This window comes from Strongylocentrotus purpuratus, unplaced genomic scaffold (genome assembly GCF_000002235.5).
Source record: "Strongylocentrotus purpuratus isolate Spur 01 unplaced genomic scaffold, Spur_5.0 spur5_scaffold_11, whole genome shotgun sequence".
Lineage (NCBI taxonomy): Eukaryota > Metazoa > Echinodermata > Echinoidea > Camarodonta > Strongylocentrotidae > Strongylocentrotus > Strongylocentrotus purpuratus.
This window is the reverse complement of record NW_022145596.1, coordinates 24,471,423-24,574,606: the sequence shown is the minus strand read 5'-3', so window position 1 is coordinate 24,574,606 and position 103,184 is coordinate 24,471,423. Positions and strand designations below refer to the sequence as shown.

General features: G+C 39.0%; 2 protein-coding genes and 1 long non-coding RNA gene across 3 annotated transcripts; 1 reads left to right on the top strand and 2 right to left on the bottom strand.

Moving 5' to 3' along the window:
* Nucleotides 1–15,710: 15,710 nt before the first annotated feature.
* LOC594321 (helicase with zinc finger domain 2) lies at nt 15,711–82,134 on the top strand. The gene is made up of 32 exons (XM_030980939.1): nt 15,711–15,837; nt 17,267–17,312; nt 19,946–19,994; nt 20,614–20,820; nt 21,611–21,671; nt 22,494–22,654; nt 26,587–26,784; nt 30,283–31,599; nt 31,994–32,303; nt 32,921–33,179; nt 34,049–34,256; nt 34,855–34,971; nt 35,355–35,553; nt 39,535–39,697; nt 40,491–40,643; nt 43,421–43,828; nt 45,110–45,346; nt 55,044–55,222; nt 55,660–55,874; nt 57,384–57,767; nt 58,580–58,655; nt 59,915–64,061; nt 64,856–64,956; nt 66,640–66,795; nt 68,239–68,373; nt 69,197–69,486; nt 71,375–71,571; nt 72,333–72,435; nt 73,131–73,358; nt 79,112–79,268; nt 79,762–79,929; nt 80,464–82,134. The coding sequence occupies exons 2-32, from the start codon at nt 17,296–17,298 to the stop codon at nt 80,562–80,564; spliced, it is 10,701 nt and encodes a 3,566-aa protein (XP_030836799.1). The 5' UTR covers nt 15,711–15,837; nt 17,267–17,295; the 3' UTR covers nt 80,565–82,134.
* A 6,861-nt stretch (nt 82,135–88,995) lies between these two features.
* LOC105446946 lies at nt 88,996–95,682 on the bottom strand. The gene is made up of 3 exons (XR_973917.2): nt 95,412–95,682; nt 91,280–91,442; nt 88,996–89,320 (listed from the first exon to the last, which is right to left on the bottom strand). It is a non-coding gene; the product is annotated as an uncharacterized LOC105446946 (long non-coding RNA).
* An 830-nt stretch (nt 95,683–96,512) lies between these two features.
* Nucleotides 96,513–102,941, bottom strand: LOC100892795 (carbohydrate sulfotransferase 15-like). The gene is made up of 4 exons (XM_030981340.1): nt 102,772–102,941; nt 99,943–100,182; nt 98,317–98,460; nt 96,513–96,661 (listed from the first exon to the last, which is right to left on the bottom strand). Exons 1-3 carry the CDS (start codon nt 102,925–102,927, stop codon nt 98,455–98,457), a joined length of 402 nt encoding a protein of 133 aa, XP_030837200.1. The 5' UTR covers nt 102,928–102,941; the 3' UTR covers nt 96,513–96,661; nt 98,317–98,454.
* Nucleotides 102,942–103,184: the final 243 nt, after the last annotated feature.

Sequence of the window (103,184 nt, the reverse complement as noted above, 5' to 3'; positions counted from 1 at the left end):
CTTTATACGAGAATATGGTCGCTATTCATTATTTTAACGTATTATGAATATTGCAACCCTCATTTCATATTATGAATTTAGGTCCTTAAGAGTAGTGACCCCCCCCCCCCCAGTATAAATTATGAATAGCGCCCCTTCTACGTGTTTATGGACAGCACATATCACCCATCCTCCTTCGTCTCCACTGGTTACCTGTCAAAAACGAATAGACTTCAAACTTGTCCTACTTCTCACATACAAAATACTCCACGGCAAAGCCCCTTCATAATTATCTATGTGAGATAATACATCCATATGTTAGTCTCCTATAGTCCCACGCACCTATACTCAATTCTACGGCGAAAGATCCCTGAGCATATATTATGGACCCACGGTCACCCACCCTGTATAAGTAACGCCCCGACGGTCGATTCATTCAAATAACTGCTAAAGACATTTATATTCGTCCAATAGTCTGTTAATTACAGTGGTGGATCCAGGATTTTCTTTCCGGGAGCCGTGGGGAGGGGGCATAAAAAAAAATCGCATCGGGTGGTCGAAATATATGAAAACGCTCGAGCGATCGAGCGACCAAGCGGGGGTGGGTCTGGGAGGGGGTCAGAACCCCCTCCTAGAGTAGAAAGCATTTGCAATTTTAGAATCACATTAGGCGCATTTTCAGGCACTTCCTGGAGTAATATGACGTAAAATTGCTTTCTCCTAACCTATTCAAGAGTAGGGATCTTTTGCAATTTGAGAACCACATTTGGCGCATTAATGTCCATCAGCACTTCCTGGAAAAAATCGAGGCCTTCTGATTGGTTAGAAGTTAAAGAAAAGTGATCTGTCACCTCGCGAGATGTTGTATATGCTTCGTTGCTGCACAATGCACAAAGACATTGGTCTGGTATTTTGCCAGTAGTACTTGCAAAAATTATCTCGAGTGTATGAATTGTGTTGTTATCAGGGGCGTCGCTAGACTTTTTTTTTCAGTGGAGGGGGGGGGGGGTGTATAGGCCACCGATTACCGACAAAATTAGCCACCAATTACCGACAAATATATTAATGACGAAGTCCCAAAGTCTACAAATTTAACCCTATAAACCCGGGGGGCAGGAGCTAAGTTATTTTTCAGTTTCCCCTCTCCCGCGGGAAGCGCGGAAGCTTTGACACTTCATTAAATTATTAGAAAAAGAAGATGATTCGCTGTACCGTTCCCGACTCTTAATTCTTCTTTCGCACCTCTCGCGCGAAGCGCAGAAGCTTTGACGTTTCATTTAATCGTTAGAGAAAGAAAACTCTTGATCAACTCTTAATCCTTGTCTGAATCCAGTTCAGCCCATCCCGCGCGAAGCGCGGAAGCTTCCACATTTCATTAATTTTTTAGAGAAAGAAGACGATTCGTTGTATCGTGTCCTTGTCTGAATTCAGATTTCCAACCCAAGCTTTGACGTTTCATTTAATTTTTACTCTTTATCCTTGTCTGAATTCATTTTTCGCCCATGCTTTGACGTTTCATGAATTTATTAGAGAAAGAAGACGATTCGTTGTACCGTTCTCGACTCTTAAACCTTGTTTGAATTACGTTTCTCCCCTCCCGCGCGAAGCTTTGACTTTCCATTAAATTTTATTCTTAATCCATGTCTGAAGCGAAGCGCGGACGCATTCACGTTTCATTACATTATTAGAGTAGAGAAAGAAGACGATTCTTTGTATCGTGTCCTTGTCTGAATTCATTTTTTCTCCTCCCGTGCGAAGCGCTGAAGCTTTGACGTGTCATTTAATTATTACTCTTAATCCTTGTCTGAATTCATTTTCGCCCATCCCGCGCGAAGCGCGAAAGCTTTCACGTTTCATTAAATTATTAGAGAAAGAAGGCGGTTAGTTGTACAGTTTATGACTCTTAATCCTAGTCTGAATTCAGTTTCCCCCTCTCCGGGGGGGGGGGGGGGGGGGGATGAGCACATTTTTTTTTTTTTTTTTTTTTTTTTTTGGGGGGGGGGGGGGTCCTCGAAAATTAAAAAAATTGCACCCCTCCCCCTTGAGCGCCAGGGGGGGGGGGCAACCCCCGTAAAAGGTAAAAATCACGTGTTTTTACATGATTTTTTTCTCAAGGGGGGGGGGCCGGCCCCACCCCCTGGATCCACCACTGTTACCCCATTATTCTTTTAACTGAAATGCAATTCCTCATGCTCTCGCACCTCTCTTCTATCGTTGTTTAATTATCTTTCATTTTTTCCCTTTCTCCTTTAACTCACAAAAATTCTTTCTTTCCCCCTTTTTTCATCTCCTTTTTTTCTCTTCTTGTGCTTTTTTTTTGGGGGGGGGGGGCTACACGCCTGACAAGAGGGACCCCATATTATGCACACTGCAGATTTGCGTGCCCCCCGCTCCTTTCGCGATGAAAAAACACATTTTTATAATATCATCCCCCTTTCTTTACCCTTCCCATTATTTTCCTTTTTCCCCTTTTCCCCCTTTCCCCTTTTCTCTCCTTCGTCTTTCCCCTTTTCATCCTTTTCCGCTTTTTCTCTCCTCTCTCTTCACCTTACTTCCTTTCCCTCTCCTTTTCTCCCGTCTCCCCTTTCTTCTCATCCCTCTTTTCTTCTCTCTCTCTCTCTTCCCTTTTCTTCTTTCCCCCTCCTTTTCTCCCTTTTTCTGTTCCCCCTCCCCCCTTTTTTTTTTACCAGGGGGCACGTGTCCCCTGTGCCCCTGAATCCGCCACTGGATATGACGGGGTGGGATATGCGTTTGCGCCCCCTCGGTGACGATTGGCGTTCTGATGGGGAGAAGGGGTAGTGGCCCTCCCAAATAAGATTCAAACGTGGTTTATTTCTAATTCGATACCAGTGATTTCCAAAACTGAAATGACATAAGTTTTCGAGATTCTTCCTCACTTTTTAGTAAATTGTACTTTTTATGCGTTTGTTGAAAAATGACAAATTCCCAATTTTACAGTTGGGCAAGAAATATATATGCTTATTTAGAGGCCTATATTTCAGGGCCCGAAAAACATCGGACATAGGGCTCGAGCTTCCCCACAATTTTTTGAAAAAGTATATTAAAAAGAAATAGAAAGAATGAAAAAAAGAAAGAAAGAACAATAACCTGCCAGTGCCGCAAAATAATGAGGTATCAAAATATGCTCATCTACCCGTGACAGTTATTAAATGCCTATAACCCCTGAGCTTCCGGGGGCTCTGCCCCATGTATTCCACCTAGGGCCCTAATGCGGGCCCTGGATGTTCATCTGACAGTAATGTAATGTCTAAAACCCCTGAGCTTCTGGGGGCTCCGCCCCTTGACCCCACGCCACCATGCCAGTCTCACAAATAAGGTATCAAAATATTCTCATCTGACCGTAATTAAATGCCTAAAACCCCTGAGCTTCCGGTGGTTCTAGCCCCTGGACCCGGCCTAGAGCCCTAAAGCGGGACCCTGGTTGCTCATCTGACGGTAATTTAATGCCTAAAACCCCTCAGCTTCTGGGGGCTCCGCCTCCTGGACCCCACGCCAAAAAGTAACCTGCCAGTGTTATGAATAAGGTATCAAAGTATGCTCATATGATCGTAATTTAATGCCCATACCCCTGAGCTTTCGGGGGCTCCGCCCCTTGACCCCACGCTAATTTACCCTACGCTCTACCTGATCGTAAATACTTTAGTCCCCTCCCACCCACTTTGAAAAAATGTTTAGCGGGGCCTGCATGTAAGAGTGCTGTGATGATGCGGATATTTATTCTCCCCCAAAAAACGTTTTTGTTCATTACGCTTCTGCTGGTCAACATTACGTACCCATATTTGGCTCGCATTATTTGAAATTTGCCCCCCCCCCCCCCCCTAAGAAGTCCTGGATCCGCGCCTGCTTCATACACCTGAAAACGGAGTCACTCTTCAGAGATGGAAAAGGCACTAATATATGTTAAGTGGCAAATGGGCGTTTGTCGACGGAAAAGGGGCACCCATCGAAAGCTTTGATGGTTCATTAAATTAGTAAAGGGAAAAGACGAATCGTTGTACCATTCTCGTCTCTTAATCCTTGTTTGCATTCAGTTTTCCCCCTCCCGCGCGATTTTGATAGAGGAATTTATCAGAGGTCAAAAGGGGCAATTCTGAAAAGGGGAACGGTCCGTTATTAAAAAGGAAAAGAGGCACGTATCATTGTCAAAAGGGAAATTTTCAGAGGTAAAAAGGGGCACTGACCAGTTATGAAAAGTGGCATTTATGAGAATAAAGAACAGGGCACTTATAATAATGGAAATGTGCATTTGTTGAAAGAAATGGGGCACCGATCAGATTTTAATAGGGGCATTTATCGGAGGTGAAAGGGGGCATTTATGAGAAGACCGAAGTGGCTTTTATTAAAAAGAAAAAGAGGCATAATAAACGGGGCACTTATCAGAGATGAAAAGGGATAATTATGAGAAGGGGAAGGGGCACTTACAAAAAGCAAAAAGAGCATTCCTTAGAAAGGAAAAGGGGCAAGTGTCAAAATAAAAGGGGCATTTATGGAAGCTAATATTGTACGCTCCACCATGATCCCCAGCGCAAGTACGCGTAGCTTAGCTCTAGCATGGACTTACTAGACATAAAAAGCAAATTTTTATTTTACTTTTGCCTTGGATTTAGGTCTGTTTTGACTTTTGGATTTTATAATGAAGCCAGGAATTTCAGCTGTCTGATGTAGATTCGTCTCTAGACCCACTGTAGACCTCTGTGGATTTTATTTTTAATCAAGGCAATGAATCCCATTGACTTTTTGGTAAGCCTGCAAGGTCTTAGTCTAGAACCAACCTAACTCTAGATCTAGATCGAACTCTCGTAGACGTACTTAAGATCTAAAGTTTCGTTTGTTGCTATTTGTGTCGCTATTTTATAAAACAAATAACGCACTTGACCAATTGTGCGAAACGTAAATGCAGTGTACGCTCGGTTTCTTCAGATGGTTCGCACTGTCAACTCGCCGCAAGCGGCTCGTTGCACAGAGCGGCACCAATCTAAAGAAACCTCGCGCGTACTGCATTCACCGCTATTGCACTCTGGGACGTGCGTTATTTGTATACTGTATGCTCTGGGAATCCCACGACTGGGAAATCCCCGCTGTATGAAATGATCGTAAGAGGTCAGAGAAAGGTTCTGTCGATGCATATTTAAACACAGACCTGCTTGGATTGTTGACATCCTTAATGTGGCGTACCGAATAAAATCAATTTGTGACGTTTCATATATATATATATATATATATATTATATATGTATATATAAATGTATATAGGGCCTATATTCAGTTTCGAGTGTGAAGGAGAAGGAACTCGGCATGTCATTTTAGTGAAGGTATGTATAATGTTTAAGTTTACACCGCATTTTTATTGAACATAAATGTACGTATTGTGATGATTAATATTATCATTATCGAAATTAAACTCATTAGCAACTACGCGTAGTTTCTGAAAATCAACTCAAGGCAAATTCAATAGCCTTCATATACGTCAGCTTTCGAAATATGATAACGTGACAGTGACATTACGCAAGTCGAACAAGATTTCTGATAGATATACTCTGGTATTAACATTGCCCTTGGGTTGGTTTTTCGAGAGTAGTTCCTGCGCGGTCGTGGTATTTTTTTATTTAGCATTTTTACCTTGATATGACTTGGTGGTTTTGTTCTTATTTATTTCCATTGCGTTTGAGGGGTAAAATACAGGCGCGGATCCAGGATTTTCCAATAGGGGGGGGGGGGGGGGGGGGCGGAAATTTGAAAATTGCGCAGCAAGGTCATATTAGAAGCCCAATAGCGGTACAATTTTTGACATTTCCATCAAGGGGGGGGGGGGCTATAGCCTCTTGCCCGTAAAAGTCATTTTCTGGTTTCACAACTCGGCTAGTGAGCGAAACGAGCGAGCAACAATTTGAGCATAATATTGTGAAAGTGTTATTTATCACCAAAATAAACGAGAAAAGATATCAAAAGCTCATACTCGGGCAGCTCGCTGCCACCCCCCCCCCCATTACGCGCGAAGCGCGGAAGCTTTGACCTTTCTTTAATTATTAGAGAAAGAAGACGATTTGTTGTACCATTCTCGACTCGTATTCCTTGTCTGAATTCAGTTTTTCCCCTCCCGCGCGAAGCGCGGAAGGTTTGACGTTTCATTAAATTATTAGAGAAAGAAGACTATTTGTTGTACAGTTCTAGACTCTTAATCCTTGTCTGAATTCAGTTTCCCTCTCCCGCGCGAAGCGCAGAAGCTTTGACGTTTCATTAAATTATTAGAGAAAGAAGACGATTTGTTGTACCATTCTCGACTCGTATTCCTTGTCTGCATTCAGTTTTCCCCCTCCCGCGCAAAGCGCGGAAGCTTTGACCTTTTATAGTTTAAATTGAAATTATTAGAGAAAGATGATTCGTTGTACCGTTCTAGACTCTTAATCCTTGTCTGAATTCAGTTTTCCCCCTCCCACGCAAAGCGCGGAAGCTTTGACGTTTCATTAAATTATTAGAGAAAGAAGACGATTCGTTGTAACATTCTCGACTCTTAATCCTTGTTTAAATGCAGTCCCCCCCCCCCTCTCCCGCGCGAAGCGTGGAAGCTTTAACCTTTCATTAAATTATTAGAGAAAGAAGACTATTCATTGTACCGTTCTAGATTCTTAATCCTTATCTGAATTCATTCCCCCCCCCCTTCCTCGCGAAACGCGGAAGCTTTGACGTTTCATTAAATTATTAGAGAAAGAAGACGATTCGTTGTACCATTCTCGACTCTTAATCCTTGTCTGAATTCAGTTTCCTCCCGCCCGCGCAAAGCGCGGAAGCTTTGACCTTTCATTAATTATTAGAGAAAGAAGATGATTCGTTGTTTCATTCTCGACTCTTAATCCTTGTCTGAATTGAGTTCCCGCCCCCCCCCCTCCCGCGCAAAGCGCGGAAGCTTCGACGTTTCATCAAATTTTAAAGGAAAGGAGACGATTCTTTGTACCATTCTCGACTTCTTGTCTAAATTCAGTTTTCCCCTGCCCGCGCGTAGCGCGAAAGCTTTGACGGTTCATTAAATTAGTAAAGGGAAAAGACGAATCGTTGTACCATTCTCGTCTCTTAATCCTTGTTTGCATTCAGTTTTCCCCCTCCCGCGCGAAACGCGGAAACTTTGACGTTTCATTAAATTATTAGAGAAAGAAGATGATTCGTTGTTCCATTCTCGCCTCTAAATCCTTGTCTGAATTAAGTTTTTCCCGGCCCGCGCGTAGCGCGTAAACTTCTGTGTTATCGGGCGAGGGCCGGGGCGTAGCGACCAAGCGAGATTTTGCAATGTCGAATGCTGAAATTATGCATTTTAGAAAATCCCTGAGCCCAATATGTACGTTCTTTCCGCTATATTTCTTTCTAGCTATATTTCTAAATTTCCTGGGGGACGTGTCCCCCTATCGGGCCCAGGATTGCCGCCCCTGTCCATGATTACTACCAACATGAGTTCAAATACAAGCACAAGCGAGTTGGTATGAGCTGAATCCAAATGAAGAGCAAAATAAGAGTTGTGAAGCGGCCCTACCATTAATTTAAAATATGACTGTTGAGTATATAACTTCCATTTAAAAGACACCCAAAATATTGTGCCCTTTTCAAATTTCTCACTTAAGAGTGATGACCTTTGTAGCGCAGGGGCTGTTCTTAACGTTTAACTTTGAATCCGCGGCTCGAGATTTTATGCGGCCGGCCCGGCCCCCCTCTATTCAATAATTTCGTTATCTTTTCTCTTCTCTTTTCTTTTCTCTTCTCTTTTTCCTTTCTCTTCTCCTTTCTTTTCGCTTCTCCATTTTTTCTTTTTCTCTTCTTTTCTTCCTCTTTTTTCCCCCCTTTTTAAAATCCTTGTTTGAATTCATTTTTCCCCCTCCCGCGAGAAACGCGGAAGCTTTGACGTTTCATTAAATTATTAGAGAAAGAAGACGATTCGTTGTACCATTCTCGACTCTTAATCCTTGTCTGAATTCAGTTTCCTCCCGCCCGCGCAAAGCGCGAAAGCTTTGACCTTTCATTAGTTATTAGAGAAAGAAGATTTGTTGTACCATTCTCGACTCTTATAACTTGACTGAATGCAGCCACCCCCCGCGCGCCCTCCCGCGCGAAGCACGGAAGCTTAAGCCTTTCATAGTTTAATGAAATTATTGGAGAAGAAAGAACATGATTCGTTGTTTCATTCTCGACTCTTAATCCTTGTCTGAATTCAGTTTCCCCCTCCTACGCTTTGCGCGGAAGCTTAACGTTTCATTAAATTATTAGAGAAAGAAAACGATTCGTTGTACCGCCATCGACTTTTTATCCTTGTCTGAAATGAGTTCGCCCCCCCCCCCTCCCGCGCAAAGCGCGGAAGCTTTGACGTTTCATTAAATTATTAGAGAAAGAAGACGATTCGTTGTACCATTCTTGTCTCTTAATCTCTTCTTTTTTCCTTTCTCTTCTCCTTCTTTTCTCTTCTCCTTTTTTTCTCCTCTTCTCCTTTCTTTTTTCTCTTCTTTTCTTCCTCTTTTTCCCCCTTTTTTGCGCCGCCAATAGGGGGGGGGGGGGAGGGGCCGCGGCCGTTTCGGCCCCCCCTGGATCCGCCACTGAAATATGGGTCATCATAATATAGGGGGGAGAGGATGTCTGGTCACATCCGACCCCCCCCCCCCCCCCCAAAAAAAAAAAAAAAAAAAAAAAAAAATCAAAAAAAAAAAAAATCAAAAACAAAAACAAACAAACAAACAAACAAGAGACGGGCTATAAATGGGATATCCATTTACAAACGATATCTGAGACCTTATTCTAAGAAAATACAAAATATCCAGCGAATTAATTGCGGTGCACTACTTAAAAACAACTAATATTTAACGATATTATTCGCTATGTGTAGATTATACTCAGTTCTACTCGTAGATTTTTTACCAAAATATCCTATGATATGTTATAGGACTGACTTGTTATGACCCACAGCCATTAGTGATAGTACTTTGGAACGAGAACTTGAAGTATTGAACCTTCTTTCACATGAAAGTGTAATATGTCACAGCTAGCTGGAGACTACAAGAGAAGGAGCAGTTTTACGGCTATTTTATGATCCACATTTTACTGGCGGCCTAGCTGCCCCGGCCTTAAAAGAGCGACCTGCTTGAAGAGACAATAACTTTCCGGCCTTTCCGTCATATGCAGGGGCGGATCTATTGGGGGGGGGGGGGGTTTACCGGTTATTAATTACAGGGGGTTTACCCCCCCCCCCCCCCCCCCCCCCACTTGGGCGGCCAAGTGTAAAATCATGAATATGTCTTTATCTCAGGGAGTTGTTCCTGATAAACTCAAGGTAGCTAAAGTGGTTCCAGTGTATACAAAATCTGACCGTAAAAACGTCATTAATTACAGGCCAATAGCATTGTTACCAATCTTTTCTAAAATTCTTGAGAAAATAACTTATAAATTTAAAAAAGAATATCTTGATTCCTCAGCAGTGTGGTTTCCGTAAGCACTTCTCCACACAAATGGGTGTGTTTAATCTATTTTTTTGTTGGGGATATTGTTTGGGGATATTTTTAGATCTGTCTAAGGCGTTTGATACCATTGATCATGTCATCCTCCTCAGGAAACTTGAGCATTATGGAGTACGTGGTGTAGCATTGTCTTGGTTCCAAAGCTATTTGTTTGACAGAACACAATTTGTTATAATGAATGGTACTAATTCTCAACTTGCTTCTATTAAATATGGTGTACCTCAGGGTTCTGTTCTTGGTCCCCTGTTGTTTCTGATCTATATAAATGATATAATACACTCATCAACATTATTCTCATACTCACTTTTTGCTGATGATACCAGCTTGCTGTTGGCTGATAAGAAGGCTGAAGATTTATTACTGATTGCGAATCAAGAGATTCAGAAACTGTATGCATGGTATTGTTGTAATAAGTTATTGTTGAATGTTCAAAAGACCAAATGTGTTATTTTTCGCTCCAAGGGTAAAAAGCTTCCAGATGGCATTACTTTTCTTAATGTTGGAGGCCAGGATGTTGCGCTTAGTGAAAATGTTCAGTTCTTAGGGTTAACCATGGATGAAGATTTATCTTGGAGAAATCATTTAGATGCTGTATGCACAAAGTTGTCCCGTAGTGTAGGTGTCATTTTTAGATTAAAATTTATTTTACCTGAAAAAGTGCTGATAACATTATATAATAGTATTATTCTTCCTTATTTGACATATTGTAATGTTGCTTGGGGAAACACTTTTAAGTCATATCTTGATAAGTTGAGAGTATGGCAGAAGAAGGCAATACGGCTTATTACTAATTCTTATTATAGACATCCAAGTTCTCCATTGTTCCTTCGACTAAGAATGTTACCACTAAGTGGATTTGTGTCGTTCAATTGTATATTGTTTATGTTTAATCTTAAGTCTATGCCTCATGAATGTACGTTAAAAGATTTATTCCGTCAGAACTCGCAAATTCATAATTATAATACACGTCAAAGGTATCTTATTCGTCAGCCTTTTGCAAGAACAAATGTCACTCTGACCTCTTTCCATATCTCTTGCATTAAAGAATGGAACAGTCTACCTGATGATATAAAAAAAAAGTACAACTCTTTCTAGGTTTAGAAGGTTATCTAAAACGTACCTACTTGAAAGACTGACATAGTTTTTATTTGCATCTTAGTAATTTCTTATTCTGAAATGCTTTTTGACCACTAAGGACCTACTCGTCAGTGTGTTTGCTGTGTATGGGCGTGTGTACGTGTGTGTGTGTGTGTGTGTGTGTGAGAGAGAGAGAGAGGGTATTTATATGTTCTATATTTTGTAGCTTAGTATTTTCATCCATTGTATAATCATACGTAACATTCTTTTTACTGTAAATGTATGTATTTTGTTGACTATATAGGGCCCCGCTCACAAGCTTAGCTTCTAAAAGTGTCCTAAAACCAATCAGTTTATGATGTAATCAAGTTAGAATATGTTGATTGATGTACTATTACCAGTCTCTTTTTTATGTAACAGATTATATCATGCTTTGTGTGGTTTTGAATAAAATGAACTGAACTGAACTGAACTGAACTGAAAAGGGGGGGGGGGGGGGGGGGGAAGGGAAGAAGAAAAAAAAGAAGTAAAAAAAAAAGTAAAACGGCGGCGCGATTTTTGGAAAATCCTGGATCTGCCACTGGGTCAACCCCCCCCCCTCCCCCCTTGGAAAAAAAAGCTAGATCCGCCCCTGATATGAATTCTATCAGAAATATAAAGAGAGCAAATCAAAGACGCCTGAGAATCATTAAATCTTCCAATCATATTAATCCAGGAATTTATACTGATCACAATGAGGTCGAAACCGGCACGTACCGAACAAAAACATCAAGAAAAAACGGCTTAAATTAAATTTCATCTACGCATTATATCCCTCAAAAGCGATTCCGAAGAATAAGATTTTTTTTAATATTGTAAGAAAATCCATCCAAGAGACAATTATATAGCTAACGTAATGAAAATTGAGCAATCTCTGACCGATATTGCGCAATGACTCGAGCGGGCGGGGAATCCCAATCCATGCAAGCAAACTTTAACCCAGTTCATTATTATGCATACTATATCTAGCAGCTCGAGCCATATCAACACAGTGGCGTATATTACATTTGTATGTACGGGTGGGGGGGGGGGCAATCCGAAATGGCAAAAACAATAAAAAGGAGAGAGCGAGGGAATAGATGAAGGAAAAGGGAAAAAAGAGCATGAGTTTATATATGGAGATAGATTGCTCGAATTCGCTCTTCAAAGATTATTCTATTTTGTAAATCAGTGAATAACATGATTAGTCTTAAATTAAATCAATTTGATGTGGCAGCAGAGAAGGAAATGACATGGATATGGCTAGGCGTGAAAGATATCAGAAATATATACGGTAAAAGAGACACTAGACCTGGAAAGAATACTTATGTGCATGTGTGTCTGTTTCGCTTTAAACCTGCACAATTTCCCCAATCTATAGGCAAGGGGTGTATCCCCTACAAGCCTGGGCAATCTCCCCCCTCAAATTTTGACCATATCTTATAGCACAGCGTTGTTCAACATTACTGCAGTGCAAGAGTTTTAGTTATTCGAATATATTTTGAAGTAATGTCAACTTAATTTATGAAAACAAAGTAGGCTACCAGGAACCCAAATGCCCAAATTTAGGGTAAATGAGGAAATGACATTTTAGAGACTGACTAAAGTGTATTTTTGCTCGGTCGCTTAATTCACTCATGCATGCACTTGCAAAATTTAGAAACGGGATAGTTTCATGCAGGCAGTAATTAAAAATAAAAACCGGTAGTGGTAAAATTGCGGTTCAAGGCTTTTGGGTGCAAAATATCCATTCAATATTGTTTAAAGTATATTGCTTTCAGAGGTTTAGATGGCAATGCTTCAATCTAAATTCGCAACAACAACAAAACAGAAACATATGCCCAAATGTTCAATGTTGAAGTGCATTTGCGATATTTAACAGGCCGGATCAAAATGATAATTTCCCAAATATAATCAATAATTAGGCGGTTTCCCGGCAAAAGTTGTATCATCACGTATTAGTCAAAACATATTCTTTCACGTGATTGGTATAATAAGAGCTTCCATTTCATTTTTTTGAAAGGGGGGCGTTTCCAAAAAATGGGTCAATGACTTTAAGGTCCAATTAGTATCCCAATAGTGATATGACAATATTTATGGGCACCTCGCTGCCCGAATATCGTCATGATTCGGGTAGCATGCATGGCACCCAAAATAAATAACCTAATTTATTGTACACTGTTGGTCATAATGGTGGAATATTCATTTTTACCCCAGTTTAGGGAAGGATTTTAAAACAATATTTATTTCTAATAGATCTAGATAATGGCATACATTCTCAGATTTTATTGAAAATTAATTTGCAAGTGTTTGTTTTTCGTGACTGCTTAATCATTATGTGTGCTACTATGCTAATTAGGTAAGGGACCTACGTCCTTAAGTCATAATTGACAGTAATGAGGATTAATGCCTCACAAAAGGGCACTAATATATAGCTGATCCACACGATTTTTATCCTGGGACCTCACAGTAGTGAGGCCATTGCTTAGCCCCTGAATCGTGACTGTACGCAGTGTTTGCTAGGGTACGCGGCCCCTTCCACAAATCCCCCAAAACGAAGAAAATGCGATAAATTGTCAAAAATTCATTGCATTTCCCCCCGGCCCCCAACAGGAAAAATTCCTCTGTAGGGCCATGCATTATGGTTCAAGGCATGGCCACACAGAAGAGTTTTTCCTGTTGGGGGCCGGGGGGAAATGCAATGAATTTTTGACAATTTATTCCATTTTCTTCGTTTTGGGGGATTTGTGGAAGGGGCCGCGTACCCTAGCAAACACTGCGTACAGTCATGGTTCAGGGGCTGAGCAATGGCCTCGTTACTGTGAGGCTCCAGGATAAAAATCGTGTCGATCAGCTATATTAGTGCCCTTTTGTGAGGCATTAATCCTCATTTCTGTCAATTATGATTTAAGGACGTAGGTTCCCTAGCTGATTAGCATAGTAGCACACATATGATTTAGCAGTCACGCAAAACAAACACTTGCAAATTAATTTTCAATAAAATCTGAGAATGTATGCCATTATCTAGATCTATTAGAAACAAATAATTTTTTTAAATCCTTCCCTAAACTGGGGTAAAAATAATTTTTCCACCATTATGACCAACAGTGTATTTTTTATATCGAAATGAAATTCATTCCACAACTTACAATTAGGCCTAGTGTCCTTTTTCCATAGTTGGCTTCATTTCTCGCAAAATTGATTATAATCTGCCACACTAATAGGTTAAGCCACACTAATAGTTTATTTTTAGAAAATAAAAAATTGAAAGTTCATGAGTTGTATAATTTCTTTTTAGGTTGTTTTATGTTTCGATTAAATTCTAACGAACTTCCTCATGCCATCAGGTCGACATTCTAAAAGAATCAACAACTTCATAATTATCCAACCCGGCAGTCTTCTTTTTTCACTTACACAAACTGAGAACTTTACTAAAAATAACACTTTTACTGGTCCGGTGTACTGGAACTCCTTGGACATTTCGCTCAAACAGCTGCCAAGTTTAATTACTTTTAAATATCACTTGAAACATAAACTTCTACTTCAGTGTGAAAATGCTTAAGATCATCATGAGACCATCGGTATTATTATCAACACTAATGACTGTTGGGTGACTGCACGTCTGCACCACATACCCGTTTTTGTTCTTCTTTTGTTTTGTTTATTGTTTTATATATTATGTTACAAACGTATTATGTAAAGGGAACCTAATTACAAGCATAATGCTTTCAAGGTTTCCCCCTCATTTACTGCAAATTATTGTTAGCATCATTTGTATTTAATGACTTGCCATTGAATCGTGTTTTTTTTTACTGTTGTATCTATCAAATATTATGTTTTGTTACCTTGTATATGCCTTACTTTGTAAATTCTTTTCATAACCTAAATACAAAAAATAATAAACAAATAATCCAGGTGATTCTTATTATGGCAACGAGTATATAATGTATACATCTTATATGTCGATGACTAAATAACATTTGTTATTTGTGCCTTTTTAATTTTTGTTAAAACTCCTAGCTACGGCCTAAAAAAATGTTTAACAAAAAGACACACACACACTCACACCCACAACCAGATCTAGAAGAACAAAGACTGGTGCCTCCTCCCAATCGGACTGCATGATGAGCCTAATCCATTCTACGCCTCTGATATGGTTCACATAATAAGTCTACGCACAAAATCTAGAAGAACAAAGACTGGTGCCTCCCCCAATCGGACTGCATGATATGAGACTAATCCATTCTACGCCACTGATATGGTTCACATAATAATTCTACGCACAAAATTTGTTTACCACAAACTATGCAAATTAGTTTGAAGCTTTTTGTTATGGAAAGAGAGTGCGCAATGGTGGTCGAGCGGGGAATCCCAAGCCCCAAATTTAGAAACGGGATCAGGCCGGGTTTCAGGCAGCAAGGTCATCCATGACTCCCCAGTCTCAGGCTGGCACCTCGATCGCTGCCCGAATATAGCGCCAACTATATGTTGGCGGCCAACATATAACCTTATTTATTTTATTTTTTTATGGCGGTTGTGGGGGGGGGGGGGGGTGGGTGGGGTGGGTGGGGGGGGGGGGAGGGAGAAAAGAATTAGTCTTTCCTCCTAGATTTTCAGACACACAGAAAGAAGTGCCCTCAGCCCGTCTAGCTACTAAGTTGCCAGGGCAAATATATAATTATGCCCAGAATAAGCGAGTACTATATGACAATGAAATGTCGGTTCAGACCATGCAAGGCAATGATATTATAGAAATGGTAAAATGATTCGAGAACCTGAAATACAAGCAATTATATTGCCCATCATCTGTGAAACATTTTTTTTCTAACTCGTTTACTGGTATATATACCGTGTATACTCCTGTTCATCCAAGCGTGAACACATACCTCACAAAAATTATACCAAATATAAAAGATTTGGGATGCCCTCTTTCATAAGATGTATATTAATTTACTTTTCATAGATGACTTTTAAAATAATTAGCAATTTTCTAGGTGTAAACTTTTTTTTGACTCGCACTGTAGATCTACAACTATCGAGACACACACTACATATACGCGGTATTATATGTACGCAGCTAGCTCCAGTATAGTTAGTAGTCTACTCTCTAAAACTATTTTTCGATTTCTAAGCTGAGCAGCTGAGCTAAATTATAAAGAAAAAGAGAAAAGCCGAAATGCCATTACTTTTGCTTTTAGAAGGCTATTTGGCAGATTGCTGTCATATCCAGTCTAAAATCAAGTTAGAAAAGCTAGGTAAGTTTAGTTCAAAACTATAGTGCAACGTGCATGTCATTGTCTGTCTCAATCTCATCTCATTGATGATTGAGTTCGGTCTGTCTATGAAAGTACGGGATTTGTAACAACCCCACTCGTTCATTTTTTTGTATGGTAAAGCCTAATGGTATACCCTCATTTTTCTGGTCAATTAGCTATATTGAATCAACGTGCAGCTAATTCTACTGCGTAAGTATATATTATAAAGAAGGCTGTATTATGTTGTCATTTGCAGAAGTGTGTAAATGCAGTTGCAGATTGGGGGTGGTGGGAGGGGGGGTGCTATCAGGTGGGGATCTACGGGGGGAGGGAGAGGAGGGGCCGACGGGCCAGGCCCCCTGATCCCCCCAAAAAAATTAAAAAGGAAAAGGAAAAAAAAAAATTCTCACAAATTGGGCCACAAAAAAAAGTGCTCTTACCCCCCCCCCCCCCCCCCCCCCGCTTATTCACTCGATGGTCCCTTCAAAACTGGAGGGAAAAAAAAGGGAAAAAATTGCTCTTACACACCACCTCTCCCACCCCCCCCCCCCCCACCTGCTTTTATATTCGCCGGCTGGCTTAGTCACCGCTAAATATTTTCTCATGGATTGGGCCCCCCCCCCCACACTTGCCGTCACACGGACAAACAAAATGTTATGCCCCATTTACAGGGCATTTTGAGTACATATTTTAACAAAAACGATGAGTCAACATTTTTTAGTAACTATATATAAACTATAATAATAAATTACATAATTTATAAAGTGCTTAATCCAATATGTTTCTAAGGTAGAACGTAAAATAAACATACACTACAGCAATGATAGCTTAGTACATAATTCTAATAATAACATATTGCAGATAAGTAAAACTTACTTTAAACAAAACTCCTCTATAAATTACTATTACAAAAAATACTTCAAAATTTCCTTTAAAAACTCTACAGATGGGGATTGACGAATACTTATTGGTTAACTGTTCCATTCTGTAGGGGCTGCAACAGCAAAAGTATGATCAAAGTATGATTGGAAATTAGCATGTGTAGTTGACCGTAATGAACGTGATGGAACAATAGGTTTGAGAAGGTTGTTTGAATATGATGGAGCATAAGCCTAATCATGTTTAATTTAGAATACTAACAAAAGAATCTTTAAGTTTTAATTGATAAGAATTATGCTTCTACTTCCATTTTCTAAAAAAGGATATAATATATGATTTACAGAAAATTGTAGGCCTATACCCTATTCACATGAACGTAGTTTGATCTCATTTCCTTTCCGATAAATTTGCTTTAGTAGAACTATTCCCTTCACAGATTTGTAGTTCACTATATACTTCTTTTTAATGAATTGTGCCTAGGTAAGTCTGGTTTCCTGGCACTATGTTTCATCAGGTAGAATTTATGATTTACTTTTCTTCTCATTGATAGGCATCGGCTAACTGAGAAAGAAGACAACCATGGATTGGGAAGGAATGTGAGTATATATGTCTATGTAAAACTATGATAAAAATGTGCCAATATATCAAAAGCTTGAATATATACATGTATGTGCATGTTTTCTGTAGTGAAATGAGCAAATATACATAAAACAACACAAATGTGAATTATCATTTTTATGCCATTTCTTTAACAAGCAATTACATTCCTTTAAGTGCAATATTTAATATTTCTTTATCTGCAGGTATAGTACCAGAGCGATTAAAAATTGCAAAGGTTATCCCTGTTTTTAAAAATGGTACTAAAGAAAATGTTTTTAATTACCAACCTATATCTAAGCGTACACTTTTTTTTTTTTTTTTTTTGAGTCCAAAAAAATCGCAACGACTCAGCCAGCCGAAAAGTCGCTCAGTGGGGGGGGGGGGGGGGGGGGGGGTAAGCGGACACTAGCTGTGGGCATTTTTTTTTTTTTTTTTTTTTATAATAAAAAAAACAAAAACAAAAAACAAAACAAAGGGTTTTTTTTTTTTAGGGGGGTTTACACACATAAAAATACCTAAGGGGGGGGGGGTTTAACCCCCAACCCCCCCCCCCTGCGTACGCCCCTGATGACATTTGCAATATTTCTGATAAACTGAAGTTTATTTTATTTGCTGATGACTCAAGTGTTTTTATGTCTCATTCTGATGTCCAGGTTTTACAAAATGTTTTTAAGCAAGAAATGTTGAAACTTTCTAATTGGTTTTTATATAATAAATTGGTTTTAAATTATGATAAAACTAGGTTTATTGTTTTTAAAAATAGAAGTATTGATTTTAACAACATTCATTTACGAGTAAATGATCATAATTTTGAACGTGTAGATAATCTTAAGTTTTTAGGTATTGTAATTAATCATAAATTGAAGTGGCATTAGCATATAAATGTGGTGTGTAATAAAATAGCAAAAAATATAGGTGTGTTATATAAAGTTCATTTTTTATCCCTTAAACATTCTGAAAATGTTGTATCATACTTTAATAACACCATATTACTGTATAGTTGCATGGGCAAATTAAAAAAAAATGATATGTTAAGGTTACTTAAGCTTCAAAAGAAAGCAATACGCATTATAACTCATTCCCAATATTATGCTCACTGTAATTCTTTATTTTGTAAACTTAAAATTTTAAATGTAATCGATATGCATAACTTTTATATTGCAGTTTTCATGTTTTCATGCAATTTGCTTACTATTTTACATGTTTTAACTTGAATTGTGATGTGCATAATTTTAATACTAGAAATGCCCTAAATTATCACCTCCCCAAGATTATAACGACTTGTATGAAAAATTCACTATTTTTTAAAGGACCATTAATATGGAATAGTATACCTCAGGAAATTAAAAAATGCAAAACTCTCAAACTTTTTAAAATCAAATATAAAACATTTCTGTTAAATAAGTATAATAATCAGTATTAATAGCATAGGCAAATTTTGACTTTTTTTTTTACTCTGATCGTGCATGATAGTAAGTTTTAGTATGTTCTTTGTTTTTTGTTCTGTTCTTTTGTCCTCGTTTTCCTGTATGTGTGTTTTTAGGGGTAGGCTTTTATATAAGGAATCTTTCCTTTCTGCCTATCCCAAATGCTCTTATAAATTGCCATTGTATTATTTATCACTTTCTTGTTTTTTTTTATAACTCCATTCTGTATTTGTATGTTTTAAATGTTTTTATGAAGAGTGTTGAATAAACTTTGAATTTGAATTCGGTTTGTGTGAAAATGTGAACCCATTGCCTACTGACACCAGATGGTGAAAGTCTTCACAATATTCAGATTGAATTAACAAGTATTTGATGATTGTTTGAAAGTAGGCTTACAGGTTTGCATGGCAAGAAGAAAACTTGGATAGTAGATGTGCGGTACAACCATTGGATAGTCCCTATAAGGACTGGTTGTATTCTGTTGATTGAGAAGTCCTGAAATGACTGAGAATCAATATAGACTCCACATTTTCGACAGTTGACCTATCCTTAGGAGAGGGGCAGGGGGGGGGGGGGTTGGTAATTAATGAGCCCTATATGTTTTTTTCATGAGAAAAAATTTAGCAGGGAATCAGCAGGGGAATGGGGGTAATGGAGCATGCACTATTTCTTTTTTTTTTACTCAACACCCCCCCTCCCCCATCCCTTTCAGAGCAACCCCCCCCCCCCCAAAAAAAAAAAAAAAAAAAAAAATGGCCAGGGATGGGGGCCGTCTACCTTTTTTTATTAAAAAAAAAAGGTGTTTTCTTCTTCTCCAATAGTACCTTAGTGTTGAGATCTGATGAGCTGCATGGGTCCTGATGGATTTCTTGAAGTATTCTTTATTGTATTAAGGACTCTGGTAACAACAACACAAACACATATAAACATTCCTTTTGAGGACCATCCACATAGTTGTATATTAAATCTACTTGTTTGATCATTGTTTTTTTATAATAATATTAAAAAAATAAAAATATTAGGATTAAACAGCTATTAGAATTTAGTATTGAGTGATGTGATACATTTGTATGCAAATTTCAATTTGATTGCAAGCACAGCATTTGTAACAATGAAACTACCAACTAAAGACAGACTTAGTATGTCTCATTTATTACCTCAACTGAACTTCCTTATCCTGTATTGTATTTCTTTGTTTACAGGAATGGTATAGTCCAACAGTGGAGACATCAGCATGCTCCTTTTTTCAAGGCAAGAAAGACAAGATAAATGACAAAGGGATGAAGGAAGAGAAGAAAGGAAGAGAGGAGAGTGAGAGAAAGAGGGAGAGAGAGAGAGAGAGAGAGGGGTGATATCGAGAAGAGAGGGGTGATATCGAGAGAGAGAAAAAGAGAGAGAAAGGATGGAGAGAGAGAGGGAGAGGGGTGGGGACATGGAAAGAAATAAAAACATAAAGAGAGATGGGGGTTGGGGCAAGAAATCAGGAGAGTGTGAGAGAGAGAAAGGGGAGAGAGAGAAAGAAAGAGAGAGAGAGAGATGGGAGTGTTGAATGGAGGGTAGAGGAAGAAGAATATTGATGGGTAAGAATATGAATTCTATTTTATTGACTAGATCAACACAAGAATAATTTTAATATAGGAGATACATTACATTTTCTCGTAAGTTTGGCGTGACATCATCAATGCTTGTTAACAACACTAAAGTGCATGTTTGTGAAAATGTTAGTAATTTTGTAGCAGGTCTATTAAAGGGAGAATAGTCGCATCTCAACTAGTTTAAGACTCTATAACTTCAACTCTTACAACTTTTAAGCATATTCTCTGCGGTACATGTAATATCAAACCTCTCCTTGTTTCTCTTACCATGAAAGGATTGCATTCTGAATTTCATTGGAAACCTGAACATAGTTGCTACCGAACTCCTTAGGGAGGGAGACTACCTCACTGCTGCTGGACACTTTGCCAAAGCGATCCAGCTGTTCAATGTTCTGGACCGAAATGGGCATCTGAATGATAGATGTGATCTGGCTAATCGGAATCTTCTCTACTATTTGCATGCGGAAGCTTGCATACGTTGTGTAAGGATTAACGTTTGTTTGTGTTTGTCATTTGTGAAAGGAATTGATGCGATGTCTTGTGTCATTAATAATAATAATAATAGTGAACATTTATAATGTGCCATCATCGTGATCAATACCTGCATAACTTTTGAGGTATTCAGTCTCCTGCAGCTTTGATTTGATAATAAATTCCTTCTTTTCAGATAGTTATGAAGAAGCAAACTGCGACGTTTTTTATCAGGCCTGTCAATAAATGGCAACTGCGCAAAGCGGAAAGTCCTATGCATACTTACTGAAATTTGTGTTATAAAATACAGAAATTATGAAGCGTATTACCCTGACATGTATGTCATCATAAAGGAAAAAGACTGTTGTGGTACTGCCTCATATCCAAATGAGGGGAAGGAGAAAATTACCAGACTTGACTTGAAGGATACGTTTCTGTATCACAGTCAAAACAACCAAGAGCATTAGAAATGCAGAAAAGCAAGAAGATTACTTGTCATTTTAATAAAACACTGGTATGTACGTATGATGAGTAATTTCAAAGACATATTTGCAAAGGATTTTGCCCCCTATCTGAGATGGATATGAAAAATTAACAAACAAAAGCAAGCTCAAACAATAAGAAGAATAATACACGGTTGAAAAGAAACAAAACTCAACTTTCAGCAATTGCTAAGGAGGAACATAAATAAACCTGTTTTTCTCTTTCTTTTTTAATATAGATTTGTTTCAAGTTATCATTATTTCCAAGGTCATTTTTTTTCTCTGTCTTTTTCTCTTTTGTCCACTTGTTTGTTTGCAGTCAGAACAGTATCCGAATGGATTGCAACTTCTTGAGATAGCTCTTCAAAGTTTACAGAAAGGTAAAGATTTGTGAGTCCCTGTATTTTAGAAAGCCAAGTCACTTAAGGCCAACCTTGCCAAAGTGTGTAGATTTAGTCCACCAATCTACATGTAGTACCATAAAAAATTGAAAATGCAGAAACATGTAAATTACTTTTCTTGCCTCCGCTACAAAGTAGCCGGAGGCATTATGTTTTCCGGTTGTCTGTCCATCCGTCCATGCATCCCGTTCTTGTGATCACGTTATCTCAAGAACCTATAGATGGATTCCTGCCAAACTTGGGTCATATATGTATCTGGCAGAGCTAATGAGCTGGGGTCACGAGGTCAAAGTCAAAAGTCTCAGGGCTCATTGTATGCAAACATAGCTCGTGATCGCGTTATCTCAAGAACCGATAGATGGATTCCTGCCAAACTTGGGTCATATATGTATCTGGCAGAGCTAATGAGCTGGGGTCACGAGGTCAAAGTCAAAAGTCTCAGGGCTCATTGTATGCAAACATAGCTCGTGATCGCGTTATCTCAAGAACCGATGGATGGATTCCTGCCAAACTTATGTCATGGATGTATCTTGCAGAGCTAATGAGCTGAGTAGAGTTTGGGGCCACAAGGTCAAAGGTCAAATGTCACAGGACTCATTATATGCAAAAATAGCTCGTGATCACATTATCATTAGAACCGATGGACAGATTGCCATCAAACTCAGGACATGTATTTATCTTGCTGAGCCCATGAACTGAGTAGATTTTGGGATTTTGAGGTCAAATATAAAAGGATCATACATGTATATGAAAAATTGTACATTCTATTTATGATTATTTACTATTTCTCTTTTTTTTAAGTTTCTGGTGCCCTTATTGATGATAAGAAAACCCTCAGACTTGTTGCCAATTTGAAGAAAGAATTGCTTGAATACATAAACTCAGACGGTTTGGCAAACGTTTCACTGGACAAAATCAGGGAATACAATACAGAACTGCTCACTTTTGACCCTGATAAAATGGTAATATATGAGCATGTATTTTCTATTTTCATTTCACTGCATCCTTATGGATATTAATGTACGTTATAAGCATTTACTCTTTGTTGTCATTCATTTTCTTATTTTTCTTCCTCGTATTATAAATGTTGTACTGTCATTACTATTACTATCAATACTAATGTTACTATTATTTCATTAGTATATTATTCTTATGACAATAAATATCATTTTCTGAAATGTTACATTTCCTTGAATTGGTGCTTGAACTTCAAAATGAATCAATGCAGAAAAAGTCATTAAACATGTGCATGATTCTTCCATTGGATGGTTAAGTAAAAAATGGAGCAGAAAACCATAGTTCGTAACTCTTATCCTGCCATAATGAATACAGTCACAGGGCTCATCAGGGCCCTGGGAACGATTTTGTCACCGGGGGGGTAAGAGGACATATATATTTTTTTTTGGTCCCAAAAATTTCGCAATGACTCATATAGTGGTATACATTAAATATATCATACCAGATTTTTTTTGCAGGGGGTGCTATGCCCCCTGGAAAAATTCCAGGGGTGCTGCAGCACCCCCAGCACCCCCGCTTCCGAGGGCCATGGGGCTCATCCTCATTGTGCCAAGCCACAAATCCCCCCTGTGCCAAGTCTTTTTGGAGATAATCTGATTGTGCGATCAATAGCGCGTGGGAAGCACTCAGCACAGGACAATGAGCATGAACAATAACTGCTATTACGAATGCGAAGCAAGCATGCATGAAGCAGCGAAGCAATTAATGGCTCGCTCGCGTGAATGAGGCAGCCAATCGATAGCGCGCTTGCGTGTCCAAAGCACTATAATGGTGCATGCGCGGCCTTATGGCAGGATATGAGTTAATAATGTTATATTGTTGACTACTTGAATAATGAAAATTAATCCTTAGGGGTATGAAAGAGACATCTGTTGAGAGCCAGAGTGGCATTAAAGGTAATGCAAAGTTTTGGGAAATTCTGAAAATTGGATTGATAGTAATTCTTTACGATTTCGATATATTTGGGTGCCCCTGTGGATGCAATATAAGCACTAGAAAAATTAGTCCCTAAAACACTTCTGCTTTTGAGAAATTGAATACAGTAATCAAAAATTTACCGGTGCTTCCGGTAAATTTCAAATATTTCAAATAGTGCCTAAAGCCATTCCATATGGTACATGTATCTGCGACCATGAAAATCTCAGAATATGCTGTTCTGATATATAATTTCTAAACGGTAATAGAAAATCGGTCGATCCCTAGTCAAGAAACATTGTTTCCCAGGTCGAAAATCCCATAGAGACCAACAGAAAAATCATATTGGTCTCTAATGGTTTCTGTTGGAGTCTATTGGTTTCTGTTGGACCCATAGAATAGAATCCCATAGAGACCATTCAAACCATCAGAAACCAACAGAAACCAATAGAAACCAAAACTCAATAGAAACCAATTGGACCAATAGAACCAATAGGACCAATAGAAACCAATAAGACCAATAGAAACCAATATAGGACCGATAGGACCAATAGAAACCAATAGCACCAATACTCAATAGAAACCTATCGGACCAATAGAACCACTATAAACCAATGAGACCAATAGAAACCAATAGGACCGATAGGACCCATAGAAACCAATAAGACAAATAGAAACCAATATGTCCAATAGAAAACAATAGAAACCAACAGATCTATGTATCTCATGCATATTCATGATTAGTTCACACGTGTTCACAGAAAAATATATTTATCATGATTTTTAAAGCAAATTATGACAATGCCATTAATTTTGTGATTCGTATTTTCCTTCGGCAATTCAATTCAATTCAATTCAAATGAATTCAATTCAATTATTCAATTAATAACCAATAGATTATTTTGTTTGATCATGTTACAATTACATTCACGTTTTAGCAATATATATATTGATTATAAATTATGATTACTAACCAAGAAACAACATGCATATTTGTGTACGAGCCCATATCACTTTAAATCATAATCTTGAATTCACTTCAAATGATCTTTGTGATGGAGTAAATGCAATGAAGATTATAACATACCTATTGGTGGACAGTTGCCAACATTGAATATGAATTATCAGTTTATCACTGGTTCTTCTACCCGGGTCGATTTACCAATAGAAGCCGATGGGCTATAATAGGGATGTGGTAGACCGAAAGCTTCAGTCTCTGATATCGACGGTTGTTCCGCTGAGATTGCATCTGGCTCCTCTGACCTCTGTGTATATTTAGCATTATACATAATGTGACATACAAGGCCTGTCATCAGCTCGAGATTGCCAAATATCCCACTATTTTCAGACTCGGGATATTATCCTAATGCTCGAAATTGCGTCTTCACCAGCCCGATACACCATCACAAACTAGCTCGAAAACTAATCTTGAGATTGACGCATGCGCACTTCAGAGACCGACTGTACGACCCGCGCTGTAAAACGTAAACAAGTACCGGCTATCAGTGACTGTGCATGCATGCAGCGCAGGTTAGAGCATGTGCTACAAGCTACTTTATTTACAAACACAGATATTTGACTATACGTACTTCGGTCTGATGAAGACGGGCGCAATCCATCCCGCTATTTGGGAAATAGCGGGATAGTTTGCAAACTAGATCGAGATTTCTTGGGATATTATCCCGCTAATTGCTACTTGCAATGAAGACGCAAATTAGCTGGATAATTTGCGATCGGGATAGTTTAAAAAGCGGGATATTGGGCAATCTCAAGCTGATGAAGACAGGCCTACTGAGAAAAGCTCATAACTCCTAATCTTTGATCATTGATGTCTTATGAGCACTGAGTCCTCTATCTCACTTTGATTTAATTGTATGCCTCTGACTGTGTCATTCTACATAGACATTGAGTGTGCATATATGACAGGACGTACATGTATGTTGTATACAATCTTACTTCCATTTATTCTATTCCAAAATTACAATGTGTTATATTAATTACCATCAATTATTTTTGTTCTTTCTTGTATTACTACTATTATTTCATAAAGAGACATGTCTGATTGTGGACGAATTATAAAAGACTTGCGTTACTCGTATTTGTATGACCATATTATTATTCAAACACTAATTGACAACTCTGTATTTTTTTTATTTTTTTTATTTCTATTTTCTGATTTTTTCATGAAGGAATATTTTATTTTCAAGCAGGGGATGTGTAAAAACATATGTGCAATAATAATATCTAGGGTGTATAACATGTATAGTAAGCAAATAACTACCGTTGGTGAAGGTGATGGGACAAACTTTCACTTCCGAGGCGATCTGGATGTAGCTATTTTTCCAAAGCAAAGCTGAGGAAAGATAGCGTATACATTCGGATCTCCGAGGAAGTGATAGTTTGCCATCGCCTGAAACCAAAAGATGATTATTTGCTTTATATTCCACATCGGAAACATTTCACTTCTTGCGTCATTTTAGAGCAACAAGTCATCAATTAACAGCTAGCAAACGGTGTATGATACGTACAGTGCATGTAGTATGGGGGTGTGACCATATACTGTAGTTCGTGCGGGACCAAAGTTCGCGTACTTACAATAAAAGCGCTTAAAGAGGAGAGCAAAACGCAGCGTATACAATTAAAGTGCATTGCACTGTGTAGATAGTACTTCTATCTTCAGTGAAAGTGTGTTGCACTGTGTAGACAGTACTACTATCTACACACTGCAAACTTTTCTTCTCCCATCAATGATGTAGAGCAAGATTCTTAGTATGTGGAATATAATATTATATACCGGTAGTGAAATTTATTAATTTATTTTGTTGTATAGGCAAGCATATATATATTTATACATTCATACATAGTAACATTTTAATTCCTATTTTGGTTGCTGACCTTTCTATCAGTACCGTCAACAAAAATGAAATTATTCTATGGCAATTTTATATTTCTCTCCATCTAGAAAATTGTGATGAGCTTCTTTAGGTGGAGTGACCCAAGAGAATTGTTTGAAAGAATTTGGACTATTCTTGGACCTGCCGATGAGGGCGCCAGTGCGTCGGCTCAGGGACAAAGGAATCATGGGGTGGAGATGGACTGGATACCTATAGAGCATCGACAGATTGCACAGAGGCAACACTCACACGGACAACATCATGGTGTAAGCGGGGTTTCTTGCTTATTTACTCAAATGGTGTCCAGAAGGACATTGTTAGGGTTTGCATGTATTCAGCCCAATGTTTACATTCTGACATTTTGGTCTGAAGTCGAATTTAGGGTTTATGGGAGAGCTGGTGACCTTTTCCCCCAAACCAGTGTACAGGTTTAACATTAGGGATCCAACAGCATTTTTAACAGAATACATGTTATACAGATGGCTTGCGGTTGCACCATGTGAGAGAGAGGGAGGATTGAGGAGTCCTGAAAAGGACTCTCAGTAATCTTTCTTGAGGGTTTGTAGTCCTGAAAAGGACTGTTCGTGTAGTCTTGAAAAAGACTGTTGGTTATCTTTTTTAGCTTATAGTTCTAAAGAGAACTATAGCCCTTGGAGAGGATGGGTGGCGGGAGAAGCTTGACGTTTCAAACAGGTTGACTATCCGTCGTCAGGAGTGGAGAATAGCTGGCGTGCGTGAGCTTAAGTCACCGTGGTGCGGACGTGGGGGAAATATACATGACCGTTCGAGCTTGAGTCATCGGGGAGACATGAGTGTCTGCTTGTGCGTCTGCTTTTCCGTCTGGGCTGGAGTCTCTGGGTTGCCGACTTGGGGGAGTTTTGAATCCATGAGTGGGGTGTGCTGTCGGCGAGACGCTGTGTGTGTTCCCAACGTAGGTGGCGTTGAAGTCTGCTGTCGTCTGCTTTGCACTGTAGCTGTGGGGCTGGCGGCTGCTTTGAGGGTACAGCGGGTGGCGGTGGTTGATGTACGGGTGTCGGCGGGGATGGCGAAGGCGGTGGTGGAGGCGGTGGTGGAGGAGGAGTGACCGGGTACCTTTTGATGAGGGGTTTCCAGATGTTGTTGATATAATCCTGAGTCTTGGGTCACGGTGTTGTGGCGGTGAATTTCGATGGCTTCTCGGATTTGGCGTGTGTGCCAGTGCTTCATTATGGAGATGAGATGACTGTTATCCCATTATCCCCATGGTGTGTTCGTGTTGCTGGGCGTGTTTGACGATGGCGGAATTATCCCAATCTGTGCTCCTTGAGTCTTGTTTCCAGATTTCTGCCCGTTTCACCAATGTAGACTATATTCATTCGCATGGTATTTTGTAGACTCCAGCTTTCTTGTGGTTTGGATGCTGGTTTTTGTGGGAGTGGAGTATTGAATGGAGTTTGTTGGAGGAACCGATATAGGGTAGAACAACAGTTTGTTTTGGTGGTGTAGCTGTGGTTTGGTTCTATTCAGGGATGGTGTTGGCTGGCGGGAGTCCTGGACTTGATCTTATGTCTTGGGTATGATGGTAGTTAGGGCTGTGGTGACATTCTGGATTTCCTGGTCTAGATGGTCGGCATCGCTGAGTTGATTGGCTCGGCAAATGAGGGCGTTGGGGACTGATTGTAGTACGGATGGGTGGTGGAAGGATTTGTAGTGAAGATATCTATCGGTGTGTGTGGGTTTCCTGTAGACTTGGTGAGCTTGCCGGATGGTGATTTGGTAATGAGGACGTCTAGGAAGAGGATGCTGTTGTTTTGCTCGGTCTCCATGGTGAATTTGATGCTTGGATGATGCTGGTTGATGTGGGTGAGGAAGTGGTTTAAGTCAGGTCTGCTATGCGGCCAGATGACGAATGTGTCGTCGACATATCGGAGCTAGAGGGAATGGTGTTGTGAGAGAGTCTGGAGTGCCGTTGTTTCGAAGTGCTCCATGAAGATGTTGGCTATAACCGGTGAAAGAGTTGATCCATGGCTGCGCCTTGAAGTTGCTGGTAGTAATTGTCTCGACATTTGAAGGCAGTTGAGTTGAGGCAGAAGTACATGAGGTCATGTATATCATCCGGTGTCAGGGGAGTTCTGTCGGGGAGGGTGTCGTCAGCTTCGAGGCGTTTTTTGACGATTCGGCAGGATTCGGTGACAGGAACATTGGTGAAGAGAGATTCAACATCGAAACTGACCATGATGTCTGTATGGAGTTATTGATGTGGTGCTGCGATTGTCCTACGAGTGGTTGGAGAATCGAGGTCAGGTGTCATAGGAAGGCGATCCTCAGGTTGAAATGAAGGGGCGAAGTGAAATGTTAGGTTTGTGTAGAAGAGCGAAGTTTGAAGTAGAGTGGCTTAGATATGACTTCTGTTCTGTGAAGAGAGAGGAGTCGCTGGTCGAGTTTCCTTTCCGTTGCTAGTGTGGGATATTTCTTTAGTTGTTTATAAGTCGGAGTCTCGAGGAGCGCACCGATCTTATTGTTGTAGTCCCCTTTGTTCAGAACTACTGTAGCGTTTCCCTTGTCTGCCTGTAGAATGTGTATTGACGGGTTGTTGCGTAGATCTTTGATAGCGGCTCGTTCTGGTTTGCTAATGTTGGGTTGTGGTGGCTTAGCTGTGGATAGAGCTTGGGTGACTTGGAAACGGATTTTGTCCGCTGCGGTTCGGCTCAGGAATCTCAGTTTGGGTTCTACTTGTTGGATGACTTCTGACACGGCGAAGTTGAGACCTAATGATAGGACTTTGTGTTTGGTTTCTGTGAGTGGATGGTTGCTGAGGTTGATAAAGGTGTCCTTGGTGCCGGTTGGTGTAGTCTGGTTGGTTGATTTCTGGCTGTTAGCTAGAAGTTTGTTGAATTTGACGATCTGCTTCTGTCAGGTTGACTGGAAAGTTTCCCAGCTGTAGAGGTGTTGAAGTCCTGGCATTTCCGAAGATCAGCCGGTTCTGATGCTTGAGTCACGGCAACGCTTGAGGAAGGTTAGGTGATTCTGGAGTTTGGCTTCTTTAACGTAGTTACGCTGCAGTTGCCGGGATAATACTTGGGTCGGCTCCCCGTAGAGCTGGGTTAGATGCTGCTTGTAAGTATCGGCTTGCATGGTGATGTAGATATACAGTAGGCTTGCGGGTGCACCATGTGAGAGAGAGGGAGAATTGATTGCACAGAGGCAACACTCACACGGACAACATCATGGTGTAAGCAGGGTTTCTTGCTAATTTACTCAAATGGTGTCCAGAAGGACATTGTTAGGGTTTGCATGTATTCAGCCCAATGTTTACATTCAAACATTTTGGTCTGAAGTCGAATTTAGGGTTCATGGGAGAGCTGGTGACCTTTTCCCCCAAAACCAGTGTACAGGGTTAATATTAGGGATCCAACAGCATTTTTAACAGAATACATGTTATACAGATGGCTTGCGGTTGCACCATGTGAGAGAGAGGGAGGATTGAGGAGTCCTGAAAAGGACTCTCGGTAATCTTTCTTGAGGGTTGTAGTCCTGAAAAGGACTGTTGGTGTAGTCTTGAAAAGACTGTTGGTTATCTTTTTTAGCTTATAGTTCTAAGGTGAATGCATGTATTTTGGTGTCTGGTTTTGAAGTCTTGTTAATAGTTGGTTAATCTTTGTGCAGCTTATTATTAATAGCATTAGTATTATTCTGTTATTATTATTGTTTTTTTTTTGTATATTTGTTTTAGACTCATCTTTGGTGTCCCTGTGTTGCTTTGATGAATCTTTTTTTAATTTCAGAAGAAGAAGAAGTCCCGCCGTGATGGGAAAGATAGACCATCTCATGCCTCTGGATCTGTCCCCCAGCTGCGGAGTAGTGAAGGAGGTAATGTTATCCGTCAGGGACAAAGGTCACCTGGAGATCTGCCTAGTTCAGTTATGAAGACACAAGGGCAACATGACCAAGGGAAATCCAATAGAAAGGGTAGCACTCCAGCGAGATCACGAAGTGAGAGTCTTGTCTCCCAAGACAATGGTGACTCCAAGAGTTGGAGCAACAGCGGTGCCAGACCTCGAAGGGAAAGTCAGCTTGACCAAGATGTTGGTAATACCAAGTACAGAAGCAACAGTGTGGCAAGATCACGAAGTGGAAGTCTACAGACATCTAATCCGGGATATTCCTCTCTCCAACAAGAAGATGTCAAGACACAGTCTCTCAATAGTTCAGATGAACCCAAAGAGATGTATGAGGCTACGTCAGGTGCAGTGCCGGTGAAAAATCCATTTGAAGTTCTGCAAGATGAAGACAGGAGTGCCTGGCAGAGAAGCGGAGTCAAAACGTCATCACAGCCTCCAAATCAAAGCAGTAGAGTTGCTGCAGGTACCTTTCCGATATCTTCTAGATTGCCATTTAGGCAAACTGGCATGAATGTGGTACCTAGAGAAGTTGCCACTGCTTCATCCATCTACAATTCTCCTGGGGTATTGTGTGCCAAGAGCAATAACTCACAGACATTTCAAAAGATCCCCGGACACTCTGTAGTAACGTTCGACGAAACCCTTCTGAATGAACTCAAATGGATTGGTGGAAAGTTGCTTGTGGTTTGCATGCAATGCTTTGAATCTAAGCCAGTGAAAATCAGCCCTCCCAATCCTAGTAATCGTACAGTTTGCTCATACAAAAAGCATTCCATGACCATGAGCAGGTACCTTGTTCATCAGTTTGGGGGTGGCAAATTCACAAAGATTCGTGAGCGTCCTTTCAGGGTGATGCATAAGCCTACAGCCGTCTGTCGCCATGTTGATAGGATGTATGGATGTGAGAGAGGAGACTCTTGTCATTTTGCTCACAGCGAGGCAGAGGCTCAGGTCTGGTGGTTAGAAGCAAGGCTTGGAAAACAACGAAAAGAAATTCTTGAAGCATGCATAGATCTGAATCACCCAGCAGCAACCAGACCCTCACCTGCAGGATCACGACTATCCGTCCCTCATGCCCTGATCAATCCACACCAAGGCACTTGGGGCTGCAGCAACCGCAGTCTGAATCAGACACCTGCAGAATGTGCAATTGCTGTGGAATCGTGTCACTCCAAAGTCCCTTTTGGTCATTCTATCAAGGTAAGCCATCATAAATCTTACTTGTTATCAAGCATGCAACCCTGTGATCACCTGTGAATCTGGGCACATTGCAAGCTTTTGCCACATACATTTTTTTACATCCAAGGACCAGTGATGTAATGAGAGTGACATGAGACCTGTCCTGGGTCTCTGGGATAATAATGATCTAGTCTTGGTCACGTAGAGTCTAGAGACATAATGCTAAATGAAGGTAATCAAAGATTGTTCCTCCTGGTCTTGGTCTGATGACCCAAGGACTTGACTGCAGCCATGACGGAGTCTCAGCATGCTGCAAAGATAAGAAAAACAATTTCCTTTTTTAAAACTACATTTGTTTATTTATGGTAACATTCTCATTGAGCAAAGACTCCTCTTACTTCTTATTTATGAACAGCGTGCTTGTGGTAGATGCCTGCATGAGAATCCGAACTGCATCCAGGAACAAAGCTCCAAGAGCCCATCATACTGCAGTGGGGCTAGCCGACACTCTTGGGGAGCAAACATTCTGTATGTGGTACATTCCTCGAAAGACAAGCAATGGGTGCATGTCAATCCTCGCCATTCCCGACTCTGGTCTCGCACTAAACTCCACTTGTGTAGGAATGGGAAGCAGTGCAAGCGGGAAAGTGTGTTTGGAACAGCATGCATGCATCCTCATACACAAGAAGAACTTGAACTCTGGGAGTACCAGAAACAACATAATTGTGAGTCAGTTATTGTTTGTACAAAGACAGACACCTGTAGATTTATTCTTATTTCAACCTACACGTTTGTAATATGTGCCACCAGCTTTACAGTAGATCATCATAAATAAAATGTCTATTATCTTGAGATTTCATTCCTTGATGCACTGCTGAATACCTTTCACAGCCAAAATTGTCACAGTTTTTAAAATGCTATCATGTTCTAGAAATGATGTAATGACCAATCTTGGTGAAAATAGATTGCACAACAGTTTCATAGGCCCCACCCTGCAAGGCATCATAATGGTTTAAAGGAATTTGTAGTAGTGGAGGAGAAAGGTCATTACTTAAAGATATATTAATACAAAGCTGTCTTCAGACTCATTCACATGCTGCAGTAATTTTTGTGTGTACTGCATGATTTTCAGGTGAGGATGTAAAAAGTAATAGCTCTGAGCAAGAGTGGTTCTTAAGCATGTACTGATTTATGTATGTGTTATAAGATATAAGACAAGGTGTAAAGTGCAATATTCCCTTGGGAAACTGTGGCAGCTCACCATGGCATACGTGAACCAGCCTTTAATCCTGAGTTTCAGATTGTAGTTATGAGTAGTCATTCTTTTTTCTTCCAACTATAGTGTCTAAGCTGGAGGAGGTGGTTTGCTTGCAACAGCAGGCTCAGGCAGCCAGCAACCCTCTCCCCAAACCAGAGCAGACGAATGTAACGCAGCACGTTTGCTCTTTCTGCAAGTTCTCCAGTACCTCCAAGACAGACTTTGAGAATCATCTCCTGACCACCGCCCACAAGGCCATGATCTTCTCCGACTCTGATCGTCTGTGGAAGGAGCGTGATCCCCCAAACTTGGTGCAGGATGGCTGTTACGAAATGTGCAAAGAGTGAGCTTTTTTATTTACCTCTTCGCTAATAATGAACAATAATAAGATTGATCTATATCTATATCAAATAGACTCTACTGCGCTGTGTTGAAGAAGAAAAATTCCCTCCTTTTAGAAGTCAGTTATAGCCAAGAAGTAACTTATTTGATGTATAATGGTCCATTAATTAGACTAAAGCAGTCTGCTGAATGCTCTGAAAGCTGATTACATAAGAACTGTGTATGGGGGCTAGTCCAAGGTATGTCCTAAGTGTTATTGAACTGTATTATGCAAACTTAAATTGATATTAAGATACCATCTTATCTAGTAGGACTTTTATGTCGTTACAGTGATCAGAGCCACTAGAATATTTTATATGATCGGAACCGCATGGGACAAAATAGCTTGGACTTGCTCATGTTTGCATGCAATCGCACATTGTATGTTTGGTGCCAGTAAAGTTTTAACTTATATTTTTACAATTTTTTGCCCCATGGGAAATAATTGGAATTCCCTGGGCTCTGCGTACCTAGGTACTGTACATTTAATGTAAGCATAACATGCTGCCTATTTTCTTGTGATACTTGGACAGATGTTTATGATGAATGATGAATGCTGCCTCTGTTTTTGCCATGTTTTTTTTCTGTGAATTAGCTTCAGAATACTAATTTCCACACTTCCAATCTTAAAATATTTGGAGAAATACCCATGAAAGACATGCTATGCGTGAAATGGGAAATTCAGCAATGCTGCTGCAGTACGTAGCTCAAATTTGATTTCCGATAGGTGGCGCACCATTTAACAAATACTGGGAATTAAAGAGATTCACCCATATTTTGCCTGTATATGATAAATTTACATGCTGCGCAAACTCTGTTTGCCTATGAAAGGAATGCCACCAAGCAGTGTGAGCACTCTGGAATGTCCAAGGAAGAGAACGAGTGCATCTATGCTCATAGCATGGAGGAGCTGAGGGAATGGAAGCAGCGCCATCAGCACCTCTTGATGAAGCTTGGAAAGGCTCGGGAGATGAAGCTCTACTCCTGGCTGGACAATCTGGTGGAGGAGAAAACATCTGCCGAGGATATGGAGGATGTGGTAAGAGGCATTGAATAGTATAGAGATATCGACTATTACAAGAAGACTGTTTTTATACCCGCTCCTCGGGGTGATAGCAGCAGAGGCAAATTTCCCGAGATTCAGTATAGAAACAGCCAGTCCTTGAGTATTAAAGCAGTCGATATCCCTTTTATATGCCGAATTCAAACACAAATCTACCAAAAATTCTTAAAAGATAATCGTAAGAGTACTGTTATTGGTTTTTAAATACATGTATGTAGATTTCCTTAAGCTAAATGCATACTAAATACGATCCACCAACGATGTGATTTTGGAAGAACGTCCTAGAGTATTTGATGTGAACATTGATAGATATAAAATCTAAATGATGGAGCTTTTGATTTTTTATATGAATAGATGAAATCTATATTTCTGAGCATTGCAAACTTCCTTGTTGGGTTGAAGGCCAAATCGGATCCAATCAATGCAACTTCCGATTATTTGGGGAGCTTCTAACGAGTGAGCCTTGATGAATGGCCAGCTGTAGTGTCAAAGTGAGCTTATTTATACAACATTATACAAGTTTTGTATAAGTCTAAACAGCATATTTTACACATTTTCTGATATTATTCATTAGATTACTGATGATATATTTGGCATTGAGCTGGACTGCAAGAGGGATGTAGATGTTAGACAAGAGCTGCCTGCATCTGATTTGATCCAATGGCGTGTTGTTCTTCATTGCGGCAGTGAGGTATGTTTCATTCCATTTATATTTCACCCCAACGACTTCTTTTGTGTAATTTTTCTTCCTCTCTTTTATGACTGTGCTGTGGCTGTATTGCTTGAATTTTGGCCTTCCTTTATATATTCTTGTAATTTTATGAAAAAGGAATATAATTTTGTTATATGGATTAAACTTATTGTATAGTTTCCTATACCTATCCCAAAAACAATGTACATGTGTATTTACGATTATTTGATTTGTCAATGCCATTCATTATTCAAACACAAGCAGTCCTGAGTCTTTTCCTTTGATGTAGTCATGAAATCTTCTCTTGATTAGCAAAAGTTAATGAACTGGTAGAAAGGATACATGTACTGAATAAAAAAATTGTCTTCGTTGTGCCATTACAGAAAAAGCTCAAGAGGGTAGGGCTTCTTTACGATGAACAGCGCTCTCACTTCCATCTGTCAGAACCTGAGAAAGAGTATCGCCCCCAGACATGTCCAGGTGGTCTTCTCAGACGTGATGACTCTGATGAGTACAGCCTAGCGGTCAACTTCATCCAATCCCACTCCGGCGTGTTCAAGCAGTGGCTTGTCTTCGACTTTGGTTAGAAATTTCAAAATTGTTAATCTATATTACTAATACGCATAATCGCCGCGGGGGGTCCAAAACGGGGCAAAACGGTTCCTCAAAAACGTCTTTCCCCGACCCCGCCCGCCTCCACCGTGGCGCGGGGACGGTGGCACAATTCCACGAGACATGTCTCCCGTAACCCGCGTGCCACGTCGACCCTGCGATCGACGTCCATGTCGTTAAACGCGGTTTCGAGGTTCCGGGAGGACGGGTGGACGAAAGCACGGCGGGCGTCGCGGATTGCAAGAAGGCAACGAACTCGCGAGAGCGAGTCTGCAAGGCGTGCATCCGCCCTCTGTGCAATCAACAAAGAGACACACGGCGGACAAGAATCCACTCGCATCAACAGGTGTAGCAAATCTTATTGTAACGGGTGCGGCGTATCCCAAGTTAGGCATCTTTCTATAAGATATGCTTTGTAGCATGTTAGAGAAATACACAATAACCGATGACTCACCCGGGTGATGGGATGTAGTAAATCTACGCTCTGATGGGCTGGGCTTACCCGTGTTATGGATCTTGCTATAGGATATGCCTGTACGTGTATAATGTATGCGATGATTTTACGCTCATGTCACACGCACAGTCGGTTTGTGACTTTCATTCCATGATTGCCGCGATTTGTATATAGTTTACGTGAATTAGAGGTATGAAAGCAGGGCTAACTTTGTGATTATCTCGTCCATGGTTACTGAATTTTGATAATCATTCTTCAAAGTAAAGTTTTCACAAGAAATTCATCGTAACTGACAGTTCAGTTGCAAGCTAGCTGCCGTGAGGCTTGAGTCCATGCACGGACAGTGCAGTGCACCACTGCTGCCGAGCACTGTCGGAACTGTGACTGTGTGTGAGCTGAGCTGAGCTGAGCTACATAGAGTAGACTCGACAACACTTTGAAATTGCTCTTATTGCCCCGATTTCAATATAGTTTCGTGACTATAGAGGTATGAAACCTGAGCTTAGATTGTGATTATTCTGGCCATGTATTGTTGTATGCTGAATTTCAATAATCATTTTTCAAAGTAAAGTTTTTACAAGAAAATCAGACGGTCGATTAAAAACATACTAGCTCATTAGCTGGATAGAATACTTTTACTCAGCGATACAGTTCTTGCATCAAATCAATGCTTTAAAACGGGTATTACGGTGTGCCAAACAGCGTATATTATAAAAATCGTCTATATCATATATAAAAATTATCACATTTTATTTTTGATAGCTCAAAGGCCTCTTTCTATTTACCCCCTCCCCTCCCCCTAGAATCCCGTGGATTTTCCACGGGTCCTGCTAGTCTATATTACTAATACGCAAAATCGCCGTGGGGGGTCCAACACAGGGCAAAACGGTTCCTCAAAAACGTCTTTCCCCGACCCCGCCCGCCCGCCTCCGCCGTGGCGCAGGGACGGCGACACAATTCCACGAGGCCTCTCTCCCGTAATCCGCGTGCCACCTCGAACCCGCGATCGACGTCCATGCCGTTAAACGCCGTTTCAGGGTTTCAGAGCATCGTGGATTGCAAGGAGGCGACGAACCCGCGAGAGCGAGTCGGCAAGGCGTGCACCCGCCCTCTGTCTAATGAAAGAGAGACAATTAAGAGATACACGATGGACGAGATTCCTCTCGCGTCAACGGGTGTAGCAAATCTCATTGTAACGGGTCTGGCTCACCCTGAGTTAGGCATCTCACAATAGGATATGCTTTGTATGCCAGGCGCCCATAGTGTACGTGTATTACACACTCAAGCCACACACACACACTCAGTACAGTCGATTCAATTTGAGGCGATTGCTACAACTGGCGCAAACCATGGACCTTTTTTCGCGTAAAATCTTTACTCTGAAAATAATTATACAAATTCTGTGATCTATGCCAACATAATCATAGTTCAAGCTTCTGTTTTATTGGTCTTTTCATGCAAACTACATCGAAAGCACAACAGGATAGCGCAATTAGATATGTGATAGTATGCCTTGAGTCCACACGTACACACGTGTGGTGTATTGCCACTGCACTGCAACTGAGCGCTGCTGTCGATCGCCGGTGCTGCCGGAGCTGAGTGTGTGAGCATGAAGTAGCGGTGACCGGAGTAGCGGGTGTGAGGAGACTCTAAACAACACTTTGAAATTGCTATTATTGCCCCGATTTCTATATAGTTTCGTGAGTAGAGGTATGAAACCTGAGCTTAGGTTGTGATTATTCTGGCCATGTATTGTTGTATATTGAATTTCGATAATCATTTTTCAAAGTAAAGTTTCCACAAGAAAATCAGACGGTCGCAATACTTTTAGAGTCTACTATGATACAGTTCTTGCATCAAATAAATGCATTAAAACGTTTTTCAAAGTGTTGAGGGGGGATCAGGTAGCTCAAAGCGAGTTAAATGCAAGCGTGGTGTCCACGGGGTTCATAGGGCTGAACCCCCGCTCAGGGGTTCTTGGCATTTAATTACGGTCAGATGAGCATATTTTTAATACCTTATTTCTGACACTGGCAGCTAGGTCACTAATTAGCGTGGGGTCCATAGTAGAGCTGCGTACCAACTACGCTGAGAGTATGCTGGCCTACTACCCTGAGAGACGCAAAAGGGTACGCAAGATGGACGCAAACAATTTAACATGTTAATTTTTTGTTCGCATACTTTCGGCGTAGAAACTTGACACAGAAAGTCACTTTTTTACGCAACACTACGCTGCTACACGGTGTCCTGAAATGAATTCATGAAAAAGCAGCCCAAGAAAAAAGAGCCCCCGAAAGTTGAAAAAGTAGCCCCCGAAAACTTCCCCCTAATTTGATATGGATCGAGCCCCCGAAAAAATATCTTTCACTGGATTCTACGCTCACAGTCACACACACACTGCTACATATTGGCATAAACCGTTCGCGTAAAATTTTTACTTTGAAAATAATAATACGAATCGTGTGAATAATGCGAACATAATCATAAGCCAAGCTACTGCCTTTTTAGTCTTTTCATGAAAACTACATAAAAATTACAACAATAATAACGCAAATAAATCGTAATTATGCAAGATCATACCTGAAATAGTTTGTTTTACGGTACGCTATTCATGGTCAAACAGCGTGTAGTATACAAATTGTCTATATAAAATTACTCTAATTTTATTTTCGATAGCAAATAGGCCTCTACCTATTTAACCCTGCCCCCCTAGAATCCCGTCGATTTTCCACGGGCCCTGCTAGTAATACTACTACTAATAATAAGAGGTTTGTGAACAGCACTCGTGTCTCTGGTAAATTGCCACTCCAGGCACGCCATCGTTAATTACCCCATCTTTTGCATGGCTGCCATTACAGTGCTCGAGCATTTTAAGGAATTGATTCCTACTAGGTACCCATTTACCTCACCTGGGTCCAGTGTGGCAGTGCCGAGACAGGGATGTGCTTCTGGTACATGTACCTTGTGGTTCACAGTCCAGAGACTTATCCACTGGACCACAACACCTCTACTGTACAAAAACACTTCTTTCAACTGTATTTCACTAAATGACCAGTGACCATTTGAATGTACCCTTTGTTTTCAAATACTTTATCCCTGATTATTAATACAGTCAGGTATAATGATTGCATTTTGAACTAGTCCTGTGCAATCACTAATGTCATAAGGACATGGTTGTACCAAGGATGAAAATAATCACCCCATGGGGACAGGTTTTTTTGTCAAGGTTGTACTTATACTCCCTACCTCCATCTTTTAAAAATTTGAATTTGCCATTAAGCCGGTTAAAGCTTATTCACTCTTTATTTTAATTTGTTTTTCTTTTCAATGTTATTACTTGTGGAGGTTCTCTTTAATCATTACTGTATGATCCTTTTGAGAAGTGGTCAACATTAAAGTTGATTTGTCAGAATTCTGGAAGCTATTTCTGGAATTCCGGAAGCTAAATTCCCTTTGCTTGTGAGTGACATACATGTATATCTTTGTGTTTCTCTTAGGTGATCGGCCATGTCTTGCTCTGAAGCTGTCAGTGACCATTGGCTTCAAGAGTGAAATGAAAGAATTGGAGTTTAAAGAGCAGACGGTGAACACAGCTGACTTGTGGAATGAGAGTAACAGTAAGATCATCAAATGTACCCAACTGGATGAATGGACTCAGAGGTAAGCTTTGTCTCACTTAAGAAAACTGGTCCATATTGAGGTTATCTGTATGACTTTGAAGGCTTGATCTTCTGTTGTTTTCTGTATTCCTTTAAAGCCTGTCTGTACTAGTTTGGCCAGGAAGGATTAGACCACCCAGCGTGGTCACTGACAGGTGGCTATCTCATCAACTCAGCTCTCAATTAACATACGAAAAAGAGGATCATGGGGGACCAAGGGGCAACACTTAGGCATTGTTTTCCATAAAGAGGGAGCAAGTAGCTACAAGTAGTACAGTGGGGCTCTAAGAGTCCCTGTAGTGGTTTCCTTTTACCATTTCCCCCATTTTCCTAATAGTCATTAAGGTCTAAGGAATGTATTGTCTATTAATATAATAGTTATTCTAATCGTGTTAGTTTATTTCATAGCATAAAATTGTATTTTCTTTAGTTGTATTTACCTTGTTGAGCGCATAGAGAGACTTTTGTATATTATGATCATCATCACCCCGTGAGTTCCCTCTGTGGGGGTCGGGGGAGGGATGGTATCTCCTCATTACTACTCTACATCTAGTCCTCTATTTACCTTGTTGAGCGCATAGAGAGACTTTTGTATATTATGATCATCATCACCCCATGAGTTCCCTCTGTGGGGGTCGGGGGGAGGGATGGTGTCTCCTTACTACTCTACATCTAGTCCTATCTGTAGCTAGCTCCAATTCAATTTATCTACCTTCTTGATATAATCTATCCATCTTTTCTGGGGTCTTCCTTTCTATCTCCTTCTCTTTGGTATCTTCATAATTTAATTTTAGGTTAGAGGGGCAGTATCCTACCCCTGGTTCACACAGAGTACCAGCTCTCCTTGACCCTGGTGACGTTCAGAGTCTTAACCAGAACACATACAAACAATTCATGCATTGCATGCTGACAGATGAAGAGAGAGCATGTATGGAGATGGTTGCCAAGTAAGTCTTTTGAAAGTATTGCAAGATAAATTCAGAGTTTCCACTTATTCCATGAATATGACCCTCTACAATGCTTAGATTATCTTGATTTGCTATGGAAGTCAGTCTTATACTCAGCAGCTAGTTTGTTTGTGAGTTTAAGGTACACAAATAATCATTTGCTGAAATGAGAGTAAATTAAGGCCTTTACATGCACATGAGTGTTTATCATGCATGATTTCTTTATACATGAATTTCATGAATTCTAAGGTATGTTACCCCAGGACCGCTCCTACTGCAGCCACCATGTTAACATCCTATTAATCCTACTGCTGCCAACGATGTAAACATCCCATCGCTGCCACTGCTGCCTCCATGTAAACATCCCATTACTCCCACTGCTGCCAACATGTTAACATCCCACCGCTGCCACTGCAGCCACCATGTTAACATCCCATCACTCCTAATGCAGCCACCATGTTAACATCTCACTGCTGCTACTGCAGCCACCATGTTAACACCCCACCGCTCGTACAGCTGCCACCACGTTAATATCCCACCGCTGCCACTGCTGCCACCATCTTAACATCCCACCGCTCCCACTGCTGCCACCACGTTAACATCCGATCGCTCCCACTGCTGCCACCATGTTAACATCCCACCGCTGCCACTGCAGCTACCATGTTAACATCCCACCGCTCCTACTGCAGCCACCATGTTAACACCCACCGCTGCCACTGCTGCCACCATGTTAAAATCCCACTGCTGCTACTGCAGCCACCATGTTAACATCCCACCGCTGCCACTGCTGCCACCATGTTAACATCCCACCGCTGCCACTGCTGCCACCATGTAAACATCCCATCGCTCCCACTGCTGCCACCATGTTAACATCCCACCGCTCCTACTGCTGCCACCATGTTAACATCCCACCGCTGCCACTGCAGCTACCATGTTAACATCCCACCGCTCCTACTGCAGCCACCATGTTAACATCCCACCGCTGCCACTGCAGCTACCATGTTAACATCCCACCGCTCCTACTGCAGCCACCATGTTAACACCCACCGCTGCCACTGCTGCCACCATGTTAAAATCCCACTGATGCCACTGCAGCCACCATGTTAACATCCCACCGCTGTCACTGCTGCCACCATGTCAACATCCCACCGCTGCTAATGCAGCTACCATGTTAACATCCCACCGCTCCTACTGCAGCCACCATGTTAACACCCACCGCTGCCACTGCTGCCACCATGTTAAAATCCCACTGATGCCACTGCAGCCACCATGTTAACATCCCACCGCTCCCACTGCTGCCACCATGTCAACATCCCACCGCTGCTAATGCAGCTACCATGTTAACATCCCACCGCTCCCACTGCAGCCACCATGTTAACATCCCACCGCTGCCACTGCTGCCACCATGTTAACATTCCACCGCTGACACTGCAGCCACCATGTTAACATCCCACCGCTGACACTGCAGCCACCATGTTAACATCCCACCGCTGCCACTGCGGCCACCATGTTAATATCCCACCGCTGCCACTGCAACTACCATGTTAACATCCCACCGCTGCCAGTGCTGCCACCATGTTAACATCCCACCGCTGACACTGCAGCCACCATGTTAACATCCCACCGCTGACACTGCAGCCACCATGTTAACATCCCACCGCTGCCACTGCGGCCACCATGTTAATATCCCACGGCTGCCACTGCAACTACCATGTTAACATCCCACCGCTGCCACTGCTGCCACCATGTTAACATCCCATCACTCCTAATGCAGCCACCATGTTAACATCTCACTGGTGCTACTGCAGCCACCATGTTAACACCCCACCGCTCGTACAGCTGCCACCACGTTAATATCCCACCGCTGCCACTGCTGCCACCATCTTAACATCCCACCGCTCCCACTGCTGCCACCACGTTAACATCCGATCGCTCCCACTGCTGCCACCATGTTAACATCCCACCGCTGCCACTGCAGCTACCATGTTAACATCCCACCGCTGCCACTGCTGCCACCATGTTAACATCCCACTGCTCCCACTGATGCCACCATGTTATCATCCCACCGCTCCCACTGCTGTCACCATGTTAACATCCTACCGCTGCCACTGCTTCCACCATGTAAACATCCCATTACTCCCGTTGCTGCCAACATGTTAACATCTCACCGCTGCCACTGCAGCCACCATGTTAACATCCCACCGCTCCCAATGCAGCCACCATGTTAACATCCCACCGCTGCCACTGCAGCCACCATGTTAACATCCCACCGCTGCCACTGCTGCCAACATGTTAACATCCCACCGCTGCCACTGATGCTACTATGTTATCATCCCACCGCTGCCACTGCAGCCACCATGTTAATATCCCACAGCTGCCACGATGTTAAGATCCCATTACTCCCATTGCTTCCACCATGCTGTGTTCTTGCCACTTTGCAAAATCGAAAAGCTGTTAAAATGTCCAGATCTCACTACAGCTGTCATGCCACCAAACATAGGCTAAAGTGTCTCCATCCTTCCACCTGTCTATCCCATTGACACTAGTTAAGACATATTAAGATCCCTGGAACATGTCACATACCACATAACACTGCTATTTCAATGTCATCCCACCAGACGGTAGTCATTTGGATTGTAATTGTCTATGGTTTGTAATCGTTGACAACTCAACACAAATGCATAGGGAGCTTCAATAGCCTATGATTTTATATTTTAAAACTTTGTATAGCTTTGATATTCATATTTAACTTACAATTCTCCCATTTTTATTTCAAGGTTCCGGACAGTAACCATTATGAAAGTATCTGACCATGTCCAGCTGGAACATGATCTCCTTGGTGCTCAAGAAGGAGAGCTGTTTGGGACTATCACCCTTGACAAGCCGCTTCACGATGACTCAGAAGCTTCCCGTCTAGTCCAGGAGTTTGTTGAAACCATCTTCATCAAATTTCACGAGCAGTCGGATGTAGTCTATGAAGCTCTGAAGGTGCGGTCTGAGAAGGGTGCCATTGTGATAACCCTTGGGTCATCATGTGTGAAGGAGCATCGATTGAAGGGGGGCATGGATGTGTCAGTGACCATTCAATTGTACATCAGTCGCCAACGATTTCTCTCTATGCATCATGCTGTAGAGAGCTTGAGTTGTATGGACACTGTTCTGCCCAAAGGACAGCAGCCGAATAGGTCAGCCATTGTTTTATGTAAATTACAAGCACTATAGATAATTGGTGTGGCAGCAATTAAATAGCTTTAATAGTGTAAGACGCATCCGGAATGCAAAATGCATGTACTATATTGATCAGGCTTCATGTTGCCTAAACTTTCATCCAAGGCCCCCTCTTATGAAGACTTGCAATTGATCCAAATCAGTCACAAGTTTGCAGTCTCTTACCTCTTATGTACAAATTTGCTATATCAATCGCCAATAAGTTGGGATTAATCAGCAACTGTTTATAAGACAGGGCCCAGATATGTACAGAAAAAGAAAGAGTGCTGTGAGCACCGAAATGAGTAGCCTAATTTATATAGCTTGAGCTGGGATAATATTAGAGTGCATTGAGCACTTTGAGTGATAGGTACCGTATTTGCCGGCGATGAGGCCGCAGCGCCGTATAGGCCGCACTCCTGATTTTGACATCTAAAAAAAAACAATACTTTTTGTCGAAGTTGAGATTTGATCTCTTGCGTATATATGTTGATTTGACTAAAATCACTGCCTTAGACCGCTCGGCCATCCCGCACTGATGCTAGCTTATGTAGTTTTTTTGTGATGTATACATTGCGCCTCTCTCTTGTGTATTGAAATGGATTCAAAATGGCGACTTCGCGTGCTGGATGCTTCGCGGCAGCTCCGTTAAACGGGCCCTTCTTTTACTTTTGCAATGCATTGGCACGAACTTAGATCAAGATCTATCGGTAGATGTTGTTTTTGGAAGTTTATTTTCGTCTTCATGTCAACAATGCAAGATAAAATTGTCGGTAAGATGTGTGGAAATGTATAGTTATTGTACCGTTCGTAGATCTAGTCCCATATGTGCAAATTCGTGCTGGTTCTGACTTACTTTTTAATTTTTTTTTTACTCTTTCGTCGCTTTGGCCGCACCCCAACTTTTTGATATTTTCCTTCAAAAATACTGCGGCCTTTACGCTGGCAAATACGGTATGAGCATTGTTTCCTATAAGTAGTAGTATTAGTAGTGTTGAAGTAGTAGTAGTAGTATTAGTAGTAGTAGTAGTAGTAGTATGCAACACATTACAACATGTTTAAAATCAGATGTTCCTATATACATAAACATGTAAGTATTAAAATGAAATATTTCACAGTTACCCAAAGCTTCCTTTCCTTTGGTGATTTAAAAGCAAACAAGGAGCTGAACAAAAAATAAGTACATGTACAAATGTGTGATCATTTTAAAAGGAATTAAATGTATCCATTTTAGAATATAATATTTTGGTCCAAAACAGGTTTCCGGAAGTAGCTGATGAGGACTGTCTTGAGGGTTTGAACAGTAGACAGGAGAAGGTTGTCCGCCTTATCAAGTCATTAGGAACACGAGGAAGGGAAGCCACATCCTATAACGGTCCAACCATGATCCTCGGGCCATTTGGGACAGGAAAGACGCATACTCTGGCCAAAGCGATACAGAGAACTTTGACGGAGAGGAAGGATGCCAAGTTTTTGATCTGCACTCATTCAAACAGGTATTAAAAAAAAATCCAGAATCGATAGAGGTATTTTTCTATTGCAAATGTTTTTTATGGCAAAAAATATATTGAAAAGATGTATTTTATATGTCAGCACCAAATTGAAGATGAATATAATAGAAGAAGTAAGGCAGAGTAGGGGTCTAAAAGCAAGTTATTTTACAGGTTGAAAATCATCTCTTGGAAATTTCTTCAAAGCCATGGCAGTTCTAAACTACATGTGATATTCTCAACATCCATTTTCAAACAACTTACATGCCAAATTAGGTGTATCATATTATAAGGTTTTGTTTTTATATATATTTGCATGTCCATCATTATTGTCCAAAGTACGTTTGTGACCCCGCACCTCATAGCCACCAAAAAGTCGAATAAGTATGGTTTTCTGTAAGAGCTCAATAAAGTTGGTCTACTATAGGGTAATGCGCCCAGTGTAACTGCAGCCAATCACAAACAACAAGTCGACAATGCTTTTATGGGAGCGTTTCTTTATTCCTTGTTTAGCTATCCTTTCTATGAATGTAGCTTCATTCCTTTCACTCCTTAAAAACTGTGAGAAACAAATGACATACAAAAATGGGCATTAATTCAAAGCCTGACTTCTCCGACAGTCACAATTTGTAATCAATGACAGGTTCCTCGTCTATTCAGATCATAATTATTTTCATAATAGATTCAAATTTGGGCGTGACCCATAGGCATCTTATCAAACCTTGCCTTTTACTTAACCTTACTATTTCTTTCTTTGTGTTTGCTGAACAGTTTTTACACTTCTATAAATGTAACTTAAATATACAAAGGCTTGTAGAGAAATTAGTATGTGGATGGATTATGAATGGAGATTTGAAAGGGTGTTCACCAATCACACAACATTACTCTATTTTTTTTCTGTTAGCTACGAGCAAGCAAGGTTGCTCTGACAATAAAATACATGATAAAAAGTATTCCCTTTTCATTATTTCATTGAGGTATATGAACTGCGGACTAAACACGTGCAAAGTATAGTCAAGCAAATAAATGGGCCGTATGCATAAAAAGTAGCAATTGCTTGTGCTAGCCTTTTACTTGAATCCGTATGCATAAACATAAGCAATTGCTTGCAAGCAAATGCTTTTGCTAGCAAGCACAAGCAATTGCTTGATGTCCGCAAGCAATTGCTTAAAGATCAAGCAATTGCTTAAAAACGTATGCATAAAACGAACCTTTTGCTTGTTCTTATAAGCAATTGCTTACGTCTTTTCAAGCTCCGTCATAGCAGCTTGAGCTCTTGCTTAATCGGGACGTTCGCGGTTAAGCATCATGTTTATGCTCGTTAGAGAAAAACCAAAGTTGTACAGGAGTAGAATTGGGTGTGCGCTTGTGTGTGCATGTATCGGTGTTTTTTTTTCATTTTGTTCTGAAATATGTCATCCTGGAATGTTATACTGCCATGTCAGGAAAGGCTACCCCACACGCATGACATTTGAATACACTACTAGTATGCGAAACCCGCCTTTGTTCTCCCATGAATGATGTTCGCACCGGCGTGACGTCGCTATTGTTGAGATCGTAAGCAATTGCTTGCTGGAGGCAAGCAAAAGGTTTGAGCACAAGCAAAATGTTATGCATACGGATTTAAGCAATTGCTTGAGCTTGATCTTTTGCTTGACAAGCAATTGCTTGTGCTTGAAGCAATTGCTTGCAAGCAATTGCTACTTTTTATGCATACGGCCCAATGACTTGATCAGAATAAGAATCACATGAATGAGAATCAAAAAATATTGCACAGAGATTAAATGGTCATGTAATGAATGAGAATGGACATGAATAAATGTAACGAATAAATAAGGCTTATGACTGATAGAAAATGATGTTAAAAGTCCAATGAAGATGATGAAATGTGAAGAACCAAGGAAGGGGCTCACGCGATGATGATGCAGAGGCTTGAAGGCGGAGACGTAACTTCATTGTCATGGCTGAAGAGCTGTGAAGAATGATTTCAAGGCTGACGCTCGTAATGATGATGATGAAACTTTAAGACAAGAAGAAATTGTGGCGCTTGATGACGAAGCAGTGAGTCGCATGATGTCGGAGGCCAAGGAAGAAAATGATGAAGTTAACGTCGGTGCCGATACAAAGCAGTGAGTCGCTGAACTCTTGAACTTAGGATGTTGCACCATCTATCTCTATCTCTATCTCTCTTTCTGTTACACTCCCTGCTATGTAAATTAATGTAAATCGTTTCTCTCGTATTTCAAAGGGTCTTGAGAGGATTTATTTTGGCCACAATGCTGTTGCCCGTGGCTTATCGGGCGTGTCGTTATTCGACAGTTGTGTTTGATGTTCGTGTTTTTGTATGTGTGTAAGTTGTATTTATATTGAATAAATCTTCCACAGGTAGTTCGTCGTCTTTTTTCGCCTCGGTACTCTCGTCTGATGCAGGGTGACATTACTTTTTTTTCAATGAATTGTCACGGCCTAGCAAATGATAAGAAAAGAGAAGATGTTTTGTTATATTTAAAATCTAAACAATATGATGTATGTTGTATTCAAGACACTCATTTCACTCCTGACATAGAAACAGAAATATGTCGCAAATGGGGAGGCAAGTGTTTTTTCTCTTATCATACATCCAGCTCTAGAGGAGTAGCAATTTTGTTTAAGGATACTATTCCGGTCAAAGTTAATCAAAGTAGAATAGACAATGGTGGTAACTTAGTAGTTTTAGATTTGACATTATATGAGTACGACATTACACTGGCGTCTTTATATGGCCCGAACACTGATAATCCAATTTTTTATTCTGATTTACAACGTATCATAACAGAGTTCGAAAATCCACATGTTGTTATTTGTGGAGACTGGAATTTAGTGCAGGACCAGACCCTTGATACTCATAATTATGTTCATATGTGACCCATGGAGAATTAGATATCCTGTGAAAAAATATTACACGTGGCGCCAGCCGAACCCTTTTAAACAAAGTAGATTAGACTTCTTTTTTATATCATCAGAATTACTATCATTATTTCATAAATCTGATATTTTATCTGGTTATCGAACAGATCACTCATTAGTTCGTCTTAGCTTGACTTTAAATAAAATTAAACGGGGTCCGGGAATTTTGGAAATTTAATAATTCTCTATTAAAAGATGAAAATTTTGTGTCAAAAGTTATAAAAACTATAAAAGAGACAATTACATTTTATGCAAAAGATGAGGTAGAGTTTAATGAAAATGATAACATAGTTGGAAATTGTGAATTTTCTATCAATGACCAATTATTTTTTGAAACTCTGATAATGCTATTGCGGGGTGAATCTATATCCTAAAGAAACAAAACATCAGTCGGGAAAAGAACTGGAAAGAAATATTGAAGTACTGGAACAAAGACTAGTGACATCGAATGATAAGACCGCATTACTAAAAGAATTAAGTGACAAAAAGTCACAACTTGAAACCTATCGCCTAAAAGTAAATGATGGAATTATTATGAGATCTAGAATCAAATGGATGGAGCTAGGAGAAAGGTCATCAAAATATTTTTTAAACTTGGAAAAACAGAATAAAGTAAATAAAGAAATACGGCAATTGTCAACAGAAAATGGAGATGTTATTAGTGGACAAGATGGTATATCAAACGAAATCTTTAAATTTTATTCAAACTTATACAAGACAAAAGACACTGAAGAGATAGATATAGACATATTATTGAACCATCCAGATATTCCTAAGTTAACTCCAGAATTATCCAAATTTTTAGAAGGTCCTTTGAGTGAAAGTGAGGTTTGTTTAATGCTAAAAAGTATGAAAAATAATAAATCCCCTGGGCAAGATGGCTTCACCGTTGAATTTTTTCGTTTCTTTTGGCAATATCTTAAAATGTTTATGATCAGATCTTTGAACTTTGCTTATTTTACAGGAGAATTGTCGCAATCACAGAAATTAGGAATAATCACTTTAATTCCTAAAGGAAACAAGCCTCGACATTTATTAAAGAATTGGCGTCCTATTTCACTTTTAAATGTTATATACAAAATAGCATCTGGGTGCATAGCTAATCGATTAAAGCAAGTATTGCCCCACTTGATACATGAGAATCAAAAAGGATTTTTGAAAGGCCGTTTTATCGGAGAAAATATTCGTTTAATTTAGGATATATTATTATATACCGAACTTAATGATATTCCAGGCATGTTGTTGATGATTGATTTTGAAAAGGCCTTCGATTGTATATCTCACAAGTTTCTAATCAATGTCCTTGACTTTTTTCATTTTGGGCCATCGCTGAAAAAATGGATTCATTTATTTTATCAAAATGCTTCTTCTTGTGTCACAGTAAATGGTTTTTGCACAGAAAGATTTACTATAGGACAAGGGTGTCGTCAAGGAGACCCATTATCTCCATACCTGTTTTTACTTGTAAGCGAAATATTGGGAATTATGATTAGACATTCCAATGATTTAATTGGCTTGCATCTACAGGGAAAAAATAGTAAACTACTACAATACGCAGATGACACCATTTTGACACTTAACGGTACAAAAGAAGATTTACAGAGCTCACTGAAAATATTGAGTGATTTTGAAGAAATGTCAAACCTAAAGATCAAACATTACAAAAACTCATGTGATATGGATTGGGCAAAATAGAGCCTGCAAAAAACAGCTAATGCCAGAGCACAAATTAAATTGGGTATCAGAAGGTTATTCGAGATACTTAGGAATAGATTTTTCGGTTAACTTAGTAGAGATGGTAAATCATAATTATACTGAAAAAATTAAAGATATAAAACGCCAAATTATTTCATGGTCTAAACGAACCTTAACTGTCCTCGGAAGAATAACTGTAGTCAAATCTTTGTTGGTGCCAAAATTGAACTATTTTTTCCTTTCACTTCCAGAACCGAATTCGCAAATTATGAAAGATATAAATCGTTCTTTTTATGCATTTATATGGGGTAACAAACCTGATAAAATTAATAGAGAACAAATGTGTCAAATGTATAATAAAGGTGGGGTTAAGATGATTAATATTTATATTCATGCTAAATCCCTGAAAATATCATGGATTAGAAGATTTGTAACTCATTCTCAGATAGAAAGTTTCACTTTTCACATGTTCAATTCATTCTTGCCCCAAACCTATTTTTTCACCTGTATATGGGCTCACATTATTTTAGAAAATTAGCAGACTTGACGCCAAATCCATTTTGGAAAGAGGTACTTTTCGCTTGGTCAGACTTGGTCGAACTTCTTATTGACGACATTGCAAGTCAACCTCTCTGGAATAACCCCCACATTAAAATGAATGACAAAGTGGTATGTTTTGGGGCTTGGAATTTACGAGTAATACGTTTTGTAAATATAGATGGTTCTTTTTTTTCATATGTTGAGTTTCAGCGGATATTCGACAAACAAATTTCCTCCAGTACTATGGTTTTTGTAATGCAATTCGGTCAGGTTTTAAAATGGCTACACATGTAGCTCCTAGTAAGGCCTTAGCCCCTATCATTCCCGAAGCCGTGCACCTTGTGAAAACAAGTGTTGGTTGTTCACATATTTATCAGTCTTTGCTAAAAAACAAAGTAAAAGAATGTAAAGCCCTTACAAAGTGGAAAAGTTTTTTAAATTTTCAAGATGTACTTTGGGGTTCGTACTGTCAAATTCCATTTCAGTCAACAATAGATATCAACATGAGGTGGTTTCAAATCAAGATTTTAAATAGAATATTATATATGAAGGACAGTTTGTTAAGATTTGGTGTAGTGGTTGACAAGAAGTGTACTTTTTGTAATAACAGTGATGAAACTATCATACATGTTTTTTGCTTTTGTAATTATTCTAACAAAGTATGGTCGAAGTTAGAGTTCTGGATATTTCGTAATACGGGGGAAAGGATCAAACTTACAAATCAAAATAAATTGTTTGGATTTTGCAGTAGCAATAATAATGCACTCAACTGTGTTCTGATGGTTGTAAGACAAGAAATATTTTCAGCTAAATTACAAAATCAACTACCATCATTTGATATAATTTTATCAGCTGTAAAACGTTATTATGAAATGGAAAAATATATATACCAAACAAATCTCAGAGAGAATAAATTGAAAAAGAAATGGTTTCACTTTAGAAAATGTTTTGAGAGTGTTGGAAATGTGCTAACATAATCATGACCATGTATTTTATGTTTGGTTTTGTTTAAAATTATATATTTAAAGTACTAATTTTGTCATACATGTTTGTTTTTATCTGCCACAAAAGTTTTCGGCAGTGATGATTATTATATGTGTCAAGCCATTATGTATGTAAATTATTTCTTTAATTATTTGTATTTGATATATGGATATACTGTATATGATGGAATTTGTTTTGAAAATAAAGAACCCTGTGGAAGGGGGGAAAAAAAAAAAATCTGTAAAAGTGTGAATGTATTAGACGCTACAGATTCATCAATTTGCCTTAAACATTGGATCTTCCATATTTGTCTAGAAACTCAAAGTCTGTTGCCCCAAAGATGGCACTCTAACCTTTTGGTTGGTTAACTCAAATACACTTATGTCAACTTCCAGTATTCCGTCAGACAGCTGTTTCAAGAGGTGTTACAAACTTAATAATAATTCATGAGCCACAAAACTTACACGAATCAGGGAGCTGAACAACTATCCAAACTCTCAAAAGTAATTCAGATAGACGGCCATGGACAGATCTCCAATTTAACTCAGGATTTGGCAGTGTCGCACAATTTTCTGCACTTCCGGGTTCCGTTAGTACCTGAGATAGAGATGCTATGTCCCTTTTGCAGCCAAAATCAAATTCTGTAGAATTTAGCAGGAATTATGTATATGTCATGTATGTCCTACCTGTGAAATGTTAACGTTAGCAGTGTCCTAGTCTTCAAATTAGGCAAGGAAATCAGTTTATTTATAGACTTCACTGTCAGACACTATTGAGTGGCTGACTGACATCTTTTTTTCTTTGGTAATAACATACATAAAATGAGATGTAACAGGTACATGAACATTTGTCTACATCAATATACTTGTAATGGCCAAAATTAAACTGATTGAATCCTTGTGCAGCACAAACAGATGACCATTTGGTACACAGGTGTCAGCTAGTCCTGTTACTGTTTTTGAGCCACTGCTGCTCGTGCCCTGATATTCATCTCTGATGATCCTCTGTTTTATATTACTGATCCGAGGTACTTAAAGGGATAGTTGAGTTCTGTTGCAGAGGGCGCTAAACAAAATAAGGTTTTTGTGAGATAATGAAAAACTGAGTGTCAAATTTGAAAGAATATACAATTTAAATGACGAAATCATCTTTGTTTGATCAAAATGGGTTCAGAGACGGCTGAAATATCCATAATTATTACCCATATCAGACATCTGAGCAATGGTTTTACAAAATCATATTACACTTCTTGTAATCTAAAAGAGCTAATCAGTAAATATGAGGCCATATTACCCTATCATGAAAAAACCTATGGACTTAACATGTTAAAAAAGCAGAAAATAAAGTCTCATATTCACTGCGCTGTATTTTGTTATTTTCATTGTGCATCTATTATGCGTACAGGAACCTGCGCAATCTTTTGTGACGTAATATCACACCAAAAGCACTGTTTGCAGTGTATCGAAAATTTCGTCAAGCACTGGATGCACAGTACAGTGCTGGTTTGACAAAGTTTTTTCAGTTCTTTGAGATTGTCGTGGGTGATTTATGTATTTGCTCTAGATGTCTGATTTGGATAACATTAAATGGACCAATAAAATTAATCCGAATCTGAATCTGAATAACAATATTGACTGGCTTAACTTTCGGCAGGTACCACATATATTGCCCTCACAAGACCCATATTGCCCTCGTCTTTGACCCTGGGCAATATGAGTCTAGTTCAGGAAATATATGTTGTATCTCCCTCAAGGCCAGTCAATGTTATATAAATATAATCTTTTCTAATATTTGTGGTGCCCCACAAATATTCAGTAATTTTGAACCAGCCGTTGAAAAACGAGATAGCGCCTCATACGTTTTATTCCAGCCAATGCCAATATTGGCTTTTGGGGGGCTTTTTTGTGTTGGTTGAAATATGCAAAACCAGCCGGCCCATGTATTGTTATTATTAATTAATATTAATTAATTAATGGTCACCATATTTTTTTGAAAGTGGAGCTGAATTGGTATGATATTGTATTTGATCTAAATTCAAACATTTTCAAAGGTCCATCTAGTTAGGTGGTCTGTCGTAGACAGATCACCTATTGTTTTCGTCAGAATTTTCTTTCTTTATTATTTATTTATTTATTTATTCTTTATTTTTATTTATTGTTCCCACTTTTTTGTTCCGAGGATAACTCAAGATAAATTTAGTCAATTTCGTTCAATTTTGGCACAGTCATAGGTCATTGTCATAAGACATGACAGGAACATTTTCAAGGTCATCAAGTCTTCATGACGTCATCCAGGCGCCATTTTGTGTTTTTTTTATACTTCTTTACTCAGGATCATAATCTTCATAACGGAAAGGCATTTCTCATTCATATTTATCTTGATTAAGGTCAATATCCGTCCTGTCAATTCCAGGTCAGAAAATGCGCGCACATGCGTACGTCCGCGTGTCAGCGCGCGCGCAAAATTTCAAAATGCTCCAAATCGTTTCAAATTTTGTTTGCATACGTTTCAGGCCATTTTAAACATTTTGCAAAAATTGCGCTCACGCGCATGCGTGCGCGTTTTCGCGCGTACTGATATTTTGCAACATAGAATCGCCAAATTTTCTCTGTCATCATATTTGTCACATTTTTTCAAGCATTTTGATATCTTGTTCATCTTTTTGTGAACATTAATAACGGAATGAGCCTCCGTTTAAGATACATGTACTTGCGTGTGAGCTCTTGTAATACATAGCATATAGGCCTATGGGCAAAAACATACCTATACAAAATCCGTTGTAGCTCTTTAGGATGCAAGGTGACTCAAATTTTTTCTTCATATTTTGATAGAGTATGAATCGGAGATATGATATCACGTCTCATTTAACCTCTAATTAACTCCTGACGTCATCATAATGGCCTCTGAACTCAAAATTTCAATTTGCATATAATGACGTCAGCATATTTTTGGAAAATTGATTGTATCTCTGTAAATATTGATAGATTTTCTTCAAAATTTTGATATGTTCTAGCTGAGACCATTTTTTATGAATGCAGCTGCCACAGTTTTTCATTTTGACAAATGCATCATGGTGTATTTCTGCGATTAAAGGAGGCATATCTATTTTTCACATTTTGTGTGTATTCTCTACGGGACGTGACTTTTTTCAAAACTGGATTCTACATTTCAGTCTTTCGCGAGCAATATCATCATGATCATCATTGTTTACATGTCTATATAACTTCTACCTTTCTCTATATAGTTTCTGCTGGGTTTTTGTTGATTTTTGAGTATGTTGTAGCTGAGACTATATGCTATCGAAATGTCCCCTCATTTTTTTCAATCAGATGTCATGAACATCATCATCATGATCATCATTGTTAACATGTCTATATAAGTTCTCCCATTCTCAAATCTATCATAAGAAGTGAAGACAGACAACCTAATTCGTCCCGTGACAAATTAAATTTCTAGTTATTAATCATTTTGGAAATGCTTCCTAGCTGGCTATTGCAGTGAAATGTATTTGTTCCTATCCTTTATTTCCTGTTTACAGTGCTGCTGATCTATACATCCGAGATTATCTTCATAGATTCTGTGAAGATAGTCCTGATACTTGGATGGTGCGTGTGTACGCAACGATGCGGAAACTAAGCACGGTTAGAGATCCGGTGAAGCAATACATGCTTATCGATGCTGCAGGACCTCGTTTGCCAACCGAAGAGGAATGTCAAGGTAGAGTCAAGACCTCCATTTTGTATGAGTCTGTAGTAGCCAGGAGTATTGGATGATATTGGTCTTAATGTACAGATTGGGTTTGAATCCCTGCCATAACACTAACACTCTTTGGGAAGACAGTAACCTAGTACATTTGCCACTCTATGCCCAGGTGAAATTAAATAATGGGTACCCGGTGTGAAGTAATTCCTTGAATGCTTGAACATCTTATCAGGGGGTTATAATAAATATTATCATCCTTTGAAAGGTTGTATTAATGCTACTTAATTGTAACTGCCATTCATATTCATTTTAATAGATATCCTTGTATCATCTAGTATTCCAAAGAACCAAATTGCTTATCTTTGATATATGATCTAATTTTATTCCCATAAGGATAGTTGTTACCCACTAGATTCATACTTTAAATTCTTGACCTATTAATCTGTTTTCAGACTGGGTCTCCAGAAAGGGCCCCAGTATAGTTGTAGTCACTCTGAATACAGCTGTGCACCTTACCAAAACAGCAACACTGCGTGGATACTTCTCCCACATTGTGATAGACGAAGCCGGACAAGCCCTAGAGACAGAGGCCATCATTCCCCTTGCCTTAGCAACAGAGGATACAAGTGTTGTGCTGGCTGGAGATCCCAAACAAATGAGCCCAAAGGTAAAGTAAAAGTCTAATATGCGGGAACTAGGCTGGGAATGATAAAGGGGCTGTAGCATGACGAGACTATGCGTCTTTCCTGAGACTCACTCAGGGAAAATCAGGTGTAATACGACTACACTTCGGTTTTGCGTATGTTGCACGCAAATGAATACGTAAGCTTAATTCGGTCGCATCGTCCGTAGTAAGCCTACTTATTCATTTGCGTGCAACATACGCAAAACCAAAGCGTGAGGCAAACTTCGGTCTGTTTCGCGAACGCTACGGCGTGCTGACCCAGTTAATCACATCAGGATGTAATAGTGTTTTAGAGTGATTAAATTTGGACCCAATATCATTTTTTATGCCTCCATTACGAAGAAGCCGGAGGCATTATGTTATCGGGTTGTCCGTATGTCCCGTTCTCATGATCTCGTTATCTCAAGAACCGATTGATGGTTCCTGCCAAACTTAGGTGATGTATGTATCTTGCAGTGCCAATGAATCGATTAGATTTTGGGGTCACAAGGTCAAAGGTCAAAGGTCACAGTGCTCCTTAGGTATGCAAAAATAGCTCGTGATCGAGTTATCCCAAGAACTGGTTGATGGATTCCTGGCAAACTTAGGTCATGTATGTATCTTGCTGAGCCAATGAATTGATTTGATTTTGGGGTCATGAGGTCAATGGTCACAGGGCTCAATGCATAAATAACTAGTGATCACATCATTAGAACCGATGGACAGATGAACATCAAACGCAGGACACGTATGTATCTTTCTGAGCCTATGTACTGAGTAGATTTGGGGGTTAAAGGTCAAAGGTCATGGGGCTCATTATATATGCAAAAATAGCTAGTGATCACATTATTATTAGAACTGATGGACGAATTACTATCAAACTCAAGACATGTATGTATCATGCAAAGCCGATGAACTGATTAGATTTTAAGGTCATGAGGTCAAACATTAAAGGGTCATACATGTATATGAAAAATAGCTTGTAATCACAATATTCTGAGAACCTGTTAATGGATTACAACTAAACTTGAATTTGGAAATTGCTCCTGTTTTGGTTTGTGAAATCGCTCTATGGCAGAGGCATCATTTTCCACTGTGCACAGTTGAAGTTCCATCTAGTTTACATATGAAATATTATTAAATCAGAACTTTCATTCTTTCCAGTTGATAGCTTTAGGGAGGGGATATGTCATTTTCATCAAAGTTGTCTCCCATTTTTCAGCCTGCACCCAGAGTTCCTTTACCCTCTTCATGACTCTGATTAAGTTCAGTTTTCTTTTCAAATGTCACATGAATTGCACTGGAATCACACACATATACGTAGTATTTTACATGCTCGTTGAAAGTTATTGCATTTTACAAAAAAACAAAATGAATAAATAGATGGCTCAATTTACTTGGAGGGATTTGTGAACTCAAAGCATAGGTCATTTGATGATTCATTTATTGTATAGAACCTAGAATCAAAACATGAGCATCGATCAACGATGGTGGTTTCTTCCAAAATTGCAGGTGCACTCTCCTCGCACAATGGAGGCCAAGTTCAACATGTCCCTGCTGCAACGCCTGTTCAAATATGACAAACAGAATGACTGCCACGCCAGCTGCAACCTCACCATCAACTACAGGAGCTGCCAACCCATCCTAGACTTTTTGAAGGTGCACTATGGCACAGCCTTCATATCAAAGAGCACCAGCAGTGAACACCCTAATCTCTTTCCACTAAACTTTGTGGACGTGAGGGGGGAGGATCAGCTTGTTGGGACATCGTACATGAATGCAGAGGAAGCAAGGATAATTGCAGAATATGTCGCTTCATTGATGAAGCACTGGCCTGAAGAGTGGGATAGACCCAAACAGAGTGACGTTGTGGTACTATCACCTTACAGAGTTCAGGTTAGTGTCTTTTTTATTCATAAGTATTAAAAGCATGAAATTTACTCCATTGATATGACATTTAAGGAAAATGGGTCAAGAGGCAATGGACATGTACATGGAAATTGATTTGAAAGCAGTTTAAAAAAAGGTGTTTCATAGTTTTACATTTATTTTACAATATTGCTGTGCTTCTATCACCTATAGACAGAGTTTTGATAAGTGTCCTTTTTGAAAGAATCAGTGCTCAAAAATAAACTTACCGGTAATTGATTTGACGTTGAAGAAAATTTGATAACCGGTTTTTGCTTTGAAGGGGATTGGTTATAATGTTATGTATCTGTAAAGCATGTTGAGAGATTGTGAAAGTATCTATTGTTAAATTGATCCAAAATAATTTTATTATTAAGGCATACCAAATATCCTGTGTTGATTTTCATCCTACTTTCTTTAAATACAAAGGCAAAAGAACCCCCCAAACGATAATCAGTGTTGCCTTCTTAGCATTAAAAGTCCCACCAGTAGATTTGAAGTTTAAAATGCTAAGTGATTACAGCCATTTTAAAATTTCAGTATGATAATTTGTTTCCCCTTCTTTTTCTTCTTCCATCACAAGGTTGCGCAAGGTTTCTATATATTTTATTTACTTATTTATTTATTTTTTTTTTTTTTTTTTTTTTTTTTTTTTGGGGGGGGGGGGGGTAGGGATTTGACCAGTATATTAATATGAACATTGTACGCTTGTACCAGTAAATATTCACAAATTAGCCTGATTAATTTCTTGAATTTTTTAAAATTTGGTTTTAAAGGCAAATTGTATGCATTTATGATAGGTCCAGGTAATCCGACAGGAGATGAGGAATAGAGGCCTTCATGCTGTGACGGTTGAGACGGTGCAGAATGTGCAAGGTAATTTTCTCAAGATACTTTGCTGAACTAGTAGAGCTAAAGTATGATACGTAAAGGTGTTTGACAGGATAGTAGGCCTCGGTCAAAACGGTTCCCTGCTTGGGTTTCCGACCGTCACGCTAAACTCTGGTTTGAAAATTGTTATTTTGGGGTATTTCAAAATTAAATTTCACCCTGATTGCAGTACATACAAATTTACAAATTGAATCTAAATTGAATTTGATATATATGGATGTAGAAATAAATGGATATCATTTCAAATAACAGTAGGTCTTTTTGGGGCTCTGAAATTTAAGGTGCAAAGAAGGATTCAAGCTTCGCGGTACCAAGCATGTTCAGAAACGGAAGTCAAAATATGACTCACCGGTGAATGGGCAAGCTACGATAGAGTCTACCACACATGAGACCAAAATGCCGATCAGACTATTCGAATTACAATGTAATAAGCAGTAATTGTAAAACTATCCATACAAAAAATGCATATATCACAGCTAAGCTAGGGTATGAAGTGAAGTTTTACATGCAGACGAAAGTCCAAGTAATAGGATCAATAAGCTTTAAACCAACTAAAATTACCCAAACTAGACTTTAAGAGACTTTAACGTAACCAAATTACTATAAAACAATAGTTTGCTTTGACAAACAATATTATAGATATCCATAATATCTAACAGAAATAATGATACTTGTGGAGTTACTAATTCACTCAATATCATGTTTTGCTAGCCATGTCATGTTGCCTTAGGCCCACACATTTCTTCCTCACGAGGTCTATTTACACTTGCCACCAAAGACCATATTAAGCAGCCAGACCTTGAATATTAAAGCAGTCGATATGTCTTTTATATGCCGAATTCAAAAATCTGTCAAAAATTCATACCTGAATCACGACTCAAATTTCAACCAATCAGATGGCTGGATTTCTAGAATGAGGTATATAATAAGAGATAACAGTGGCATGAACAGCCTGCCATAGTTAAGTCAACTCAAAGTTGTTCTTAGTCTTTGTGAAACACCCCCAAGTCATGGAACACTCTGCACCACTATGTTGTAAATTGGTGTCAAAGTATAAACTGTAAACAATTTTGATTCCAATGTCAATTTTGATAAGGAAATGTTCTAATTAGTTGAATCTAATGAATAAGAAGCTAAAATGTAGTTCAGAAATATTTGTCTTGCTTCAGAAGTGTGGAAGTGTTTATTTGATAAGATATATTTAGTCACAAAATATATTTTCATGTTTAATCCACTTTGTACAGGGAAGCAGTATCGTGCTGTCTTTCTGAGCACGGTGAGAACGAGATCGTCGCTAAATAAGGTAGACATCACATCCCTTCCCCAAGTAGGAGACCGAAATGTGAGAAACAAGTTCTGGTATGGGTTCCTTTCAGACAAAGGACTTCTGAACACAGCATTCACCCGTGCACAGTCTCTCATAACTGTAATGGGAGATCCTGTGGCAGTCTGTTCAGCAGGGGAATGCCAGAAGACATGGCAGAGGTACATCAAGACATGTGAGAGGAATGGTGCCATCCATAGCAAACATGGTCTAACAATGGCTTCTATCCAGAATGAGATTGCAAATGCCAAACGTCTGCTCAACCCTACTTCAAAGTCATTCATTCCAAGAGCTTCAGCTCACAGCACAGGCTCCAGGGGGACCCCTCACACGGTAACTGCAAGACCTGCAGTCAGTAGAGCAATTGAAGTGCCAAGTTGCTATCCGAGGACTGAAAAGCAACAGAGTGCCAGGAAATACCTTGCCCCTGATGCTGGTGCTTCTGCATCTGCAGTTGATGATGATGAGGAGGAGGATGACGACTTGCTTGGTGATGAATGGCTTCAGGAATTGAAGATTCAGGTGGACGAGGACATGGCTGAGGAGTATGGGATGCTGCATCCAGAGGTGTTGGCTGAAGATCAAGAGGAAGAGGCTGCATCAAGACAAGAATCTGATGGCGGAGATGCTTCCATTGAAAGGGAACAGAGCAAACCAGCCATACCTATACAGGAGCCAGAAGCTGGAGTAAGATTACAGACAGCACAAAGAGAGCAACCCATTCCATATGCATCAAGAGCTACAGTACCAAACGTAGCAAGCCGTACTAATGAACATGTGTTTCGGAACCTACGCATGGTGGAGAGAGAAGATCGTTATGCCCTCTTACAAGATGATACATATGATTCAGATGATGAAGATGGTGTAAATGTGGATACCTCTGGTCAGGCACAAGATACTAATGTTGAAGAACTTCTTCGCAAGGCTCTTCAAAGGCCTGACATGTACAAGATCTGTATCTTCCGCCAAGACATCACTGGACGAACATATGCTGTCCCTCAAGAAAGACAGTCAGGAGATGTAATAGCCATCACGACTATGAGGCGCCGCGGACATGCCCTCAACAGTGATAAGGTTCTTGTAGAGGTCTTGGAAAATGAGGATGAACAAGAAGTAGAAGATGTTGATGCCGAAAGAGAAATAAAGATCCATGGAAAGGTAGTAGGCATCATTGAACACAATTCCAATCTCCGGTTACAAAAGTTGGTGTGCTACTTGGATCCTCAGAAGGATAATGTGATGGTGCCTCTTGACCGTTCATCTCCTAAGATGCTTATCCTGGGAAGAAAAAAAAGAAGTGCTTCAAAGAATAATACAGCTGTGGTTACACTGTTTGAAATAAAGAAAAGAAGGGCAGATACACAAAATAAATGCAGCTCTAGAAGAGATGTAGAGGTTAAATATGCGGAAAGATATCAGAAACTCTTTGTTGTTCGCTATCTCAAATGGCCCCAAAAGGCCCCATATCCACTGGGAGCAGCTGTTGAAGAGTTGGATCCTGGAAATACAGAAGAAAAGGGGCTTAACATCCTTCGACTTGTATATGGCATCAAAGCTCAATGCAAGCCAGCTGCAAGAGAACAAATGCAGCGAGAGTTCCCTGAAGGATGGAGTCTTCCAGAAGAAGCTGTTCAGAAAAGAGAAGATTTCCGGACTACAAAGACCATCTTCACTGTGGATCCTCCTGGGTCTACAGACTTGGATGATGCCATCAGCTGTGTCTGTCTGCCTGGACAGCGCTATGAAGTTGGTGTACATATTGCAGATGTGTCCTACTTCATTCACCAGGACAGTTACATGGATAATGATGCCTACAAGAGGGGTACAACATTCTACCATCCATTTCAAGGTGATGCTTATCATATGCTGCCAAAAGATGTGATCTCAAAGCTTCTAAGCTTACTCCCGAGACAGGATAGGCTAGCATTGTCAGTCATTTTCATTCTGGATCATGAAGGGCAGATAGTTGCAGAGCCTATGTTTAGAAGGTCTGTGATTCAATCATGTAAGAGACTTACCTATGAAGAGGCAGAGAAGTTGATTGTTGACATCAACAATACTTCTAAGGCATACATGCGTGTTGCAGAACCTGTCAGGTGCTTATATGAGCTGTCAAGACATCGCCGAATGCAGCGATTGAGAGATGGATGGATGGTGTATAATGCCGATGACGATGATGGAGGGGCACTTTCACATCCACATGCCCACAGCTTAATCGAAGAGCTGATGCTGATGACCAATAATGCTGTTGCTGAACATGTTCTTACCTGGTTTCCTGAGTGTACACCACTTCGTAGGCAACTGGCCCCATCGCAAGAGAAGGTAGAGACATGGAAAGAATGTCATGAGAAGACTGCAAGAAATAGCATTCGTCTTCCTGAGCTTGTGAATCGTAATCACAATGATGCAGCGCGTGGAGACCAAGAAGAAGGCCAAGATGGAGAACATGTCCTAGTTGCTGCAGAAGTATGGCAGAAGGTCAGAGAATCCTGTGAATTACAAAATGCATCCAGAAGTCATATGGAGGATATGGCCAATCTCATACTTCAAGATGAAAACCATCCACTTCATGCGTTGGCTCAGTCTCACTGCTATGGCATCATGGAATCGGCAGAATACATTGACTCAACAAGCCAAACCAAGCCAGAGAAGCGAAAACACTATTCTCTGCAGATGAGAGCATATACTCACTTCACATCACCCATCAGACGTTACATTGACCTTGTTGTGCATAGGATGCTTGTTGCTTGCATAGAGAATAGCCATTGCCCTTACACTGCTGGGGAGATGGCTAACATCACCCATCATTGCAACAATCAAAATGCCAAAAGTAAGCGCTTCAGCAAAGCCACAACAGAGCTGAAGTTGGCTCTGAAGCTCAAGGAAGCTCCTCTTCAGGTTACAACTTTTGTGGAAGGGATCTCTGAGTCATCCATGAAATTGCTTCTCCCATATCGTGGATACATTCAATCTAGACAGCGACAAATTCCTTTTAGTATTCTGAAGCCGTCTGAGAAACCAGTTGTAAATGTAGGATCCACAGATGTCCAAGTGACATGGAAGTGTCGCATGTATGACTACAGCAGAAAATGCCAAGCAGAATCACCAGCTAGAGTCACATATCCAGTCGTTTATTTCAGAATTCCAGAAGACAAATGGCAACAGATCCTGCAATCGATCAAGAGTATGTATAGGGATGGAAACTTAAAGGAAGTTCGGACTGCCATTGAGACAGCACTGATCCATGCCCAAGGTAGTGAGAACCCCTTCTCAAAGAGGAGAGGAAATCAGGGTGGCAGGCCAGAACAGAGGGAAATGGGAGTTATGCGTTTCCAACGAAGCTACCAGTTGGGTGATCCCTGCAGGGTCCAGATGCATGCACAGATGATGAAGGGTATGCTTACTCCAAAGGTACAACTCTTCAACATGACCCCTCACTTGGATATTTGTGCAGAGCATCGATCACAACCGATTGAGTGCTTCTCAAGGATAGCCTCTGAAATTCCAGGCAGGGAGAAGAACATCACAGCATACAAGTCAAAATGGCTTCAGATCCTGTCTATGGTCTCATGCCACAGTGCAGTCAGCAATGATGACACCATCATTCTACAGAATGTGCCAATCACATGGCAGAGAACTTCAAGTGAGGTCACAGGTCACTTTCAGTTAGACAAGAATTTCCTTGAAGTGAACCACATACCGATCAGGAAATTCGGAGAAGGAATGATCATGAACAATTATGATTACCTGTGCATACACCTGGCCAATCTTGATGTGGAAACTAAGCCTCGGCTTAATATCATGGGGTATGATAAACGAGAACGTAGACATCGTGTAGGTCCATTCAATGCTAATGACTGGGAGAAGCAAACGTGTGTTCTCCACTGCAGGATATTGAAAGGCGAGAATGTTCAGGATTGTCACACATGCAAACGGCTCCTTCGTGAAAATTCAAATTCACTTCCAGTCCACTTTGTAGTGCATCAGCAGTCCGTGCCACTTCCAGAAGGGAGTAATGATCGTCTTGCAAGTACTTTGGAGCTCATTTCGAAACCTGAGCCAAATAGGTTGGTTTTACTCAATGATCAATATAAACAGATTTAGGCCATTTTTAGATTTATTCAGATATGATGCGGTAAACTACGTTATTGTTTCTTGTTACACAGAGCTGAGCGAATATCTGTAAGATATTTGGTGTGCGCAATTGGCATTTATTTGCAGGTTGTTAAAATAACTCTGCAGTTTACTGCTTCATATCTGAACGAGCCTTTAATTGCACCTACTACCTAAAACATAAACATAAGAAACATCCATTAGTTGCATTATCCCTTATAAATATTGGTACTGTTCCTCTCTAACAACCGATGGGCAATCAATGGTTGAATAATTTTTCTTTGAAAGAGGATCAGGTAATGGATAATGATATTTGTGATTTACATTTGATGTTGTTGAATTGTAGGGTTGAGAATGGACAATATTACAAGGCTCAGATGTCCTCAGGTGTTTCAGATAGACATGGCAGATTATGATGAGAAATTAAAGTAAATGAAAAAATACAGGTGAAACGATTTGAGTAAAAATGAATAGACAAGAAAACTCGACAAATCCTTCCTTCCCTGTACTGAGCACTGAACCAAGGTTCCATATGATTGTTGTGCCTTTCAGTGAATAGGTTGTCCATTAAATTTTCATTAGTTTATTTACATTTTTACTTGGCAGACAACTTAATGGTTTATAGTGCATGCTACTAGCAAGCAATTAAAAACTAGTATAATTATTCCTGTTACTTTCTAAATGCAGCTTAATACCCTAACATCATAATTGGCCTTTAATGACTCATGTGTATTTCATTTTCCTGCAGACGAGAAGAAGTGGCTGTAGGTGATGTGGACTCAAAAGGGGTGCCAGTGTTGGTACAAGACATCGCCTTGCAACGTCCGAATCATCCTGATTGGCACTCAGGTAAATTGGAGGGAGTCGTGGTAAAATATCATAATGCAAAATTTGATTTAGTCAGTTGACTTCTGTCAATACCAGCAAGAATTTTATTGTCCATCTTCTATTCGTTTTCTGTGATTTACGTGACCTACTTTAAAGTGAGTTACGTGTTTGATGATAATAATAAAAACAATAATAATGATAATAGTAAAACGATGATGATGATAATTTGATATTATTGGTGATGATAATAATTCAATAATAATTTTTTTTGTTAATGCGATATCTCAAGAACTACTTGAGGTATGAACTTCAAACATGGTGATAGTGTGTTTCACCATAGGAAGATGATCTGATTAGATTTTGGGGTTAGTAGGTCAAAGGTCATAGAGGTCACTTTCTGATATTACAGGTATCTAAAGACCCATTACAGGTATGGGATTAAAACCTAGAAATACTGTGTATCACCATAGGAAGATGATATTATTAGATTTTGGGGTAAGTAGGTCGAAGGTCAAGGATCAAATGTCATGAAGTTGCAGATTTTGGCTTAGTTATCACGATATCTCAAGTACCACTGAAGGTACATGTATAAGTTTCAATGGTGATAGTATGTCATATCGAAGGTAGATGTTCTGATTACATTATGCGATAAGCATTTCAAAGGCCATAGCGTCAATTTATGAAAATAAAGGTATAGTCTCATTATCGCGGGATATGACAAGGTCCACTTGAGTTTAAAATTCAAACTTGGTGTGAGTATGTTTTACCATAGGATGCCGGGCTGAATTTTTGGGGGTAAACAAAAAGAAGTCATAACAGTAAATTTCCGTGAAATCTCAGGGTTTTAAGCCTTGTTATCGCAGTGTACGTTTATCAAGTATGATCTGATCCATTAACTATGGTGATGGTAATACCAATTAGCGTGCATCACACAGTGAGATAAGTTGATCAGATTTTGTGTAAAAGAAAGTTAAATGTAAAAATGTCAGCAAGTCAATATACATGAAATTTAAGGTCTTTTTAACCTTGTAATGACCAAATCAATGACTATTTTAAGCTATTTTAGCACTGAACTTAAAATCTGTAACTATAGTGTACATCGCTGTAGGGGGACAAGTGCTCAAATTAAAGGTCAAAGGTCATAAAGATCAATTGGCATAAAAGCAAAGGCTTTTTGTTCTCATTGTCACTGATATTCCACAAATAATTTAATCCAGGATCTCAACTGAATTAAGGCAGATGCATTTTGAAGACGTAGGCACATTTGTCTTATTTTTCTAATTTTCTTTCTCTGGATTCATTTGAAGGCCCTTGAATAATAATATTTGACCTTACTATATAAATAAATTTTGGATGCTTTTCAGGCTTTTCAATATGTTGACATTAGACAAAGGATGAAGTTATCTCCACTCAAACATAAAATAAAACAGTGATAAATGTTTAGCACAGGATACAAGCATACAAATATTGATAAAAGGAATATAACAGTAACCTAGGTACATTTATAAAGATAGTTAACAGTTGACAGTTCACAATAGATACAAGCACTTAAAAATCAGACTTAAAATGGGAGTTGAATCAAAGACAGAGAGAGAGCTTGCAATTTCAATATCTCAATTATGGAGAACACCACCATCTTACAAACCCAGTCATTTGGAATGTTTAACTTATAGAAACCTATTTCCTTCCATTTCATTGGTGAAGATGATACCCTTAGAATCCTCTGCAGGGAAGCCAAAGTGTTAGGGGGCACAGACCTGAGTGTACCAGAGTCAACACTGCATCCGTTGAACGGTTCCCAGCAAGCTGCTGTGAAGAAAGCTCTCAAAGATACTTTCTCTGTCATTCAAGGCCCCCCTGGTAAGAATACTTTAATCCCTTACATATCTTCAATATGACTGCCAAACAGATTGCTTTCTGAATATCTTTTGTTTAAATATGTAAGAATGTTGATGTTCTCACAATGTTTTTACACCCCAAGCAACTCCCTTCCCCATTCATTTAGAAGGAAAAAATGAATGGTAATTTTGTCTTTTACAAATTTGAATATCGAAAATGGACAGAAGCTTAGTTTCTATTTTAGGCCGTTTCTTTTTCTATATTCAATTGTGCAACTAAATGGGCACCGCTCAACACTGGGTAGGCTACTCTTAGAGAAGTATATATCCATACTCATATTATGACTTCCATCCTTGTCTTGATCTACATGAAATAGTAGAGGTGTTGTGGTCCAGTAGATAAGTCACTGGACTGTAGATCACAGGGTACAAATCCCAGCCTAGTCCAAACTTCATTTGGCCAGATGTTAATGGCCCTGTCTGAATTTCATATCAGCGGTAAGATTATAAGCCATAGAATACAATAATATCAATACTATGTTATTTAGTGTCTGTTAAAGGAGTAACAGCTCTCTGAAAACTCAAAATTTAAAGCCTTTAAAATCAGAAGTTGTCCACCTAAAAACGAGCTATAGACTAGATGACATCATCTTATATGAGCATATTCCCTATGCCTTTGCATTTATTAAGCACAGCTCATTGCCTCAGCTACATACATGTAGGTTAGCCATTCGGGTCCACTTTCAATTGCGTCCCGTAACTGCTGCAAATATGACAAATATTGTCCTCTAATTTGGAAGGTGCGGAAAGGAGGTTTTGATTTGCTTTTGTCCAATACTGAAAGGAATATTTTTTTTTATTCCTTTATATTTGTATTTTATGTTCATTCAGCTTTCCATTGGTATAAAGTTGTATCTTCTTGGATAGGGTCTTTTATCTACTACATTTGCCACTCTTCACCAAGGTGTAAATGGGTACCTAGTATGAGCACTTAGTCACTTTGTTGGCTCAGCTATAAGCAGTCAGGTTAATAATGTATATAAGCGCTAAACAGTTGGCCATTATTTTTATTATTTTTATTAGTATTATTATTATTATCATTATCATTATCCCTTCACCTATGAAGTCGAAGATGATATAGATGCTAAGACACTGTCTGTAAATCTTGGCTGAAAAGTTGCCTAAATCTTTCGATTATTCAGGAATCGCAGACAAAAAGTACTGTTTGGTATCCGCGCTCAAAGAAACAAAGAAACTTTTTACACGTAAACCAATGGGGATCTCAGCAAAATTTATTTATGCGGCCTGTTACTCGGAGCAACGGTCATAACGGTTTTAAAAAAAAACTATTGACCAGTAGGGGGGCATGCGGGCATCTTTTTAGAAAAAATTGACGCGTAAACGATTATATATTGAATATAATATTTATAATATTGTTAATATAAACATTCCCTTTTCCCTCAAGGCACTGGAAAGACTGTAACAGGAGCTTACCTTGCATACTTCTTCACTCGTCTCAATCAGCAACTACGAGCTGGAAAAATGCCTCCACAGGTGCTGTACTGTGGACCCTCAAACAAATCGGTGGATGTTGTAGCTGGTTAGTTATTTTACATATTTAGTACCAATTTTAGTCAAATAAAAGTGCTAAATTCTATTTCATGCAATTTGATGATGAACAATAAATGTATTTTTTGCCTAGACAATTTAATCCTGCTTTGCCAAACTAACTTAATCGTGCTTTCATCTTCCCCTAATAGAAGTATAGTGTCCTTAATCTTCTGTAAAAATAACTTCTGTCACATACATCAGAACTAAATCCTGTTGGTGTTCCACATGGTTCTGTATTTGTCCAATATTATTTCCTTGCATATTGACAGCTTACAAAGCTCTGTCACGTTATGAGTTTTTTTGTTCACTAATTGTAATTATTATTTCATTTATTACCCATAGTTATTAAAAAATGACGGTTGTTTACATATGACACCAGTTGTAGGTTGTCAATATGAGGGAGGGGGACATTATGATCCTGCTACAGCACACTCATTCAGAACATGATCAACTGTCTGAATTTGCATGACCACATGGACACAGGTCAAGTCTTTGATACCCCAGAGTTTCATGCTTGCTGCAAAGCCGCCGGCCTGTGCCGAACTGAGGCGGTTCAACTGAACCCAGGGCTTCCTGGGAAAGTTGCTGCCAGGAGGGTGAGAGGACCAAGCTTAATATAATTTGATTCTCTCAGAGATAGCTGGTTTTGTAGTACCAGCTACCTTACGGCTCTCAACACTAATGATTCTAGCATTATTTCACACACATTTCACATTGTACGGCAAGGAAGAACTTCCATTTCATCAGAGTTCCAAATGTAAGTCCCTACTGCTCTTGTAATCCTGTTTATTCCATTGTTTCATTTGCCCTAGCTTATCTCAAGAAGTTCCAAAACATCTCCATTGTGCGAGTCTACAGTGAGCAAATTGAGCGTAAGGAGTACCCCATCCCTGGCGTTCCAGGACTTATATCTAAGTGGTCCAGGAAAGAAGCCTCTATGTCAGAGGGGCTATCAGACATTGCGCTTCATCGCTTGATCAGAATGCGTGGGAAGCCGCATGCAGAAGAGTTAGCTGCATACGAGAGGAGATTCCGCACTAACCCAGCTGGAATACTTTCTAGGGACATCAAAGACTACAAAAGCACTATTTTTGAGGCCACGGTGAGTGTTTATTTTTGAAGAGAAAGAGAAAGACTAATCGCACAAAGTTGTATAATGGACATGGGTGTTTTAGTGTTGTGTTGGGATCGGTTTATGAGATATTGGCAGTAGGAGAGGTACATAAAATAAAGCAGCAAGAAGAGGCTTGTAATTCCGGAGTCATATGAAAGTATTTATTATCTCCAAACTTTGGAGAGTCAAATCAGTAACATCATTATGAACTTCAACATATTTAAAACACCAGATGAAGAGAGAGCCAGCTAGAAAGAGGGTCTTGATCTAATGGTGATCAAAACTTGACTCCCTTTCATAGTTGAGGAACACTGCACTACTTATAGCTATTTGCGCCCTCTATACAGTGTGTCCCAGAAAAAACGAAACAGACAATTATTAATTGTTTTATCATAACTTAATCACAATTATAATTGATAAATGACACATATTTGTAAAGCTTAGATCCTCTTTTTTCATTTAATGCAACTCATATAATGCACATTTCACGCATGAGTGATTAAAATGAATTTGAAGAGAGGAAACCAAAATGTAATTTGGCGGACGGTATCTGAATTTCAAAGAGAAAATCACATTTCTAGAAAGTTGAGTTTCTGCCCTTTCATATGACACCTCAGACAGGAAAAATGAGCTAGGAATAACAAAGTTCTGTTTGTGCTTGCATTTCCATAATTTTTTTAAACAAATTCGTTTTCACTGGCTGCCTGCCGTAGCAACAAACAGAATTAACAATAGAGTTAACTCTGTTTCGGTGACAATCAGCCATGCGTGAAGTCTTTCGTCTACAGCTGATCAACTGTCTATCAGGGTTGCTATGGTATTAGAGGGAGTGGTAATGGAGAGTGTAGGTGACTTGAGTTGGGCCTATGAGACATAGTTATTAGAATGTGGTTCCTTGAAGTTAACTCTCTGGGGTGGTCATTTATGGTCATTTTTTATAATAACAAGATAATGGGGTCAGAGTCTAGGAATAATGGGGTACTGTCTAGGGATAATGTTTAAGATCATGGAAGTGGGGGAAGGTGAATGACTGGAAGGGAGATGCAGGGGCGGATCCAGCTGGCGGCAGGAGGGGGGGGCAAGAGAATTTTTTTAGCAGCGATTCATCAAGTTGTGTCAGGGGGGCCCGCTTTTGCTTTTGTTTTAAAAAATAGGTTAAATTTATGTTATTATCCTATTTTTTACCGTTTTGGGGGGCTGGGGGGGGGGGGGGCGGCCTGGAAAAATAGCTACGTGGATCCGCCCCTGGGGAGATGGGAGTGATACATGTAAACACTAGATAGACCCAAAAGATATTAGATCAGGTAAGTTATGTAATTTATTTAATACAAATGTTTCTTTTTTTAGGTCGGCAGCTATGCAATGCATAATCTGAATGGATTCCAATCGGCGAAAAGTATTAACTTTGCATGCTAGTGGTTCCTTGTCATTATACTGCACATATGTTCAAATTTTTAAGCTGTGGAACCAGGTGCCTACTGCAGATGGCCTCATCTGCTGACCACTTCAAGAAATTACTAAAGTCGCATCTATTCTGCTAAAAATGACTTTATTACCAGCCTTCATATACATGTATTGATCTCTGAGGAGTGACTTACTTTTGTTTATAAGTGGCCCACACATTGTGGAGGGGTGTGTGCAGTGGTTTTTTTAATTGCAAGGGAAAGGCGCTATATCAAATATCTTTTGATCGAAGATTGATTCAAATATGACTTTTATAAAAGGGATATTGCAAGTTTAGATATAACTAAGGTGAAATTGACATGTGAATAGAATAGAATCATGCTCTTTAACCATAAGCCCATGGAATGCCTTTATTTTGTAAAAGGTTTAATATTGGTACTTTGAGATATATACTTTGCTTCCCTCACTGCAGAAACAAGAACTGAAGAACCATCACATAGTCCTGTGTACCTGTAATGCCGCTGGAGCGCCTCGCATGTCAAGATTCACCCGTATTATCCAGGTGATTGTTGATGAGGCTGGGATGTGCAGCGAGCCAGAAACTTTGATCCCTCTGGTTTCAGTCAAACCCAAACAAGTGGTACTGGTCGGAGATCATCAACAACTCAGGTAGAGTGACAAACCCTTGTTTTTTCAAGAAGGGAGGGTGAAAGCTCAAATGACCATTAGTATGTGGATATATAGCAAGAGGGAGTAAGAAGAGCAAGAACAATTTGTCCACAAATTATATTTCAAGAAATCTATTATTTCAGATTTTGGGTAACTCTGAGTGAATTTGTGTACACCAAATCTTATTCAAGTATATTTAGAAATCTAATCACAAACCACCTTTACCCTTTAATATATCAGTGTTATTGTGTATTTAAACTTGCACACTCACTTTAACATTATACTTCAAATGCAAAGTTGATACAAATAAACTAGTTTGGCAATAGACGTTGAGAAGTTCAGAACTTCAGACTGAAAATACTGTTTGTACCTAATTAATGGAGGTCTGAATTTCGAGCCTGAATGTTTTTGCTTGAAGAGATGTACATGAACATGCAACACCCTTTTGAAATATCAATGTACTGAATTAACGACATTTTAATTTTATTTTTATCAACAGTATTATTATGAATGTATAGGATAAAAGCATGGAACCGCAAACATAAAGAGAAGGGAAAAAATGCTCAAAAGATCCCTTTATTTACTTAGGTCACTGTTGGTGAGCGACAGAAATTGGAGGGCTCTGTTTTAGATTTTGACATCAATTTTCTTTCTTTAATAAAGATATATATGTTTGTGTTGATAGACAATGAAATGCAGTTGAGCAAATTTTGTTCTCAGTCACTGAACTGTATTGCCTAATGCATGTTTGATACTGACAGGTCAATAATCACAGAGCCCAATGCTAGGCAGCTTGGAATAGATATTTCACTGCTAGAAAAATACAAGGACAAAGCCGAGATGCTTACCATCCAGTACAGAATGGTGAGTGTGAAATTAAAAAAACAACAGGAGGAGGATGGAGATGATGATGATGATGATGATGATGATGAATGATGATCCTGATGATGGTGACGATGATGATGTTGGTGAGGATCATCATGATGATGGTGGAAGTGATGATGATGCACGATGGTGGTATATGATGATGATGGTGATGATCATGATGGTATTGATGATTTGTGCAGTGCTGTAAATTCTGTGTCAAGAATGCAGGAAGTTTGCCTTTTCTCTAAGGTGTCTGGAGATGATATTTTGTATTACGCGCCATATAAATCCAGATTTATTATTATTATTTTATTATTTTAATTGTGTTTGGAGGGCTAGATCCTAGCTTGAGGAAACTCAGTGTTATAGTTGTATTGATATTCAATAATAGATAAGTCTCTCTTCCCACTGTTTGAATAGCAATATACTGCAATTATTTCAAAGAACATATAATGCAAAGTTTTGCATGTCGATGGAACCGATGTCTCTATTCATTGATATACACTGAAGAATCCAATGACGGGGTAATAATATATCTGTAAAGCGCTTAGGCACATCGTTGGATCGGTGTATTGAGTGCTATATAAAAAAAGGATTATTGATATTATTATTATTTTATGGAAATATTTGTGACTTCCCTTCTTGGCACTTTATCTTGAAGTTCCTGTTTATTCTTTCCTCCTCTTGTACAGCACAAACAGATATGTGAATTCCCATCCTTGGCGTTCTATGATGATAGACTGAGGACGGCAGAATCTGTAATGCGGCGTGGCCCTGACCCCATCCGCAGTATCTGGCCCAACAATGGTCAGACGCCTCGAGTCTTCTGCCATGTGAGTGGGCAGGAGGAAACCCTCTCAGTGAAGTCGGAAGAAGGCAATGAGCAGTCAAAGAGTAACAGTGCTGAGATCAGACATGTGGTATGTACGAATTACGTTCAGTTGTATGCTTTTCCCTACTGTCAAGGTGATGATCTCATCCCTATAGACTATTAACACAGGGATCAGAAAAATTAGAACTAATTTTATTATTTACTATATAAATCTATGTATCTACCTATTATTTGCTAGTTTACCTAAACTACGCAGCTATCAAGAACTAAAACGTCAACGCTTCAGACATGTTGCCGGGGATTGAGAGGGGACGGAGGGAGGGACATAGGTAGATACATAGATTTAGATAATTAAATTAGTTCTAATCAATCAATGTATCTACCTATTATTTGCGAGATTAGCACAGATAAGACCAGGTTGGCATGTCCTAAGTAGAAGGGGATTAAAGGGGATCAATGGCAGACAAAGCCGCTCTCAGGGACGAAGATGCGAACAGTACCTTCCCAAGAAGGAACGTCCCAGAGATAAAAGAAGTAAAGGAATAGGAGACCGCCAAAAAGAAGCCCCCAAAAGATCCTTTAGACCAATACCTCGAAAAAGAGGCCAGGAGGAACCGATGCTCACAGTATTGTGGGCTCAGGCCTTGCCCTCGGGGGAGGGCCGCAAGGTCAGCAGCCCGGATGGCTCTGACAACCCACCCGGAAATGGAACCTTGGATGAAGGGGAGAAAGGTCCCTGGGTAATGAGGAAGAGCTGGACGCCCTTCGAAAAATTCTTGGTCTTGACCAAGTACCAATTAAATGTCCTCACCGGGCACCAGACTTAGCCCTCCTGGACCAAGGAGAAGTCAAAAAGAGGGTTGAGGAAAACCTCACCCGGCCCGGAGGAAACCTACTGGCTCTTAGCCGGATAAGGCCGGGGAGAACACAGGGCACAGAGAATTCTCCTCCTCTGCCCAAAAATGATGAGGAACAGAGCTCTGACCAACAAACGCAGGAAAAAAACTTTAGACATCGGTCCAAAGGGGGGCTTAGAAAATGCCTCTAAAACGTTAGGCAGGCTCAAAACAGCAACTCGGATAGGAAATGGGAGTTAGAAACTCCCGAGCCATCCAGAACCCAGACAAGAAAGGCGGCGAAGGCCGAGCGGTATCCCTGAAACGTGGAAAGGGCTCTACCCCTAACAAATACGGAGAACAGAAGATCTCAATCGCGCCTACCAAAACCGTACAAGGTAAATCCGCTATCAGACGAGGGAGTTGTATAAAGGACCTTAGAACTACAAACCGATAGGCTCTCTCGGAAAGTCCCGAAGCCTCAGCGTTGTCCCCAACAACGGCTGGGCGTACTGATAGAGCACTGTGGGATGAAGATGTAGGAGCCCGACAGAGGCTGGGACACAGCGGGAGAGGAAAAGGATGTCCGTCGAAAAGGGACAGAAATACAGAAAGGAAACAGGAAACCCGCCAGGGAGCTCGTTGCCTCAAAAACGTTGACTCTGCTTACCAACAGGGTTAGCTGTGGACTGGTGTCCAAGAGATAATTCCCAAGAAAAGCCCGCATAACAGCCCTCAGGAACTGGTCAGCCACAGGGCTTAGCTCCACCGAGAACCGAACACAGATGCCGAAGCCAACTGCGAGAAAGGGTCCCAGACAGGACCGCAACCTGGGAAAAAACCCAAACCCCAGAGGGTGAGACCTGATCCAGCTACCCACTCCTCCCTTGGAGAAGTAGCTAGTGAAGCGGGAGAAGAGAGCTTAGCCATCACCAACGGGCAAAAAAGCCGAGGAGAAAGGCCAGCCACAGAACAGAGCCTCTCTGAGGCCACGCTCGGCAAGACGGTCCCAAAACTAAAACCGGTACCGGATTACACCAGACAAATGTACCTGGGCTTAGACCAGACACATCCGAGGCAGGGGTCACGCCCTCATCTGCCCCCCCCCCCCCCCTGTTGCCCACCAAGATGCTTTGACACATGCGAGAAGCCCAGTCTAAACGGCTGGAGAGAAGGCAGGCCGAGGTCTAAATTTCGCCACAGCTATCTCCGTCTAAGTCACAGTCAGAGACTGTACATCAAAAGGCTACAAACTTCTTACCTTACATATCGGATGCCGGAGCAGCAACACCCGCGAAATCAGACTCCCCCCCCCCCCCCCCCCCCCCCCGTATGTCGAACCAAGCTCACTCACTAGTGTGCTGGTCACGTCAGCTGTAACTAGAAGGGTAGGAGGAAAAAACCCTAACTCACAATATACCCGTCACCGGACTGGCAAACCACCGTCAGCGGTATTCCTGTTAGGGGGCCCCTTGTCTGAAGAGAAGGGAAGCCTTGGCCGCATCTGGCAGAGCCGGTGTGAAGGCCTCAGGTAAGTTAGACTCCAGGAGAGCCAGGGCGTCGACTGCCAAATCATGAGGGCTTGGGGGCTGCGCTGACTAGTGACTTAGTTGATGACTCAGAGTCACCAACCTGACCTTCAAAACCAGCTACGTGGGGAACCTAGCCTCAAGGGGGTGGACGCAACAACGATTCGTAGACTCCTCACCGGGAGGAGCCACAAGCACCACCGTGATAGGATGGGCAGCTTTGGTCATAACCGGGTATCAAACCGGTATGAGAAACAGGATCCTGAGTATCAGGTACATGTAAACAAGTCCGCATACTGGAAGGAGAGATACGAAAAGTCGGACACAATCTCGGCAAACTGGTACCAGATCGAATCGTTAGGTCGGGTCGGGTCAAAACCCTGCAAACCAGGACAGGGTTAAACCTGACCGAGGTCCTGGACACCCAAGTCCAAATACCCGACAGAGTGGACCGTGTACGAGGAAGACCTCGCTCTTGAGGGAGGAGAGGCACGGGTACCAGGTTCAGAAGCATCCATGACGAACCTGTAGACCAAGAGAAAAACCAAACACAGAGAAAATCCAAACAGAGAGAGCTAGAGCGAAATAAACTCAGCGCTCACTTTATTGCCAGATAAAACAATCTCAAGTAAAATATTTCACAAAATAAACTCAAACCCCAAAAGCATACACGAAAATTAAATCCAAACAAACATGAGCAGGCGAAAGCCGCAGCTAGCTGTGCTCAGCGAAGCAGCACAAGCTTAGTTGGGATGCTAGGCGGATGAATAAATTAACCACAAGCTAAACGAAAAAACCCCAACTGACAATAAGGCGTTAAGCGGTGCCAGAAAGTCGAGCCAAGCAGCGGAAACAAAGCCTGCAAACCATACATGAAAGTAGGAAATGTGGGGCAGAAATGAAAGTCGAAATTGTGCCTAAATTAAGAAAAGTGACGGGAAGCATGTACTACCAAAATAATCATAATTAAAATGAGGACGGAATTAAATGTGTAAAACTAACTAAGCCGTGCCAAAAAATATAAAAATCCAAAACAGTGACTTTAATAGCTTTATATGAGAAAAGAAAGAGGAAGATAGCGGGCATGTGGTTGCGCACGTGGACCCTGGGAAGGTAATGGTTTGGGGTAGGGCATGCGCGAATGTGACGTTTTAGTTCTCTATAGCTGCGTAGTTTATGTAAACTAGCAAAAAATAGGTAGATACATTGATTTATTGAGGTAAATCAACTGGTTCACATATACTATATATATAATCTCTGTGTATAAGACACACTTTTTTATGCAAGAACAAATTTAAAAGTCGGGGGTGCGTCTTAGACACAGGTACAGGATATTTTGAGTCCTCAAAATGCCACTTTTTAGTTGTTTTAGAAATGTTTGTGTCTCAACATGAATTACATAATGCGAATAAAAATATAGGACGCACCCTATTTATTAGGACCAAGATCAACAAAAAAAGATGCGTCTTATACACAGAGATTTAAGGTAGGTTAGGGCTAATCTGGAGCTCAGCTGGCATGGGAATCGTATTTTGAGAGGAAATTGCCAAGAATAATTTTGGATTGTTAATCCTGCAGTAGATGAGTTGTTTGAACCAGTGAAATAAAAACAAACGTACACAAACTTTAATACTGGGCAGCATCTTCAATAAAAACCACAACTCCCATTTGACATTGTAACCTGTGTGAAGCACATGGTGACGAGTCTACTTAACCGGATTTCCTTATCTTTCTATGCTCATTACTCATCCACTATACATTTTCTACCAAAATTGTTTGGCAAATGTCATTTATTTGTAATCTTGAACATTCAGTGTAAGTCTCGTAGGATTCTGTGAGAATTTATTTTCTATATTTACCAGAACTCAAGTTTAGCTATGGTCACAAATCAGAGCAGCGACTGACCGATTAGTAGCCTGCTCGGTTGTTGCTGGAATTTAGGCATCGGCCAACAATTTTTTTGAGAAGTTGAGAAGGCTGTAGAGCCCCAGCGATGCCTGGGCAGTGTCCTGTCAATTTCCTGTCTGCAGTCACAGGTCAATTTTAGGTCAAAACTGGGCAAAATCGGAGAGCTTCTCCGGGCAGCGTCCCGGCAGTGACCAACCGATGACCCACCGATACCCGAGCGGTCTCCGACCGGCCACCGGCTAATTTTAAGGAAATTGCCCGGCAGCCGACTGGTGATGGGCGGGGCGCCAAAATACGCTCGGTGCTCGATCATTCGCCGCCCGGACACCGACCTAATCGAGCGTTCGCCGTCGAGCGATTTAGGTCAAAAATCAAAGCTGCTTGGTCAAAAGTTGCTGACCGATTTTTAACTTGCCGCCCAGTGACCGACTGATCTTCCAGCGGCGACCGGGTGGGCGAACGCTCAGCAGCCTGTGACCTAGCGGCTTCTATTTTTTTCAATTTTTGATTAGGTCGGTGCCCGGGCGGTCGCCGTCCGGTACCGACCTAATCGAGCGTTCACCGTCAAGCAATTTAGCATAGAGCATAGAGCATACTTTGGGCAGCAAGTGAAAGTGAGCAGGCGTTGCCCACATTTTAACTCTGCGCTAAAGCTTCAGCAGCGACTGAGCGATGTCCTAAAAAAAACAAGCAGTGCCAGGGCGGCCACCGCTCGGTGCCTGGGCGAAAATGGCTCAAAACTCGCTGCCCGGCTGCCAAGCAGGCTACTTTTAGGTGATGTGACCATAGCTTAAGTCTTTAAATACTTCAATTAGACTCAACATTTCAAACTGTACACAGTAATAAATCCTTGCCATTTTATTTCATGTCCATTACATTTACAAAGAGCTAGTCCATTTTCTCTTCAACTTTATATTAGGCAAAATGTGCTGGGTATGTCCCTGATATTTGAAAAGTATCTAATATGACGTCGGTGGGGTGACAAAACCTCGTATCTCAAAAATCATAAATTTTCAGGAGAGCGAAAAAAATTTCCTGTCTCAACGGATTTAGTGCTGTGACACCGTCCTTTGTGTGGAATTTGTGAAAAAAAACCGAGACAAGAGGCGTTCCATGGATTTATCAGGTGGTGTTGTAGCCATTAGGTACTCAATTATGCAAAAAAATCAAAATCTCAAAAAATTGAGATACAAGGTTTTGTCACCCCACCGACGATGACCTAAAATAGGTCTGAATGTCGTGTCCTTTATGCTAAAATTGACTTTACGCTAGTGAATCATGTAACATCATTAAAATTTGTAGTTTGTAATAGGTAGCATTATAAAATGTAGTGACGTTAAAGACCTGCACTTGTACCTGTATAATCACAGTAGATGTACAAGTAGTAAGATTTTTCAGTGATGGTTCTGTAATGTACGAATGACGTTAATATGAAATATGTACATGGCATTAATACCCTTGTCTCACCTGGACATGTTTTTTGCGTGCCATGGGGTTTTGCTCATGAGTGAAATTGTTGGTTTATATCGTCTCTCCTCCCCTGCTTCCCTAATCTTAAACGGCCACAGATCAGAATCGTCCGAGAGATGATCAGCAGAGGGGTGTCACCCGAGAAGATTATCGTCCTGTCTCAGTATCGCCTCCAGTGTGCACAGATCGAAGAAAGGCTTCAAAGTGACAGAAATCTCCGACAGATCAAAGTCAGCACTGTGGTCAAAAGTCAAGGTACAGTTAATATTAACAATACCAGTAAATCAGTTTTTATGTAGTGCTTACTGTATCTATTAAGTAAACACAATCTTTAGACATGATCAAAGATCACTTGTTAGCCTGTATTCAGTGAGTATTTTATTTCAATACTAGGGAGCTAGCCCATTCAATATTCAAAAGCAAATAAAAGTATATTGAACTGGATGAAAGACTGGACTGCTAACCAATGTATACATGAGAATCAACTAACCATACATTTGTCCCTTCAGAAATATCAAATTACTCTTGAAACTTACCAAATACAAGAAATGTGTTCTCACTTATCTGTGTGCTATAAGATTCAGAAATGTAAAGCGCAGGTAGTGAGCATTATGTTAACAAGCCTTTTGGGGGGTAATTCTGGGTAAATTGTTCAGGGGCTGATAGCTATAGGGGGTGGTTGTTAGAGAAAAGGTATGTGTAGTTAGGTTGAAAATAAAAGTTGGTTTTCAAACTCATTTGTTTGCAGGAAGCGAATGGGACTATGTTGTCCTCTCAACCGTGCGCTCCAAACCTCGGATTGAGATTGAAGAAAAGCCAAGCAAAGGCTGGCAGAGGAAACATCTTGGATTCATCAACGACGAGAACCAGATGAATGTTGCCTTGACAAGGGCCAAGCAAGGGCTTATCATCGTCGGTAATTTAGCTTTGAATTATTTCATGGAGTGGTTGACCATAGCAAGATACCCTTTTTAGACCCACCATTATTCAGAGAGTGCAAGGTTGTTGTTTTTTAATTTAAAAAAAAGCCCAACAGAATATATGTTTTACTTGTTTACTCAAGATCTGGTCATTATCATTCTGTATTCTTGCAGAATTGTTTAACCTCTTGAACATTCTTGGTCTCTTCTCAAGTGTTGTGAACATACATATTTTTTAAATAATGCTAAATGGAAAACACAATGTATGAGACACTGATATAACTAGGTAAGTGTGGTTCAGTTTAAGAATCCTTTTTGGAATGAGCATCTGGAAAATCTTAAGTTTTGTAAAAGGTCAGTACAAACAGGACCATGTTAAACTAACATTGGTTGTTTTGGGGGTTTTGTGCAAGTCATTTTTTCTATTAATTGCTTTCTAAAGTAGCTTGTACTTGTGTACTGTAGAAAAAAATGATTTTTTAAATATTTGTTAAAAGGTATTTCTTCTTTCTTTTTTTACTTCAAATCAGGTAACCAGTACCTACTGCGATGTCACAATAGATGGAGGGAAATGCTCAAGATGTATGAAGAGACTCACTGCCTTGTTGGAGCTCAGGACTTCCTTGCTTGACATCGCTGAAATAAGCCTGTCTATCAAATTGAACTAACTGTATCTGAATGTATGGAGCAATAAAACGATAGTCTATTGATCACTTGGGGGGAAAGAAAGGAAGATATCCCAATCTGTATTTTTATGCTTAGCATGTGAAGCATGTGATGGTGTAAATGTAAGACTGTATAATTGATATATAAATGCATTCTTTCTTTCCTTTTCTCTCCAGATTACATTTGGTTGAGTCTTTCACGAAAGGATTGACAGGAGACTTAGGTTTTCATGATTCCACTCCTGACTCCACATTATGAGTCTAGTTAGAGAATCTGGTTTCTTGTGTGCATCGTGCAAGATACAATGCAGGCATATTTTTGTGTAAGGCATCTATATAGCGGAGCATGTGACTCACTGGGTGCAATCATTGGTAGGTCCATGGTGCAATATAGCATGAATGCTAGTCTGTAGTTGCAGACCTTTTTATAAAAATGGACACATGAATCAGCATAATTAGTTCTTATGCTACAGTAAGTTATGACAGGCAAAATTCCTTTAAAGTTGACATTGTAGAATGGTTCAGTAAGAATACTTTGGAAACGTCTTTAACGTCATAATTCAAACCCCAGTTTGATACAAAGGTTAGATACAGATGAAGTGTGAAATGTGTCTAATGTTATTGATTTAAAGTATGGGAACGTTGAGTGCTAGGAAATTCAGGTGAAATAAAAACCATGGAAATGAATGCTGCATTCATACATAGAAGGTTTACTGCTGCATCGGTATGTGTTGATAAATGTAAAACCATTGTAAGCATATGGGTATATATACATGTTCAGACAATAGAATGTTGTTACCAAATGTATCGTAAGTTAGATGTGCACAGATATTGTAAGTATAAGATGCATTGTAAATAATACTCTCTCATATTGTATTAACCTGTTGTTTTGATGTGTATACTAATGCTTATACTATGCTATGTTTGTGTCCATGGCCATTCCCATTTGGGAAGATGCTGTCTTAAGTCTTCTATCAATTAAATGTTTTCTAGCATCTTGTATTAATTACCTATATAATGGAAATAAGTTGTACATTTTTAAACCTTAATTGCTGCTATCTTACTTCTACATTACTGTAACTATTTTTCTATTATGGGCCACGCTTTTCACATGCACTGGTTAAAAGAAAGTGCTGGTTGAGAATTTGTACATACATACAAACATGTATATAACTATATATACGTGTATGTATATGTATATATATATATGTATAAGCATAATAACTAATACAATTGAAATGAAATATAATGTACATATATTTATACATGTATATATAAATATGCAGATAGTGATACACACAAAATCATTTTACATATTAAACCAAATGAAATCAGTTGCAGTCAGTCTTGAAATATGGAGTAGCTGCTATGATGATAGACATCTGTCTATCTGCTTATGGGAGCTCTTTTAAGATTTAGTGTGATAAAAGTGTGATGTTCTGAGATTTATTTTTAGGTATATTTTTGTTATATTACCAGAGCCTTTTTGAAGCCTTTTTCATTTTTCATTTATGTCTACAAATAGTCGCTATCAAATATAATCTGCATACTTTTTGAACAGACTGTTCCCATTGCTGTCCTCTCATTCAGAGTTTGTTTGATAGGTTGCAAAATTTCTCCTCTTGGAATCGAACCCGGGGTTATATACATGTATATGAGAAAGTGATATATATTTTTCTATTAGAAGATGTATACTACTTTGATGACCAATCTGTGTTGAAATCTGTGTTGACTTTATATTCATGATAGTAGTTTAGCAATTTATGGAAAAAAAATCATAGATATTTGGTCATTTTATCATTGATTATAGTATGAAAGCACGGTCGAATATCATATTTGATCAAAGTATATATGAATTTTTAAAAGTTTTTTATTCAAATGTTAGTTTGTAAATTTTAAGAGAATTGTGATATTGTAAAACATTAAACTCTTTTTTTACCTAGCCTAATATTCAATTTTGCTCAATATATTTGCAAAAACATTATCATGGTGAAAACTGTAAATTAATGTTTTGGGGTATTTGGGGGGGGGGGGGGGGGGGCTTTTGAAAATTTGAAAATTTGCACTCCCATGGTGCAATATAGCATGAATGCTAGTCTGTAGTTGCAGACCTTTTTATAAAAATGGACACATGAATCAGCATAATTAGTTCTTATGCTACAGTAAGTTATGAGAGGCAAAATTCCTTTAAAGTTGACATTGTAGAATTGTTCAGTAAGAATACTTTGGAAACTTCTTTAATGCATAATTCAAACCCAGTTTGATACAAAGGTTAGATACAGATGAAGTGTGAAATGTGTCTAATGTTATTGATTTAAAGTATGGGAACGTTAGTGCTAGGAAATTCAGGTGAAATAAAAGCCATGGAAATGAATGCTGCATTCATACATAGAAGGTTTACTGCTGCATCGGTATGTGTTGATAAATGTAAAACCATTGTAAGCATATGGGTACATATAAATGTTCAGACAATAGAATGTTGTTACCAAATGTATCGTAAATTAGATGTGCACAGATATTGTAAGTATAAGATGCATTGTATATAATACTCTCTCGTATTGTATTGACCTGTTGTTTTGATGTGTATACTAATGCTTATACTATGCTATGTTTGTGTCCATGGCCATTCCCATTTGGGAAGATGCTGTCTTAAGTCTTCTATCAATTAAATGTTTTCTAGCATCTTGTATTAATTACCTATATAATGGAAATAAGTTGTACATTTTTAAACTTAATTGCTGCTATCTTACTTCTACATTACTGTAACTATTTTTGTATTATGGACCACATTTTTCACATGCACTGGTTAAAAGAAAGTGCTGGTTGAGAATTTGTACATACATACAAACATGTATATAACTATACGTGTATGTATATGTATATATATGTATAAGCATAATAGCTAATACAATTGAAATGAAATATAATGTACATATATTTATACATGTATATATAAATATGCAGATAGTGATACACACAAAATCATTTTACATATTAAACCAAATGAAATCAGTCGCAGTCAGTCTTGAAATATGGAGCAGCTGCTATGATGATAGACATCTCTCTATCTGCTTAAATATGGGAGCTCTTTTAAGATTTGGTGTGATAAAAGCGTAATGTTCTGAGATTTATTTTTAGGTATATTTTTGTTATATTACCAGAGCCTTTTTGAAGCCTTTTTCATTTTTCATTTATGTCTACAAATAGTCGCTATCAAATATAATCTGCATACTTTTTAAACAGACTGTTCCCATTGCTGTCCTCTCATTCAGAGTTTGTTTGAAAGGTTGCAAAATTTCTCCTCTTGGAATCGAACCCGGGGTTATATACATTTATATGAGAAAGTGATATATATTTTTCTATTAGAAGATGTTCACTACTTCGATGACCAATCTGTGTTGAAATCTGTGTTGACTTTATATTCTTGATAGTAGTTTAGCAATTTATGGAAAAAAATCATAGATATTTGGTCATTTTATCATTGATTATAGTATGAAAGCACGGTCGAATATCATATTTGATCAAAGTATATATGAATTTTTTAAAGTTTTTTATTCAAATGTTAGTTTGTAAATTTTAAGAGAATTGTGATATTGTAAAACATTAAACTCTTTTTTTTTTACCTAGCCTAATATTCAATTTTGCTCAATATATTTGCAAAACATTATTGTGGTGAAAACTGTTAATGTTTTGGGGTATTTTGTCGTTTTTTCCCTGTATTGGGGGTGAAATGGGCTGTCCCACTTCACCTTATGCACTTTTTGTTTATGTTAATAATGTAAATTTTAACGAGTCATAATTGCCAATTATGCTGAGGAAAGCATTGAACTCGATCTTCCCCCTTTTTTTCTTTCAATTGTTTATGCTATGATTATTAAAATATGTCACTTAAAGATAACCCTCGTATAATCATATGCCTTTGTAAATATCTTATGTTTATTCAGATACCCTAATTTATATACAAACCTATTAACTGGGACCTACATAATAGTATTATAAGCTTGTATTACAAGCTTTGCTTTTTAGTAGATCCCACACTTCATTTAGCCTTTTGCAATGTATCTATCATACTTATACCATGTACATTATGTTTAGTTCTTATTATTACCATGCTCGACATCATGTTCAATTATGTAATCTTCGATAAAGTGGAAATAAATTAACTTGAAACTTGAAACAGTAAATTCTCCCAACCATTTTTGAATTTTCCCATGAAAATAAGACATAAATCAGGCTATTAAAAATCTGTTAACATTTCATTGTCTGGAATGGTATATACAGACAGTTCATAATTACTTCGTGACAAATAACATTCACCTAAAAGTGAGTACTAATATTTTTTCTTTTTTCTTTTGCTCCCGAAAATTTGAAAATCGCGCCGGCAAAAAATTCGCTCAGTGGGGGGGGGGGGGGGGGGGGGGGGGGAGGGGTAATACAAACCATAACATACAATTGAAGAAAATGAACGTGTTCAATAGTACCTTAACCTAAAATATATGTCAATTGTAAATGTTATTCACTTATATAAAAACAAAAAACTTAAACAAATCTGGAGGTAATTTTACTGGGACAATGCCTGCTCCTCCCTGCCCCCTCCCTCACACATACTCACCCCACCCCCCCCCCCCACACACACACTAGTTACTCACTCAGTGGATGTCTGCTAACATTCTCAACTCAGGAAAAATATACTAAATAAGTAAGTTATCCAGGTCGCAAAATAGAGTTACACTTTTAACAGGCTCACGGTGGAGAAGAAAACAAATCTTAATTAATCTTCAGCTGCTCCCACTTTAAGAATTGTGATCCCAGCTTTCCCATTCTAATTGCTATTTTCTTTTCCTCATCCCTATACTTAAAAATGCTTTTTTTCATCTTTTATAAATTTGGTACTCGCCCCCCCCCCTTGACATAAATGTAACATACTTTACCATGAAAATGATAGTATTACACATTTTTATTCTATATGAACTACCTGCCAACCCAACAAATACATCTCGCCATTCTAAATCTTTAATTTCATTTAACTGAAAATAAATGTTTGTTTCTATTTCTTGCTTACAAAACGAACATAAATTATATGGCTCCATGCAATGATTTAAATTGAAATTCTCGTTGTTTTCTAATGAGTATAGTAATTCTTGGTCTAACAAATATTTCTTTTAATTCTTTATCTATGAAATCATAATCATTTTGCCCATCCCTTACCTGTAAATCATACGTTTGCTGCAGTGCTTTGATAAAATAATTATAAATTTTTCTTGAACCCACATCCCAAAACTGTATTTTTTTTACCTGAAATATGGAAATAAGCAGGGGGAAAAATATAAATGTATACTCTAATTCAAGGGTCAGCATTCACGATTATGGAATAAATTGCCAAATTTTAAATTGTGCCTTTAATAACTGTACTCGTGGAATATATCGAGAGTAAAAACAGCAATACGTAGAATCAAAATTTGGCATGTATCTGACCTTTTCCCGAAACTTTGTTCAGAGACCTAACTTTATGCATCTTAAGAATTATTCCAACCTAAATAAACCTTGCATAGATATGCATATATTTGCATAAATTGGCATATCCTATGCAGCAGGAAAGGTTATCGAATATTCGACATTCCAATTTCAATGTTGTTTACCAAATTTACCAAGCTAACATGAATGTAACATGTCTAAGGTTCGTGTGCTTTTAGTGATGAAATAATATTTAATCAAAATTAATGTCTATCATTACCTGTATATATAAATGCTTGTACTTGTTCAATTAAATAATGTATACCCCTTGTAAATTAGATGTTTTTGTTGTATTGTAACTCAAGAGTGAAAGATGGACTGGTTGAATTAGGGCCTTTGTTAAATACTTTTCATTCTAAGCTTTAATATGTCACATTCTCAAGAAAATAAAATAAATTCACCTATTTGAAAAAAATACAAAACTCGGTTAAGATATGAATTATTTAATTGTTGTCACGATGTACGTGTGTTTTATCTGATTTAGATTTACAACACTCTAGTGTCTGCGAGCAAGAAAAATAAGCGCTGTAAAATGCCATGGATAACAAAAGCAATTCAACAATCGATACACACAAGGAATAAACTGTACAAGGCTTTTCTAACGAACTCAACTATTCATAACAAAAACAAATATAAAACATACCGAAATAAATTAACTAACATCATTCGAAATTCTCGTAAAATTTACTATTCCGACAAACTTAGTAGAGTGAAATCAAATATGAAATCTACATGGGGGATTATTAATAATTTGATTGGGGGAAAAAATTAAAAATTGGCCAATGATAATTTTAAACTAGATGATATAGCTATAAAGTCTGAAGATGTAGCCGATACCTTTAATTCCTATTTTGTAAACATAGGACCTAATTTAGCAAATAAACTTAATACACCGAACGAAAATTTTACTACATTTCTCCCTGAACCCTCAAATTCATCACTGTTTTTTAATCCCACTGATCCTAATGAAATAACCAAAAATCTAAAATTAAGTTAATCACAGGGTCACAATAGAATTAGTGCTTTCCTTTCCTTAAACTCACATTTTTAATCTATCAATTGATACCGGGAAATGTCCAGAGTCCTTGAAAATTGCTACGGTAAATCCTGTTGTTGTTTTTTTTAAATCATCACGACATTGGCAATTACAGGCCTATTTATATTCTTCCCAACATATCCAAAATCTTAGAAAACATTATTTACAATAGGCTTTATAAGTTTTTAGATCCTTTTCATTTCCTAAATCTAAATCAATATGTTTTCAGAAAACGACATTCAACTGACCAAGCGTTAGTACAATTATATGATAAAATAACGAACGCTATGGCCAATAAAGACCATGTAATAGGAGTATTCATGGATTTATCGAAAGCCTTTGATACACTGGACCACAAAATTTTACTGAAAAAACTTTACTGTTATGGAATTCGTGGAGTTGCACTGTCATGGTTTGAGAGCTATTTATCTAACAGAAAACAATATGTATAATGATATTTTGTCTAGTTTCCTGCCTAGCAAATGTGGAGTTCCTCAACGATCAATTTTAGGCCCTTTGCTTTTTCCATTATATATTAATGATTTAACCAATAAAACACCTTTTTTATCATTTGTCCTATTTGCTGATGACACGATTATCTGCTGTTCACATCCTAATTTAAACACTTTAGCAAATAGACTGAATAATGAGTTACCAAAATTATCTATATGGTTTCAATGCAATAAGTTATCCCTTAACATAAATAAAACAAATTTCATGTATTTCAAGCACGCTAATTCTCATGTCATTGACTTTCCTTACAACATAATTATTGATAATGTCCCTCTCGAAAGAAAGAGAACAACGACATTTTGGGGTGTCATTATCGATGAAAATCTAAACTGGAATGAACATATACGTCATATCACTATTTCTAGGAACGTTGGTTTATTATGTAAAATGAAGAAACTAATCCCATGTTATACGCTTGTTATTTATAATTCATTGATATTACCGTATATAACATATTGCAATTTATTATGGGCTACCAGCGCCAAAACCATAATCAACTCTATTTATATATTGCACTATACTGGTTCACCATATTTATCTCGCACAAGTCCAATATTTTACAAACTGAAAACCCTAACAGTATTCGACATAAATTCCCTCTTTCATTTCAAAACTTTTACACTATGAATAAAGCTATTCACTCTTACCCTACCCGTAATTCCTTAAATTTTCATCTAGTAAACCCGAAATTACTTATTGCCCACAGATCCATATGACACCATGGTCCTGACCTATGGAACTCTCTCCCATAATCTATTAAATCATGTTGCTCCCTCTACTCATTTAAGGCAAAGGTTAAAACGATGTTATTATCAGAATACCCAATGTAGAATTTCTGTGTCAACTCTTCATTCTTTAACATGTCATGTCTTCATCATCATCATCATCATCATCATCATCATCATCTGCATCACCATCATCGAAATTTGTAATTTCAATTACCTATAAACTTTATTTTACACAACAAATGAATCGGCAAAATCAAGAATGTGAATTATTTTACAAAATGAAGACTTTCCTGGCTCAGGCTATAAAAACAGATCCTAAAACATGAAACAAATGATCGAGATTGTGACCGTCGTTAACTGTACATGAAAATGGATTATCCAGAATAACTAGATGATGTAATCAGGGTACAGCATCTTGAGGAAAAATGTCTATAAGACTTTTAAAAAAAATTGTTTCCATCACTTTTAATATAATATAATAGATGAAATAAGACACAGGGGCCCGTTTCACAAAGCCTTTTTGCAATGACAAATGACAAATATCAGTGACAAATTTGCTGATAGCCAATCAGAAGCAAGAATTTCAGTAGCTTAAAAACAGTCATTTGTCACTGATGACAAGTTTTGTGAAACGCCCCCTGGTTGTGTTAGGTTACTTATCACGGTTTGATATTTGTTTGTTCTCTGCAGGGATTTTATTTTGTAGTTTCCTGTATTTTTGTTATATGGCAGAGGGGGGGGGGGGGGGGTGGTTAATTTGAAGGATAAAGGAATTTGTCATCATTCATTAAAAGCGCCATTTCCTTGTTGTAAGGCCGATAGAAATCGTCCAAAATCTTCTTCGTTTGAGGCGAAAGTATACGCTTTCTTCTATTAACGTTTTCTCGAGTTTTATGGATGATTCTGTTCTCTTCTTCCTCGCTGAGTTTTCCTGTAAATATACAAAACATAACAAACATAATTACATAGGCTGAAAATATTTTAATGTATGTAAATAAACCTCTAAGAAAAGTCTGGAGACTCAAGTTGGATCAGTTATAGGTGCCTTTGGTTAGTTTATAAGGCTCGGTATTGTTTTTGTTTTTATGTATTGCTTTAAATTGGGATAAGTATTCGGTTATTTCCTTTTGGTTTTGATTCTATATTTATTTGTAGGTACTAAAATGTAACGGGACGACGAGATGGGTTAAAGGTAATACAAAGTTTTGGGAAATTTTGAAAATTGGGTGGATAGTGAATCTTTACATTTTTTATATATTTGGATGCCCCTGTGGATGTATTATAAGTACTAACAAAATTAGCCCCTAAATCACTGCTGTTTTCGAGAAAAATTGAATATAAAAATTTACCGGTGCTCCCGGTAAATGTTGATAAATTTCAAATAGCGACTATGACCGTACAATGGTAGCTGCGACCATGAAAATCTCAGAATATGTAGTTGTGATATATAATTTCCAAACGGGAATAGCTAATCGGTCGATTTTAGTCAAGAAACATTGTTTCATAGCTAAATTTATATCTTGACCTTGAGAGGGAGCTATACAACATAAATAGTATATTATTCATAATTTCATAACTTTAGACTCGATTTCAACCGCGACAACGATCAATGAATATTGTAGGAACGCATATGCTTCCAATGTGTTAATTTGAACCAAATTCATGACCCCATACCAAAACTTTGTAATACCTTTAACACAAATTATTAGTAATTGTGTTCCCCCACCGCAAATCAGTTAGTTTGGGAGGGAGGAGGGGTTAGGAGGGGAGAGGAGGGTAGGATAGGAAGGGGAATAGGGGAGGGAGGCTAGATTTCTCGGGCAGGGTACACGGAGAGGGGGGGGGGCAGGAACAACATTTTTATCTTCATCTTCATTCAACGTTATGACTTGTAATATAACCAATGACTTTATATGTAACATAATGTCTTCTTTTTTCCGAATATGTTCAATTTGGTTCGTTGAAGGAACAAATTAAATACTTTCTAAAAACAAACAAAACAAAAACAAACAAAAAAGCATTATTATGAAAAAGTGTGTTAAAAAAAATATATATATACCATATTTGATATGATTTTGCAGCCATGGAGTGAGCAGTATATCAGAATGTTTAAGGGGTATGGCCGGTCATAGGTGAAAATTTGTAAAGTAAGCATTTGTATCATTATGTAGAGCACTCTTCTATCTTTGAAATATGAGAGTGCGATATTTGGAAATGACAGTGGGGAAATTATTCCGAAATGTTTATCCATGATTGCCAAATTTTAAAGAATCTGAAATTGAAATTCATGCACTATGGTGACATGTCAGGCGAGATTCCCTACTGTTTGGTCATCTAAAGCATCATGCCAAGGTTAAGAACTGTTTAAAGAATAAAAATAGGAAAATGGAAAGATCGACGTTTTTAAGATATCAGGCATAGAACAGGAAAGTTTTGGATATTTAAAATATGGGATCATTAAATCTGTCACATCTCAAATTGACACTTTAATCCGTGGTTCGTGACACATTCACGATCATCTCTCTAGCGTGTACTTAATAATCTTTAATTTCCATTTTACTTCTCAGCGCCTTCTCTTTTGGGGAAAAGGGGATTATGCTTTAATAGTCTGTGGTTCTACGATAACAAACTGCTAATTCAAAGATAGGACGATATTTTGATTCATATTTTGATTCATATTGCTTTCTACCCCACTCCTAAAGGGCCAGTATATCTATATACGTATATACAATGTTTCATAATAAATAATTCAAACAGTTTTCTTTACAGTCTTTGTTGAGTTGTTATCCAATACGTCCCCCAAAACAAAGCATCAAGGGACCAAAAAATCGACACAATTCTTAATAGTCCTAAATTATAGAATCAACCCATGAAAAGTTTTTGGACTTACTCAAGTCAAGGAATTTGATCAGTTGCCTGTAAACACGAAGAGGATCTGCTTGCCAATCCTCTAATCGGATGACGAGTACGCCATCACGTGAGAAAGCGTTCATCCAATCACGAGCGTACACATAATAGAGTCCCGCTTGGAGTTCGGGTATCAGCTTATACGGCTGAAAAATAGGATATAGCAAATTTTGTTTGTAAGATCCAGGAGGCAATGATGAACATTAAATTGTTTTTCCGATGCCCACTTTTGTGCAGAAGCCGGATGGAAAAAACGATAATGATACCCAAATCGATGCGCTAGTGCCCTTTGGTAAGGCATTAATCCTCATCACCAGGTCCCTCGGTGAGAACCTAAAGCCGTTGGCCGTCTGGTTGCTTATTTACAAGCATTTATGCTTTCTTAGCAGTCAGGTAAAGTAAGCATCATCATCTTATCATCATCACCATCATCATACCAGGGCCATGTCGTTTTCAAGGCTCGTTAAGCTATTTCGGCGTTTTCTTTTATGATTGATGACGGAAAGTGCAATACGATTCACATTTATATATCTTATAGCACAGAGCTCAGTGAATACGCGCAAGTGCTTTGTTTCGCGCAGTTGCCATTCATTTATATTTTCTTAAAACAAACCTTAAAGGGATAGTTGAGTTCTGTTGCAGAGGGCGCTACACAAAATATTTTTTTTGTGAGATAATGAAAAACTGAGTGTCAAATTTGAAAGAACATAATATTTAAATGACAAAATCATCTTTGTTTGATCAAAATCGGTTCAGAGACGGCTGAAATATAACGATTTCTAATCCTTGTGTACCACCACAAATATTAGATATTTAGAAAAATTTGAAAAAACCGTTGAAAAAAACGAAATAACGCCTTTTACGTCGTATTTTGCCAATGCCGATGTTGGCTTTTTTCGTTTACCCACAATTAGCCGGCTCACTTATTGTTATTTTTAATTAAATAATTAATTAACGGTCGCCGTGTTTTTTGGAAAGTGGAGCTGAATTGGTATGATCGTATTGGCTAAATTTCAGACATGTTGGGGTCTAAAATTACCTTCATAGCAATTTTAGGTTCTAAGAGGGCACTATAAATGTCATAGATAAGAATAGGAGCAATAACCATGCACTTTGAAGGCATTTGCGGTCTGAAAACAGAACTCAACTATCCCTTTAACACGATCGCAACTACGTTCCGTACCTTCGATTACATTTAACATCACAACTGCACATAAGTTCTATGTTAAAACCAGCAGTGGAGTTATTGCAAAAAGGGATACGGGTTTCAGATATCTTCTATGGGTGAGTGATCGATTTGTGTTCGAAACAGCACCCCTTGTAATTAGACAGCCCCCTAGGGCGTTATTTTTTCTGCGGCACAGATTGGGGTTAGGTGCGTGTTGAGCCTATTGGAAAGTAAAGGGTTAGGGTTAAATCAAGACCTCTTTTTTTTTTTAAAGCCCCAATCTGTGCCGCAGAAAAATATGACGCCCCCGGGGGATACTTAGATTTGGTTTGGACGGGGTGTGCTGCTCAATCCTCGAAACCCCTACCCGTTATTAGGGGGCATTTGGGGGCATTTTTCTCGAAGTAATACAAATTTTTCAAAATATTTGGTGCTTTGGGGGTATTTGCCCCGCAAACACCCACAAATATTGCAATTTTTGGAAATTTTGAAAAGACGGACCCACTTTTTTTAATTGTATTTTTGTTAAAAGTGGGACCCATGTTTAGGGATTTTTTTGTGAAAAAGTGACCCATTAGAGCGGCACACCCCCGTATGTCCTAATATGTGAGTACCCCCTCCCCGGGAGACAGCCATCTGAATTAATGTAAATAAGTTATAACCAATGTTAACAGGAGAAGATTGTAGGTCTAATGGAAGCCCATTCTTTGCTTTCAAAGTCGACTCTTTGCTACGATGACTAAATGTGCATTTAAAACACAAATGGTGCGTCAGATCATGCACATAACAAAACAAAAAAACGAAATTAAAGCAAGTTGTTAGAGTAAAAACAGAATGTTGGCATCCACAAAGGAGGAGCACCAAAAAAACAAAAAAACAAAAAAATCGACCGTGTTTTATATCCCCACCAAACACCCATTCATGTTGTACCAGACGGGCAAACAAAGGAAAATTAGCACACCAAAGGTTAGCGTACGGCTTAAAAGACATTTGATTACAAGACATTTCAGTGGAACGGGCCTACGTAAAACCTTCGCTGTACGCGGATTATTGTGTCAAGAAATTGTATGCATATTTTAATTTAAGGTTTTCCTATATAGGTGCCACTTTTTTCTCCACAAGTCATTTATGATTAACCGTAAGAAGGTAATATATATATATGTGGGTAAAACTAACTTGTTGCAATGCTACTGTTCGTATGTTAAGTATAATTATGTTCAAGGGAACCCTTACTTCGTTGCTAACCTTTTGTTTATATGTTCTTTGATATTCAGTTATTATATATATTTGGAAAAATGCAGAAATAGAATCAAATCAAAAATCAACTGACAAGACCTTTTGGAAGCCTATTCATAAATTCTCTCCAGTTATGCATAGCTTTTAAAAATACCACTTGTTTGTTAAATTATGTTTGACGAACACGGTGCGAGGAGGGGTCTTGAAACGGACGTCCCTTTTCATATTGAGAGAGAAAGAGGATATTGTTATTTGTTAAAGGCAGGCTATCGCGGCCCTTTTCTTTTAGGGCAAGCAAGTTGCAGAGGTCCTAAAATCATTTTAGCTAAGATAAGATAAGACAAGATTATATAAGATAAGATATTTATTCGTCTTTATTGCAAATGTCATATAGAGCATAACATTAGATCATTACACATTTGTAATGCAAAGAAAAATATGGCAATGATAAAAACAAAGTGAACTAAAAGAAAGAAGAGGAGACCCTGGTAAAAGCAGAGCTTGTAAGTTTTAGGGTCCTCTCTGAACCAAATAATTGGTTGGTACACAAATAAGCAACTATAGATAAACATAATGGGAGTAAATATTTGTGACTACTTAGAATACATTAAGAAAAAGGTGGTATAAGAAACAAGAAACGCACACAAATCGGGAGACTCGACTAACAAGACGGGAGAAAAGATATAAATATGAGAAATGATAAAAAAAATTAAAAAAATACAGCAAACCGACAATAGGCACAGCACACAACGGGCACAAGACAACAGGGGGAGGGAATAAAATGCTGACAATCTAAACATATTCAGTTAGACACATAATATTAAGAAGAAGAAAGGTTACATCTATAGTAATACAAAATAACTACAAAAATGAACTACTCTATGAGTCACAGTAGTTAGCGAAATATAAACCTTAAGTGCAAACTTAAATGCAGAGAGCCAGAGAGACTAACATATTGCTGATAAACGCTAGAGCCAAGAGAGTTCCGGAACCTAGGTCCAGTACAAACCAAAATATTTTTAAGGTAATGCACAGTTTTGGTAAATTTTGAAAAATGGATGGATAGTAATTATTTACTGTATGTATTATAAGCACTAGAAAATTTAACCCCTACAACACTTCTGCTTTCGAGATATTGAATAATAAAAAATGTACCGGTTCTCCCGGTAAATTTCAAATATTTCAAAAGCGCCTAAGGCCATTCCATGGTAGCCGGAACCTTGAAACTTCACAATATGCAGTTCTGATATATAATTTCCAAACGGGAATAGCAAATCGGTCGATTGTAGTAAAGAAACAATTTTTTCAAGCAAAAGTAATATCAGACTTTAGAGGGCGCTATACAACATAAAGAGTTTATTATTTACAATTTCATCACTTCATAGACTCGATTTCAACCGCGACAACGATCATCGAATATTATAAAATCGCATTTTGCTTCCAATATGTTCATTTGAACTAAATTCATGACCCTATACCAAAACTTTGTATTACCTTTAAAAGTAAACTTTGTCCTTACTTGGGGTAAGTGAAACGCAGAGGCATTTCGTGGAGCATGGTCATGAGCTTGACTATTTTTCCTAAAAATGCCGACAAGAGACTGTGGTAGGACAACAGAGTTTAAGTCGTACATTAGAAAAGCCAGTTGAGAGGGAAATGATCCCATGGAAAAGGGGAAGCAGTCAGGATCCCCCAAAGCTGTTATACTTACGCAATCTGATGCATATGCACAGTACCGGATGTTATGTTTCTTCACACAGTCCTGCAAACATCTGATAGTTTTGTCGACGAAATTGTGGAATGTTCTATTGTTTTTTGGGTGTCTTGGGTGGCTGAACCAATACCATGAGTTCGCCCTGAAAATGAATTAAAGAACAAACAAGAATAGCAAGTCAATAATAATAAGAATATTACCACCATGAAGTTATATGATCCTAATCAGACTTTTAGAGGAAATCAACCCCGATTTTAATATACATTAACACGAAATTTTTGTAGGAGTGTCATTTCTTATAAAATGCTAAAAGACTACGATACAAACATATATGGAGGGGCCAGGCGCGGATCCAGGGGGGGGGGGCGAGCGGGCCGTGATTAAATGCCTAAAACCCCTAAGCTTCCGGGGGCTGTGCCCCCTGGATTCCACCTAGGGCCCTAAAGGGGGCCTTAGATGCTCATCTGACGGTAATTTAATGCCTAAAACACCTGATTTCTGAGGGCTCCGCCCCCTGGACCCCACGCCAAATAGTGTCCTGCCAGTGTCACAAATAAGGTTTCAAAATATCCTCATCTGACCGTAATCAAATGCGTTATACCCCAGAACTTTCGGGGCTCTGCCCCCTGGACCCCGCCTAGGGCCCTTAGGTGGACCCCTGGATGGTAATCTGACGGTAATTTAATACGTAAAACCCCTAAGCTTCTGGGGGCTCCGCCCGCTGGACCTCACACCAATGAGTGTCCTGCCAGTGTCACAAATAAGGTATCAAAATATCCTCATCTGACCGTAATTAAATGCGTTATACCCCAGAACTTTCGGGGCTCTGTCCCCTGGACCCCGCCTAGGGCCCTAAGGTGGACCAATAGATGCTAATCTGACCGTAATAAAATGCCTTAAACCCCTGAGCATCCGGGGGCTCCGCCCTCTCGACCCACCCAGGACCCTAAGGCGGGCCCCTGAATGCTTATCTGACTGTTTTTGTTGCCTTAAACCCCTCAGCTTCCGAGGGCGGACAGGGTATCAAAATATGTTCAACTGACCGCAGGGCTTCAAGTGTTCGGTGTAAAATTCTGAATTGGAAATAACTTGCCTTTCTGTCGGATCCCTAACCATGAGGATAATCTTGGCATTGGGTTGTACAGCTCGGATGAGATCGGCGTTGGTAAACATGGGCTCGGAAGCGTTCGGGTAAGTCTTCGTCCAATCCCGACCGATAGCGTAGGCTGTTGAGATCGACGCATCACCTGAATATTGATAAGAACCAAAAATAGGGGGGAACGTGAAACAAACAACAGAGCGTCGATCGTTTCACGAAACCGTCATACAGCCTTTTCACACACAGCTAAAATTCATCGTATCTAGAGCTGATTAGTTTAAAGCTGTTTAACTCAACAGTTTTAAACAGCTTTAAAGAAAATTTTCCCCGTGTGAACGTCGTTTGAAGTCGCGATTCATACGCCGTTCAGCCTTTTTACACTCGAGTTAAACAGCTTTACACTAATCAGCTCTAGATACGATGAATTTTAGCTGTGTGTGAAAAGGTTGGTTCAAAGCAGGCTGCAGATTCGAAGTCCGTATCTAGAGAGCTTGACATTTGATGTGTGAACGTGTTTAACCCTGGATGGAGCGTGCGCTTTGTTTGATATGACCTGGGGGGCGTTTCATGAAACAATTAGTCGGTGGTTTTCACCGACTAATATCATGTTCACCGACAATTTAGTCAGCGCTGACTAAATTCGACCAATCAGAGGCCTGGAAAATAGTCGGTGACAAAAAAATTGTCTGTGAACATGATATTAGTCGGTGAAAACCACCGACTAACTGTTTCATGAAACGCCCCCCCCCCCAGACCTTCAATGCGCAATGGCACTACTGTGCATTTTAAGAGCAGCTAATCACGAAACGATCGCATCGAAATTTCTGTGTGTGAATGATGTCGTATGTAAAGCTGATTCGTTTAAAGCTCTTTAAACTAATTGAATTTTACTCGTGTGTGAAAAGGCTGCAAATCATGCACAAGGCTACGGTTATGTGCCATTGGCACACATAACATACGCACACACACACACACACCCACACACACACACCCACACACACATATATTTAGAGTTCCGACGAGATGCAGTGTTAAAATATTTAGTAAAATTTGTATTCTGCATGAATTATTTCTAAGTTCAGAAGTCGACTTAGGTGTGTATTTCCAATGTTACATGTTTATAAATATATATATATGTAGTAAAATATAGAGTTCACAACATTACAAATAGGATACGCATAAAAGGAGCATGGTTTCAAAAACTTCGCAAGCGCTTTCAATTTACCTGATGAAAATAAATAGAAAGCGCTTGTGAAGTTAGAACCAATTTTTACTACATATATATATGCAGCAATGGAAATACACACCCGAATCGACTTCTGAACTCAGAAAGAATAAATGCGGAATAGAACGTAGTTTGTACACTTGAATTTAGAGTCGGCTTCTGTCATTGTCAGTGCCATTCATCTCACACAAACTGTTTTATCATTAGTATTACTATTACCAACCAATGTTATTAATACAATTGTCAGATATAAATAACCATTATTGAACCTTTAATTTAATGTTTGAATCAATACTGTTGCTCGTGATGATTTAACGATCACAGGGAGGATTTGTGGTTTTTAGAACAGCCACCGTTATGACTAATCTTAGTCAAAGGCTGAAACAAAAGAGCTTTGAAACATAATGTATTGGTCGGTATAATTCACAAACCAATATTCCCACTCCATCCTTCTTTCTCTCATTGGCTGTATAACAAAACAACGATAGTAGTAGCAGTGATTACTATATAATTGTGCATATGATGTATTTTGTGCATGTAAAAATGATTCAAATAAAAAAAGGAATAATATCACCTACCGAAAACCTTCGGATGGTAAGTTATCCCTTGTCTCGTAGCTGTATTGTTGATAAGGATCGGAATTCCAGTAGACTTGTATAGATTTAGATAGAATTCTAGAGAGCTGTCATCAACACCTCCTGTTATATTACGCAAATTCAACACTGCAACAAAAACAAAAAAAAATTTACACCCTGTATCAATGAGCAAGTCCAAGGTATACAAACTAAGACGAACCTGGTGACCACCAATGGTTTAATATCTGTACTATAGCTTGGTTTAGACTGAATATAAAGTTACACAAATAGGGTATTTGTCAGCGCACAACCTACGTTCCACTAAACCGAGAGTAACACGAGACTGATAAAACAAGTTATTCAAAATAAAATCCCGATTATGAGAAAGTTCCGAAGATTCGTTACGCTGACGGGGAGGAGTAGCTCTATATGTTTCACAGAGATTTTATTTTGTTGCAACATCTGATTTGAATTGTATGGATGGGTTTATTCAGTTTTTGTTCATTGAAGTAAACATGCAGCAAAGTAGGAAGATAATGTGGGCGTTAAAAACAGACCCCCTCAATCCCATCAAAAAGATTTGTTGACAGCCCTCTAAAATATAATATCAAGTCTCGCTGTGGCAATACACAATGCTTCATTATGGGAGACCTTCAAATAAATCTCCTTGATTGTCACCTAAATAAATTCCCGCAAGGTTCTTAGAAGTCTTTCTGATATGTCTCGCACATAAAGCGTCCAACATAAATTACTGAACGGTCTGCAACACTTATCGACAACATCTTCACAAAAATAATTACAATTTAATTAGATAAATCCTACATCATGGATACAACATAAATCAATGAAACAACATGGTCCAGATCTATTGAAGCACTACCAGACTCAATTGAATCACGTAAAACCCAAATTTAAATTAAATTCTACGAAGAAAGCATTACTATATCAGAGTACATTGTTTGATCTTTTCCCCAGTGCTAAATTAATATGTAATATTATTTCCAGATGTCTATCAAAGATCCATCACTATATTTTATAACTTCCGTATACTTATATAAGACATATTTACATGAGCATATTTCCATTTTAATTTTCATCATCAGCATGATCATCAATACTCTTACCATTACAATTTTTTTTCTTCATCATACCCCCCCCCTCCCTCCCCATCCTGGTCTATCACGTTATCAAGCAATCACTTATTGTTCTGCAGATTCTTTAATGAATAATTCTTGGTATTATGTTATCATTTGCATTTGTATTCAATCTCACTATGTTTTATCATTATATTGCATATATATTCGAAACAAATTGTTATATTTTTTATAAGTTGTATTGTTAAAATGTAATTTGATTTGTATGTTGCAGAAGAAAATAAATCCATTTTGATTCAATTCAATATGAATTTTATGACATAACATTTAGCATGAATATGTACGTAGGAAAAGACATATAAATCAATGAAATCAATGAAACAAATCAAATCATATTCAAATAATGCGCATATTCAATGGGACAGTGACAAAATTGTGACGTGAATTTCAATAGTGCTACAGAGAGAGAGAGAAAAATAAATGGTGAGAAATAAATTGCTGATATCAGTAATTAATCAATAAAGAGTAGTCTTACCTTCTTGCACGTGACAGGGTGTTCCTGTGAAGCCAAGGCGACGAGGCCCCACCAGTGGGGCTCTTTGGGAACGTCAACGCAATCGGGATGGTCAACGATCTTCGTCCAGATGTCGGTCGTCCCGCATTTGTACATACCAATCACGTAGAAATACGGAAGACAGTTGAGTTCCGCGCCGTCCCGCACCCAACATGGATTCTTGAAGTTGTCAAGAAAGTGCTGAGGAACTTTCTCAAAAATCTGTTTTGATATCAAATAGTATTCATGTTAAGACAATACTTGTATCTTTGACATTGGAGGCGGGAGACAGTGGGGGGGGGGGGGGGGGTGATGGCAGGGTATAGCCACAACCTATCCCCTCGAAACTTTGAAGTTACCATGCCAGCACACGACACCTTCTTTAAGATCCATTGCAAGATCTATTTACTCCTATTCATCTGCATGTCTTCAATCGGATGAACCGATGAGGGAGTTTTTCCTGCTAAAAAGGAAAAACACTCCCGAGTCATACATTGTGAAAAAATAAATAATACGTTAGTCATTTCGTGTGTTGAAACAAATGAGAGAGTTGATCGGCACTATGTCAACGTGACATTACCAATCCAACCAATTTAAAAAGCCTATAGGTCTACTGGTGACAACCTCAAAACGTCATGATATTCAAAGCACTACTAATGGCATTCGAAAAATCGAGTGTCTTGCAAACTAAAAAAGGTGGTGAACCAAATTTCCAGAGTTCGGATGAAGTAAGTGTGATTGAAGTGGCACCTTTTCCAAAAGCATTTCGCGTGGCAAGAACGCAAGGAAAAGCTAAACTGTACACTCAAAGATATTGACTTCAACACCAGTACAGAAGGGTCTGCTTGAGAAAAAAAATGCCAGAGCAAAAAGGGAACTCAACATAAAAATGGGAGAAAAAAACGGTCGGGAACACCGCAAAAGAAAAAAGCTATCAAAATGAAAGCGAAGAAGTTGAAGTTAAAGAATAGTCAGGAAGCAATTGGGTGTCGACATGCAACAACGATAAAAAAGGAGTATTTTCTAATATTCTGCGACAAGAAAAACGTTGAACCCTAAGATGAGGACTGGCTTATTGAGTTTCAGAATTTGGCCCATGAAGGGTGCATAGACAACACAGGACTGATACCAATTTAAACGGAATTAAGATTTATTAACATCGCAATTTCAGATAAAAAAAACATGATTTAAAAAAAAAGAAGAGATGTTTCTTGTCATAACTTTCAAGGAATCTGCCAATGTACAAGGACATTATCTTGTGAAAAACAGAGGCTGATATCTCATTTCAGTGAAAAGTTATAGCAACCAAATTGACTTCCACAATAAGTATAATATACATATACTGTACGTGCATTAATACATTGAGGACGTCTTTGGTAGGTTTAATTCGCGATTTAAAGATTACTGTTCAAGGTACTATATACCATTTGCAGGCCCCAAAAATGAAAAGGTTAAACTCCAACGGCATTTGAAAGATATTACTTATTTAGAACTTCCCTTAAAAAAAAAAGGGGGGGCTTGAAAATGTCTTTAAGTTCGAAAATAACGACTATTAGTTGTCGAATCGATGATTTTCAGACCATTGTACCGAATGGTCGTACGTTTTATGCTGCGCAAAGATTCAATAAGTTTAATTTTGGCCATTACAAGAAGTGGGTTATTGATGTAGACAAATGCTCATATATCCTTTACAGCTCATGTTATGGATGTTATTACTAAAGAAGAAGAAAAAAGCCAGTCACTTACTCAATAGTGTCTGACAGTGAAGTCTAGTAAGTAAACGGGTTTCCTTGCATAATTTGAATATTTAATAGGACACTGCTAACTTTGAATTTCACAGATAGGACATACATAACATATTCATAATTCCTGCAAAGTTTTACAGAATTCGATGTTGGCTGCAAAAGGGACATAGTATCTTTAAGTAAAACCTCCAATCGCCATGGGTTCGGTGTCAAAAGTTGATATCAATTCCATTTATGTAATGTGTAAAATATGTTTACATTTTGAGCCGAAAATGTTTTGTTTTTTTGTCGGTGGAAATTTCCCCCCTAATTTCGGCCCGTATCTCCATATATTATCAGCAGTAGGAACATTATTATTGAACAGGACAGTCAAATGGACTACCTCTAAAACATTTACACGTCTGATTCCTGCTCTGCTCTGCTCTGCTCTGTACGCCAACTTGATATTAGAGTGGACTCTCCCTAAAGTGGAACAGTCGGAGTTAGTACAAAGCTTAAATAACCAAAAATATTCGTCTAGCAACGTCAATGACCTTCATTCAGCCACTCGACAACGAATAACTAGCTAATAAACGATCGATGTAGCTTTCCCCTCTACTGCTTTAAAACTCTGGAACATTCTCCCTCCTCAATCGAAATTATCACCAACAGTAGAACAATTCAAAAAGAGTTTGAAGACATATCTATTTTAAAACCATACCTATTCGTTGAATTCACACTGCATCCAGTAGAGAAGTGGGAAAATGCAACCATTATTATATAGTTTCAACACAGAGAGCTATCACTTTTGCACTTTCGAAAAGCCACTCTAGAATTAATCAAGGTGCTCCATGAACAGCTTGTGTTTCCCCTTTGAACACTTTCCACTTTTTTGTTTGTGTGCGCTCAATTTAGATACTAATTTGGTATAAAATTCACTCTATTGACATGTACCTTATTCCACTGACATGACCTACATCGACAATAGAACAACAACAAATAAATTACTCTCGAATGGCCAACACGACGTTTTCGAATCGATGTGGTGTGGCGAGTATAAATCATTAAAACTACTGTGCAAACTCACCTCGGGCGCCCATTTGACAAGCTCTTTTGTGGCACCAGGCATCTTCGGCCATTTACAGGCGACGCCCTGACATTTTCCCTCATCATCATAAGAGAAAAGTCTCGAGTAGTTGTAGGGTTGTGCTTGTCGATACCGAACGTTGTAAATCAGCTCCATTTTTCGTGGGGTTGTTGACTAGTTGTTAAAGAAAATCACAAATATGGCAAATAACAAATCACTAGAAACTGGTAAGCTAACAGATGGCCACCTTACTGGTTTTTAGGTCAACTACATATCGGGTGATTTATAAAACTACAAATAAAACCACCTCCATCTAGGATATATATGTACGAGAGATTCGCCAGGAAAATAACGATGTTTTAACGACGTAACATGATGAACCAATCCTGCCCAAGCAGACGACATCCCGTAAA

Coding starts and splice junctions, on each gene's coding strand:
- LOC594321 (XM_030980939.1), top strand. Junction 43,829..45,109: donor AAAGGACAGCAGCCGAATAG/GTCAGCCATTGT, acceptor GGTCCAAAACAG/GTTTCCGGAAGTAGCTGATG. Junction 79,269..79,761: donor CACTGTGGTCAAAAGTCAAG/GTACAGTTAATA, acceptor ATTTGTTTGCAG/GAAGCGAATGGGACTATGTT.
- LOC100892795 (XM_030981340.1), bottom strand. CDS start 102,927: ATGGAGCTGATTTACAACGTTCGGTATCGACAAGCACAACCCTACAAC. Junction 100,183..102,771: donor TTGTCAAATGGGCGCCCGAG/GTGAGTTTGCAC, acceptor ATATCAAAACAG/ATTTTTGAGAAAGTTCCTCA.